The 140,421-nt window shown below is 42.1% G+C and overlaps 13 protein-coding genes across 20 annotated transcripts in view; 7 read left to right on the forward strand and 6 right to left on the reverse strand.

Moving 5' to 3' along the window:
- Positions 1–1,933: 1,933 nt before the first annotated feature.
- LOC114442243 (meteorin-like protein) lies at positions 1,934–7,174 on the reverse strand. Its single transcript, XM_028415634.1, has 5 exons — positions 6,790–7,174; positions 5,832–6,015; positions 5,521–5,746; positions 4,010–4,069; positions 1,934–2,731 (listed from the first exon to the last, which is right to left on the reverse strand). The coding sequence occupies exons 1-5, from the start codon at positions 6,882–6,884 to the stop codon at positions 2,415–2,417; spliced, it is 882 nt and encodes a 293-aa protein (XP_028271435.1). The 5' UTR covers positions 6,885–7,174; the 3' UTR covers positions 1,934–2,414.
- A 5,254-nt stretch (positions 7,175–12,428) lies between these two features.
- Positions 12,429–22,412, reverse strand: qtgal (queuosine-tRNA galactosyltransferase). 2 transcript variants are annotated; one of them, XM_028417754.1, is made up of 12 exons: positions 22,035–22,412; positions 21,533–21,649; positions 21,317–21,416; positions 20,782–20,846; positions 20,140–20,205; positions 19,495–19,590; positions 16,791–16,886; positions 16,488–16,612; positions 14,713–14,848; positions 14,568–14,636; positions 14,346–14,420; positions 12,429–13,595 (listed from the first exon to the last, which is right to left on the reverse strand). In XM_028417754.1, the coding sequence occupies exons 1-12, from the start codon at positions 22,161–22,163 to the stop codon at positions 13,515–13,517; spliced, it is 1,155 nt and encodes a 384-aa protein (XP_028273555.1). In that variant the 5' UTR covers positions 22,164–22,412; the 3' UTR covers positions 12,429–13,514. The 2 variants fall into 2 exon arrangements, with proteins under 2 accessions (XP_028273555.1, XP_028273565.1); XM_028417764.1 differs by lacking the exons at positions 19,495–19,590; positions 20,140–20,205; positions 20,782–20,846; ... (1 more) ...; positions 21,533–21,649; positions 22,035–22,412 and adding an exon at positions 17,176–17,307.
- A 3,008-nt stretch (positions 22,413–25,420) lies between these two features.
- Positions 25,421–35,301, reverse strand: epn3b (epsin 3b). 2 transcript variants are annotated; one of them, XM_028407465.1, is made up of 12 exons: positions 35,039–35,301; positions 31,876–32,093; positions 31,598–31,756; positions 31,427–31,510; positions 30,831–31,143; positions 30,398–30,516; positions 29,741–29,827; positions 28,037–28,160; positions 27,784–27,957; positions 27,582–27,677; positions 26,953–27,195; positions 25,421–26,876 (listed from the first exon to the last, which is right to left on the reverse strand). In XM_028407465.1, exons 2-12 carry the CDS (start codon positions 31,942–31,944, stop codon positions 26,578–26,580), a joined length of 1,767 nt encoding a protein of 588 aa, XP_028263266.1. In that variant the 5' UTR covers positions 31,945–32,093; positions 35,039–35,301; the 3' UTR covers positions 25,421–26,577. The 2 variants fall into 2 exon arrangements, with proteins under 2 accessions (XP_028263266.1, XP_028263257.1); XM_028407456.1 differs by having other exon boundaries at positions 26,953–27,246.
- A 2,188-nt stretch (positions 35,302–37,489) lies between these two features.
- mycbpap (mycbp associated protein) lies at positions 37,490–45,598 on the reverse strand. Its single transcript, XM_028425278.1, has 18 exons — positions 45,553–45,598; positions 44,868–44,959; positions 44,674–44,794; positions 44,479–44,585; positions 44,207–44,384; positions 43,956–44,071; positions 43,711–43,861; positions 43,259–43,377; positions 41,690–41,790; positions 40,880–40,970; positions 40,600–40,792; positions 40,275–40,462; positions 40,043–40,189; positions 38,480–38,578; positions 38,241–38,383; positions 37,996–38,114; positions 37,795–37,913; positions 37,490–37,576 (listed from the first exon to the last, which is right to left on the reverse strand). Exons 1-18 carry the CDS (start codon positions 45,596–45,598, stop codon positions 37,490–37,492), a joined length of 2,217 nt encoding a protein of 738 aa, XP_028281079.1.
- A 748-nt stretch (positions 45,599–46,346) lies between these two features.
- On the forward strand, positions 46,347–47,831 carry rasd2b (RASD family member 2b). Its single transcript, XM_028408060.1, has 2 exons — positions 46,347–47,044; positions 47,178–47,831. Exons 1-2 carry the CDS (start codon positions 46,417–46,419, stop codon positions 47,720–47,722), a joined length of 1,173 nt encoding a protein of 390 aa, XP_028263861.1. The 5' UTR covers positions 46,347–46,416; the 3' UTR covers positions 47,723–47,831.
- Positions 47,832–52,080: 4,249 nt separating this feature from the next.
- LOC114448425 (GTPase IMAP family member 7-like) lies at positions 52,081–53,367 on the forward strand. The gene is made up of 2 exons (XM_028425386.1): positions 52,081–52,116; positions 52,416–53,367. The coding sequence occupies exons 1-2, from the start codon at positions 52,081–52,083 to the stop codon at positions 53,211–53,213; spliced, it is 834 nt and encodes a 277-aa protein (XP_028281187.1). The 3' UTR covers positions 53,214–53,367.
- A 306-nt stretch (positions 53,368–53,673) lies between these two features.
- LOC114441109 (GTPase IMAP family member 7-like) lies at positions 53,674–55,348 on the forward strand. Its single transcript, XM_028413892.1, has 3 exons — positions 53,674–53,814; positions 53,908–53,997; positions 54,297–55,348. The coding sequence occupies exons 2-3, from the start codon at positions 53,916–53,918 to the stop codon at positions 55,145–55,147; spliced, it is 933 nt and encodes a 310-aa protein (XP_028269693.1). The 5' UTR covers positions 53,674–53,814; positions 53,908–53,915; the 3' UTR covers positions 55,148–55,348.
- Positions 55,349–56,103: 755 nt separating this feature from the next.
- Positions 56,104–61,098, forward strand: LOC114448497 (uncharacterized). Its single transcript, XM_028425515.1, has 6 exons — positions 56,104–56,111; positions 56,381–56,490; positions 57,478–58,316; positions 58,897–59,056; positions 59,248–59,319; positions 59,991–61,098. The coding sequence occupies exons 2-6, from the start codon at positions 56,400–56,402 to the stop codon at positions 60,920–60,922; spliced, it is 2,094 nt and encodes a 697-aa protein (XP_028281316.1). The 5' UTR covers positions 56,104–56,111; positions 56,381–56,399; the 3' UTR covers positions 60,923–61,098.
- A 2,026-nt stretch (positions 61,099–63,124) lies between these two features.
- Positions 63,125–69,925, reverse strand: LOC114448569 (uncharacterized). Its single transcript, XM_028425632.1, has 7 exons — positions 69,483–69,925; positions 68,740–69,404; positions 66,030–66,146; positions 65,516–65,906; positions 65,168–65,269; positions 64,848–65,051; positions 63,125–64,249 (listed from the first exon to the last, which is right to left on the reverse strand). Exons 1-7 carry the CDS (start codon positions 69,502–69,504, stop codon positions 63,405–63,407), a joined length of 2,346 nt encoding a protein of 781 aa, XP_028281433.1. The 5' UTR covers positions 69,505–69,925; the 3' UTR covers positions 63,125–63,404.
- Positions 69,926–73,731: 3,806 nt separating this feature from the next.
- Positions 73,732–75,518, reverse strand: LOC114441116 (GTPase IMAP family member 4-like). Of its 3 annotated transcripts, none has more exons than XM_028413910.1 (3): positions 75,383–75,518; positions 74,983–75,169; positions 73,732–74,904 (listed from the first exon to the last, which is right to left on the reverse strand). In XM_028413910.1, exons 2-3 carry the CDS (start codon positions 75,002–75,004, stop codon positions 74,039–74,041), a joined length of 888 nt encoding a protein of 295 aa, XP_028269711.1. In that variant the 5' UTR covers positions 75,005–75,169; positions 75,383–75,518; the 3' UTR covers positions 73,732–74,038. The 3 variants fall into 3 exon arrangements, with proteins under 3 accessions (XP_028269711.1, XP_028269718.1, XP_028269703.1); XM_028413917.1 differs by having other exon boundaries at positions 74,983–75,186; positions 75,383–75,506; XM_028413902.1 differs by lacking the exon at positions 75,383–75,518 and having other exon boundaries at positions 74,983–75,255.
- Positions 75,519–75,876: 358 nt separating this feature from the next.
- On the forward strand, positions 75,877–77,488 carry LOC114441147 (claudin-9-like). Of its 2 annotated transcripts, none has more exons than XM_028413937.1 (2): positions 75,877–76,014; positions 76,083–77,488. In XM_028413937.1, the coding sequence occupies exon 2, from the start codon at positions 76,221–76,223 to the stop codon at positions 76,890–76,892; it is 672 nt and encodes a 223-aa protein (XP_028269738.1). In that variant the 5' UTR covers positions 75,877–76,014; positions 76,083–76,220; the 3' UTR covers positions 76,893–77,488. The 2 variants fall into 2 exon arrangements, with proteins under 2 accessions (XP_028269738.1, XP_028269746.1); XM_028413945.1 differs by having other exon boundaries at positions 76,106–77,488.
- Positions 77,489–80,644: 3,156 nt separating this feature from the next.
- On the forward strand, positions 80,645–86,703 carry slc25a10b (solute carrier family 25 member 10b). The gene is made up of 11 exons (XM_028413925.1): positions 80,645–80,734; positions 83,064–83,183; positions 83,272–83,386; positions 83,475–83,523; positions 83,595–83,636; positions 83,725–83,768; positions 83,859–83,929; positions 84,564–84,656; positions 84,734–84,811; positions 84,892–84,948; positions 85,223–86,703. The coding sequence occupies exons 1-11, from the start codon at positions 80,645–80,647 to the stop codon at positions 85,322–85,324; spliced, it is 861 nt and encodes a 286-aa protein (XP_028269726.1). The 3' UTR covers positions 85,325–86,703.
- A 13,583-nt stretch (positions 86,704–100,286) lies between these two features.
- Positions 100,287–140,421, forward strand: part of gcgrb (glucagon receptor b) — a 43,209-nt gene continuing 3,074 nt past the window's right edge. For 2 of the 3 annotated variants that reach the window (XM_028416285.1, XM_028416301.1), the window contains exons 1-12: positions 130,721–131,006; positions 131,132–131,228; positions 131,314–131,421; positions 133,306–133,394; positions 133,701–133,807; positions 134,293–134,449; positions 135,073–135,232; positions 137,084–137,144; positions 137,263–137,332; positions 139,636–139,724; positions 139,837–139,981; positions 140,226–140,267. In XM_028416285.1, coding sequence (XP_028272086.1) covers positions 130,953–131,006; positions 131,132–131,228; positions 131,314–131,421; positions 133,306–133,394; positions 133,701–133,807; positions 134,293–134,449; positions 135,073–135,232; positions 137,084–137,144; positions 137,263–137,332; positions 139,636–139,724; positions 139,837–139,981; positions 140,226–140,267 — 1,179 coding nt within the window. In that variant the 5' untranslated portion in view covers positions 130,721–130,952. Of the gene's footprint in view, positions 100,592–130,720; positions 131,007–131,131; positions 131,229–131,313; positions 131,422–133,305; positions 133,395–133,700; positions 133,808–134,292; positions 134,450–135,072; positions 135,233–137,083; positions 137,145–137,262; positions 137,333–139,635; positions 139,725–139,836; positions 139,982–140,225; positions 140,268–140,421 lie in introns of those variants that run through there. The other variant, XM_028416293.1, reaches the window with a different exon arrangement.

Below are 140,421 nucleotides of genomic sequence, written 5' to 3' on the forward strand. Positions count from 1 at the left end.
TTCTGACTCGATGTATACAGCAGGTTGTAGCTTATTAGCCTATTTGTTAAGCACTTCGTCTTTCTGCTCCAGACCCCCATGACCCTGTAGCATAGGGCAAAGTGGATCAAGAATATGGATTGGTACATGGACTTCATCTTTCTGCCACTGGAGGGCACTCTATCCCAACACAGGACACCCTGTCAAAGCACAGTACAGGGAATGATACCTAGTTCAAGCAATAAATTCACAACCCTCTCACAGGCGTATTGTAGCTTCCAATGCAGATGCACTTCAACACAAAATTCTGTTGGGCAGTTTCACATGTTATGAAATATCTAATGTAATGATTGCATTCATATGCAATTCATTCTTCTTCGGTTTTTTCTTCAGCCTCACAAACTGTCCTCTGGATCACCTTTTAGAACCCAGACATACTTACAACCTAAAATATTGTGCCACCATGTAAAACTACTGACCCCACCCTGAGCGGTGCATTATAACATGCCAGTGCTGGTACACAGTATGTGGGTGGAAGCATGCATGTGTGTTTTCCCTGAGCTCAGCCATTCCCTTGCCTCCAGCTGACCACTCAGCTGTGCCTCTCGCATACTGCAGCACAAACTGTTTCCATATCTCTCACCCTCTCACAGTGAAAGGTTAACATTAAGACCCCTGTGCAGAGGGATAAGTGTGTCCCGAATTAGCGAGGATGCCAAGGCGAGCTGGGCTGTTGCCAGGGTGGGTTGCCAGGGGGTGTCCGGTGTTCCTGCGGTGGGTTGGGTTTCTGCAGTGTGGCCTGTTTGCATGTCGGCAGTGTGCAAGACGCGTGGGGTGTGATCTTCTCAAGCTACAGCCCAAGACAAACACACATGCACACACATACAGCCCGTAGGGTGTAGGTTATATATAGGAGACCCTCTAAGGTCTTTAGGATCCATCTTAAACCTTGATGCTATGTGTTTAATGCCTCCCTCTGTATCTCGACAACACACACAACATGTATGATGCTGGTCAAGCATGAAGTTTGTCTGCAGATGGAGGTGTGTGTGAGATAATCTTTGCGAGGACAAAGTTTTAGAAGTGAGGGCAGTTCTGTCAGCCCTCACTTTCTGACACATCTTTGAATAGAGGGTTCTGTTTATATATTAGAGTAACATCTTGGTATGTAGCTTTCATGGTTAAAGCAAGGAGTTGGAGTGAATGCAAGTGTTCTCAGAATGAGTGTGTGTGTGAGTGTGAGTGTGTAGGGGGGACATTCCATCCATTCTTGCTCTTCCTGAGGAAAGAGGGAAAGCATCACACACACACAACTGTTGACAGCAGGCGGAGGGAGAGGTGCACATTCACCCCGCTAAGGTTATTCACACATCCGCCTCCTCTTTCTGCTCTCCACCCATCGAGTACTCTGAACCACTCATCAGTCTGACTTTATTTTATTTTGACAGGCATGTTTCTGCATCTACATTAGCTCTACAGGAAGTATAACTTTTGCATTGTAACTTAAGTGCTCTATGCTTTTTCTAAAAAAAAAAAAAAAAAAAAAAAATGGACCATGTTGATTATGGTGGAAAATATAATTGCTTCTCCTTCTGAGGCAGTGAATACACACACACATAAGGGAAGAGGATGCCAACCAGAACAGTGGCTCATCAAAGCTCCACAGGGGCAGAGACGCCAGCACTGACGCACTGCTGCTCTGCTGCCAGCTAATGGTCACTGAGTGCTCATAATGGTTTTTACTTTTGGGCAGTTAGGTGGATAATATGGCTTTGTTTAAATCCATGTGGGCCTGCTAACTTTTGGTCCCTGAAATTTTGTTCCTACTGGAAACTTTACTTGCCAGTTGTTTTTAATTATCTGCATGCCAACCACTGTACGTCTCATTGTGCTGTGCAGTGTGTGAGTACAGGTTTGTTCATAAAGGATATTGCAATCTTTATAAGGACATATATAGCACTTCAACATAAAAACATGTCTTTTTATTTTTCTGCAAATACACCTCATTAGCAAAACACACACACAAACATAAAGACTCACAGAGCTGCATACTATACACTTCTGTCAGAAGACTCCTAATTTTTTACAGAAAGCTTTTTACAAAGCAAACCTTCATTTCAAGAATGAGCATCATCATCAGAATAAAATGCCAACCATGATATTTACATCATCATTCATTCATTCATTCACTCTCACTCATGCACACATTCACACAAGTTCATTTCAGTTCAGGCCGCACACAGGCTACTAAAATATTTAAACTGTCTGACTCTTTTCTGCTGCACTGCAAAAATAAGCGGCACAGCACTGAAAAGGCTCACAGCTGACGATGGTGACCGATGGTCTATAAGCCTGTTTATCCCTTTCAATCCATCCTCCTAATTTACACATGTTCTTCGCTGATGTTTTCAGTGGCATTCCTTGAGAAAGATCTCTCAGTTTGTGTCTATTTGACAGGGGTTTGTTCCTGCTTTCTGTGCTCTCCTGTACAGCTTCAGGAAGTCCTTGTAACGAGGGGCACAGCCAAGCCAGGCTTCACCGAAATGCACAGAGCCAGTCAGAAGGTACTCATCCTCTCCTGGATGCACACTGCACTGCACAGGAACGCTGACACGTCCGCTCCACCCCCGTCCTCTGGCCCCACCCCAAGCAAACACCCCACTCTTCTGACGAAACAGCTGGCTCAGAGTCACCACAGACCGGGAGTGTTGACTTGTACCCGACGCCACACCTCGGAATGTACCACAGCCAGCTACAGAGACAGGAAGAGGCCACATAAAGAGAAAGTTAATTCAATGAATCAATCATTTTGGATTATTATCACATACACAATTCAGTACAACATTTTGCTTGGGGTGACCCCAGATTTACATCGCACCACTTCTCTCCCTGCCTTTTCCTTTCTGATGTTGTCTGAATAAGAAGCATGTTATATAGTATATAAAATGCTGTTTCTCTACTTCTAAAATGAATCTCTCCTCGTGCATGGCTGAGGCTGTGTTTCTCTGCTGGTTGCAATGTTAAATCAGCAAGAGTTCAGTCTCACAGCGTTCTATTTTTAAAATCCAGCAGAAACGGTTTTGTTCTGGTGCCTGACTTCCTGTCTGCTCGATGTAGTTGGTGCAAATTGACGTGTCCTAAGCACTCCAAAATAGAACTATCTATATCGCTTGCATAGCAGCATGTAGCTACGCTTCTGGGACGCTTGTAAAACGTGCTACTAGGCAACTGTATATAATACTGTGTGTTTCACAGCGGGTGTCACTACTTCTAGTTACACTGCAGTTTTGCGTGTAGTGCTTAAAGTGGCTAATGTTATCAAATGGTTATCAAATGGCTAAAAATGTAAGAATCAGAAAAAGACTTCAACAGTGACAGTTGATGTTTAGTGGCCTGCAGTCAGCATTGCGCTTGGTCTCACAGTCCATTGTGTACAAGTAGGATCCTGGGTTTTAGTTCGAACAGCACCAAATGAATCAGATGCTTAGCAAAAAAGTTAGTCCTTCAAAATCAAAGTCCCTTGTGTGCAGTGGATGCGTTGTTATAGTAAAAATCAATTACTGCACGTACATTTCTCTGAAATTATAAACACATAAAGCAGATGCTTTCTCAATCTGCTGACTTTGTACCTCCTCTTGCCATTATGCTGTAATTACCAGGTGTGGTCACTGTTCAATAACATTGTTACTTTCCTGCCAGGAATTAGATGTGAAAACTTAACCCCAGTTAGGTCAGGAGACTGTGTGGCTGTAGCGGCAGGATAAAGGAGCTCACTTCAGCATTGGCTGGTTTCCTGGTTAAAAGCAAGATTCCAGGACATAAATCTCCTCAAAATAGTATATTGGGGCACCATAGATAAAACATACTATGATATTTAGGTTTAGTTTTGTGGTAAACTAAATGGCTGATGGAAGTAGTTAATGTGAAATGGTTCCAATCTCCTCCATCTTATTTTTGGATAACATGTTTTCAAAGAAATGACAAACTATTCCTTTAATGTGTATATGAATGTCTGTTAGGATGTATTTACCAAAGTCACTGGTACACACAGCCATGAGGATCTCTTCATCTGAACAGGGTTTACAGGTCACTAAAAAATAAAACGTAAAAAAAAAACACTGTTAATTTCAAAACCTCTCACTTTGATAATGCAGCTCCTGTTTTCCATGTTTTTGTTTTTAGTCTGTTTCTGGTTCTGCCTCTTTTTACACGCTGGGGGTTGTTTATGAGACATCAAATGAAATCCAGGGCATGTGAATGAGAACAACAGGTGAGGGAAGAGACATAATCAGAGAATTGCCCCTTGACCCTGTCGGCTATAAAAACGGCTATAAACCATCCAGACACTCACGCACACACACACACACACACACTCACACACACATGAAACTTCACTGGAAAGTCTTTCTTCTGTCTCATTATAAAGATAGTCTAGCCTTCCTTCAGGGTATTTTGGGTGGGCTACCCAAAATACCCTGCTTTAAAGAAAGTAAGAGGGGGGGTATGTTCCTGATTGACAGCTGAGAGACGATTGGCTGACCCTTGTGCTTGACCCTAACAAGACCTTCTGATTGGCCTGCTTGTTTTCATAGTCTGGAGAGTAGGAGTGAGGAAGTGGGGGGAGGAAGGTGTCAAAAAAGAAAGGCTGCATGTAGGTGAGATGAAGAAACAGATCTTTAGATCTGTTCTTGTCTGTCGCCCTCGCTATATATCAGCTACCAGATGTTTGTGGCCAGTTATAACCTGCAGAATCTACCAAACTGCACAACAGTCAGTTTCAAACAAGAGGTAACTGATCTCTGTGCATATTTAGCTTCTCTTACAAACTGAAAACTGCTGTCTGCTGCTGCATTTTAAATGTTCATGTTTTGTTTGGATGACATCAACATTTTAATGTTATTTTTTGCATGTCAGTGACATCCTGTTTACTCATCGTATCTAAGGGGGATTTTACACCAAAATCAGTTATTCATATTTTTCCTGGCCTGTAGTGCTGTTTATCCATGAAGACTGGAAAGTGTAACTGTAAAGACGTGAACCTTCTCATAATGGCACTTTGTGACTCATAACACCATTAAGAACACAACACGGAAAAACCTAATAGCAGCGTCTTTTTCCAGAAATCATGCTGCCATTTTCAAGAGAATTCAGCGATCATGATATCAGCGAGTACAGCTACTTTCCACAACTACACCTGCCAACTGTGGCACTGAGAAGAATGCTGGTTCTACACTTGAGACAAAGCAAATATCAAAACTCACACACCCCAACAATCCAGATCCAGACAAAAGGAGCACAACTGGCCACAGGAAAAATATGAATACTTGATTTTTAGAATGTGCAGTCCCTTTAAATACCAAGAATATACAGCAGGTGTGACAAAATGATCATTGAAAATTAGATAAATCACTCATTTTATGATTGATGTAAACTGATGTGTAGAATGGAAAATCTGATTTCAGCCTAAAATCACTATAGAATCTTGTTGCTGACGTTTTGCTGCTCGTGCAAATGAAGAAAAAGAAGAAGTGTTGCTGTTACCTGAACCAGAGTGCAGGTACGGGTACATGTGTGCCCCTGGTCCCTGACTGGGCACCAGCTCATATTGGAAAGCCGTGATCTTCCGGCTGATGTCCATCTGTGGGATGGCCTCCACAAAAAGAGCCCCTTCTGCCAAACTAAAGCAGTGCACCTCGCCCCGAGCCTGGTCCTTGTCTGCTAGGAGAAGCCTTAGGTCCCCGGCATGCTCCAAGTACACATGAGAACCCTGGAACAGAGGAGGATGTTCAGAAAAGTCTGACAAATCATGCTGCAAACATACACTGAGGCAATTTTTTTTAATGCTTTCATACCTGGGAGTAAGCACGGGGCTTGATGCAGGCATGGAAGCCTGAGCTGCGTCCCGATGAGGGCTCTACGTTAGGTCGCAGGTTAACAATAATGGCACCGGTTGGGTAAAGCCACTCTAGAAACCCCTGAGAGCAGCGAAGGTAGACCTGCTCCACGTCTCTGCGATGAGACTCGTGGCTCAAACCGCTGCAGGAGAGAAAAACAGAACAGTTCAGAGAGCATAGAAGGACCAAAAGGAACCAAATGTAGAGGAGGCTTTAATGATACTCATTAAAATCCACTCTGGCAGCTGCATGCCAACAAATCTCTCACTTGTCTCTGATGTGCTTAAACTACCTCCACACCATGGAACTGATTAAGTCATTAGAAGTAAACTTTACAACCCAGAGAACAAAGTGCAGCCTTTTATTTTTTTACAACTTGGGGACTTAAAGGAGTGATGAAAGGGACCATGTGGCTGGATTTTACTTAAGATAGGAATACATTTTCAACATAAGGTTAATGGAAAACTTTAGAATACTTCAAACTGAGGCACCTTTTGTTTAGTTGCTTTTATTTTTTCTGATAAATCTATATAAAATAATTCTGATGCATACTCAATCTATTAATAATCAGACCTGATGTCATTACATTTCTCAGTAAGCGTTACGCAAACAGCCTTCCCTGACTGCCACATTTCTCTTTTTTTCTAACATTGACCTCAGAACAAGTCCCTTCCTCTGTATCATGATGGATCTTTATTAAACAGATGTGCATGTCATTAGTCCTTTCAACCCGCGAAATCCAAAGTCATGGAGAACGGAACCATGCAGTTCACAGATGCACTTTGAAATACTTCAATCACTCCTAAATCAAAAACATGCATATTATTAGACTACGTTGGCATTTCAAATAGTCTGCTAGTGCGCGTTGTTTTTGTTGCCACAGTGCAGAGACAGACGGACAAAGCTCCATCCTCACCTTCCTCGCCAGCTACACTGGTCGCTGGAGTACTGTGCCACCGCCCGACACAGCAGCACAGCTGTGATCCACTGTGCGACCCACGGCCGGATCATGGTGGCACCGGCACGTCCGCCCCGGCGGTCACCGCGGATCCCGCACACCGCACGATCGAGTGAGCCAACCAGCCGCAAAGCTTTTGCGGCTCCCCAGCTGAACCGCAGCTATCCGGTTAAAATGTTCCCCAAAAATACTCCACTGAGCGCGCGCAGGTTAGGCTACATGACGGAGCTGAGTCAGAAGCAGCAAGAAAAAAAAACACATCACCCCAAAAAATGTTTGTGAAAAGGCGCAGTGGGAGCAGCAGCAGCAGCAGCAGCAGCAGCGGGACTGCAGAGACCGTTTAAAAACTTTCCCTGCGTGCGCTCCGCTCCGCGTCAGCGCGGGCGCGTGCCAGCAGCCGACACACTGACACGCGAGTGCTCGCTCCAAACCACGCCCACAGATCCACCGTGAGATATGTGGAGTGTTCAACGTCAAAACAGCAGACAGCTTTATATACACTTTAAACTAGACATTATGGTGTGCCGCTTAGAATAAGTCGATTAAAATACATTTTTGGAAACAATAAAGAAGAAAAGAAACTCGGCCCACTCAAAAGTCAGAAACGCATGAAAGGGGAGATCAGCGCTCACCAAGTGGATTTCTTTAGATAACACAGTAGCCGGGTTCTGCTCTCAGCTCTTTGTGCAAGTCCTCCAGGTGTCCTAGAACAGTCTTGTACAATAGACAAACAGCACACATGAGTGAGTGTGTGTGTGTGTGTGTGTGTGCGTGTAGGTTTTTATAAACACATGGGTCATATTATCGCCGTGAAAATTAGATCAGCATGCAGGTCTGGAACGGCAGCATGACTTCTGCAGCTCCCCCTGAACCTCCTGCAGCAGAGAGTTTTCATGCTTGTTCTGTTCGTTCTGTAACCTCACTGCAGTCCCATGGCTGATTTTATCCTCTGCAGTGATTGCAGCTTTTATTTTTCTGCCGTTTTCCAACTATTTTCTTCCAAAGAACAAAAAAAACAAAACAAAACAAAAGTCGCACTTGTGCTCTAAACTCCTGTTTGGGTCTCGGGCTGTTTTCCCGTGAGAAAACAGTCAGAACGGCAAGCATGTTACTGAGTCGTCACATTCCAGCGAACAGCCAGAGCAATGTAACGCATTTCGAGAAATACTGTAACAACTCCACTACACACACACACACACACACACTTTCTTTCAGACACACACTCTTTCCCTCAGTTTTCACTGTGCCCTTATAAAAAGCATATGTGCTGGCATAGCCTGTGCATATAGCATTAATGACAAACACTGAGCTGAATAAATGGGACCTCATTTAAATTTGTGATACTTTCCTTAATAAAATGAATTAACATTAGAATTGTATAATGAAGATCTTTTCTGTGTGTGCAATAAGAAACTAGGCTAAATATTTTTTTTTAAAATGGTCCTATAAAAATGATTTATTAGCCACTATTAAACTCTTTGTGAAAGTGCTGTTAAAAACAAAAAAAACCTCTGTAAAATGCATCTCCCTCTGGGGAGTTAGGGGAAATAGATGCAGTTTCACCATAAACACAACAGTCTGAGCTTGAGCCTCCTGTCATCGCAGCGGAGGCCTGTTGCTGCCGCTGATGTGATGTTTGACCTCAGATGCTCCTTCACCATGTGAAGTATTTACAGAGCAGCCCAGCCTCTGACCTCCTCTCCCCTTATCCGCCCGCGGTCACCTGGCTCTTCTCAAGAGGCCTGACAGGAGGAACGCTCCGTCTGTCCTCACACTTCTTCCTTGTGGAGTTACACACACACACACACACACACATTCCTCTATATCTCGTTTCAACCTTCATGACCTTTATTTCCTCTCTCTTTTTAAGAAATCTTAATTTACCTACAGGGGCCCGGCTGAGCAACTGCACTGGGAGTGTAGGGAGCTTGGGTGTCTTACTTAAGGGCAGCTTGACAGTTGCTGGTAGGAGGAAAAGGAAAGGCAAAATCAGTCAGCTCATACCACTGAAATAATTCACAAGGGCAAGGACATTATAAGGGTGACCAGCTGACTGTATTCAGCAGGAAATCTGTATGACGTGTTGATCCAGATTAATTAGGAGCAATAGGTCCTGCCTGAGAGTTGAAATGCAGAAATTGTTGTTTTTCCTGCACTTACACACTGCCAATCATGGCACCATGCACTCCAACCACTCCTTCAGGTACTGTGATACAGATGTTTTTAGGGAATAAATGTAGCTGCTGATGCTGTCAGGGCTCAGTTAAGCATTTGGTTCAAAAAAGAAGCAAGAAATAATAAAACAATGGACAGCTGTTAGCACTGTGACTACACAGCACAGGAAGAGGTGCCACCAACTAATTTTGACCGTGATTTGCAGTAAAATAACCATTACACATACAGTTTGGTTGTTTTAGCTTTTGGCTTAGCAAGTAATCAAAGAGTTCAACAGGTTTTTTTTTCAATGGCACACACATTGACATAATGCTTTCCCTGGCCCCCTACCATCATTTCCTCATCCAAATCCTAACCTGGCCAAAATGTCCTCAGTTTACAAAAATGTCCTCACTTCAGTGGTCTACAGCTGTAATTGGTTTTCACAGAGATAGCTGTACAAGAACACACACACCTCACATCACTTCTGGAGAGAGATGTTGAAACAGAGGAATGTAGTAATGTTCCAGGTGAGTGAAAAAAAGCCCCCAGCGTGTGACCTCTGTGGCCCCTCTTCACTCAAACACGCCCCTCTCTTATCTCCTTCTCTAATCAGACGCACTGCCAGAGATCATGCAGATGTATAAGAATGTGTGTAATCTCTCTCTCTCTCCCTCTCTCTCTGCACACGTGCAGGTTTATTTGGCCAGCCAGGGCATGCAGGCTTTGCGGGTCAGGGTCATTCATTGAGTGTGTGTGTGTGTGTTATCAGGTCTGATGTCTGCAAGGAGACAGAGTGTAAACACTGAGTAAAGCTCTGTTTACTCTCTTTCTGAGTCTCTTTCATGGGTTCTCCATTAGAGCTCGCTCTGATCATCTACCAAGTGCTTTATCATGAGAGGCAGAGCGGGTAGAGGAGACAGGATGTATTTAGACACAGCGTGGTCTTACTTAAACAACCTGCTTTTTACATTCTAACTTATATGGTTCATTTATCCAAAGCACCTCTGTGACTGCATACAACCTTCTCTTATCACAACTAAACCATGCTGATACCTGCCAGTATTTCCTCACAGGATGCCGATTTGTCTGCACTACCTGTGGTTCGGCTGTAAGCACAAAGCTTGAAGCCTCACTTCAGACTTCAGGATTTGTCAGGCTGCCTTACAAGTTCATTTCACAAAGGAATTCATCACAACAATGACCATCAACGCTGCAGAGGAAGTGAATTCTCTCTTTAAATGTCTTTATGTGGAAAGACAGAGGGGGAAGAGGGGTGCAGATAGAGACTATGTGCTAAGTGGATGTGATATTTTTCTCAGCCCCTGCACAGCACCATACTGTGGGTGGATTTACCTCCACCCTGACCATGCAGAATCTGACTCTAACTCTGTTTCTCTGCTATTTATCCAACACTGCATCCAGCCCTACAGTAGCACAGTAATGCAATGCATTCACACTACTCTGTTTGATCTATTATAATAAACACAAGCAAAGTGAAAATAAAACTTTGGCAGAGGACAAATTTTTACTCATTCTCCTCAAACTGCTGCGGCCAGATTTACAGTAAAGCAGACCACCGCACCCCAGGAAACACTGGGGGAGATTGTGTGTGTGTGTGGGGAAAGGTCTGTTTACCTTTGGTCAGAAAAACTCCTCGGTCTGTGAGGTAAAATAAACACTTTATGTGTTGACAGAACTGTGACCTCTTAAAGAACTTATTGTTCTTTAGATTTCATAAGAGACCCACGGAAAGAAAAACAAAGAATCTGCGTTTGTACATTTGGAGCAGATGTGTGCGTGTGTGTCTGATTTTACATGGTTGCATCAGAGAAGGACTGTTAAGAAATCTGGCCATAAAGCATCCCACCCTTTATAAGCTGAGCCTTCTGTGATGCGACCTACTGTACTTAAAAAACAAAAGCTTACACACAGGTTTTCAAAAATGGATTAAATGCATTTGTTGCTGCTTTAAAACTCATATCTGTACATCAAATGTATAGCCAGGGGCTAGTTAGCTTAGCATAAGGACTTGAAACATGGATAGACAGCTAACACTCTCACTTACATAAACAGTGTGCAGGGAGACAAAGGTCCTGTAAAGAGTATTTGTTTTATGCTGGACTGTTCTGTGTCTGGGGAGGTAGTGTTGTTTTTGTTGTGGTTTCTCTCCCTTTTTTCTCTCTTCTCCCCTCTCTTGCTCTCTCCAGGTGCTTGCTTCCTGATTTCAACCTGATAACCCTGTGCAGCTCATTGGTCCGTTTGTGTGGGCAGCTGGCCAATCCTCCAGGAGAGCAGGCTTTAAAAGGGGCAGTGAGGCCCGTTACTCTCTCTCCTTCTTTGTCTTGTTGAGCCTGAGGCCTGTAAGATGCTGTTTGTTTGTGCTCAGCTAATGAAGAAAAACTAAGATGTGGTGAGAAAGGGGGGTGTGGAATAGGTAAGTTTCAGATACCTGGTACATTTTGCTTCCACACAGTTGTTTGTGTCCACAAACACTAGTCAGCGTGGTCAGTGCCAACCTGTGTTTTGTTTGGTTAAGACATCTTTTTAGCTAAAAATAGATAAGGCTGGTTATACTATATCATTTTTTTATTCTTTTGGCACCCCCACACCGGTCCTCCTCCTCCTCATCCCAGAGCAGTTTTGTTGACTTTAATTTGTTATTTATTATCTGTTTCCTCCAACACCAACTCCTGCCACTTTTTGGTTGCTATGCTATGACCCCTGGTCACCCCACATTATTGGGGGCTATTCCTTTATTCCCATGGCGTAACTTGTTAAATTGATTATTAGTTTGATTTCTGTTGATTGTGTGAACATTAGAGGGCTGAACCATGTCTGAAGCCTGCTGATGGCACCCTGAGTGAAGGGGTTAGCTGCAATGTTGGGTGTAATCGCACAGGTGATCAAATGGTTGAATCGAGGCATCTGGACTTCTAGAGTTTTTGAAACTTTCTTAAAATTACTTGAATTTATGAAAACTGTAGTCCAGATCCTGGAACTGTGAGTAATTCTTGCCCCACAGAGTCGTCCCGCTTCACGTTTGATATTAAAAAAACACATTGATTCAGTTCCTGTATTTAAAGAAGCTGACGTTGATTCTTATTTTGTTATTTGGGTGCATGGCCTCTGCTCTGCAGTGGCCGCGTGATGCTTGGCCTCTCTTCTTACAGTGTAAAATACCATAACCAATTTAGCACCGTCGGCTTTGTGAGCGTTTTCACAGCAGTAGCTCTTTACTAATAGCAAGGTTAGTTTTGTTTTTTACATTCTTACATCTTCATCTTGAAATGCATTATGTTTTGCTCCTCACAACTCAGTCCTTCTGAACCTTATTCTTCTGGTTTTCCGTCCATGTGTGCTTGAAGGCAATCAGATTTGTGCGGTGGGTTGTGACCCCCACCCAAGTTGTAGCTTGGATAAACACCACAAAAAGGGCCTGCAGTTGTCTTAGTAGACATTTTGTATTGTAGGTTTATTTTAATGTGTTGCTGTTAAACACTTCAGTAGCGTGGTTTTAATCAATGTGGTGCGCTGGTTGGCTGTGTGGCTCACTCCCTGCACCAATTGCCGGACCAATCAGCTTGTTGCCTGGGACCATAAGCTTGTTCTTTGCCTTTTTCTTTGGTTTATTTATTTGACAGCTGACTCCTGTTTTTTTTTGTTAATTGGTGTACATTTGTGTTTTTGATTTAATCAATTAAATAACTTGCATAACCAATTCCACCTGGTTTGTGTTACTTCCCTTTTCCCCAGTCAAGGCTGGTCGTAACATGGACCATTACGTCTTCATAGTTAATGCTGGCACCAAAACTTGGTTAGGGTAAGGATATGTTATGATGTTATAGGTTAAACACAAGGTGATCAGACAGTACAATGCAAAGTACATGCCTAAAAAATAATCGACTCAACCCGTTGCTGTTTTTCTGGTGAGCTGTGGCCTCAGCTTTCTGGCCTAATACATAAAAAGTGTAAAAAAAAAAAAAGCCTGCAGTTCCTATGCTGACTAAGACTTAGTTTGGCACATGAGGTGTAGTAGCCTCCTGAATATATGGCTTTCCATTTGACTTTTGTGTATGTTAAAAATAAGATTCAAAGGTACCCTTCCTCATGCTAAGCTCATTACCTCTGTATATGCCTCCAATGAGAGTAGTATCAATCCTCACGTCCAACTATAAATGAGTGTTACCCAAAGTGTGGAATTATACATGGAAGCTTCTGTGAAAGCAGCCAACAGTAACAACCCCTGTGCTGTGGTTAAGGAGTGAGTGAGAAAGATGTACTGCTGAGCCTTTATTAGCAGTTCTGTCAAATTTGCCAAGTTCAACTATGAAAAGTTGAAATTCTTCACCCTCTTTGCGCACATAAAAAGGCCCATTTAAGACTTCAAATACACGACACCCTCGTCTCCCCTCCATCCTGTCCTTCAGTCTCTTCAAGTGTTTACTCTTTTCCTGTTATTCCTGCCTTCCTCTACATATATAATCCGCCTCTGCCTGTTAAACCTGCAGGGCTCCGCTCCACCACTCTCAGTTAAAATGGTAGTAATCTGCTCCTTCCTTCAGCTGCAAAGAGTTGAGGTTTTCCTCCAGAACACCTCCTGTCATGTCCTACAAATGAGACAAGAACAAGAGAACAGAAAACATGATAGCAGTCCAAAACATATAACTACATAATTGTCCTATTTGTCTTTGCAGTCATGTCTGTCTTCAGGTTTTTGCTCTGTGACTCTTCTATACTAAACGTAAACCAAACGTTATATAGACTACAGACACTTCTCACCATTAACCTATGAGAAAACGTGTTCATATATATATATATGTTTGTTGATTATCTGACATCTGGATTAAAACCTGTGTGATTGAGTCCAGGTGTGTGTGTGTCATAGAGAATGAAAATAGAGAGCATGATTGAGTCCAGGTTTCCTTGTCCTCTGACTCTGATTACTTCTCCCAATTTCCATAATTGAGCAATTAGTAGACCCCTTAGGTGGGGTCACTGTAGATTGAAATCTGAATCTGGCTGGGTGATAAATAGCCATTTAGTGACTTAACTGTCAGAGCAGCTGTGTTACACAGTTATATAAAGTGAATAAAAATATTCTCTTACAAGAAAGACTATGGAATGTTTGCACGATTTTGGAGCACAAACATCACAATGCATGTAAACTCCATAGCCATCAGATGTTTGCACAGGCGTCATGTGATCAAAGATCAGGCTGCTGTCCCTGCCTGTTTCCTGACAGCCTCCTCTGTGTCCTGTACCGGGCACACGCCCTCCATGATTATGTTGTTAACTTAGATTACAGACCTGAGGGACAGACGGTCAGGAACAAGCACACAAACACACTTTCTGCTCACCAGTTTGACGCAGATGATGAAGGGGCCGGAGGCGTCTTTGTAGTGCACAACTGGAATTTTTGGCTTCGGCCTTTGCTGGAGAGACATCAACAGAAAAGGACAGGAGGCATAAACCATTTGTAACAGTTGGCTATAACATCATAGACATTAATCTATTCCTTGCAGCTTAGCTCACTGCAAATTAATCACAATAAAACCTGGTGTATGTCATAGTGATCTCACCTTGGATTCCTCATATGTGTAGAAACCTTTCTGGATCTTGTTCTCATCCACGTCACAGAAAGCTCTGACCTGATAAACAGAACGGTGTAGAAAGCTGACACATGCTTATCATTATCGTTGGCTGGTGCACCTGAAGGCTACATACTTTTGTCTGATTGGTCGGGCTCAGACATCGGTACAGCTTCCGGCCCTGTTTCCCAGCGTTCCATATGGTGAAGCTCTCCCATTGGCTGAGGACTCTCTCCTGCAAGAAGTCCACTCGTAGCTTCCAAATGGTTTCCCTGGAAACGGACAGTATGCACAGAGGACGCTGTCACAGTTGAAACTCTAGTGACTGGAACATTGTTAGCCTCAATTAAATGGGACTTAACTCACTATTACACATTGCAGCATTGTTTGTAACAAAGGGGCTAGATTGATATGTGGTTGGCATGAAGACTAAATTAAAACCTACAGCGCAGGTATGTGAGACCACAATGTTTACTCCAGCAGTTTGTGCAGTAACCATAACCAAATCATGATTGTAACCATAACAAGTTGTTATTCACGTTTATGTTCTAGGGACTTCCTGCAGTCTGTACTGGTTCCTTAGCAACATCTGCTTAATAATATGATTACACAGACTTATCATCCAGCTGAAAGATACACAAAACATGATACAAGAGGCAACTGATAAGTATGTGGCTTAATTTTAGAAGGAGAATCTAAAGTCAACCCAAAGCTGGAGTGGCCAGAGTCAAAGTGTAGACCACTTAAGAAGGGATCTGCATGCTCCACGTGTGTTACCATCCCACAAAGACACAAATCTATCTGCTTTATCGGCTGCACTTAACCCCTCCTCCTCCTCCTCACATTCACTTGGAGGCCCTGATATTGAGTAATAATGCAAACACTTTCACAGGAAGTTCCTCACTTTCATCTCTTGATGTGAGCTTCTCATTGATTCTAGCAGTGGGCCTCATACAGCAAACAAACCCAAATCCTCCACCACCATGGAGCCCGGGTGGTCTCCAACTTCCTTTGCTCAGTATATGTATCCTCTGAAAAGGCTTTGATTCCAAGACATGGCAGCAACATGGCAAAGATTTACTATACACATACTGAAGCCTTACACTCACATTTATAAACACAGTCTCTCTCTCTGGGCTCTGTTACTCTCTGGCACCACTCTTAAATAAAGACACTTCTCATCTCACACAATCTACAAAAATAACCTACAGTTACATTTGTGTATGTGTGCTAGAGAGACAGAAATAAGATGGTTTCATTTGACTCAGGAGAGGAAGTAGGTAGGCTGTGAATGGGAAGAGGTGACAAGAAGTAGGGGAGAGTGGAAAGCTAAAAATAGTCCTCCTAAAATAGACAAAAGATAGATGAAGACAGAAAGGAGGATGATTGGTGAAGGAGTGCGTCAACAGTGGGCAGATATACGAGCAGTAGAGGAAGGAAAGGAAGGAGGGACAACAGGAAGAGAGGGGATGAAAGGCAGAGAGGTGTGGAGAGAGGGAGGAAAGGCAGGAAAGACCTTTTCTCTTTGTTGTGTGTTACATTTAGAGACAGACACACAAACCTGCAGACATTCTGAAGCACTGTCAGCGGCAGGAATGTCAACTCAACACACACAACACGTCAAGCTCACATCAAGATCCCATTCCCTCCCTGCAGCTCAGGAAAGATTCTGAACATTCCATAGAGAGAAGGTTGAAATTCCTGATTCATAGGCTGGGAAAGAGAGCCGAATTCCAAAAACAGATTTTGAAAATCTCAAGATAACGTGCATCTGTGTGTGCGAATGTGAGAGAGTATCAAGTCCTGAGAAACTCTGGGATGCCAGCGGGCAGCTGTGTGTAGGTGGAGGATCAACATTGTGTCCAAGTATGTGTGTGAGTGCAGATGAGTGGGAATGAGTGTGAGACTGACTCAGTTACAGAGTGAGTGGCGGCCTTCTCATGGTAGCGATAGACCAGCAGACACTCGTCGACCCTAAACAGACTTCCTCCTTGACGGAGACTCCGGTAGAAGAAGAGCAGATCCTCCGGGACCCCCTGGAGACAAACAAGAGCATGATAGCACCACCATGAACACACTGTGAATAAAGCATGCCAGCTGGCCATGGACAAAACTAGTTAACTGCCAACACCACAGAAGCCAGACATGACGTGTTATTGTTTTAGGTCACTTTCTGGACCTTGTGTGGGGAATAATCTGGGCGTTAACCCTTACCTTGCCTCCCTCGTCGAAGGGTCCCACCTTCAGGTACCATTTCCTTGAGCAGAACCATGTTGGCATGACGACCGTAGGCCCATGAGAAGTGTACGCCTGAAACCCAGAAGCAGTTCAGACTGTGACACAATCGAAGGTCTATTACATTAGGTTATATAGGGGTCAAATTAAATTACATTTTTGTTCCTTTTGTTCATTTTAATGAGAGATGATGTTTTGTGGTTGTAATGTGGGAAAAGGAACCAAAGAAACACAAAGACCAAACCAGACACAAAACTCAGAGATTAAAGTGTTAACAGCGGTAATGCTCATTAGAATTGCCTCTAAACTTTACACAAACAACAATCTTCCAAAAAGAATGTTTGAGATTGTTTCTATCGTTTACCATTTATTCTGTCCTGATAGCCGTTCTGATGAATTGCTTCAATATATTCAATGTTTTCGTGTAGATTATCTTTTTATATTTCCGCCTGCTTTGCTTTAGATGACTCATGGTCCTCTTTTCTTTTATAAACTCTTCATAAAATCACTGCTGCCGTCCCACAAAACACAGCCTACATACCGGACACACAGGCATTTTACTGGCTGGATTTTTCTGGGTAACAATTGCCAAATATCTCTGGGCAACATCACTTCTTCATGGCTCTAAAACAATGATTATTATTCTTTCCAGGAAAAACCAAACCTCTTATCGATATATAACTTTGCAAATCATGTCACGGTAAATGGAAAACACACTCTGACCTGTTTTCACTTCACTAGAATGGGAGTCAAGTAATCACTCTAATGTGCATGAGAAATGAATGAAAACCTGCAATATGAAATGAAGCAACATGCAGTAGCAGAACACCTGAAAACACACTCTTAGATTAATGTAAATATGGTCCTTTCTACAAGCCCCGCCCCCTCTCTCACTCACTCACTCTCTCTCACACACACACAAAGTGCAGGAAACAGCTTTTGATTTTAGTGCTCCTATTAAAAATAAGCAACTTCTTGGCAAGAAGAGAGAACATAAAATCCAGGATTTACAATAACGATGGCTCTGGGGAAATTTCCCTTTTGAATTTACGGGACAAACACTCAAATGTGCAGATTTTTTTACTTTGACTGCTGAAAACAAAACAGGTTAAGAGTGCAGCCACGTGTGCTGCAGTGTGTGCGCTTCCTGAAGTGTGCAGGGCGGAAAGGATACACACTTCCATCTTCTGGCACATGATCTTTTAATGACTAATGAGTGTGTGTTGGCTTCTCCTTCTATCTCTGAGTGTACACACAGTACGACCTGTATGTTTTTAACAGATTCACCCCCCTGCGCGTTTTAAATGATGAAGGTCACCCTGTGTGTGTGTTTGTTTGCGTGTGTAGTGAATTACTACTGCATCACATGTGGAAAAAAATGAGCAAAACATCTGGATTCAGCCAGTTGAACAGCTGGACAGAATCTAGTCAGTGAGTGTGTGTGCGTGTAGATGTGTGTGTGTCCACCTACGTACATCTATTCGCCCTTGTCTTGTATTATTGCAACAGATGTAAGCTGTGGCCAAAAGCATGAATAAGAGGAATAAGAATGAGTTCTGGGAAAACAGGGGGATGGAGAAAGAGGGAGAGAGGGAGAGTCGGAGGGGTAGGGGAGGTTTAGGATAACCATGTCTAATGTCCTACAGATGAACACTCAAGTGAAACAAGCAGCACCATGTGTTCATCTCTGGTTTAACTCTGGTTTCTTTATCCAGAAAGTGAAAGTAAAGTGAAGAAGGGGAAGGGGGAGGAAAAGGAGCAGCCTGAAGCCTGCAGAATCAATGTATGAGCTCATGCTCATGCTCTATGAAACTTAATATCATATAAATATCCTGGAATGTCTGCTAAGGAGTTATGCAGACTGTGTGTGTGTGTGTGTGTGTGTGTGTGTGTGTGTGTGTGTAAAACAGAGGGAGACCAGGTTGTCTTGTATCCTTGGCAACAGTGTTTTGTCAAGTCAGTAACAGCAGACTTCCATTTCTACATAAACAGACATACATGCAGAGAGCTTTATATTATTAGCCTCCTCATCATTTCATGAATAATGTGTGAAGTGTTAAAGGATCCCTTTAGGGATTACTGTGAAAATAATCTTAATCTTATAAGGTCATGTAAGTTCCTCTATAGTAGGCACAGGAAAAATTGCATCATTAGCTACTTCCTGTTAAAACAGCACACATTTTGTCAGCAGTAATTAATGAAGTGATAATAACTGAAAGTGAGCAGAAATCCCTGCTTCTGACCACAATACACTCATGTGTTGGAATTTAATGGAAGAAGTGAGTGTAGAGACTCATTCAAGCTTTTCCATTTTAAGATATTAATACAATGATTCATTCAGACAGCAGTGCAGGTTAACAGTCACTACATGTCTGCTGGAGGATCTAGATAATAGGCCGTTAGCTTTCAGTACTTTTTCCACTGGCAGCAGCTCCCAGTATAGACTACCCCAAGCAGACAGCTGGCAGCGTGACCTGTTTCCTCTGCTGGGACTGTGATGGACAAAGAGGTCAGAAGTGATGCTGCGTCCTCCCTCCAGCCCACTGCCTCATTTCCGTGGAAACTGTGGGCAGCCGACATGTATCCTGTTTCTATCTGACCTAGTAGCTGCCTGACAGATGACCTCTGTAGCATACATATCGACATCAAAACACACAAACTGTGTCAAGCTGTGAGTGTTTACCTGTGTGATGAGCTGATCCTGAGTGAGTGTGTTGATCCAGCGAGTGTAGCGCTCCGTGGATCCCTCAGGCACTCTCCGAACTTGACAGCCAATCAGCTATCATGAAAATCCACAGAGAGGCAAACAGTGAGGGGTAAATCAATATGTTGCCGTGTGTACATTTAATCTAATTTTAAGGAAGTATTTGGTAGAAGTTGCCTGTTTGCATAGGTTTAACTCCACCCATGGCTTTGTCATGGTGATTTTGATTACTTAAGTCATCACATAACGCAGAAATAAAAGGTTTAAAACAATGATTTTCATCCAAAAGCATAAAAAATGACAGTCATAACAGAAAGGGGCAGTCTGTTTATGAAGAGCAGCAAGCCTGCTGTCTCCATGCTGTCTGCGTCATTTCCCTCACACACACGACCTTTAACCTCTGACCTGGCAGTTCACAGAAAGCATCAACACCGGATACCCACACTGTTCTGCATGCCAACTGCACACACACACAGACAGCTCACTCACACAAACAACTGGAATATTATTTTTTTATATTTCAAAGGGAGGGATTTGTTTTAGAGAAAGAAAAAAGGGAAGTGGAGGAACAGAAGTGAGGAGAAAAGAAGGGAAGGAAGTGAGTCAGCAAAGATGAGAACTTACAGAGTTTTGGCGGAGAAGAGACGCATCATACTGTAGGCGAACTCTCTGGGGCAACATAATGTCATCCTGAAGTTACAAAATATACAAGTCCAAATACTTAAGAAAATCAAAGTACATGCAAAAACATTGCAACAACACATGCATGCTGTTGTAGTTTCCTTCATTACAGTTTGATTTCACTTAGCCAGCTAAGCTAAGAGTTTAAGAGGATAAAACAAATGAAGATGTGAGCAGCAGAAGAGCAACACTGTCAAGAAAGCAAAGAGAATAAGCTGTTTTGATAAAAATCTTAGTCTCACTTTCATGTCTTATTTTGGGAGCTTTGTAGCAGCAAAGCAAACATTCACAGAAGTCATCAGTGTTCAGGAATATTAATGTTGTAGCTTTTTATCTGTAGTGTTGACAGTTCAAAGAAAGAAGGAAAACACGCAGTGAAACACACACTGCATATCACACATCGATTTCAGATCATTATGTGTCATCATTAAGTGCGTCAGTCACACAACAACTGAGGTCTGGGTCTGACTGTGTGCAGATTTGGACAAACTGATATGATTTTCAACTAGTTTTGACTGTGTTTTTTAAGACATTGGACATTGAAGTGAAAGTTACAATATCAGACACACACACACACACACCCACCGCATCCTGAAAGCACAAGTATTGTCCGCAACTCTGAGATACGGCCTTGTTCTTTGCATAACCCACTGAAAGACAAGAGAACATCATATGTTAATGTTTGTGTATCTGTTAACCATTTCTCTTGGATGTGTACTTTCATTTATCACACTGTATTTCTAAACATGTGTGAAGTCAGTGCTGTTTATGCCTGTGAGCTTCCCTGCTTGTGTTGTTGCCTGCCCACCCATACCTGTGGATGATGTCATCAAACATTGATCTATATATTTATTTGGAGTTCACACCTTAACTTCAGGTGTGAACAGAGATTAGACTCTAATCTCTTCATTTGTGAACACACCAGACCCAACCTGCTGCAGGGAAACAGGAGTTATGAGCTGTCATTGGCTTATCCCCTGACAAATCACTGCCTGCCTTTCCTTTTTGTTTTTCAGTTAGCCCATCTGTTGTTGCATAGAAAACAATTCACAGTTTGACAAAATAATCAGATTAGGATTGGGTAGTGAGTAGAGATTAACAGCCTGGCAGCATATCTGACCTCCTCTGGGTTGGGCAGAGTTGTGACCTGAAATCACCACTGAGAAGCCTCTGGCCTCCAGCCTGTCCCTCCAACCCTGCACCACCTCCCTGGAGTCATCCTGTAGGACACACATACAGAGACTAGTGGACTTCAGGGAGGTGACATGTTAACTCTTGTTACAAAACTAATGACACATTCACACAAGCAAATACACAAATACACAAACAAACATACGGTGCTTGCGTCGTCAAACACGGACAGTTCCATGGATCCGGTAAAGTCTTGGTGTAATATGCCCTGCAGACACTCGCCCAGCCAGCATGACGCATTGTGCACTGGCATGATGATACTCTGAGGACGCACAGAGAGAAACTTTACATTTAGTTTATGCTTTACTGACCAAACACAGAAACTGCTGAGAGAAAACTGAAGCTGAGGAGGGAAGTGAACTTGAAAGTGAGTAAAACAGCAATGTGACACTTCTTAAAACATTGTCATTTAAAATGGCACAAATGTAGCAAATCCTCCTTTCACAACACATTTCACATGTTTGAGGCTATTCTATGTTTGAACTTTGATGCTCAAACATACGTAAATGCAGCTCTATTATTATTATTCTGTATGTGGCCAGTGTGAGTCTCTCTGCTTTGTGAACATCTTTCCATCACTTCTGCTTTGTACTCTCGGTTACATCTGTGCTGACCTGTGTGATGAGTGCCCTTCCCCCTTCACCCACCACATCCACTGCGCTCCTCTCCGCCTCCTGCTTCTCTCCTCCTATCAGTGTTTCTATGCGGAGCCGCTTTGGTGGGTTCATGTCCACCTCCGACCTCCTGTCCTGTGATTCCGAGTCCTTACTACTCATGTTGCCAATTTAAAGCCGAGATGGAAGTTACATCGAAAAGGATAAGCCACGCCGCCAGGTACACGTGAAGTCAAGTATCGTTACAAACTCATTTTGTGACATTTCTCAACATGAACCTGAACGACGAATCACCTAGATGGGGTTCTGTCAGATTTATCGGCGGTCATTGCTACAGTTTCCCTCAAACTGTTAGCTCAAACTCGCAGCGTGGAGAGTAGCCTTACTACTTCCGCAAATAATGCTTCTCAGACGCTCATTGGCTGTTGCAAAACACGGACAGAGTCTCGATTGGCTCTAGCTTACTGTCAATCATCTTGAGTAGTGACGTTGACGCCAGTGCGTCAAAGAGAAGCACAGTCAAGGAAAATCCAAATGACCTGGTAAAAACACACACACAAAAAAATATCACAAATAACAAATATATATGTAAATTTAACATGACAATTATGATCCTTTCTAGGTTCATTAAAATGTTACACAAACCTCAAACATTTAAAATGTGAATTAGTTGCTCTGCAGGTGTCACAGATGTAACATTGTTTATCATTTGTTTTTAAAGTAAATGTCACAATAACATTTAAGTAGACATTGATGTGTTGTCAGTGCAGACTCAGCCTGGTGACAGAGAACAGTGCAGCCCTCTCTTCCTCTCCTGTCCCGCTGGGTCAGGACCAGAGAACTGTGTTTTTATGGTAGCGTTGGCAGAGCTGCAGAACAGGAGGTTTTTCTTGGTGAAAGGACAGAAAAACAGGATGGGCTGAAATATTGTTTTTGACTGTCGACTTTCAACAGTAACAGAATCATGAGAAAGAGACACTGCCTGTCTCTGTGTGTGTGTGTGTCCTGAAACTCCACAAACTTGCAAAGCCACCTTATTATTGTTATTTTAATCCTCATTTATTCTTTTTTGTTATTTTTGTCCTGATAAAACCCACAAAGCTGCTTAACTGGTGTATTAAACTCCGTTAACTCTCTCTTTCCTGGCTGTTGTCCCGAGATATTTTTAATGAAGCCCTGAAATTTTATTTTACTACACACACAATGCTCTTTAATCAGGGCATTTCTCAGACAGGATGTCGTTTAGTGACTCTTTAAATGAGTAAACCCTGTGTGTTTGTGTTGTGAGTTCTCCTGAGTACTAATTGTTCCCACATTGCAGCAGGGTTTCGATCACTCTGAGCTTAATTTATCACTTCTTTAAATTGGATGACTGCCTTACAGCAAGCCAGGAACAACAGCCCTGGGGGGGCAACAGACCGAGGCCAAGATCAGAAATTATTCATGCTTGAGTGCCTTTGACCTTATTGTACAGATGCATTGGCACACCTGCTAAAGAGAAGACAGGGAAGGGGTGTTTGCGTTTGTGAATGCAGCCAATTTGTGTAATCAATCTTTAACTCTTTTTACTGTCTTATGAAACACAGGAGTCCACAGGCAACATCAATTTATCCTCCATTGCTGGGTTGCACTGTGAGGCTGTGACAAAAAAACAGATTAATTTCTGACTAACTCACATGGATAGCTGCAATAAGCCATGCATGATTGACTATTTACAATGATAGTGCTTCAGCCTTAGAGGTTCAGATAGAGGTTAAGAGTCTGTTTGTCCATTTAACCACACTGCAGAGCCACAAGGCCTCCGCTAACTTTGTGCACTCTTTTCTAATAGTAAAATAGTCTTCACTCACTCTCACAACTGTTCCCACGATCACTCACTGCCGCCTGTTTATCTCCCTTCCTTCTCAAATCAACACCACATGGCCATGTTGCATATCAAGTGTGCAGACCAGTTGATTTACTGTATCAGGAGGTTGAGGCTGCAGCTGCCTTAATCTGTGATCAGGCAGCACTGACTGATTTTGTTTGGACAGAAAATGCCAGACATTAAAGGGAAGGGAAGTGTGTGAGTGTGTCCGGGTGGACGGGCCATGATTGGATTTCCTCGATTCATTTAGTTTCGCTTTGGTAGTTGTAGATATTTGACCTTTTCAGAGTTTGTATATAAGCGAGAGAGAGTTTATGGTTGCTTTAATTTAAACACATGCAGACATGCCAAGAAGACAGCTGAGGACAGATAATGCTGAAAGGCATGGATGAAAAATAAATGGAAATGCAGCATGTTGTTTTAGCAGCAGCAGGGCCCAAAGACGCTAATTTCATACTACTATGAACATTTACCCCTGAGACAGAACTTCCATCTGGCCATCTGGGAAACTAAAAGCTCAGTTTCCGGGATGAGGGGACCGCAACATTAATTTGATGTGCTGATTTAATGAATGCAAATAAGGACTAAGATGAGGATTCTGAGGGAGCTTTCACATAGGAAATTTTTAAGAATGCTGTTAGAAAGACAGAACCAGACGGTACATCGGCTGCAAAGCCGCAACCAACACAATGATTACAGTGGAACTGATTTATTAATTGGATAATTGATTGATTTTAAATAAAGAGTGGTGATCATACAAGTAAGTTCTTTCTGTCTGCCAAGTTTTCACTGACTGACTGGTTGGAAGAAAACAGTGTAAACACTGCCATCTAGTGGTGGTCAGACAAACATTCTGTTTGATTATGTCAAACATTTATCTTTGTTTTCAGGGAGTAGAATGAACACCTGGTACATCACTATTATCTGTTTATTAGTGTTAAAATGTAAAAAAAAACACTTCTTAGCGTGTTAGCTCAGAGCTTTTGGACTAAAATCCTGCTATATGTATTACTCCTATAATCATTTGTGTGCGTTATAGTGTGCAGAATTGTTTATATTTTATATTGTTATATTTTCCTGTCATTCGTTCAGGGAAGCTGTACTCAATGTGTAGACCCCTCAACCCGTACCTCATTCAAAAAAATGATACTGATAAGTTTCACCTGCGAGAGTTGGATATCAGTTCATCAATGAAGTCTGCAAATGCATTAACGATTGATTTTTGTTAAGTCCAGGCACATCACACCTCGGCAACTTCCCTTGTATCACTCGCTGTGCCCCTTTATTAAATTGTTTGCATCAAAGCAAAAAGTAAAACTTCCCACAATGCTTTGCAAACTATTGATTTGCATTTCATAGAAAATGAGTAGGGATCTAATGGTTGCACTGTGTTGCTCTCAGTGTGTCAATTACCGAATGACTGATGACTCAATGAACTTTTTTTAAATTATAATGCAAACACCATCCATTTATTAGTATAATACTTCATAATACAGCTGTATCATTCTCTTAAATACATATGTACTAAGCCTGTGTGTATCTATAGGCAGGCATTTCACATTCAAGTCCAGGTTCAGTGCAGTGATGACCAAACATCGTGTCTCCTCATTCATCTCTGACTCTCCTGTTGCTGATGAATCATTGCACCTTATTTGTTTCCCTGTACTCCTCCTCCTTTTTTTTCTCTTGATCCCACATTTTTATCTGAAATTAAGTCACTGAGCTCCCTGTTAGTTTTCCTGCCTTCTCATTTACTAAAGGTTGAATCTCATGTGAGGTGGGTGGGGTGGGGTGGGGTGGGGGGCAGAGCGATCTCCCTGAGGTCCTCCTAAACGGTGCCAACATGAACCAGCCGGGAATGCATTGTGGGTCAGCTGTAGAGACAGGCACGGGGGTCTGATAGGGGTACAATCAGTGAGGATCAGTTTTGGTCTAGATTGAGGTCTAACTTAGGCTGGTTTAGTCCACTTTTGAATCCACCTGGATCCTACAGAGCCAAACAACTGAGCTAATTCAAGACCGGATGCTAATGAGCTTGCAGGGTAAACAAAGTGATGCAAAATATATATCATCAGGTATATGCAGGCCATAGAAGGTGATTTGTTCTTGATTAGTGACACAGTTTTACACTCTCCCCCTGTGGCAGGAAGCCTAGGATCCTGTTTGACTTATCAGGGAAAAAAAGGAATTTATTTGGAGGACTCATCTCAGGTGCTCAGCAGAATCATTTGGAGTCTTGGATTTGGGTTGCATTCATGCTTTTGTCGGTGAAGCAGCAGCGGTAACGAACCTGGTGAACCTTGGTGGACAATCAAAGTGTGTGGCTTCATCCCAGTTCTGTCTCTGTGGTCTGAGGGTGCTTGATGGGGAAAAGGCATTGAAGGGACTGATGAGAAACACCCTGTTTGTTTAGTGTTGTGTACATGTTTGTCTATGCACCCTGAAGTGCGCCTGAGTGCATGTTGAAGTGTGTTTGTGTGTGTATGAGCTTTTCTTCAAGAGTTCAGGTTAAATAGCAGCTGATGTGCCTTTAGACAGACACAATTACATCTTGTCCGAGTTTGATTCACTTCAAGTGTGCGCAATGACATCAGACCAGGATCCACCTCAGGCCCAATTAGACTAGTCTCACTGTAGTTAGCATAGATTCATCCAAAATGAGTCCAGTCTCCATCTGCAGACCTGCAGAGCTTGAAAGACGCATGAGTCTCAGAGGAAAGGGTTGTGGCTGTGTGTCTGTGTCTGTGACTGAGTGCGGGCTGTTGGTCGTGGCGAGAGGGGGAGCAGCGGCTGAGGGAGGTTAGAGGGAAGGTCCAGGAGTCCAGCAGGAGGTTGTGTGAGGGAGGAGGGAATGATGGGTGGCTGGTGGAGCAGAGGGAGGGGCAGAGACGGACTGTAGGAGAGCATGTGCGGAGGCAGCGGGGAGGTGGAGGATGGTCGCATCTGATTGAGGGTGAGGCGGGGCTGGTCACAGTGGAAGGGATTGGTGGGTGATGGTGCGCTCAGACCTGTGAAGACAGACATTTGTTCACTGGAAATGTAACAATAGTAATATCAAGTGTAAGTGGATCGTTGAGCAGTTACCTAAGAGGAAGGGGTTATTGTGCGTCTTGTTAGGGGGGTTGAGGGGTATCAGAGTGTCTAAGTTGACTAGCGAGGCCCCTGTAGGTCCCAGGAAAGCCTCTGGAGTCCGACACACATGGGTAGGCGGGGCACTGAGCGGCGGCGCTAGCCGAGACAGGTCAAACATCTCCGGGCTGGCAGACTCTCGTCCATTCACCTGGGGTTTCACTGGTGGATCTGTTCCAAATGGATCTGTCCTGGAGTCTAGCCCAGAAAACAGGTCAGACTCTGGCTTTACCCCAAATAACTCTGCATCTGCACCAGGAAGAAAGGGAGTTTATTTATTTATTAAGGAAAGAAGATGCTTTGCCAGTTTAATGCTGTTACGTATGAAGCAGTAGTGCAATGTAAAAATGAGGTCAATGTGGAAGTGCCCAAAAAATGTCATGCATGAATGAAAATGGTGTAACACGTTCTGCAGACAGTGAAGTCAAAGCACCCCTAGTGGTCAAACAATATAATGATATCCTTTCTATGTTACAACACATATCATTCTACATGAATACATGTTGTTTCATGTTGGTGCATATCAAATAGTACAGATAATAAGGTATAATATAGTGTGTCCTCCAAAGATGGTACTACGTTACCTGTGGGACTGGCAGGCTGAGGAGAAGACACTTTGGGAACATCCTGTTTGGGCTTCTCCTCTTCCTGTGCTGCGAATGGGTCTGTCCCATCACCATCTGCATGGGAAAACAAAAACAGATGAACACAGCAAAATACACAATACAACGCTGATCAATGTCTGAGCATTTCATGAGCACTGCTATGTTTTCATGAGCACTGCACCTCCATCTGTTGGGCTGTCCCACACATCATTGACAGGACTGGAGGACACAGGGGCTGCTTCCCAGGGGTCTGTCGGTGTATCAGCACATGGAGCCCAAGGATTGGACGTGGTAGAGGAAGAAGGTGGCGGGCCTGTCCAGGGGCTACCAATCACAGGAGTACTGGAGTGGACTGCTGTAAGGACAACATTTGCTTTAAGTGTAGCAAAGGAGACGCCACACAGGTCTGCATGCGTCTGTGACGAGCAACTCACCTACAGAGTCCCAGGGGTCGGACGTGATGTTACAGGTGGGCTGGGCAGAGTTCCAAGGGTCAGTGGGGGGAGGTGGCGGCTCGGATGGGGGTCCAAATATGTCTACCAGGTCCAACATGGCGGACTAGACAGGGAGCAAATAAGTTTAAACATTCTCTTATCTTTTAAGAGAATGTTAATGTGGCAATATAATGCATGTGACAAACAGTTTAGAGATTTAGCAAAAAGTGAAGTTTAGACATCAGTGAATGAAACAGAATTAGGAAATAATATTTGCTGAAAAAACAGAAATGTTTTCAGGAAGCAGCATGTCAATATTTAGTTAGAAAAAAGTCCCTGATCCTACTGGCAGTTCTCATTTGGGTTTGTTTACAATGAAATATCTCAACTCGCCTACAAGAAACCAATGTTCACTTTGAACACTCACATGAAAACACATATTTAAAGCAGCAAAACACATATTTATAAGAGAACTCCTAGTTTACATCATTTGACTGGCCCATTTTTGTAAAGTCTCCAGCGTACAGCATACAGACCGTTTGGTGCTTCTTGTGTGTGGTGTTTGGAATCGTGTGTGTGTTGAAAATGAGATTACATAATGCGGTGAAAAATGTTTGGGGTAACTCAGTGTAATACTTTTTTTCAGGGCTGCGTCTCGTTGGCACTGTTTTCAGATTACACTGCAGCAGAGAGAAAGAAACTTAGGTATGACAAACATCTTTGCCACAGAGAGTGCACAGTTTAACATCGGGCAGATGTCTGCTTTTAAAAAAGGAACTGAAACCACCTACTGGACTTTTAGCCTTGGAACCAAAAAAACAAGGGTAGCATATAGCAGCTGATGCATGTATGTATGTATGTAATAGAAATACTTTATTCATCCCAAGCTGGGACATTTTGCAAAATGCATATGCTCATAACCCAGTCAGAAATATATTTTTCCACAGTTTGCATGGCTTATTGTCATTTAAAAAAGTTTTATAGGTCAGTTTATATATGTATATGTGTATGTCTGTGTTGTAGATTAATAGTATCATTTTAGGAACTAGGAAACTTCAGATATCTCTGCTAATGTAAACCAAACTGAGGAATCATTGAGACTGGATAGCCACATAAAAATGACTCCTGCTCCACCTTATATTTATATTTTATTATATATTGTACTACATTAGAGTAAAGACTACACGATGATGTAAGTCTTGTCACGTGTGTCTTTCTGAAGCCACAGATTTCCATTTCTTTGAACCAATGATTAGAAAGTACCTGGCTTTCTATGATAAGACTGACATGAATATAAGAACACCAATTACAAAGCATAAGCCCATTTACATAAGACGGCTGGTGACTCTGATTGGCTTGCTGACAGGCCAATGAATGAGGGAGCAGATGTGCTACAAGATAAGGAGTACGCTTTTAGGGAAATGTCATGCTGAGCTCAAGGTTAGAGAAGACAGAGTCATTATCATTCAGCAGGCAGCTCTTTCTCCTCTCTCAGCTCTCTACTGTTTCCCTCCCTCATTATGCTGATCTGTGTCTTTTTGTCTCATTTTCCCTCCCTATCTCACAGTCCACACCATACGCTCCGTTCTGCAAATGCCTGCCAGCAGCCGCCCACAAAATGCACACGCCCACCTTTCTGTGCAAATACACACTCATGTGCAGCAGCATGCGTGTACCTACACACATAACAAAACCAAAACTCACCTCGTGTGTCCCTGACTGGCTCTCTCTTCGGCTCTCATCCAGGGCCTTCTGTAACAGTGACTCGTCTCCTTGACGACAGCACTGCTCCTGCAGGGGCGGCATTGTGACATCATCAACATTACTTCCACGCCGCACACAAACACACACACACTGTTATTAGCAAAACACTTTTCTTTGCCACAGCCCAGCGAATTAAGAGCAGCACAAGTGGCTGTATAGAGAGCTGAAATGTGGAGAAAGAAGCTGGTTTGTTCTGATAAAGGAGAGCAGAGGTCCTGAAAAGATGGCAAAGAAAGTCATTAGTGGAGAGCTGTGTCATCAAATACACAGATAAAGGGTTAATAAATGTTTACAATAAGCTGTAGGGTGTGTGTATACCTGCTCTTGCTCCTTTTGGCTAAGGCTTTAAGCAATCAGTAGCTGTGTGTCTTCATCCATCTCTATGGTAACAGGGGAAGGAATGGCTAGCTAGATGAAGGTGGGCGAATGTTCAAATCGTCTGTAACATTTCCATTAGTGGAATCATCAAGAGGCAATGAGACACGTGTGGCTCGTATACTGAGGAACAATGTGTGTGTAGACAGAGGCAGGGTTATCATACTAGAGGAGTTCAAGGAGAATGCACATTATGACAGTACCATATGTGTGATGTTTTACCTTCTGACTCTCCTCCCTGCTCATGGCTAAGGCCAGCTGGAGCTGCAGCTCCTCCTCCCCGCTGGTCTGAGGCCGAGCCTGCTCCAGGTCTGAGGCAGCGCGTGGAGATGAGGACGAGGCTGCAGAGGCAGTGCGTGAGGGAATAAAAAAAAATTGTCAGATTGATGTAGGGATGCATGAACAGATGCACCGAGGAAAGGAGCGCAGGAAGTGTGGGTCTGATTTGAATATTTTTAGGCCCACGCTGCAGTATTGATAATCTATGTGCTGGATTGTCTAAAGTGCTGGGCACCAGCACAAAAAGCATTTCATTAGGGATAAGCCTGAATGCTAATGTGTATTTTTAACTCTTGATCTATTTATTCACAGATTGACAAAATACAAAAGAAGCTGTTCATTGCTCCAGATAGGGTCTGACACCAACAGCACTCACAGTTGAAGGAGGATGGAGAGCCTCGCGAGCGGCTGAATTCCTCCCCGTACAGCACCGCCATGCTGGGCTGACTTGTGCGTCTTCCTGGGTGGTAAGATGGGGGTATGCCTCCGTAAACACCCCCACCACCACCACCACCACCACCGCCGCTGCCTCCCCCAGCCATTCGCTCCTTAGTCTTTAGGGCTTGACTCCTCTCCTGGCGGAGCCGCTCCTCATCCCGAAGGAGACACACAAGCTGGCGTGCCTTTTCCCTCACGTTGGCCCCTTGGTCTCTACCATCACGGTCCACATACTGAAAGTCACGCAGCGTCTAAATCACACATTTAAAAAAAAAAAAAAAAAAACAGCAAATCAGGGTACAAAAATTGTTGCCTTTTTATATATTTTTTTGGAATGATTCCTTTATTTTAATGATTTAATTGTGCTTGTGAATTAGTCACATTGGTTGTTTACTGTATTAAGTATATAATGAGTGGTTGTCAAGGTAACAAGTCGCAATGATCCCATTGACCCATAAATAATAATTATCACGCAGCTCTCTTGCTGAGAGGTTTAAATTACTGAGGCTCCCTGTCGGAGGTCCAGTCTAATACCTGAATAGTGAAGGCGTTCTCACGGCACTGCTGGGCCACTCTTTCCGATCCTGTCTTCAGCAGGTAATCCAGCAGAGTCAGAGCCTAAAGTCAGATGCAGATTACCACACTGATACCAAACTGTAAGGAACAAAGCAAGAGATGAGACTGAGAGGACTTTCATGAGCTCACCTTGTAGACGTGTCTCCAGTTCTTGCCGCTGTCATTGAGGCGTTTCCACACCATGCCCATGACCTCAGCAAACGCCACCACATTGAAGGTCAGGTCAGCAATCTCTGACATGAGGGATGAGGATGGGCCCCAGGGATCGTTAGAGGTGGCTTCACGAACCTGTACATTAATTTCACACATGTGATGCTCTTTGTCTTTAAAAGTGAGAGAATGACCTCAGCGTTTACTCGGCTGTGTATACACACATGAACAACACTCAGAGACTTTCTTTACAATACCTTTATCTCTGCTTCTGAATAGTTGTGCACAATATTCTTCACCTGCCGACGCAGGGCTGAGGTTGTCATGGTGACAGGTGATGGAAGATGTGGAGGGGAAAAGAAGTGGAAAAACAAATACCCAACAGGTTAAGAGGAGAAATGGGGGAAGGAGGAGAGGAGAGAGGTTGCTATGCCAATGAAGGCTCCTCTTGTCTGTCAGGAGTTACAGGATGCCCCTGTAAGGAAGAGACACATGTATGAATAGACTGCTTCTTAATCTTAAGGCTTATCAAGACAATGTATCCTCTTTAATCAATTAATAGTTTCTGAAAAACTGTTTAGTCTGAACCAGCAGACATCACTGGCATTTCTACTAGCTTGGCTAAAATGAAAGCTGCACTGTTTGATTTATTTCTTTGCTATCTTTGTCAGTAAGAAAACACCGAGTGATTTAAACAATGACTGATGATAACTGACTGAAAAGCTCACAAAGAAGTAGGTCACACTAAAGCTCTGGCACTCAGGTGTCTGATGAGGCTTCTTGGTAGCTTATTTTAATCAGGCCAGCACACACACACACAACCCATTTTTCTCCTCCAAATTCATATTTCAGCGAGGACACGAGGGAATTGATCATTAAGGGTTCCTGTGATACCTCTTTTTCTGCCTGCGACCATGAGCCTCCACTGACACAGAACATAATTAACCCACTAAACCAAAGCTGGACTAGTGTGACCCCACAAACCTGAAGCTCCTCTCATCATTCATCGGCTCACAAAACTGTCAGATGATTAGAAATACGAGTGTTTTTTTGCCTTTATCAGAGGAGCAGAAAGGATCAAATTACAGCACAGGATAAATGAAAACATACCGGCTGAACACAGCGTCGAGACACACTTATATAACAAATGGCTGGGCAGTATAATCACAACAAGCTTAGTTATGTCAATCAATAATTCATAAAGCGTGTGATACATTTAATGTAATAATAATAATTGTGAGTCATAACTCATGGCAGCGGCTATAAACTGTTTTGTTTTGAATTCATATTAATCTAATAATGTCTACTTTTTGTTATCTATTGACTGTGACATGCAGATATGAGAAGAAGCGGCTCCTGGCCACAGAGTCCTGCTGCCAGAGGTTCGTCTGATTGCAGTTAAACTAAGATCTGTTTTGTTTATAGTGGAATGAACAACTGTTTTCACACTGTCAGTTTTCTCAATAGACCAGAAATAATACATGGAAACATGTGATGTAGACTGTCAAAGCAGAGCTACAACCTTCTGTCAATTATTAAACTGCATTACTATTTTTATTATAGCCTTATAATATGTTAGGCATTTAATTATTCTGATTGATGTACAGTAAAAAACTAAAGATCTCAGTTGCTATAATCATGTCTCTTTCCAGTTAAACTACTGCCTCACAAAGGCACTGGAGCCAGTTACAGGACAGGATGTCTTGTCCTGCTGAACAGCAAACCTCAGCAGAAGCACAGAGGACCTGAGACACACACGGCAGAGACAGAGACCTCAGAGAACTCAGAGAGGACGACAAACCTCAGAGCTGTCTGTGCATGTGCAGGAGGCAGGCAGAGAAGAGCGAGAGAGCACGAAGGGCAAAGAGAAGAAGAAGGTAAAGCTCAGCAACTTCCACCGGTATCACCTTTCTGCACAATCATCTTCAGCTCGCACACTCACACGTGGCCCTCTATACCCTCAAAGGTTGTATCCATTCATCTGAGCCTCACACTACAACAGATACACTGTGGGAGGAATCTGACCACTATGTGTGCAAATACAGAAGGCAAAGAGCAGGAATCCAGAGCAAAAAGGATGAAACAGTCTGAGGAAAGGTATTTGTAAATGCCCAGAGAGAATTCAAACCCTGTTTGACTATTTCTACAGGTGGTTGGTTCACACATTGTTGGTTCACAGCCTCCCAGGGCCCATCGCTACGAAGAGAATGAGAGTTTTTACACAGATCTTTTCCTCTGAATTATGCCATTTTAACTATAAAAAACTTTTTACCCAATAAAAATCAGTATTTATACTCATGACTTTCCTTTAAGTCAGACCTCTGACTAAAGAGTCAGACCTCTGAGTATAAATTTATTTCCTAACCTAATTATTCTATTAAGTTTTTTCCTCTGAATCTATTTGAATTGAATTATTTTTCTCAATATTGAAGTTTTAGGTCCAGACGTTTATTATAAAATCAAGTCTTGTTCCCCCTGAATTATGATTGTCCTTAAGATTAAGTCATTATCTTCCACACGTCAGAGACAAACACACATACATACACAACACATCACGTTACCCCGATGTATACAATGTACAGTATTTGTTGATGTTACTACTTATTTCCAATGTGTGTATTCACTGATCAAGTCTACACACACACAAACTGTGGAGGAGCTGTGGGTGAGCAACAGGACGACTCTGACAGCCCCGTGGAGGTTTCACCAGGACATGGGCTCTTTTTATGACTCACAGTCTAATGCAGTTCATTCAAATGACTCATCTGAGAGTAATAATTCAAACAAAATGTCTCTGGTGCACAGAGCAATTAGTCATCTGATTAAATAAATCATTAACTCAAGATGTGGCTCATTCAAACAGTACACCTGACTTAATAAACCTCCTAAGGATGACAGTCTGATGCGTCAATTTGCTCAAACACGCAATGTACGTCACCCCGTCGTCCACGTTAGCTGATGCGCATGCGTGCTGAGGAAGCAGGTGTAAGCCGTATTTTTCGGGGAATTAGGTTCTGGAGCAGGCAGAGATAACTACTTACTTGGGGTTATGCTAAAGTCAGATTAAGCATGACTGGGTGGGATTAGGGATGACGGTTAGGGCATCATTTGCCCCAGAATCAAGTCCGAACCACTGGACTCGAACGCAAACGTATTTTTCAGGTGTCAATGTGTAAAAGAAGAGGAGGACGCCTATAGTGGGTCTACATAATGCACCCCTTTCCCCCCCTCCAGCGCACACGCACACACACGCCCCCTCTTGCGGTGGAATCCCTGCGCGCTTTGCCATGTGTGGCACGGATTCCTGTGCAAGGCCACTCACTGCCGGAGTTCATACATCAGCACCTGCCTCACTCTGAATCCGTGTGCTCGTATAGAGGCAGAGACGTTTCATAAAGATTTAAACAGAGTCCTGCTTACCATGTCCACCTCTCGTGTGTCGCCGTGTCCACTGAGCATCCTCGCCTCTCTGCCTTCCTCATCTCCAGCTCCTCAGCGTCGATAATATCCGCGCCGCTGGAATCGACTAAACTGAGCAACCACAATTATCCTCTCCGTGTCTGTATCCGGGTAGAAAGCGACACTGAAGAGCCGAGCAGTGAGTGTTTTCTCTCCTGGATGTCCAAAAATTCAGGCCTACCACCCCCTGGATGATGCGAGCCGCTCGGCCAGGCAGCCAGTGGTGAAATCCGCATAGGACAAGGATAAGCCACAGCACACGGCTCACTCACCCCCCACTCTCTCACTGAGGCAGCCCCGTCCACACACGCATACAGCACCGGCAGGCCAGGCACGCAGAGAAAACACAGCAATCACAACCGGGAGCGTAAAAGGGAGGCGGGGACGGGGGGCGCGTCGTTTGCACAGTCAGCGGTAGCTACTATCATCATCCCCGCTGATGGGAGCGTGAAAGAGTGAATGAGACAGAACAAACGTTACTCCAGATCACACAACAGCTTTATTGACGTCACAACAGAAGGAAGTTTTACAACATTTTTGTTTTATTCATATCCATTAGTGTGCATGAAGTTCATCCATCAGGTCGAACATGTTGTCCACTAGGTCGTCCACCAGAGCATAAACCTGCCAGAAAAGACGTTTACAGATGTAAAAGAATAATGATACAAACTCACTTTCCACTTTCATTTCTCATCATTGCACGGCTGACAATAAGTAATAAATTCATTATCTGTATCTTTCGGGGCAACATGGGACTTGTTGGTGTCATATTTATGTCAGAGCTGTCTTGTGATGTCATATATCCTAGCATGCCTTAACACATTCATTCATTGTCTGTCAGTTATTGTCTCCTATTACTAAAAGAGGTAATAAGAAGTGAAGAGGTGAGAGGGTGGAGAGTGTCAGGAGTGTTGTGTGACAGAAGAGTGCCATCAAGAATCAAAGGAAAGGTGTACAAGACAGTGAGAGCAGCCATGCTTTATGGTGGACAGGATTAGGAATGACCACATCAGAGGGACAGCTCACGGTGGCTGTTTTGGGGACAAAGTCAGAGAGAACAGATTGAGATGGTTTGGACGTGCGGAGGAGGGATAGCGGTTCTATTGGTAGAAGGATGTTGAATGCGGAGCTGACAGGCAAGTGGTCAAGAGGTAGGCGAAACATATGGAGTGCGGAGCATAGAGACAGGTGGAAGCAGATGTAGCGACCCCTGATGGGAACAGCCAACAGTAGAAGAAGAAGACAGTGCTACCTCCTATCTAAGATCAAGAAAGGGCTCAGTGGACACACTTGTGACTCTGAGGAGTGCTTTGGACACTGGCCTCTACAAAGAATGGCTCTGTAAACGTAGCCAAAAACACATGAATCACCTTTGTGTATCTTTCCTGTATGCATACTCTGCCATTCATGCTACTATACTTTCCTTAATTACCTTAAGGTCGTAGTAGAAGTCCTCATTACAAGTCTAGTACAATCTGATATTGATGCACTATATTTGAAAGATAATTAAATGACTTGCCTTATTGTGCAGGAGCCTTGTGTAAATCGCCTCCAGCTCTTCCTGGTGTTGGTCATCAGAAGGTTGTTGAGTGATGGGTTCTGGCTGAATATCTATCTGTGAGGAGGACTGCTTCCTTTGCTTTTCCTTGGACTGCCTCCCAACCTCCTCCCGCCTTCTCCCCTTTTTTTTGCTCTCCTTTGTACACAGGATGAAAAACAGACGGACAATGTTATCGTTTGCAGAACATGCAGGATGGTCACAGAGCTCCTGCAGTGATTTAATTGGTGTCTCTAGCATCTCACGTCATGAAAAAACTGCAGTCAGTTGGATGTCCTGTACTGGCAGAATTAACATATAGCTGTGGTTGCATCTGCCACAGATGGCTTGGATCAGTCCAGGTGCTATTATTTCACACCCTGGGCAAATAGTCGGTGAGCAGGTGCACAATTTCACACAGTGTTCTGTTACCATGGCATCCTGTGTGAGTAATAGCCTGTACCTTACCTCTGACTCAACCATTACACAGAGGAGAAAATCACTCGGCAAAATATGGAGTCATGCAGACAAAAGCTGTGTCTCTGGTTTATTCTAAAAAGCTTCTGATGGTGGACAACAGAGGGCAAACCATTAAGAGTGAAGATGAGAGCAGCACCATAGCACAGCGGCTCATCATCTTTGAGTCCACATCCTCATTAAGGTTCCGATTTGTGGATATAATGAGGATGGGTGCACCGTGGATGGAAGCAGGAAAACAACCATGCGCTCATTATCTCACTTTCACCAAAAATATACACATAATGGAGAGAACTGAATTTGCAATGGTTGTTTTCATAATTTGTAAAAGCACACACAAACTGACACACTAATGTACACCGAGGAGTAAACTTTCTTTGAAACTAGCCCTTACAGCATTATGTTGCTGTTGTATGCTTGCTGAGAGCATGGCAGGAGGTGGCCGAGTGTGTGTGGAGGCAGTCAGTAGTAACACGAGCAGGAGCCTGATGAATGACAGATCAATGAATGAGGAACTGACAGCCTGTTTGAAGTGCTGAAGGTGACTCATGTTTGCTTCAGCTGAAGTGATGTGTCACATCGTATTCGTGCCCATAATTAAGATACCTTTGACTCTGCTGCCGCTCTGCGGCAACACATCTGGTGATTTTCCATCTCTGTATTCATAAAGGCAGGACACACTAACATTGTATTTCCTTCTCACCTGCACTGGTTTTTCACTTGTCGATGTATTGGACTCTTCTTTGTTTTCCTTTCTGGACCCACTCTTTTCAGCTGCTCCATCCTTTTTGCCACTCTTTACCTCTTTGTTTACGGCTAAATCTGTGATGTAACAACACAGTCTTTAGCAAAACTCCACAAATTCAATAAACACCATTACTAATCCACACTATCTAAGTCTCACCAGCGTCACTGATTGTGGGTTCGTCAATCCAGGTGTTTCTCTCTGGGAGGCCAAGAATGTTTCTGAGCCAAACGGCCTCAGAAGCCATGGCATCAAGCATTTTCCTCCACAGCTGCTGCCTGTAGGGGGCACCACACACCACCAGACCTTATCGACTTGTTACATGGAGTGTGCCAGGTGTGTATGTGGCAGAGCAAGATGTTAGGAAAGCAAAGCTACATGACTCATATGTGTGCATGCATCACCCTATTGCAGCAGCTGTTAAAGGGTGGTGATTCAGTTCAAAGGGTTCAGAAAGCTGCAGATACAGATGGTTGAGCCGCACCAGGCCCGCTTCTCTGGTGAGGGAGGCCTGAGTAGACTCTTCATTAGGCAGAGACAGCACAGCCTTAAAAACAATAACAGATATTATCTCCATTTATCCGATCTGGCATTGATTACTTACAGCAAACAAACAGTAAAAGCAACATCATAACGTCTCTACCTGTCGGAGTGCATCAACAGAGAGATCCCAGGTGTGCTCTGAACTCACTTCTTGCCAAAGACTCTGTAGGCCCTCCACTGGCTGATGGAGGTACTGCAACTAAAACCATGGATAAACTTTAAAGATGCAATTTAAAAACAATTCTGAATACACAGTCATCTTCTAACATAAGAACAATAATGTATTATGCTACTGATTATTGTTGGGCAGTGATGTCTGTACAAGTAACAGTTACACACTTAAATACATATCTCAGTAGTGTGGTAACATCACTATTTTTATATATACTTTATTATTAGCAGAGCTCTTTCATTGAAGTTGTGTGGTTGTATCCAGACAGGCTAAATTTTTCCAAACACTTCTGAAACATTCTGTCATTACTGGAAAAAGGAACAGATGAGTATGGGTCATCATACACCGACACACTGTGTGCTTTCTGTGTAGCTGACAGGAGCAGTGCTGCAAAACAGTCATGTTGAAAACTAATGACCCTTCTTATATAAAAAGAGAAAGATGGCAAAGGGAACCTGTAACCTGGAGAACAGACAGGAATTGACGAATCAGGTATCGCCATGGCAACAACAGAAGAAGAAAAAAATGTGCTCAGTGCTTAGAGTCCAAGAAACTCCACTAGAAAGTTGTGGGGTCAGTCAAAATGACACACAATTCCACACACACACACACACACATACATCATGATTGGTTAAATTAAAGAACCTACAGTAGTGTTTGAAATAGTTTGGAACGTTTTAATCAAGAATTGTTTATGTGATGTGTATGGCTGTGTGAAGGAGAGTAATGATTCTCTCTCAATGATCGGCATGATGTCATTCATTCACTGCTAAGGCACACTTTGTGGTAATAAAATGTGATCATGTGAGAGAACTGTAATGGTCCTAACGTGATGACAAACGTGACTCAAAGTGTCACTCATGTCAATTATTGGTCACATGGGGCTCAATAGGAGAGAATACTTCGATGTTTATGTGCAGTCGCGCTTTTCAGTGCTGGTTTCATATATACTAAAGTGTATAAAGTGTACTTAGCTCCAGTATTCACTGAAAAGAAATCCAATCAGCCACTCAATTAACCCAATTACAGCCAGGTTCCAATTTTACTGCCACGACATAACCTCTATTGTACAGTGTGGAGGCAACAGTGACTGGTTTCAGACATTAGCAGTTATGATCTATTATTGATTAATGAGCCAACATGAATTACGTTGGAAATAATATAATTGCAGTGTTTTAAATTAATGGGGACTGATGTAAAATTGTGTTGGGTAGAGAGGCAGCTGGAATGGGCTGATGACACTCTCAGCTCTACAGCCAGTGAAATGTCAAAAGGAACAATACAGTGAATGGATCCATCAGGTGGTGTGGCAGACTGAACTAAATGTGAACAAAAAGAGAAATGTGCGATGCATCAAGGCTACATGAAACTGGGTTACACAAATAAGCAATGTATGTATGAAACAAGTAGCAAAGAAACTTCACTTATCAGTGAGGAAAGTTTAAACAGGTCGCCTATGGAAGTGAACTGCGTCCACCTGCGTGTAGTTACCTTGGGATTTTTGCTGAGAAATTGTTGCTCTTTAGTGAGCACTTTAGAGAGCTCTGCCGGGGAGCTGGGTCGTTCTGGTGTGCGTACCCCCTGCAGCACCTCATCCACTATTGACTGAGTCATTTTCAACAGTACTCTCGTTTCCAGCTGCTCAGACACAGAGAGAGAGAAAAGAATCACTTTAAATGAAGACCTCAGTGCCAATGAGACAAAGGTTTACCTGCCAAACTACCTCTGTAAGAAGCCTCTGGTCTGCGGTTTTGTCCGGGCACAGAGCCACTCCTTTCAGAGTGACCTGCATGGAGGCTCCTTGCAGCAGCAGAGGATAGGTGTTAAGCTGCCAGAGCTCAGTTTTGATACCTGGTTCCTTTGACTTGAATATAAACTCCACCTGCTGGGTGGCACCTGGAAGAATCACACCTGAAGGGGAGGGAGGGAAAGCATAAGAGCCATTTGAGTGCTGGTTGAGCGATATGACAGGCTGCCATGTTGGCAAACACTGTGTGACGTACGAACGGCCGCAGCAGGTGCTCGATGATGTTTTTGTGTGTGCTTACTAGAGGAGGAATCGAAGTAGAAGTGTGGAGTCTTTGTTTGTGAGTGCAGGCTAGGGAAGCTGCTTGGCACGGAAAGCTGCTGCCAGCTGTAGAAGATGGCTGTAGTGCCCTCATTATGTAGCTCCAGGTGGGATGAGGCTCTTTCTGCTGTCTGTGCCTCAAAGATCACTGTGACACAGATCCCCACTTCTCCCTGATGAACAAGTTTTGGAGAATGTCAAAGGAAATAAGTGCATGTGGCAAAAGTGGGAAATGTTGCATCCAACGGGCTCCTCTGTACCAAGTTAATAGAGGAGTTTCCAGTCCAGCTAGCGAGCCGACCCCCAAGCCTCAGAGCAGGAACCTGCAGAACGTCCTCATACAAGGGTTCACTGTGAAGGACAATAAGAAAGCAATGACAATTTATTCAGGCATACATTATAGAGTAAGATACACTCATACTCTTCAACCTCATTTTACAATTTGTGTTTCTGTGTGTTCACAATCTGAGTGAGTGAACATAGAGACACATAAGAGGTATAGTAGGTATAGCTTTCTTTTTGTCATACAGTCCTGAGCCCCACTGCCACTAGCCTGGCCAGCCATCCTAATCCTTTTTCCATTCCATACAGAGAATTAGTTTGGTGCATGGGTCAAAAGCTTGTGGGTCTGCACGTCCTCAACCCCATATCAAGTCTCAGCCTTAATATGTGATATCAGCTTAGCATCAGAAAGCTGTCGACACAGAGATCTGATCACATCATATTTCCTCAACTAATTAGTCAGTTGAATTCTGAACTGATGAACTGAACTGATAACTCTCCGGCTCTAGTTTTTGCGCTGCTGCAAAACTATGTGGACTTGAGGTAGGGCCCTTCAATAGTGCTGACAAAAGTAAAGAAGCAACGTCAAGTCAAGAAGGCACAAACACATAGTGTTCAAGAGAAATTTCTTTAGTGCTGTCTAATGTTTGTCGGCCTATAGACAGAGTGACTGATCATTCAAATAGGGAGAGCACTGTCCTGATTTATATATATTGTGTCCACACAACACTGCTCTTTATTTAATAAGAATTATGATCAGTAAGGCAGAGGAAATATTTATTTCTTACAAGGTCCTCTTTGTCTCCTTGTGCTCTTTGTCCTCTGGCTGTTTCTTTGCTGAGGGAATGTATGGCTTGCTGGAACCCATCACCTCTAGTCCACTGATGTCCTGGAAAAAAGTGACACAGAGAGTGGTGGTTGTTTAAGGTAACATTCAACTTCATATGAGCGTTCAACATTCAGGGTTTTGTTAATAAAACATAATAGCCAAGGTTCTGCCCTGTCAGCCATGGGGGGCAGAAGTATGTGATCATCCAACCAAAATACATCAGTTTGCATCAGCACTGTCCTTCAACCTGTTCCAAGCAACTGTTTGAGGGGCATGTATACATTAATAGTACAAATGAAGGCAAAACTTCACCTCTCCTTCCTTGTTTACTACTTATCCCCTCTGTTTTCTTTTTTCGTGACAACCTCTCCATGTCTCTTTTTCTCTTTGCACATATGTCACAAAGCCAAGGACAAGTTAGCCACTGACAGGACAGTCTGTCTCTGTTTCTGTTGTTGAAAGTACTTCAGTACCCAACAGCATCGCATTATCCACCAGCACAACAGAACACATAACAACAATTTTCTCTCACTTCACCAACACATATGTGTGCATGTGTGTGTGTGTGAAAGACAGAATGGACAGACATGGAGAGAAGATACCAGCTGAGACCACAAAAAATGAATAAATTGTCCTATAATCATAACCTGTTACTTCGGCTGTTAATCGGATAAATTGGGAACTGGCTGTGATAGAAGTGTATTGTGTGTTAAGTGTTTATCCCAGACCCTCCTACCTCTGCTGATTGACTCATTACGATGCACAGAAAGCCGTGAAGCAGATTCTGTCCCTTTACTTAGCCTCACTTACCCCACAGTGCTGCTCTATGACTGGGCACGTTCAAAGATTTCATAACCGTACCTTTTCTCCATGTATGTGAACAGCCATTAATATGATGAGGTGTGTGTGCAGGTGTGTGTGCGCGCCCCTGAGCCTGCATGCATGTGTGTATTTGTGTGGACGTGCAAGCTGTCTGCCTTGCCCATGTACTGCTGTTTGTTCCCTGTACAGAAAACCCAGAACAGTGTGCCCAAGGCTGGATGATCACAGGCTGTTTGTGAAGATACAGGCTGATTATGAGCAACTCGCAGCTCCAGCAGGCCGAGACGCAGTGTCCTGAGGGGTGTGAGTCGCTTCAGCAGACCAAATGCTCCAAAAAGTGAGTTGTTTGCAGCAAAACAACATACATGAAGAAGTTATCACTGTAGGGCATATAAAACTTGTTTGTTGCACACAAGTAAAAAAAATCCATCATATTATAGTGGTTTTCAGTAGTGGCAGCTACTTGGCAGCTGATACAATTTGCATCAGCCAACACCCTTCTGGACTTGTGAACTCTCTGACAGTGCTGAGATGCAATTGTCCCTTATCCAAAAGAGTGGTACATATATCTTTCTACCCACAAACTTACTAAACATTTCCAATTCACACTCCAGTAATAACAATAACAAAGCCATAGATACTAGAATTTGAGCAAAAAACTTATCACTATTGACTGTGATGAAAAATTGAATAAAATGTGTCTTACTGGCTTTTTGATGTCCATGTCCTGCAAAATGTCTCGTACCTCCTGGTACTGATGTTGCAGATATGCGCTCTGGCTCCAAGTCCGAGAAAATGGACGCATAGTCTCAGAGCAAACAAGTCCTGAATGGAAAAAAACAAAACAAACAAAAAACAATCCCAAACAGGGAGAACACAGTTACTCTTGTGGAGAAGGAGACAGCCAAAGTATTTATTTGTATTTAGAGTATTGTGAATAATGAGTAATGAGTAATAGTGAATGGATTTTTTTTTAATTCAACATAAAAGGGAAGTCCTTTTTTCAAATTTGGGACACTGTTACATTTCTGATGGAAAACGAACAGGGTCATGGAGACCACCAGGGGGTCATGGAGACCACCACTGGGTCATGGAGACCACCACGGGGTCAGGGAGGAGGTAGGAAAAGGTGAAAATGGAGACACAGTGTAGGTGTACCAGATTCCTGGCGTATGCTGTTCGGCTGTCCTACAAATGTGACCGCTTTCCGTCTGCCCTGCTCGGTCTGAGTCAGAGTGGCTCTGATACCACTCATTTCATCTCCATAACGCTGCGGGAGACACCAAAACTCACTTCCCACATGAGTACCCTGCAGAAGAAAAGATATGTGAGTGAGAAACGACTAGAAAATCTTTTTAGTCATCAGAGGACAGAGATACTCTGATAGCAACTGTGTGTCATACATATCCAAAGTGGATGAGTGGCATGACTCTGTTTAGTAATTCCCTCTGCTCTTGAGTTTCTCTAAAATGGCTAGCTTGATTCATCAGCAGGTTCTCGACTGACCTGTCGAGCACATCTTGACATGAGACAGACAGAGAGGTAACAATGTTAACAAATTGAAAATGGCCGCAGTTGTTTACAGGTAAAGCTACAGGTAAAGATAACGACGATCATCCCTTCCGCAGACTGATGTTCTCTCTAATCAGCTCACCAGATAAGACGTTCTGCTGCTGCCTGCGATGTCTCATATGTTCATCCCAGTGCTGCAGGGCATTACTCTGGATGTTTCTCTGGTCGGAAGTAATGCCCATCCTCACAGCTTCGGAGTGCCGCCTCCCTATGACTTCACATGGGAAAACACCTGTGGACTTTGGTATTCGCTTCGCCAACTGGTTGGTAGAGGGAGGACAGAAGGAAGCTAAGGTAACTAATGTAGCCAAATGTTCCATTTTTAGTGTGCGTCAGTGCAAGTTATGGATTTACTTCTGTCTCCCCTTTAGCCTCCAGGTAACTTCTGAAATCGTCTAAGCTGCCAAGGATGCTGTGTGAAAGAATCATCCCATGGTCATCAAACCGAAGCCCCTTTGGAACTGCACAGAGAAGTGCGAGGGTTAAAACAGACAATATCAATATCTTTGTTTTGATTTGTTATTGTTCAAGAAGGAAAAACTAAACAACCTGTGCTGTCCAGATTGACAGGTGGAACCACCATCTCTCGCACGGCATTTCCAACTTCATCACGCACACACGCCATGGGCGCCGGTTTATGACGACTCTTGGGTGGCTTCGGTGTATAACTCTGAACACACAATTTACACTTTAAATAGGCAACCAAAGAGAATTTCTAAAAACATGATGAAAATTGAGGTTACCTTGGTCAGGTGGATGCCCCCACCTTTATGAACCCGATCCTTGAAAGGGTCATCATCCAAAATGGACAGCTTGTCTGTTTTCTTCTTGGTTTCTGAAAGAGAGGAGACTAATGACAGACAGTGATGTAAAGGAGTAGGTGGTCCTTCCCTCCTTCTCTAATGTTACATTGCTTTTATTTGTGAAAAGAGGCTCTGCAGAGCTTCATTGTGCACAGAGGACACTGATGCACACACAGACACAGACACGGTTATACAATCCTGTTAATTTCTCTTTTTCCAACAGAGCTTGATTACAGTTTCCATAGCCACAACCAGAACCACTAGTCCTTGGCTTTTGTAAAAGACAGAGATTCAAGGTTTCTCAGATGAAAGCAGGGAATGCATTAGAGAGCACTTCATTTTTAAATGGACTTTTAAAAAGCCATTGGCAGTGACTCCGTTTGTGTGTTTCTGTTTCCTGTTTAAGGCATTAAATCCGCATTATTGCTTGGGTTTCATAAAAACACTGCAACTGTAAACAAACTCGTTCTTAACGTGAGCAGCCTGTTCAAAAAGTCGGAGCACTTTCATATAGCAACACGAGGTGCTAAAGCCCTAAAACATGCTAAAAACATTAGCATGCAGTGAACAGACAGAGACATAAAGACATGAAGTGAAAATGAGACACGGGAGTTTAGACGCTGACCAGAACGAGGGCTGAAATCTTTCTTCCGTGACTCGTCGCCGTTCATTTGCTCTAAATATGTTCAATGCAATAATGCTAATGGTAATAACTGCTGATGTTGTTGTTTGTAGGATACTGCTGAGTTAGCTAAGCTAACACAGCACCTCAGCTAGTAGGCTGTGTTGTCTCCAGTGGTAACCATGGTAACGGACGCTTCAAAACCGGAACGACAGCAAACATTTCTTTTTTTTTCTTAATAACAAATAATATAAAATAAAATAATATAAAATAATATTTTTCTTTCTTTCTTGCTAAGTTTTCACTGACAATTTCTATTTAATTTGTTTGTTTGTTTAATAATAAAAGTAAAAACAGACAAAAGCATTTTCTTTCTTTCTTTCTTTCTTTCTTTCTTTCTTTCTTTCTTTCTTTCTTTCTTTCTTTCTTTCTTTCTTAAGCTTTAAAGAACAAATGGTTTTTTTCTTTGCTTCTGGTCAAACAATAACAACAATAACAATTTTCTTTCCTTTTTTCTTTTTTTCTTCTTGCAGATTACATAAGATATTAATAACCATCATCATCATCATCATCGTCCTCGGGGGGTTTCAGAAACATCCCAGGGGGGGATCATGTAAGTAGACCGACCTCTGCTCTGCTCGGCCGTATAGCCTACATTATGTCAAAACACTGTGTTCTCCTGGAGAACACAACAAGCTCTCTGTCAATCAGCATGACGCGGGCAAACCACGGGGTTTAGGATAGTCTATATAAAGACACCAAGACATCAGCCACCTCACCTCACAGGCGCGAGCAGGCCTATAAAACGTCAGCTCGCTGACTCTGCCCACTTCGCAACTTGCACGGAATCATCAGTCAGCATCAACGATGGAAGTGGGTAGCATCTCCACGGGCGCACCCGCCACCTCCATCCCTGCTCAGCACCAGCTCAAATGTTCCGCCACAGATTCCCCCCAGCTCCATGGAGCCACGGAGGGACAGTGCGCCGGTTCTTCCAAAGTGTTACTGGCTTACAAAAACGCATCGCAGCATCTAAACTCATCAGGAATAAAAGCGGGTTTAGGGATCCTTAAAACTGCCACGTCTCAGTGGAAGCAGGAGAAGAAGACACGCTCGGGACCAGGCGTAAGACAACTGTCCACAAACAACAACGGTCATCCTTGCAAAAGATCCCCGCTGGATCAGCTGGCAGCGCTGGTTCTACACGGCCAGGCACGGCATCGCCAGATTGGCCAAGGGAACCGACAAGATCCTCTTTATTCTACTAAGCCGCAGAACTGTAAGCGCATCGTGGTTCTTGGTGCGCCACGGGTCGGCAAGACCTCCATCCTAAGAAGATACCTTCGAGACGGATTTGTGGATGAGTACAGTCCCACCTCTGAGGATTTCCTTAGGAAACTGTTCCGTATTCGCGGCGAGACGTACCAGATTGACATCCTGGATGCGTCCAGAGAACGGGATTTCCCAGCCAAACGGCGCCTGTCTATACTCACTGGTGCGTATTTGCCTCTTAAAACTGCTGATATTTAGGGCATAATAGCTGTGCCTGTGTGATACGTGTGTGCGTAATTCTCTTTATAGTGATGTGCATAAATATGACGTTTCTTTATTTCTTTTTTTCTCCACAGGAGACATTTTTCTTCTCGTATTCAGCCTGGATGACCGGAGCTCTTTCGAGGAGGTGTGCGCCCTGAGAACGGAGATTCTCTCTGCTAAATCCAAGCTCACCAAAACCTCTGCGACAGAGCATTGCGCACAGCAACGCGTTCCCCTGGTGGTCTGCGCCAACAAGGTGGACCTCCTGGAGTCAGAGAGAGACATTACTAAGGCAGAGATCCTCAAAGCAATCGGAGATGACTGTGCGTATTTTGAGACCTCTGCAAAGGACAGCACTAATCTCGAAAAGGTCTTTGAGACTCTGGCCAAGCGCGGAGGACTTCCTACTGAAACTGGCCCATCTCAGCACAGAAAAGTCTCCCTCCGCTCGTATCAGGCGATGCGGACGGGACGCATGGCCGGGAGGGGGAGTCAGGCGCCGGGAAGAGATGATCCCTGCGGCACCCTGTACCCACTAGCTCGTAGGCCGAGTTTTAGCACGGATCTCCGCCTCGTTGTTGGACCAAATGCGTCAACAAAGTCCAGCAAAAGACTAGAGAGGTGTCAGATTCAGTGAGAGACAATGAGAGACACTTGCAGAGCGATTAAAACAACTCATAAAGACTGATATCCACAGGAGATTGTGAGATTGTGAATTTGAAATAAAATATTTTTTAATAACATGATTACTTGATTAATCATTTTATTAAATACACTGTGCATGTGTGTGTGTGCTACCCCTTCCAAACAACTGTGAAGGAGAAAGTGGGTGGATGTTGAGTCAGAAACTCCATTATTTGATCCCTGTATGACTATTGCATAACATGCATTCAATAATGTATCAGAAAGAAACTCTTCATCCTCGCCCACTCTTGTTTTCTCTTCCTGTGAGTATGTGTGTGTGTGTGTGTGTGGTTTTGATTGCCAGCAGTCCACAGTTTGAATCCCACACATCCTGATCAGCCAGATAAAAGTTGAGGATTCCAGCTGGCACACACATCTTCCTCATCCTACACCACTCTGTCAATATCTTCCCATATAAGCCAAAATTAAGAACGAAAAAAGTAACCACATAAACAAACGTATGTAAATTAAAAGTATATGCTTCGCTATAACAACATATAATAACATCAAAAGCTTGCACACATCCGTCTCTTTGTGGATACACAGTGTAAGCTGCTTCTATCAAGGCCGTTCTCTCCTCAGGTTCCATGGTTTAGTTTCCATGGGCACTGGTTCACTGAGCAGCAAATAACAGACCTCTCAGGCTCTTTATTTACAGCAAACCTCATATGACCCGAGCATTTTTTTTTACACCTTTGCAATAAGAAACATACAATTACACACCTTTTTTTTACATCCATTGATAAAGGGATTAATAACACCTTTCCCACACTGTCACCTAAAAATAGTGATAATAGTGTGAACTCATGACCCGTTTTTGAGCAGGATAATCACACTGTGTCATCACCGATGTCCCCTCGTCTTTTCCAAAATTGAAAATTGGGTCCCATTGTACAGATGTGCAGTGTGGATATATGAGTCATGGTGCCTAAAAGCCTGATAACATCCTCATAGAAATATGCCTGCACAAAGGTGAGACAGAGGCTTACACACTAATGCGACCACACACAAAAGCTATTCTTTGAACAACAGCAGCACCTCCTATTAAAGCATGTGCCAGGCTATTATTGGATATAACATCTAATTAGGATCTGGATGAAGGTTGCCGGGCGAGTCTGCTTTTTCTGCTGAGCATTAGGACCTTCTTTACTATTAATAAAATATTATGCCATATTCACTAGGAGCTTGTACAAGGCAATTTGAGGCTGAGCCGGTTTTTTTTACAATTTTGTCACAGTTTTATATAAAATATCAATTCTTTAATTTGGAAGCATTGCAAAATGATTAATATCAATCAAGCTAATTTGATTTGAATAATATCTGTGAAAACGCAATAGCTTCAATGGATTTACATCACTTTGCAGATGATGATATATGTTGCGGCGTTCATGTGCTCTCTGCACCGAGACACTCTGATCTCTTCTCTTTTTTTTCTTTTCGCATGCTGTCGCGTGCTGTGAAGTTCACATTGCAGGAAACCGCAGCCATTATCACGGCTGTGTGACCCCAAGAACTTTGCTGCACGTGCAGTACCACCGTCCTTTGTTATAGCAATCACAGCACACACACACACACTAAGGCAAACACTCATCTGAACAGATGCTCCCATCTCTGTTTGCACGTGAGGAGGATTCACATATGTTCTTCTTGTTCTCTCTGTTTCTCTGACACACACACACACACGCACACACACAGGAACGTACACAGCTCTAAGCCTGGAAACGTGATGCTGTTTTTCTATTCAGCCTTGTCCTCCATCACAAAGCCTGGATGGACACTCTGAGTGTTTCACACATACAATTAGTGGGATTCCATTCAACATGCAGTAAACAATATATATATTCATCTAAAAGGCTGCTTGGAGAGCCCGAGCAGCTCAAGAGGATGATATTCTGTGTGACTAACTACGTGTTGTCCGTTCATCTTGTTATGATATCTGAAGAAAGTTATAAGGGAATTTAATCACATTTGGTATTTAGTTAAAGGTCACTGTGACCTCATGTCCGTCCCTTTCCGTTGAATGAAGGGAATTTGCCAAAAATGTTTAGTTGTAAAGTAGAAAGACATCACGGGTCAAAGGTCATGTCACTGTGAGCCCATAACTTAAGTCTTTGCTGAACATCTTTAGTATATTTGGCACAGGTTTCCACTTGGATGGAGTACATTTTTAGCCATGACTCATGAGTTTATACATAATTATGGCAGACTGAAAGTTGATCACAGATTGTGAGTTTGCCCTTATGGAAACAGCTGGATCAGTTGGCAGAGGAAATATTTGCAACTAACTATCTTATAGGATTCTTTCCATTTGATTAGCTTTCCTTATTCTGTGTAAACCTGCCAACTCTATATAATACACTTTGACTTATGTCACTCGTTTTTAAAAGTCCTCGTCTGCTGTGACTTCAGCTCTCCTCCTGTTAATTGCACTGTAGGTCAGACATCCATTGCTGCTGTCATCATAACATTTCTCAGCTTTCTGTGACTTCAAACACCAGGTGGAAATGTTAGCATGTAGCGTGTGGAGAGCTGCGTTTGTCAACAGTCCAATCAGGAGCATCTATAGGGTGAGATCCTGACACAGAGATAAGCACGGACGCTCTCACGCAATTACACGGCAGGGAAAAGACACAATAGCTGTGGAACAAGCACAAACGGACACGAAGGCACCTGCCACCCCTTCGCTGGTCCGTCACTCTCCTCTGGTTTGGGTTCTGAGGGTTTGCTTGCGTGCGTGTGTGATGTAGAAACTCTACATTTACTGATGAAATATGTAATTTAAATTGATAAGATGACTTAGTGCTACACAAATGGAAAATCCATCTAGACATATCAGAATCAGAATCAGAATTACTTTAATTATCCCCGAGGGGAAACTCTTGTTTGATACAGACAAATAGAAGAAAAGATAAATTGAAATATGAAATAGAAATATATAATAAATATATAAATACCTAGAAAGCATTTAAATCCCTGAGTTGTATCTATAGAAGAAGAAACATATTTACAACTGTATAAAAACCTTTACATAGTAAAGAGCAGGACATGAATGTACCAGTATGAATGTACAGTGTCTGAGTGACTGTTACAGTTCAGAGTTCAGTAGTTTGATGGAGACAGGCAGGAATGACTTCCTGTGTCTCTCAGTGGTGCATCATGGGAGTCGGAGTCTGTTGCTGAATGAGCTCCTGTAGCTGGTCAGCACAGTGTGGAGCGGGTGAGAGGGACAGTCCAGTATGGTCTTTATTTTGGACCACATCCTCCTCTGACACACCTCTGTCAGGGAGTCCAGTTCCTCTCCCACACGATGGCTGCCCTTCCTGATGATTCTGTTGAGTCTGTTTATATCCCTCACCCTCAGACTGCTGCCCCAGCAGACAACAGCATACATGATGCCTCTGGCCACCACAGACTCATAAAACATCCTCAGCATCGTCCTGCAGATGTTGAAGGACCTCAGCTGCCTCAGAAAGTAGAGGCGACTCTGGCCCTTCCTGTAAACAGTGTCCACGTTCTTACTCCAGTCCAGTTTGTGGTCCAAGTACATTCTCAGGTATTTGTACTCCTCCACTACCTCCACACTGACCCCTTTGATGCTGGTAGTGACATATGACATATGTTATGTCCCAGGAGCACAGCAGCCATTATTATTGACCACACTATACAATTTGTAATTTGTTTTCTATAACTGCCATTCAAGCTGCAGTGCATAGTTTTGCAGTAGATTATTTAAAGGGGAAAAAAAAGCACGGCAAAGATAGAGAATGTCCCTGCAGGGTCACTGTCATTCTCTCTAATAACCACAAGAGGGCAGACTGTCCACTCAGTAGAAACAACTGTCCTCCTTTTCTATGACACACTGTAAACCTGTAATTTTAGTGTTTAATACTGATCTGTAAAAGGTTTACTGATCCATACTAATACATCTCAAATACTAAGGAAAAGATAGGAAAATGTTTAATGTGTTTAAATGTATAAAAGGTGGTACCAAAACTTGGCAAATTGGTTCATTCATCTGCCTTCTATCAAAAAAGTACATTAGAAAACTAAAATGTGGTAGCAACATGGCAATCCACACAGACACACACACAGTGCTACTTTCTTAACCCATTCCCATAACTATAGTGCTTTTAATTGAATTTACATTATAGGGATTGTTTTTATGGTACAAGGTATGAGAAGTAGAAGAAGAAGAAGAAGACAGACTTGTTTTTTATTCTCAGAGTGCAGGCGGGAAGCTGTGACTGGCTTCATTATTGTTTCAGTATTGTTTTACAGTAAAATAAAGGAACTGATACCACAATTTTGAAAATGTTTCCCTCACAGCCTCTGAGGGCCATTTCCAAAGTGAGTCAGTGCCCATTGTTAAACTCCCATATGAAGACGTTCAGCTTTACAGCATAAATAAACTTGTTTGTAGTCTGGTACAAAAACTGGTACTTCATTATGAGGTATTCTTGCCTCTGTAGAACTAAATATATAAATCAAATGTGGCACAGTAAGCACTGGGTAATCTGCCCGTGAGTCTGTGGCCCAGATTTGAGCCAGTTGCAGTTTACTTGTTTAATTTTTGGTGGAGATGAATTATGAATATGTACTGTATATAAAAACTATAATATTTCTGATTTCTGGTGTCTGTCTGTCAGCTATCAAACAAAAAACATGGCATAATACTAATCACTTGTTTTATCAATCTCTCTATAACCTTGAAAGAGCTGAGACTTCTTCTGGTTGGAAAAACCGGATCAGGAAAAAGTGCCTCTGGAAACATCATCCTGGGGAATCCAACTGCCTTTAAAGTGGACATGTCACCAGAATCTGTGACTGAAGGCTGTCAGAAGCAGGAGGCTCAAATTGGTGGCAGGAACATTGTTGTGATCGACTCTCCGGGTCTGTTTGACACACAGAAAACAACAGATGAAATTCAAGAACAAATCGAACAGTGCATTTATGACTCAGTGCCTGGACCTCATGCGTTCCTGTTAGTGATCAGCCTGAAGTCTAGATTCACACAGGAGGAGCAGGAGACTGTCAAATGGATCCGGGATAACTTTGGTGAAGATGCTTCCTTATACACCGTCGTCTTGTTTACACACGCTGGCCTACTGAAAAGTAAATCTGTGGAACAGTTCCTTTCAGAGAGCAGGCCCTTACAGAGACTGATAAACGGATGTGGAGGAAGATATCATTCATTCAAAGATTACAACTCAGGCAGAACACAGGTCACAGAACTTATAGACAAAATAGAAAAAATGGTCAAATTTAATGGAGGAGGTCACTACACTAATGAGATGTACGAGGAAGCCCAGTGGAAGCATAATTACTGGCGTCACATTTATAGGAAAGCTTATCGATGGGTTAAACGGCGCTATGATTATACCATTGGTATGATGACAGATAAACAAGTGAAAAAACGTCAAAGCAGATTCATGACTGAATTATAATAATGATAAAATTAAAGCATTGTACAGCATGCCAGACATAAGAGATAATCCTTCAATGTTTTGTAGGTACATATTTTGGATTTAGGGGAAAACAGTTTGACAAAGAGAGGAGAATAGTTGCCATAGAGACCAGGGGAAGAGGACAAAGTGGGAAGAGGAATCAATTTAGTTAATGTATGTTAGAGAATCAAAAATAATCAAAAAAAGGTGAGAAACTACACTTGAATAAGTGTTGGATTTTAGGCAGAGTACACTCATTGTAGTGGATTCTATAGATGTGGGGCAGGGTGGTGGATGGTTTGGGTTGGAATTTATCATACTTGTTGTGTTATTATTGATGATATTGTGTGCTTGAATTTCCTTTGGGATTAATACAGTCTTATCTTATCTTATCTTATCTTGTCATGTAATTTCACTTGTAACCACTGGGTGGCTCCCTCATCCCTTTAGCCCACTCTGTGGGTTTTTCCCCAAATAAAATGAAAGTGATTGCCACTATTTAAACCGTTATACTGTTAGACCATCGGGTGAGATCTGTTTGCTGTGCTATAAAACAATCTTCCAGAAGCCTTCTCATAGAGCTGAGGAAACCCTTACACAGGTAAGCTCACCATGAAATCACGCATATATTTTCTTAGGAGATTTAATACTTGGTGTGTACCTCTAAGACTCTCCTGTGATGATTTTTTTTAAGTTACAGAGATGTGGCTGAGTAAACCTTGGATCTTGCTTGTGCTGGTCACATTGTGTGTGCCACCCGCTCACTTGCAACATCGACACAAAGGTATGTTTATAAGATATGCATAACCAGCACCTTACCATGACCTAAAAATACCTCAACAATCAATATAATTTTATCTGTGTATAGGCAACAAAATAAAATAGAATAATATTAGCTTATGATATATAGCTTATAAGTTCTGACATGTAGCGTAAGTGCATACAAGCCTTACTGGTGTGTGTGTGTGTGTGTGTGTGTGTGAGAGTGCACCTGACAGTTTTCAAGTCACATGTTTTATTTTATTGGAACAAAGTTTCACTCTTTGCTCCCACAAACATATAAAGTTGATATGCTTTCCACAGGCTCTGCAGATATGAAAGAGTTCAGACTCATTCTTGTGGGAAAGACTGGATCAGGCAAGAGTGCTTCTGGAAACACTATCTTGGACCGTCCAACTGCTTTTGAAGCAGGCACGTCACCAGAGTCTGTGACTGAAGACTGTCAGAAACAAGAGGCTCACATTGGTGACAGGAAAATTGTGGTGATTGACACTCCAGGTCTGTTTGACACCAAAAAAACAGAAAAACATGTGAAAGTAAACATTGAACAGTGTGTTAATGAGTCAGTGCCTGGACCTCATGCTTTCCTGTTAGTGATCAGCCTGAAGTCTAGATTCACACAGGAGGAGCGGAACACTGTCAAATGGATCCAGGATAACTTTGGCGAAGATGCTTCCTTATACACCATAGTCCTGTTCACACATGCTGACCTACTGGAGGGTAAATCTGTGAAAGAATACCTGTCAGAGAGCGAACACCTACGGAGACTGATCAACCAGTGTGGAGGAAGATATCATTCACTCATCAACAAACCCAGATCAAAGAGATTCCAGGTCAGAGAACTTCTAGATAAGATAGAGCAAATGGTGGAAGAGAATGGAGGAGGTCACTACACTAATGAGATGTACCAGGAAGCACAGAGGAAACTTGAGGAGGAGAGGGAAAGGCAGAGGAAAGAGGAGGAGTTGAAAAGGAAGGAGGAGGAGGAGAGAATCAGAGAGGAGGAGAGAAAACTTAATTGGTGTAAAATGATGGCATTGGCTTCTGCAGGAGTTGTTGGTGCAGGAATGTTTTTTGCCTCACATCCTTTAATGGCTTTAGGTGCAGCAATTGGAGTCACTCAGGGCTATAATTGCACAGATATGTTCTTCTAGTTGTGATGGGGAGTTTTATGACTTCTCATAAGTTTTTCTACTTTAAAAAGAATCCCAGGTTGTTTCGATTAAAACTTAAAAGCTTCATCACTGCTGTTTTTCTTTGTAATTTGAATCATGTTACATGAATCAGTGTCTCTGTCTTACACTGTGTGGAAAAAAAAACATTTTTAATAAAATCCAGAATGCTTTTATTTCAAATGGTTTTTGTTTGTCTGTTAAGGCTGCAGCTTCGATAGCATCATGTAGCTCAATCACTCATACTCCCTCACTGGTACACAGCCATACATTGGTCAGACAGGTCTAATATATTTGGTTTGAATTGGAGAAGATGTTAACAATGACAGGATGTAACACAAAATGCTTCTTGTGTTGGATTTTAAATTGATTTAGTTTTGACAGGAGAATCTAAAGTAATCCTTTCAATGGTGGGCATGCTCTTCTTTGGTTACAGCTACACTTTCTAAAACCACACCAGCCTGTGTATTCAGACAGCAGAGGACAACTTCAAATCCAGTACAGAGAGAGAGAGAGAGACATGTGCATTTAGGCACATGGCACAGCATTGTAACAGCACCTCGACCTTAAACAGCCCCTTCATAGGAAGACAAGGTCCGGAGTAGGCCCCCTGTCAATATGAGTTTGACCCCCCTGTTTTAATGATGCTTAAAAAAACCAAAGAACCAAAGCTGAGCAAAATACAAAAATTACATTAGTAATCTAAAATGAGTTATGTGGTCCCAACATGACGATCCACACAAGTGCAGGTAGGAAGCTGTAACTGGCTTCAGTATTGTTTCAGCATTGTTAAATGAAAGTAACTAAAAGGTGCTGTTAGAGACACACCTCCCACAGGTGTGTTTAGAACAATAACATGGAAAAATGGGCGTGTTCTCTTTGCTGTGCAATAAAAGCATCATCTACCTGTAAACATGTATTATTATACGCCCAAGGAGACACCAGGGTAAGTTCAAAACCGAAGCCTGTAAAGCTTACCTTATTTTATATTTCTAACCTGTTCCTGAGCATGCACGGAGCACCTGGTATGTAAGCAATTTCCCTCTGGGATTAATAAAGTATTTCTGATTCTGATGTATTTGAAGAAGAATCTTTCAACCATATCTCTGGCTTATTTTAAACGACATCAAAACAACAATTTTAAATCGAAATGTTTGTTGTTGTTTAAAACTTTAATTTTGTTTGTTATCGTTATCATTCTTAATCTTATTACAGGGAGATTACCTCTATCGAGATGTTGCACGTTCAGGCCTGGATCCCTGTTTGCATCCTGCATTTGCTGTTGATACTATGTGGGCAAACAGCTCACTGCAAAGATGGCAGAGGTACGTAAAGGGAAACGTTTACACTTCAGGTTTATCATGAGAGCAGTTTGTCACAAATGTCAACAATTTAATTTTTTCATTTTATTTTGTATTATTTGTCATCCTTTAAACGTGGTTTGAAAACACTGTAGGGAGCGTGTCTCACTTCTTTCTTGTAAGACCTATCGAGCGGGTGCCCCCTCCCTCTGACTAAACTATGGTTTTCAGCATTTAGCAGCAAACAGCAGACAAAGAATGGATAGCAGGTGTCATGGCAAAAAATAAAGATTCTGAAAAGACTCTGAAATGATCACTGAAAAGTTATATTTTATTACAAGCAATTGCATGGAGAGAAACACATGAACAGGTCTGACACAGCTCTCAGTGGTTCTTCACCGAGCAGGAGGCGGTTACATGTTTTATACCTTAAAAGTGCCCTTCAACTCTTCAACGTCCACCAGGCATAGTGTGACACATAACATAACATAAATAAACTAATAAATAATAATAATAATATTTTAAAACACTAGATATATTAGGTTTTAAGGTTTGAATTTAGGTCATAATGTACAATCACTAAGGCTGTGGGTGTAGTTCCTTATATGATGTTTTAGTTATTGTTAATGTGGTTCTGCCTGGAGCTTGGAACAAAATGTGACCAAGCGAGTTCTGCATAACTGGCAATGACAGGACATTGTGGCTGCAAACAATAACCTTCTATAAGTGTGATGCAGGCGCAGTTCTTCTCTATCTATCACAGACACACGTGTAGTCAGATTAGCTCTAACAAGGCAGTATACAAGGCACAAACAATATGATTCAGTATTTTTCCACCACACAGGTGAGAAAAATTCAGGTGCAGTCATAAAATATAATATTGGATGGATTGATGGATGGATTTCTGTGGTTAGTGTTAGATTTTTCAGATAAATCGTGGACCCGCAAAGACCAGTTCTCAAACAATAAAGCAGCATAAAACTGACAACTTGTTTTATCATTTTTCCACAGGCTCTGCAGATATAAAAGAGTTCAGACTCATTCTGGTGGGAAAAACTGGATCAGGCAAGAGTGCTTCTGGAAACACTATCTTGGACCGTCCAACTGCCTTTAAGGCAGGCACGTCACCAGAGTCTGTGACGGAAGACTGTCAGAAACAAGAGGCTCACATTGGTGACAGGAGGATTGTGGTGATCGACACTCCAGGTCTGTTTGACACCAAAAAAACCGAAACACAAGTGAAAGTAAACATTGAACAGTGTGTTAATGAGTCAGTGCCTGGACCTCATGCTTTTCTGTTAGTGGTCAGCCTGAAGTCTAGATTCACACAGGAGGAGCGGAACACTGTCAAATGGATCCAGGATAACTTTGGCAAAGATGCCGACTTATACACCATAGTCCTGTTCACACATGCTGACCTACTGGAGGGTAAATCTGTGAAAGAATACCTGTCAGAGAGCAAACACCTACGGAGACTGATCAACCAGTGTGGAGGAAGAAATCATTCACTCATCAACAATTCCAGATCAAAGAGAATCCAGGTCAGAGAACTTCTAGATAAGATAGAGCAAATGGTGGAAGAGAATGGCGGACGTCACTACACTAATGAGATGTACCAGGAAGCACAGAGGAAACTTGAGGAGGAGAGGGAAAGGCAGAGGAAAGAGGAGGAGTTGAAAAGGAAGGAGGAGGAGGAGAGAATCAGAGAGCACCAGAGACAAATTGATTGGTGTAAAATGATGCCAATTGTTTCTGCAGGAGTTGTTGGTGCAGGAGTGTTTTTTGCCTCACATCCTTTAATGGCTTTAGGTGCAGCAATTGGACTCACTCAGGGCTATAATTGCACAGATGTGTTATTCTAGTTGTGATGGGGAGTTTTATGAATTCTCTTGAGATTTTTACTTTAAAAAGAATCCCAGGTTGTTTTGATTGAAACTTAAAAGCTTCATCACTGCTGTTTTTCTTGGTAATTTGAATCATGTTACATGAATCAGTGTCTCTGTCTTACACTGTGTGAAAAAAATATTTTAATAAAATCTGGAATGCTTGCTTTGATTTATTTGTCTGTTAAGGCTGCAGCTTCGATAGCATCATGTAGCTCAATCACTCATACTTACTCACTGGTAAACACACATACATTGATCAGACAGGTCTACTTATGTTAAGAGATTATCCTCGTATATGTAATATATTTGGTTTGAATTGTAGGAGATGTTAACAATGACAGGATGTGACACAAAATGCTTCTTGTATTGGATTTTAAATGGAGTTAGTTTTGACTGGAGATAATCTAAAGTAATCCTTTAGATTACAACATGGTAGGAATGTTCTTCTTTGGTTGCAGCTACACTTTCTAAAAACACACCAGCCTGTAGAGGACAACCTCTGTGGGGATTCACATTTTCAGATGTAAGCTAAAGACAATACAAGGAAATAGGAAGCCCCCTGTGCAAAGCCTACGGGCTTCCAGAAGTTTCCCAGAAAACTAATGTGAACGTTGAGGCGCAGAGCTCGTTCACAGCTCAGCTCTGGGAGAACACATTTGGACACCTGGGACCTGGAAAAGGTAGATCCAAAGTAATGGCTGAAGGTAAGACCGTCTCTCTGACTTCTGATCCTCCAACACAAAACAGCACAGATAATTTGATTCCTGTCGGACCGATCTGATAGTGTGACAGTGAAAAGAGGGAAATGCAAAAAAGATGGAAAGTTTGACAATGATGTCAGTGACTAATAGTCCATTTCAATGTGTTTCTCAATGGCATAATTTTCATGTCGCAGCAATACCACTCCGGGAAAAGAAGCAGAAATCTCTACCTCGCTCTGATGGGTGTGGTCTGAACAACTTTGACGGTATGTTCCTTCATTGTCTCATTTTTATGAAACCTTCTAACACAGAATCTGTATTCTGTCTGCTCATATGGATAATGATTGACAGCTGTGGGTTTCAAAGCAGTTATAACTGCATAGAATAGGTATCTTTAGCTGGATATACATTATACATTAGCAGAAAATGTTGCACCCAGAGGCAGGAAAGAAGTCCTTCAATGTCTCTATTCCCTTAGAGGATACCTTTTAGGGAATAGAGACCTTTCTACCCTGAAATCAATGAGTGTATGCAGCTTCGACCACTGAAATGCTTACAACAGATAAAAATCTATGCAAACTGCTTACTCACACCGGAGCAGAGACATGCAGGCCTTCTTATCTGCAGCAACTTCCTCCAGCTTTTCCAGGGGATCCCCAGGCCAGCTGGGAAATATAATCCATCCTCTGTTGGTCCTGGGGTCTCCAGCTCTGACCGCCTGGTAGACCTCTAAAAGGGTCAGATCTGACAGGTGTCCAAAGTGCCTCAGCTTGTTTTCGACGTGTTTATATTTTTAACTAAACAGGGTCAGTTGTGTTTCAAGAGTGTCTGTTTCAGGGGTTCTAAAGAGTATGTATTTAGTGTAATGTATGTAGTGTATCGTGCAAATGTGTGTGTGTCACAGTGACACTAATTTTGCATCTGTTGTGTGCCACAGCTCTGGATTTGTCTGGAGGGCTGAGGATAGTCCTGGTGGGCAAGACTGGATCAGGGAAGAGTGCAACAGGAAACACCATTCTTGGGAGGGCTGCCTTCAAAGAGGATCCGAGCCCAGTGTCTGTGACCAAACACTGTGAGACGGGGAGTGGGGAGGTGGATGGGACGATGGTCCAGGTGATCGACACTCCGGGTCTGTTCGACACAGCCATCACAGAGGAAGACCTGAAAACCAGAATAGAAGAATGTGTCAAGATGTCCGTGCCTGGTCCTCATGCCTTCCTGCTGGTCATCAGACTCGGTGTGAGATTCACAGAAGAAGAAAGAAACGCTGTGAAGTGGATCCAGGATAACTTTGGAGACGACGCCTCCATGTACACTATCATGCTGTTTACATGTAAAGATCAAGCTAAAGCTGACAATGCTCTGAAGGAGTGCAAGGAGCTGCGGAGACTCTCGATCACGTTTGGACGTAGATACCATGCCTTCAACAACAACGACGCGGACGACCGTGTGCAGGTCAAAGAGCTCATCACCATGATCAAAGAAATGATACAGGAAAACGGCGGGAAACACTACACCAATGAGATGTATGAGAAAGCCCAGAGGAAGCTGAGGGAGGAAGAGGAGAAGAAGAAACAAGAGGAGGAAGAGAAGAAAGAGGAAGAGAGGAAAATGTGGGATGCACAGAGGGAGATGCAAGAGAAAGAGAAAGCAAAGGAGAAAAGGGTTAAAAGAAAGAATATACGTGTGGCCACGGCTGCCGCTCTTGTGTTGGTGCTGGCAGCCGTGGTCATAGCCGTGGGAGCCAGCACCACGGTAGCGCTGGCTCTGGGAGCCCCTGCACTCGTCCTGGGAGTGTTATGTGGCTTAGCTGCCATTTTGATGTGGAAGGGAATAAACTGCAAAGCTAAAGGAAGCGTTCCAGTATAACCCTGCAGGATGCCCCGGCAGCAAGGACATGTTTATCAATCACTGCATGTGACACAGAGGACAGAAGAAACACACAATATCACACTCACTAGGAACTAATCAGTAATGATGTGTTTGCCATAAGAGAAGGATGTGAATTTAAAGCTGAGAGTAAACAAACGGTATGAAACACAAAACCTGTTTTCTTTTTGTTTCTTTTTATTTTCACCCATTTATTATTGAAACTTATTTTCAATATACTTGAATATTTTTCACTAGAAAGCGTATAACTTATTTGCTGAAATAAAATATCTGTGCAGATGGATAAAACTATGACGTGCGGTTTCCTTTGCTTTATTATTAGTAGCATTATTACCTCATTTCCTCTCAAGGAAGTGGAAAACAATGGCACACAGTCCGCTGACTGATCACGTCTGAGGAAACAGAGCAGCCCCTCAACAGGCTGCCACTTTGACGCAATCCCGCTATACCGTTTACAACAAAATGACCAAAAAAGGATTTAATATGGGGACAAACTTGTGCCACAGAAACTTTATTAAAATACCCGCTACTCACATGATATAGCAGCTGACAGTGAAAGCTCAGCTTTGTATTCATTTATATATATTTTTGCTATTTGTCTTCTTACAGTGTGTGTTTCTATCTGCCCTGGTGGCTGTAACACTGTGAATTTCTCCTTTGGGGGACTAGTAAAGGATTATCTTACCTCATCTTATCTCTTATGGGTCAGTGTACGTGTAATGGGACACAGTCCACTGACTGACTGATTCCACACGTCTGAGGAAAGAGAGCAGCCCCTCAACAGGCTGCCACTTTGACACAATCCTACTATACCGTTTACAACAAAATGACCAAAAAATGATTTAATATGAGGACAAACTTGTGCCACAGAAACTTTATTTTTTATTCAAATAAATGCAGTCATCCATTAGTAACTTACAGAGCATATGTAAAAACACAAATTTACTAATGTGTTCTGTCATTTGATGCAGGTGTGGCACTTTCAATGCAGTCTGACAGGTCTGGTTGATCTGTTTGTTTTAGACTCTATGACCAGGACACAGACTGGAATGAGGTCAGGGCGTGTGTCCTTTACAATGAGAACATATGTGAAGCATGGTTTTATAAGGACTCGTCTCATCAGGGCTGGCACATTAAAAAGTCCATAAGGATTAAATGCATTTTATTTTATTTACATTTCAATGCATGCAATGTTAGATGTACAGCAAGGATCAAGGTTTGTTTACAGCTTTACTGTAGAGAGAAAGCTCCTATGAAGCAGACTTGGAATGCAGTCTTGTGTTTTCAGCCATGCAGTAGAGGAAACAGTTCCGTGTGGGATGGTTACACCATAAATGATAGTAATGATGTTGGTGCAGGTTATTTTTGGGTCTTCCTGGATTTCTGAGACATGCTACAAAATGCCAAAGGCAAACAGAATAATAACAATAGGTGGTTCTGCAGGCATTTATAACATGTTATGATTTCACAATTCCACCCTATCAAACATTTAGTGTAAAGTTATGATTAGCAAAAGAGTTGTTAAATTAATTAAATGTATTCAGTTTAGTAACAGTGATCATTTAAACCAAGACATAGGATATTTTTTCCACCATATGCATTATTTATAAGCAGTGGTGGAAAGTAACTAAGTATTTGTACTTTGTTACTGTACTTAAGTAAATTTGTATGTATTTATACCTTACTTAAGTAAAAATAATAGTACATACTTTATACTTTTACTCCATTACATTTCGCAGCTATTATCTGTACTTTCTACTCCACTACAAATTTTACAGTGTCTGTAGTTACAAGTACATTTATGAACACAGTCTGATGTGAGGTCAGACTCTGCATGGAGGTGATGTCACGCTGCCAGCTGTGTTTCTATAATGAGCCTCAGTCATGATGCCGGTGCTCTGGCTCAGTTAGCTAACTAGTTAGCTGCTGTCTGCTAACACAAGTCCATCCATTGATGTCTGATTAACATGAATCATAACATTGATCTCAGCAGGAATACTGACACAGTAAAAATGGTGAATGCCTGTTTTTATTAGCAGCCTCTCTGTTCACTTGATGCCCACAGCCTGCCTCATGACACACAGACCTGTCCATAGCTGCTTCTGTACTGAAAATGTAAATTAACTACACATTGTCCATTTTAATTTTAAGATGATTTCTTTTATTATTTTACCCTGTTCAGATATCCTTTGCAATGGAAATCAAATATATGTATTCAACGCATGAGTACTTTTACTTTTAATACATTTAGTACATTTAAAAGTAAGTACGGTACTTAAGACTTTTACTTAAGTAGGTTTGTCACATGTATCATACCAGATACATCTAAGAGAAAACTACATTTATATCTTTTATATACCCTGTTATCACGTCTTTCAAAGGGCATTTTATAATCATACACTAACACAATGAAGTGCAGAATTACAATAAAATCCTGACAAAGCGTGCATGTCCCCACAGGTCACAGTGGGCCATCATTCTTCTTGGGTGTGAGCCACCTCCCGATGGCTCTGGTAACCCCTGCACCTGCAAACATCAACATTGGCTGTACGGCTAACACTACTGCTTCCTCTGCCATCACAGCACGAACAGCTGAGGGACCGGCTGTAGCTGCTGCCGCCCCTATCATACAATTACTCACCGAGTACAGAGTGTCTCCACACTTGCGCCACCAGTCCTCATTTGTGACCTGTCTCTGGGCCTCTTCGTATATGCTGCTGGTATAATAACCCCCATTCTGCTGCACTGTCTTGTCTATCTTTTCGAACAGATCAGCAACCTGAGTGCGGTTTTCCTTACACTTGTTGTCAAACACAACGTACCCAGCTCCACAGTCCTTGATGAGCGCCTTGAGGTCAGGACTTTTTCTCAAATAGTCTTCAATAGTTATCCGGTTGAGCTCGTCTCCCCTGGTGAAAAGCACTGCTGTGTACTTGGAAGCTTCATCGCCAAAGTTTTTCTTGATCCACCTCACAGCGTTCTTCTCCTCCTCTGTGAAGCGCCCAGCCAGGCTGATCACCAGCAGGAATATGTGCGGCCCTGGGACAGACAGCCTAATACACTCCTCTATTTCCTTTTTCAACTTCTCTTCATCAGTAGATGTGTCAAAGATCCCAGGGGTGTCAATGACACGCACGCTTCTGTTATCATAGTGCCCTGTTTGTATCTTACATTTCTTTGTCACAGACTCTGGAGACAGGCTTGCAGCAAAAGCATCCTGTCCCAGAATGGTATTCCCCGTTTCACTCTTTCCTGATCCAGTCTTCCCCAGCAGGACAATTCTCAGGTCTGGAGAATCTCTGGAATCTGTTGAAAGTGAAACCAGTTATTCTGAATGCTTGGCTTGGGTATATGCACATCTTGACAAATGGGAAAGATACCAACCTTCAGCTTTAGAAAATCCCATCTTTTTTTAGAGAGAAAAGAAAAACAAATCTGTCAGGGCCGATACAAAATGGAGGACACAGATGCAGCGGAGCCGGAAGTATAAGGCAAATCTCAGTGTTTTAATGCAGGCAATGGTCGATACACAGGAGTTCAGTCCACGGGGCAAAGATATCAAAAGGGCAAAGGCAAAAACAGTAGTTAAATCCGAAGCAATGATCGGCACACAAGAGTTCAGTCCGCGAGGCAAAGGTATCAAAAAGGGCAAAGGCAAAAACAGTAGTCAGATCCAGAAACAGGTAAAAATCACAAGCGCGGAAAGGCAACTTGGACGGCTGTGTCGCTAGGAATACTCACAAAACGAACTGGCAACAAGAGGGAGGAAACACACAGACTTTATACACAGGAGCTGGAGGTGTATGGTTTCAGGGAAGGCGGAGCTTGACAGCCACAGGATTGATGATCTTGATGATTTGAAATGGTCCGATGAATCTGGGGGAGAGTTTTCTTGATTCAGTACGGAGTTTTATGTTGGCTGTGGATAGGTAGCCCTGCTGTCCGACGGAGTAGTCTGGAGCTCTGGAGCGGTGTCGGTCAGCCAGCCTCTTGGTAGCAGACGGAGCAGGGCAGCACGAGCCTCCCTCCAGGCGCGCCTGCACCGGCAGTACTGGTGTTGGACGAATGGTACCGCCACCTCGGTCTCTTCTTCGGGGAATAACGGTGGCTGGAAACCCATACAACACTCAAAGGGAGAGAGACCAGAGGCAGAGGAGGTGAGTGAATTATGTGCATACTCAACCCAGGGGAGGTCCGTGCTCCAGGTGGACTGGCGTCGGGTACAGACACAGCGGAGGGCAGCCTCCAGATCTTGATTGGCCTGCTCCGTCTGGCTGTTGGTTTGGGGGTGGAACCCCGAGGAGAGGGTGGCGGAGGTGCCGAAGGCTGTACAGAAGGACCGCCAGACCTGTGAGATGAACTGGGGACCACGATCTGAGACGATGTCCTGCAGAAGCCCATGCAAACGGAAGACATGTTTAATTATTAACTGTACCGTCCCGGCAGCAGAAGGCAACTTAGATAAAGCCACAAAGTGAGCAGTCTTAGAAAAAACGGTCCATGATAGTAAGAATAGTGGGTTTCCCCTTAGAGGGGGGTAACCCAGTCACAAAGTCCACAGCAATGTGAGACCATGGTCGGCTGGGCACAGGAAGCAGTTGCAGCTCCTGGCGGACGGCTGGTTGCTGGTCTTCCCTTGGGCACAGACGGCACAGGCCCCCACAAACTCCTTGATGTCCCTTGCCAGGCCGGGCCACCAGAAACGACGTCGGAGGAAGGATTCAGTTCGGCGGGCCCCAGGATAGCAGGTCAGCCGGGAGGCATGTGCCCACTGGAGAACCCTGGAGCGGACACTCTGAGGGACAAACAAACGGTTAGCAGGCCCTCCGCCGGGGTCCGGTTCCTGAGCCTGAGCTCTTTTGATCTCTTCAGTGAGATCACATTTAGGTGCTTTTACAAATAACCTGTTTTCCAACAGGCGTTGGAGCACTTGTCGAACATGCCGCCGATGTTCAGTAATGTTCTTAGAAAAGATCAGGATATCATCGAGATACACAAAAACAAAACGATGCAGAAAATCCCTCAGAACATCATTAATTAAGTGTTGGAAAACAGCAGGAGCATTAGTTAAACCAAAGGACATTACCAGATACTCAAAATGTCCCAATGGTGTGTTGAAGGCTTTTTTCCACTCATCCCCCGAACGAATACGCACCAAGTGGTAGGCGCTTCGCAGGTCCAGCTTGGTAAATACTCGAGCTTCCTGTAGAGTCTCGAAAGCAGAGTTCATTAACGGTAGAGAGTAGCGGTTCTTTATGGTTATAGCATTCAGTTTTTTGTAGTCTATGCAGGGTCGGAGAGTCCCATCTTTCTTTCCCACAAAGAAGAATGGGGCTCCCACAGGTGAAGTGGATGGCCGAATTATACCGGAGGCCAAGGACTCAGAGATATAATTTTCCATTGGGGGACTAGTAAAGGATTATCTTACCTTATCTTATCTCTTATGGGTCAGTGTACGTGTAATGGGACACAGTCCACTGACTAATCACATCTGAGGAAAGAGAGCAGCCCCTCAACAGGCTGCCACTTTGACACAATCCTGCTATACCGTTTACAACAAAATGACCAAAAAAGGATTTAATATGGGGACAAACTTTATTTTTTATTCAAATAAATGCAGTCATCCATTAGTAACTTACAGAGCATATGTAAAAACACAAAGTTACTAATGTGTTCTGTCATTTGATGCAGGTGTGGCACTTTCAATGCAGTCTGACAGGTCTGGTTGATCTGTTTGTTTTAGACTCTATGACCAGGACACAGACTGGAATGAGGTCAGGGCGTGTGTCCATTACAATGAGAACATATGTGAAGCATGGTTTTATAAGGACTCGTCTCATCAGGGCTGGCACATTAAAAAGTCCATAAGGATTAAATGCATTTTATTTTATTTACATTTCAATGCATGCAATTAAGATTAAGATTAAGAAACCTTTATTAGTCCCACAATAGGGAAATTGCATTTTTGCAACGGCATACAAACAGCAAGGGATAAGTTAAGAAAAAGATATATACATTATAAAATAGGCTACCAATAAAAAGATATATACATTATAAACAGTTTACATATTTAACAGTTATTGCACAGGTGAGTGGAGGTAGAAATGGTATATAAACTGTACGGAGTGCATCAAAAACTAAATAGATAATTTATTGTACACTGTGGTGTGTAAGTATTGCTCCTATCAGAAGTGTTTATTATACAGTCTGACAGCAGCAGGAAGGAAAGACCTTCTGTATCTCTCCTTCACACACGGAGGGTGGAGCAGTCTGCCACTGAAGCTGCTCTGCAGGGCTGACAGGGTGTCCTGCAGGGGGTGGGACTCATTGTCCAGCATGGATGTTAGTTTTGCCAGGACCCTCCTGTCCCCCACCTCCTGCACTGAGTCCAGAGAGCAGCCCAGGACAGAGCTGGACTTCCTGATGACTCTGTCCAGCTTCTTCCTCTCCCTCTCAGTGATGCTGCTGTTCCAGCACACCACACCATACATGATGACTGATGCCACCACAGAGTCATAAAAAGTCTTCAATGTTAGATGTACAGCAAGGATCAAGGTTTGTTTACAGCTTTACTGTACAGAGAAAGCTCCTATGAAGCAGACTTGGAATGCAGTGTTGTGTTTTCAGCCAAGCAGTAGAGGAAACAGTTCCGTGTGGGATGGTTACACCATAAATGATAGTAATGATGTTGGTGCAGGTTATTTTTGGGTCTTCCTGGATTTCTGAGACATGCTACAAAATGCCAAAGGCAAACAGAATAATAACAATAGGTGGTTCTGCAGGCATTTATAACATGTTATGATTTCACAATTCCATCCTATCAAACATTTAGTGTAAAGTTATGATTAGCAAAAGAGTTTTTAAATTAATTAAATGTATTCAGTTTAGTAACAGTGATCATTTAAACCAAGACATAGGATATTTTTTTCCACCATATGCGTTATTTATAAGCAGTGGTGGAAAGTATTTGTACTTTGTTACTGTACTTAAGTAAATTTGTATGTATTTATACCTTACTTAAGTAAAAATAATAGTACATACTTTATACTTTTACTCCATTACATTTCGCAGCTATTATCTGTACTTTGTACTCCACTACAAATTTTACAGTGTTTGTAGTTACAAGTACCATAAAAATGGTGAATGCCTGTTTTTTATTAGCAGCCTCTCTGTTCACTTGATGCCCACAGCCTGCCTCATGACACACAGACCTGTCCATAGCTGGTTCTGGACTGAACATGCAAATTAACTACACATTGTCCATTTTAATTTTAAGATGATTTCTTTTATTATTTTACCCTGTTCAGATATCCTTTGCAATGGAAATCAAATATATGTATTCAATGCACGAGTACTTTTACTTTTAATACTTTAAGTACATTTAAAAGTAAGTACGGTACCAAGCTTCAGTACTTCCTCCACCACTGTTTATAAGGTAATGCCCATACAGTCACATGTATCATACCAGATACATCTAAGAGAAAACTACATTTATATCTTTTATATACCCTGTTATCACGTCTTTCAAAGGGCATTTTATAATCATACACTAACACAATGAAGTGCAGAATTACAATAAAATCCTGACAAAGCGTGCATGTCCCCACAGGTCACAGTGGGACAGGGCCATCATTCTTCTTGGGTGTGAGCCACCTCCCGATGGCTCTGGTAACCCCTGCACCTGCAAACATCAACATTGGCCGTACGGCTAACACTACTGCTTCCTCTGCCATTACACCAGGAACAGCTAAGGGACTGGCTGTAGCTGCTGCCGCCCCTATCATACAATTACTCACCGAGTACAGAGTGTCTCCACACTTGCGCCAACACTCCTCATTTCTGACCTGTCTCTGGGCCTCTTCGTATATGCTGCTGGTATAATAACCCCCATTCTGCTGCACTGTCTTGTCTATCTTTTCGAACAGATCAGCAACCTGAGTGCGGTTTTCCTTACACTTGTTGTCAAACACAACGTACCCAGCTCCACAGTCCTTGATGAGCGCCTTGAGGTCAGGACTTTTTCTCAAATAGTCTTCAATAGTTATCCGGTTGAGCTCGTCTCCCCTGGTGAAAAGCACTGCTGTGTACTTGGAAGCTTCATCGCCAAAGTTTTTCTTGATCCACTTCACAGCGTTCTTCTCCTCCTCTGTGAAGCGCCCAGCCAGGCTGATCACCAGCAGGAATATGTGCGGCCCTGGGACAGACAGCCTAATACACTCCTCTATTTCCTTTTTCAACTTCTCTTCATCAGTAGATGTGTCAAAGATCCCAGGGGTGTCAATGACACGCACGCTTCTGTTATCATAGTGCCCTGTTTGTATCTTACATTTCTTTGTCACAGACTCTGGAGACAGGCTTGCAGCAAAAGCATCCTGTCCCAGAATGGTATTCCCCGTTTCACTCTTTCCTGATCCAGTCTTCCCCAGCAGGACAATTCTCAGGTCTGGAGAATCTCTGGAATCTGTTGAAAGTGAAACCAGTTATTCTGAATGCTTGGCTTGGGTATATGCACATCTTGACAAATGGGAAAGATACCAACCTTCAGCTTTAGAAAATCCCATCTTTTTTTAGAGAGAAAAGAAAAACAAATCTGTCAGGGCCGATACAAAATGGAGGACACAGATGCAGCGGAGCCGGAAGTATAAGGCAAATCTCAGTGTTTTAATGCAGGCAATGGTCGATACACAGGAGTTCAGTCCACGGGGCAAAGATATCAAAAGGGCAAAGGCAAAAACAGTAGTTAAATCCGAAGCAATGATCGGCACACAAGAGTTCAGTCCGCGAGGCAAAGGTATCAAAAAGGGCAAAGGCAAAAACAGTAGTCAGATCCAGAAACAGGTAAAAATCACAAGCGCGGAAAGGCAACTTGGACGGCTGTGTCGCTAGGAATACTCACAAAACGAACTGGCAACAAGAGGGAGGAAACACACAGACTTTATACACAGGAGCTGGAGGTGTATGGTTTCACTTGAGAGACGTGAAACACAGAGTGAATCCGGAGAGTTCTGGGAAGTCGGAGCTTGACAGCCACAGGATTGATGATCTTGATGATTTGAAATGGTCCGATGAATCTGGGGGAGAGTTTTCTTGATTCAGTACGGAGTTTTATGTTGGCTGTGGATAGGTAGCCCTGCTGTCCGACGGAGTAGTCTGGAGCTCTGGAGCGGTGTCGGTCAGCCAGCCTCTTGGTAGCAGACGGAGCAGGGCAGCACGAGCCTCCCTCCAGGCGCGCCTGCACCGGCAGTACTGGTGTTGGACGAATGGTACCGCCACCTCGGTCTCTTCTTCGGGGAATAACGGTGGCTGGAAACCCATACAACACTCAAAGGGAGAGAGATCAGAGGCAGAGGAGGTGAGTGAATTATGTGCATACTCAACCCAGGGGAGGTCCGTGCTCCAGGTGGACTGGCGTCGGGTACAGACACAGCGGAGGGCAGCCTCCAGATCTTGATTGGCCTGCTCCGTCTGGCTGTTGGTTTGGGGGTGGAACCCCGAGGAGAGGGTGGCGGAGGTGCCGAAGGCTGTACAGAAGGACCGCCAGACCTGTGAGATGAACTGGGGACCACGATCTGAGACGATGTCCTGCAGAAGCCCATGCAAACGGAAGACATGTTTAATTATTAACTGTACCGTCCCGGCAGCAGAAGGCAACTTAGATAAAGCCACAAAGTGAGCAGTCTTAGAAAAAACGGTCCATGATAGTAAGAATAGTGGGTTTCCCCTTAGAGGGGGGTAACCCAGTCACAAAGTCCACAGCAATGTGAGACCATGGTCGGCTGGGCACAGGAAGCAGTTGCAGCTCCTGGCAGACGGCTGGTTGCTGGTCTTCCCTTGGGCACAGACGGCACAGGCCCCCACAAACTCCTTGATGTCCCTTGCCAGGCCGGGCCACCAGAAACGACGTCGGAGGAAGGATTCAGTTCGGCGGGCCCCAGGATAGCAGGTCAGCCGGGAGGCATGTGCCCACTGGAGAACCCTGGAGCGGACACTCTGAGGGACAAACAAACGGTTAGCAGGCCCTCCGCCGGGGTCCGGTTCCTGAGCCTGAGCTCTTTTGATCTCTTCAGTGAGATCACATTTAGGTGCTTTTACAAATAACCTGTTTTCCAACAGGCGTTGGAGCACTTGTCGAACATGCCGCCGATGTTCAGTAATGTTCTTAGAAAAGATCAGGATATCATCGAGATACACAAAAACAAAACGATGCAGAAAATCCCTCAGAACATCATTAATTAAGTGTTGGAAAACAGCAGGAGCATTAGTTAAACCAAAGGACATTACCAGATACTCAAAATGTCCCAATGGTGTGTTGAAGGCTTTTTTCCACTCATCCCCCGAACGAATACGCACCAAGTGGTAGGCGCTTCGCAGGTCCAGCTTGGTAAATACTCGAGCTTCCTGTAGAGTCTCGAAAGCAGAGTTCATTAACGGTAGAGAGTAGCGGTTCTTTATGGTTATAGCATTCAGTTTTTTGTAGTCTATGTAGGGTCGGAGAGTCCCATCTTTCTTTCCCACAAAGAAGAATGGGGCTCCCACAGGTGAAGTGGATGGCCGAATTATACCGGAGGCCAAGGACTCAGAGATATAATTTTCCATTGGGGGACTAGTAAAGGATTATCTTACCTTATCTTATCTCTTATGGGTCAGTGTACGTGTAATGGGACACAGTCCACTGACTAATCACATCTGAGGAAAGAGAGCAGCCCCTCAACAGGCTGCCACTTTGACACAATCCTGCTATACCGTTTACAACAAAATGACCAAAAAAGGATTTAATATGGGGACAAACTTTATTTTTTATTCAAATAAATGCAGTCATCCATTAGTAACTTACAGAGCATATGTAAAAACACAAAGTTACTAATGTGTTCTGTCATTTGATGCAGGTGTGGCACTTTCAATGCAGTCTGACAGGTCTGGTTGATCTGTTTGTTTTAGACTCTATGACCAGGACACAGACTGGAATGAGGTCAGGGCGTGTGTCCATTACAATGAGAACATATGTGAAGCATGGTTTTATAAGGACTCGTCTCATCAGGGCTGGCACATTAAAAAGTCCATAAGGATTAAATGCATTTTATTTTATTTACATTTCAATGCATGCAATTAAGATTAAGATTAAGAAACCTTTATTAGTCCCACAATAGGGAAATTGCATTTTTGCAACGGCATACAAACAGCAAGGGATAAGTTAAGAAAAAGATATATACATTATAAAATAGGCTACCAATAAAAAGATATATACATTATAAACAGTTTACATATTTAACAGTTATTGCACAGGTGAGTGGAGGTAGAAATGGTATATAAACTGTACGGAGTGCATCAAAAACTAAATAGATAATTTATTGTACACTGTGGTGTGTAAGTATTGCTCCTATCAGAAGTGTTTATTATACAGTCTGACAGCAGCAGGAAGGAAAGACCTTCTGTATCTCTCCTTCACACACGGAGGGTGGAGCAGTCTGCCACTGAAGCTGCTCTGCAGGGCTGACAGGGTGTCCTGCAGGGGGTGGGACTCATTGTCCAGCATGGATGTTAGTTTTGCCAGGACCCTCCTGTCCCCCACCTCCTGCACTGAGTCCAGAGAGCAGCCCAGGACAGAGCTGGACTTCCTGATGACTCTGTCCAGCTTCTTCCTCTCCCTCTCAGTGATGCTGCTGTTCCAGCACACCACACCATACATGATGACTGATGCCACCACAGAGTCATAAAAAGTCTTCAATGTTAGATGTACAGCAAGGATCAAGGTTTGTTTACAGCTTTACTGTACAGAGAAAGCTCCTATGAAGCAGACTTGGAATGCAGTGTTGTGTTTTCAGCCAAGCAGTAGAGGAAACAGTTCCGTGTGGGATGGTTACACCATAAATGATAGTAATGATGTTGGTGCAGGTTATTTTTGGGTCTTCCTGGATTTCTGAGACATGCTACAAAATGCCAAAGGCAAACAGAATAATAACAATAGGTGGTTCTGCAGGCATTTATAACATGTTATGATTTCACAATTCCACCCTATCAAACATTTAGTGTAAAGTTATGATTAGCAAAAGAGTTGTTAAATTAATTAAATGTATTCAGTTTAGTAACAGTGATCATTTAAACCAAGACATAGGATATTTTTTCCACCATATGCATTATTTATAAGCAGTGGTGGAAAGTAACTAAGTATTTGTACTTTGTTACTGTACTTAAGTAAATTTGTATGTATTTATACCTTACTTAAGTAAAAATAATAGTACATACTTTATACTTTTACTCCATTACATTTCGCAGCTATTATCTGTACTTTCTACTCCACTACAAATTTTACAGTGTCTGTAGTTACAAGTACATTTATGAACACAGTCTGATGTGAGGTCAGACTCTGCATGGAGGTGATGTCACGCTGCCAGCTGTGTTTCTATAATGAGCCTCAGTCATGATGCCGGTGCTCTGGCTCAGTTAGCTAACTAGTTAGCTGCTGTCTGCTAACACAAGTCCATCCATTGATGTCTGATTAACATGAATCATAACATTGATCTCAGCAGGAATACTGACACAGTAAAAATGGTGAATGCCTGTTTTTATTAGCAGCCTCTCTGTTCACTTGATGCCCACAGCCTGCCTCATGACACACAGACCTGTCAATAGCTACTTCTGTACTGAAAATGTAAATTAATTACACATTGTCCATTTTTTTTTTTTTTTTATTATTTTACCCTGTTCAGATATCCTTTGCAATGGAAATCAAATATATGTATTCAATGCGTGAGTACTTTTACTTTTAATGCTTTAAGTACATTTAAAAGTAAGTACTTAAGACTTTTACTTAAGTAGGATTGTTGATGTAGCTTACCTTTACTTAAGTATATATTTTGCTGGGTAATTGTACTTTTACTTAAGTACCAAGCTTCAGTACTTCCTCCACCACTGTTTATAAGGTAATGCCCATACAGTCACATGTATCATACCAGATACATCTAAGAGAAAACTACATTTATATCTTTTATATACCCTGTTATCACGTCTTTCAAAGGGCATTTTATAATCATACACTAACACAATGAAGTGCAGAATTACAATAAAATCCTGACAAAGTGTGCATGTCCCCACAGGTCACAGTGGGACAGGGCCATCATTCTTCTTGGGTGTGAGCCACCTCCCGATGGCTCTGGTAACCCCTGCACCTGCAAACATCAACATTGGCCGTACGGCTAACACTACTGCTTCCTCTGCCATCACAGCACGAACAGCTAAGGGACCGGCTGTAGCTGCTGCCGCCCCTATCAGATAATTACTCGCCGAGTACAGAGTGTCTCCACACTTGCGCCACCAGTCCTCATTTCTGACCTGTCTCTGGGCCTCTTCGTATATGCTGCTGGTATAATAACCCCCATTCTGCTGCACTGTCTTATCTATCTTTTCGAACAGATCAGCAACCTGAGTGCGGTTTTCCTTACACTTGTTGTCAAACACAACGTACCCAGCTCCACAGTCCTTGATGAGCGCCTTGAGGTCAGGACTTTCTCTCAAATAGTCTTCAATAGTTTTCCGGTTGAGCTCGTCTCCCCTGGTGAAAAGCACTGCTGTGTACTTGGAAGCTTCATCGCCAAAGTTTTTCTTGATCCACTTCACAGCGTTCTTCTCCTCCTTTGTGAAGCGCCCAGCCAGGCTGATCACCAGCAGGAATATGTGCGGCCCTGGGACAGACAGCCTGATACACTCCTCTATTTCCTTTTTCAACTTCTCTTCATCAGTAGACGTGTCAAAGATCCCAGGGGTGTCAATGACACTCACGTTTCTGTCATCATAGTACCCTGTTTGTTTGTTACATTTCTTTGTCACAGACTCTGGAGACAGGCTTGCAGCAAAAGCATCCTGTCCCAGAATGGTATTCCCTGTTTCACTCTTTCCTGATCCAGTCTTCCCCAGCAGGACAATTCTCAGGTCGTAAATAACTGGAGACCAAGAATCTCTGGAATCTGTTGAAAGTGGAACCAGTTATTCTGAATGCTTGGCTTGGGTATATGCACATCTTGACAAATGGGAAAGATACCAACCTTCAGCTTTAGTAAATCCCATCTTTTTTAGAGAGAAAAAAAACAAATCCGCCCGGCTCTGTTCTGCCAGTACTGTGCCTCCACCCTGTGTGCCTGGTATATCTCCCTCCTCTTCTCACTGTATGCCTCACAGTGGTTTCCAGAGAAATGAAACTCTCCCAGCGAAGTGGTTTCCCGGAAAACGAAACTAGAGCATGCAGAGGGCTGAGTATACAGAGTTAAGACCACTGTAACAGCTGAAATACCCACTACTCACAGGATATAGCAGCTGACAGTGAAAGCTCAGCCTTGTATTCATTTATATATATTTTTGCTATTTGTCTTCTTACAGTTTGTGTTTCTATCTGCCCTGTAACACTGTGAATTTCTCATTTGGGGGACTAGTAAAGGATTATCTTACCTTATCTCTTATGGGTCAGTGTACCACACCGTGTCAAAGGATGCCATGCAAATATTTAGTTAGTCTACACTGCAGAAAATAAATCACAGTAATGTCCAAGACTCAGCTGCAGTATCCTTACAGGCAGATCATTACAAGTGCAAATAATGAGCACAAAGACAAAGAAAGTGAATGTTATGCCATCTAGTGGCAGGTTGCAGAACTTACCGAGTTTAATCCAACCAAAGAAATGACATTTGTCAGAATATTTACTGTTCCAACAAAACCAGGCAGTTGAAGAAGTCACTGTTACTCCCCCAAAATCTCCATCTTTCAGCCATCACTTCATCCATCTGCCCACACCAACTCAACCCAACCAAGCGATGACAACATGGTAACACTTTGTTAGAGTGTCTCTAACAAAGTGTCCCAGTGTCCTCATGCTGTCACTTCATTTTTTGCATAACTAGCTGTGTGTGTGTGTGTATTTAGTATGCAGTATTACACAGCTGCCCTCCTACACCTACTGTGTATGAGATCCAGTGAGACAAGCCGGTCAGTCATAACAGGGGAAAGACAGCAGTTAGCGCACATCATACAGTTACACGGCACCGCAGAGAAACACAACAGATGTGAGGACAGCAGACGGAAAAGTAAGTTTCAATTGGAAAAAATGCATTTTAACTGCAGCGCAGGTAACAGAAATTGTCTTTTTTAACAGTATATCTGGATTCTGAATAACAGGAGAGGCTCATTTCAACAACTCAGTGGACATCTAAGTGAATGACTGACTCCCTGTGATCTTTAAGTGAGAAAGACAAGGAAAAACTGGACTGAGGTGTCGTCTTTTTTGGTGATCATGGCATCGACTGGACTCCAGCTGATGGGTTTGGTCCTCGCTGTGCTGGGCTGGGTGTGTGGGGCGCTGGTGTGTGCGGCACCTCTGTGGCGTGTGTCCGCGTTCGTGGGTGGAGAGCTGGTGATTGCCCAGGTACTGTGGGAGGGACTGTGGATGAACTGTCTGTCTCAGACCACAGGCCAGATCCAGTGTAAGACCTATGACTCCATGCTGGCGCTGCCCATGTCTGCCCAGGTGGCCCGGGGCCTCACCGTTCTCTCCCTGCTCCTCTGCCTCCTGGCCCTCATACTCGGAGTGGCAGGGGCCAAGTGCACTCACTGCATGGGCGACGGCAACCAGGCCTCTAAGGCTCGACTGGGTCGGATAGCAGGGGTGTCTTTTGTTGTGGCTGGCCTCGCCTACTTGACACCCATTTGTTGGACCGCCTATGCAATCATCAGGGACTTCTATGATCCGAACATTGCAGCGCCATTGAAGAGAGAGCTGGGGCCGGCGTTGTACCTGGGCTGGGGGGCCAGCGTGCTGCTCCTAGTAGGGGGGATTATGTTGCATGTTGGTTCGTCTGCACCGGGAGGAAAGGCAGTGCCTATCATCAGTAGACCTGCTAAGGACACCTCCCAAACAGCAGCAGCAGCAGGAGAGCTGAAGCAACAAGAGAGAGCTTATGTATGAGATCATTTTATTGGACACGAGAGGTATGAGCAGAGGTCACGACCTCGGCAAACTGCAAGATCACTATCTATTAGAGGGTATCCAGCCTATGTTGTATTTTATATTATGCTACAGCTGTGGATTTTTTTTAAGTAACCACTACTTGATTTTGGCGTGAACTGTTCTACTTTAGACCTCATTTCACCCACTAACAACAACAGGTTTTGTAATAGGACGTTAATGGTTTTGAGTGGAGTGGGAGGTGAAATGAACTGTGGGAGGACTTTAGATGTTTACTAATGCATGTGACTTACATTTGTCAGATTCCACACTGCCTCTGCTTGTGTTTGTGTGTGTGTGTGGGGGAGGTCTGTGTACAGAAGGCTAGTGTACATAGTATATCTGTGCACACTGGTGTTTCCACTGTGGGCAGATGGAGCAATGCCTCTTTATTAACTTTTTATTAGTTACTGTTTTTCAGTGATATACATTTTATAGTTTACTGAATGGTTTTCACTTTTTTCACATATGAAAATAATTATATCAAGATTTTGCTAGTTTAACTGTTGTGATTACTTGATGTATTAAGACACAATAAAACAATGTGTTTCCTTTGACTGTAGCTAGCATTGATTCACACCGTAGATGTTAGTGTGCTTCGATCAGGTAAACCCTGTTAGATATACAAATGGTGACTGATAAGTTTGTGGCCTAAGGTAAAAAAAAAAAAAAAAAAAAATCTACCTCTTCTCCTCTTCTTCACCCGGCCGATCGTCAGCAGGATGGTTCTTCTTTGTGAGTCGGGTCCTGCTCGCAGTTTCTTCCGGTTAAAAGGGAGTGTTTTCTTTGCCACGGTCTGCTTGCTTGGGGGTTCAGGCTCTGGGTTTCCGTCTGCACCTTGAGACAATTTCGGTTGTTAAAGGTGCTATATTAATAAAACTGAATTGAATTGAACATATTATGTATTGGCCAACGCCATCTAAACATGGGACCAATACACTTGACTTTCACTCAGGAGTCCAAAGTTTAAGTCCCCCTGACACCACAAGCTGTTTTGTTTTTACCCACATTAGGTATCACAGTAGGATTTGGCCTAAAATGTGCATGCAGTTGAACCCTAAAAAAATAATAATTATAAAAATAAGTTGCTTAAATCAAACACTTTTACACATCCAAATGAAAAAAACTGTCTGAATGTGTGAATCTGTGCAAGTTATCTCCCCTTTACTTTGGGCCACTGAGTTATCAATCACCTCTTGCGTTCATTCTTTCCTTTGTTTACTTATATTTTTCACCAATTTCTTAATGTGGTTGCCACAAAAATGACACTTGGAGCGAGGGAATAAAAACACACATGTGAAGGAGCACGGCCGGCCCTTCGTTTTTAGGTAGAGTGTTGAATGGAAAGCTCTTCATGAGCAGTGATGGCAGACATCACACACTTGGGGGCAGCAGACACCAACTGATACAGTGACAACAAAAAATAACTCAGCCTCTGCTTATTTTATCTGACTGGATGTGTTTGTGTTCCACTGTTGACACAGACAAATTCTGCACTTTGATATGTAACTGCTCCTTAGCTTTTGGGTGTGGTTTTACGATTGTGTCAGTTTTTGAACATGACAGTACATGTCCCTGCAGAGCAGCTATAATTATGGGGTTTTTTTTATGTGCGGTGTATGTGTGGAAAACAAAAAATATGGACACTACACATATGATTACGTTAGTTGGAGAAATGGTCAAAGCCAAGTAGAGAAGCTGATGCCCTGCAAACTCTGCACAACAGCAGACTTGTTTTTGAAAATTGCATTCAAAGACCTGCTGCTCTCTGGACCATGACAGTGGCTCCTCCTCCTTGGAAAATAAACTGACACTACAGGTTTATTTTTTAGCAAGCTGCATAGCTTTTTGTAGAGACTTGGAACCTTTAGCCACAGTGTGACACATCACAAAGTGTGAGCATACAGGGGGAAGGCAGTTGCAATAATTGTCATCTTTGTTAGGCACAAGTTACAGAAGATAGATGTAGTTTTGCATTAATTTAATCTTTTTTAATGACCTCATTAACATGCAGATTATCTCAGCCAAAGGGAGTTTATTTCTAGCAGTTCAAAAGAGGTTTTTGACCTTGCAGTGCCTGAAAAAAACGCATTAAGATATATAGGGGTGTATAAGTCTAGCACATCCTTGCTACATACTATTCCCTATCATTCTTGGTAGGGTTTGGTTTAGGAGCAATAGTTGCAACAGGTGTAATTCCACATTTCAACACAGGGGGCAGCAGCAAGTCAGAATGTGGTGAAGAAAACTGTAGCACTGTAAAGATTCATACTTTCTCTTCATACTCTTCAGACATGTTTCATTAAGAAAATTTAGAGCTTCTTATTGAATGGGTTTGTCTGGGTACTCCAGCTTGGAGAGCAAAGATGTGCATGATAGGTAGACTGTGGACTCTAAATTGGCCCTGTGTGATTGTGTCTGTTTGTCTTCTGCGACAGACTGGGTGTAGGCCGCCTCCTGCCCACTGCCAGCTGCAGCAGTGACTCTGCATAGGACAAAGCAGGATGAAAAATGGATGGATGGTTTTTTTTTTACCTACAGACACACACCAAAATATCCATTAACCAAGCACTAAACAGCTTTTCCAGGAAAGTGTACTAGAGTCTGAATCCTAAACTATTTCCTCTTGACTTTTTTATGTATAATTCAACAGTTCAACAGTTTAAACTGATTGTTTTTAATGTAAGAATTCTCCTCACCTCACCTCATTAAACACTGTTAAAGTGCATGCCAGGTGTCACATGTTCCTTCACAGACTCTGTAATTTCAGGTTTCACATGTTGGTGTGATTTCAGATGGAACCAATTTGTTTGATTTCAATGATTTTAGTTTGAGCTTCTGAAGTTATAAACAAAATTAAATTAAAGATCTTTACCTTTTATATATAACTTCTGTTAAATCAAAACCTGGCATTGATCCAACAGACTGGCAGATCAGAGAGAGACATGCAAATGATATGTTTGCAGTGTGAAGGAGAGCCAGTTCAAGACTGATTAACCAAAGAGCATAATTTCAACATGATAACTTTTTTTAGCCTCTTCCCATTCCCTAATGTGAAATCAGAGTAGGACTAGTAAGTTTCTCAATGAAACACCCTCCCACATAGAAACGAGTCCTCTGCAGAGCCATGTTTGTCACGGTCAGATTCTGCTGCTTTGGGAATGTCTGTTGTTGTCCTCTTAAAGAGACAGGCGCACATCGTGTGCTTCCTGCAGCCGCGCAGAGAATGCCTGTCACTTTAAATCCGCATGACAGGTCGTAGTGGTGAAAGTGGGCTATGTGAGTTTGCGGGGCTTTTCATACCGAGCACGCTGCTGACCTTCGGATCTCGCTCCCCCCACTTCCCCCCTCCGGTAGGCAGCTCCGCTGTCCATAGTGGCAATTGGCTGCTCTTCTGTCTACCGCTGCTTCCTCCTGCGCTTCACAACATACTCTCACACACACACACACACGCGCGCGGTCTTTCACATGCGCATTATGTGTCGCCAGTGTGTGATGCTTGTGAAGCCCAAAGTCCCCGGTCCGTGGCGCAGTCCCTTATCGGAATGTTTGAAGATTAACGAGGTCACGCGTGTCCTGTAGAGCCGAGCTACACACAAGAGAGTGACAGCTGCAGGCCCACGGAGCAGGAGGACGGCGTGTCGAGACGGACTGAGTAGAAGGAAGTCACCTCTGTACGCTGCAACAGACGGACGACGACACAGCCCGGTAACATGACCGAGAAGCGGATGTCGCGATGGTACTTCGGTGGGTTGGCGTCCTGCGGAGCCGCCTGCTGCACGCACCCACTGGATCTACTCAAGGTGAGGGGCGCAGTAACCCTCCGCCGGGGTGCGGAGGAGCGCAGGCCTAAGCACCGGCATACAGCTGTGTACAGCGGCGGCAGCAGCAGCAGCAGCAGTAGTAGTAGTGGTGGTAGTAGTATTGGTGGTGGTGGTATAGATTACAGTTACTCACCGACCTAAAATGTCACAAAGCAGCTGTTTAGCTTCTGGTCACAGCTGTGGTGTCACATGTCACCCGTGTACACACATTTAGTGTGTGGGGTGCACAGAATATAGGGCACAGGTCAGGCCAATGGCAGCACGTGTATGTAACCTGAGCAAAATATAAAGGTAATCACAAGTTTGCAACGTGTCATCGCCTGACTGCTGGACTGTGTGTGTGTGTGTGTGTGAGTGTGAGAGAGAGATATGCATGTATGCATGTTGATCAATGTGTTGCTCAGAGGACTAACCATACCTTTACTCTCTTGGTGACTGCATGCATACAGCCTCACATGACCTTGATAACACTAAGTGGCCACCAGGAAGTCATGTACTGTGTAATTATGCAGTCCAGCTCCTGCAATTGCTACATTGCATTAAATGATCCTGTTTCTCTTTATGTTGCCACATCCTGTTTTTCACCACATAAGAGCATTACCAAAGGCACACATGGCTCATGGCTGTCTATTAGGACAATATGAAGTGAAACTGGAGTTTAAACTTTTAGACTGAACATCTAGGTAAGCAACCCACTGTCCTCTAGGTTTTAACCACAGACTGTAAATATACAGGTGATCCCGCCTACTGCCTACTGTACAAAAAAATGCAGCGAATATCTATATAATTTATGGACAATGCCATGTTTCAACAAGATGCCATTTTGGAACTAGAGTCAGCACAGAAAAGGTCAAAGGTCAACAGGTGAAGCTGCATTGTCTCTGTTCTGCTCAGTTACCCATTTCTGCATCAAGCCACTAGCTTTATCGCTCTGTTGGCTGCTCATCGCTACGTTGCATCCTTCAAATATGAACCTATCAAAAAAGGGAAGACTTTAACAGTACTTTTAATTTTTAACCAGGTTTATGTCCTATCCAGTAATGATAAATTCTTCATTTAGGTTCGCCGTTGAGCGGACCTGATGCTTAGTGTGGTAATGTGAGATGGCAGTTAACTGGCTGTCATGTGGCCTCACTATTAAATATGCATGTTTATATAATTTAAACACTAGTACATTTTAGCTTGAAGAGGCGGTGACGACACTATCAAGGTGTAGTTACAGCTTTTTGACACCTATTCCTGATGCTAACAGACTTCAGTTAGAGTGTATTGCCCTGCTAACCTTGTGTGTGTGTATGTCTGAGAATAGGAATAAGGCGTACCTTGCAGAGCAGGTATTTCAGGCCTATTTTAATGATTTATAATGAAAATGAAGTCTCCTGAGTGCACTTTTAGAGCTGCAAGATTACTTTTTGTGAGTCCTCTGCAAAACCTGATACACCACTGTGGTCGTACGGTGTGGAGTGTGTGTGACTGAGGCCTGGGTGTGCATTACTACTGTGCAGCATGGTGACTGTTTGGCATAGCAATGAAATTTAAAGGACAGCTAATGTCACTGTGTAGAAATGAGAATATATGTGAATTTCAAGTGTCACTCATACTTCTGTGGAACCTGCTATAACAGCTGCTCCAGGAGGAAGAAGTGAAATCATATAAAGAGGCCACATAAGACACACGAGAACTGAAAGTGCATCGTGTGACTGTAGAAACAGCTTAGCTGTACACATTCCTGCAAAAAACGGCAACAGCAGGGCCTTTAAATTAAGGTAAATGTGTGATTTATTGTCCACCACACATTGAGTAATGGAAAAAAACTGCTTAGTCACGTTGTGTGATTTCCTCCTTTGTAATAAACCAGACATTTGCTGTACAGTAAGATAAGCTGCTCTGAGCACAAAGGTTTCTGGGACATTCCTGGAAACAAAACAATAAAAGAAGAAAGCCGAACTGTCACAGAAATGTTAAAGTTTGTTAAGACCCACAATAAGCAGCACAGAGCCAGACTCAATGTTTAATTTTACAGACAGAAAAAAACTAACATTTTAAGTGATTATATAAAAATTACCGCAACCCTCTATAATAATACGTGGTGAGAGAAGAAGAAAAGTGTGAAGTGACCTTCGAGGGTCGAGGCCTTGTTGCTGAGCTGCTGCTCTTTGACACACATAGTTTAGTAGTGTGTGAATAGCCTGAGTATTTCAGGCTGTGGATTATGACTGTCACCATGTCCTCGCCCGTGTCGCACACATTGTGTTTGTCTGCAGATGGCTTGTCTGATTAAAAGTGGCACAAATGTCTGTCTTTCCAGGTGCACCTGCAGACGCAGCAGGAGGTGAAGAAGAGGATGGTGGGGATGGCCATTCATGTGGTGAAGAACGACGGGGTGCTGGCGCTTTACAATGGCCTCTCTGCATCCCTGTGTAGACAGGTGTGTATGTTTTAAGACTGTTTTTTTTTACAATAAACTACTGGTTATAGATTTATCGTAATAAACTCCTCTCCTCTCCTCTCCTCAGATGTCCTACTCCCTCACCAGATTTGCCATCTATGAGACAGTGAGAGACATGATGGGCAGCACAAACAAGGGCCCCATGCCCTTTTACCAGAAGGTCCTGCTGGGAGCTTTTGGAGGTAGGAATCCACCACACACACACATACTGTACATTATGTACTGTCACCCTCTCAGGACTATGTGCCAACTATTCTTTTACACACCCAGGTTTCACTGGTGGGTTTGTTGGCACACCAGCAGATATGGTGAATGTCAGGTAAAATACTATAATAACCACAGATCCTGTTAATAATCGCTATTATTCATTACACATTTTTTTGCCTCTAGAATGCAGAATGACATGAAACTACCAGCAGAGCTGAGGAGAAAGTGAGAGCTGAAATAACACACGTAAAGTTCAGTTCAATCTGTGTTTTTATCTAACACAGAGTTTGTGTTGTTGTGTTGTTCCTCACAGCTATAAGCATGCCATCGATGGGCTTTTCAGAGTCTTCAGAGAAGGTGACTCTCATGCAGGATATGGCATGTGATGGTTTGTATCTTTATTTGATGGGCACACAGGCTATGTCTGATTTCTGTCCTATCATGCAGAGGGTCTAAGAAAACTGTTCTCCGGAGCCTCCATGGCTTCCAGCAGAGGAGCCATGGTTACTGTGGGACAGGTGAGTCATTTCTGAAGATCTGTTATAACGAATAAATAAATAAACACAAAGAACTGTGGGGACTCCAGGCCTGTAATGACTATTTGCCTGTAATGACTAAATGGTTCCATTGTGCATTAAGCAAAGACACGGAAACCATTTAGCTTTTTTAAATTTGTGTTTGCAGTAATATAGTGCTGTGCCAGTGCAGCCCCTTGAAAACAATGTGTCCAAAAGTCTCATAGCAAAGGACTGATGGTTGAAGGGACTCTACAGAATACACTGTTTTGTAGGTGTGATTGCTGTGATGTTTATGTTCTTAATTCCAATCTGTTGTGGTTTGTTCGTTTGGAGAAACATAAACACACGAATGAGACCAGCAAATGCAATTTAAAATCCACCGGGGGGTACAGTACACCGCTATGCACACAAACTGTAGAATGATATCAAAGAATACACTCAGTGTGAATAAGAGGGATTCTGTTGCCTCTGCATGTATTATAGGTTAGGTACCTAAATGTTGTTGTAATAGTTTTTACCACTAGAGGGAGCCAAATGTTAAAGTTTTTTTTGACATGCAGGCCTGACGTGTGCAGGTTCATGGGGTGCAGATCTTTTCATCGTTGTCTCTCCTTCTTCTTCTTTCTTTCTGTAGCTTGCATGTTACGACCAGGCCAAGCAGCTGGTGTTAGGTACAGGCATGATGGGAGACAACATACTCACACACTTTCTGTCCAGCTTTATTGCAGTAAGTATTTGGTTTTATTTGTGTGCAGTAAAGCTAACAGGGCTAATCTCAGCTTTGTGTTTACCTTCCCTCTGCAGGGGGGCTGTGCCACGTTCCTCTGTCAACCTTTGGACGTACTAAAAACAAGACTGATGAACTCTAAAGGAGAGTACACAGTGAGTGGAGTCTTCCTTTTCTCTGTTTTATTACTCTCTGCTTTCACCGTCTTCTTTTAACACTGTGTGTCTGTTTTCAGGGTGTAACTCATTGCTTACGAGAAACTGCTAAACTGGGTCCAATGGCATTTTATAAGGTAAAAATTCAGTGCTGTTCAATATTTAGGCTTATTTATTCTCATACACTTCCACACAGTTTCTCCAACCACATGGCAGATGTGTTATCCTTGGCTCCATTGTTTTAGGTTCTCTCAGACTTTGCAGGAATCCATGTTCTTGACTGTGTTATATATGTGTTAGAGCTGTTGTGCACGTTGCACGGTGAAACTCAGTCAAACTGAGAAGTTTTAAATGATGGCCAGGCCGCAATAAAACTACAAACACTCCTCTGAGGCTTCTGTTCTGTTACAGGGTCTTGTTCCCGCGGGGATCCGCTTGATTCCTCACACAGTGCTCACCTTTATCTTCCTCGAGCAGCTCAAGATATACTTCGGCATCCGCATCATTTCCTGAGGAACGCTTTGTGACCACCTGCCGACTCCGTCACTGCCAATGACAGCACCCCATCATCACTCTGTTGTTCACCATCTGCAAAGGGAAAAAAGGATGGCGAGCAGGGTGACACAGTGCATGCTATCCTTCCCTGTTTGCTCTACCTCTGTCTTTAAGTTAAGAGGGACATTGGATATCAACTTTTGCTAGGGACCTAATCATATTCCCTCTAGCAATAAATGTTAACAATATGATGCTTAGATTGAGATGACTAAATGTGAAGGTGTGATAGGATTTTACCATGCCATCTTTAGAGCTTTAGTAGACGTCCATTATGATTCCAGATGCATGACAGGATGAGATTGACCGCTTGATTTAAAGTGACCCCGATAATCCACCTGCAGTGTATGATGCCTTCAAATTGTAAAATAAATGTTGTTAGGCCAAGACATGCTGCTGCAAGAGTCCTCGTGATAAGTGATAAACAAACACAGTGCAGCCTTTCTCACCAGTGCCATTCTGATTATTCCTTAAAGCCATTACTAAAACATGACTGAACGAGCAGTTGAGTCAGTAATCATTCCCACTAGTAGTGTCTAAAAATGTTGCAATGTTAGGGTTGATTTTTTTTTTGCTTGACTCATATTTTAGGACTGTAGATCAATCGCTAAAAGGTTATTTTTTATTAACTTTTGCCTGATTCTCCTTCATTTCATTCCACGATCATCAATTAACTGTCAGATTGATAAGTGAGGAGGACCAAGCTTGTTTGTGTCGTGTATTTTTTTTTTTTTAAAGCAAGTAGGGAGTAGAGAAACTGAAGAGTGCTTTTAGTTTTGCTGTCCCAGAGAAAAGCTCTAAAACCACTTGATCTCTTAAAGTTTTCATGTTTTTCAGAGATGCCTGCTGCACAGGTGTAGCGTTTCCATGATGTTACTGTTTGGTTGTTAGACTTAGGACTCAGGACGCTACTCTGTTTTTATGAGCCACTTTATTTAAAAGATAATACTGACTAATCTGTTGCACTCAAACATGTGCTGTATGGTAAATCTAAAAAAAAAAATTGAGTTTCAAATGTTAACTGTTAGTGGTTGTCATATTCTGTTTAGGTGCCTGCTGTTTATAACATGTTGCCTTATAACATCTGTCCTGCAGGGGGCAGTGTCATAATATACTAAATATAAAGTCTTGTTTTATGAGTCATCCACCTTCATCCCAGGATGATGACCTGTTTGACTGCATGTTCTCATGTTGGTCAGCAGTAAGGCGCTGTACTGTGACTCTTGATGGTACCCCTGCTACTTTGTTCATACGCACAGAAATGAAACTGGAGGGACATCTAGGGTTTAAAAAAAATCACTAATTAACTAATGATTTTGGAATTAAAATACTAATTCAAACGCTGTGTCTTGTGCTTTAATGTTGGATTGTGGGAAATCACAGCTTTTTTTTTCATACTCATTAGTCGTATTGATTGATAAATCAACTGTAGAACTGCCGGGCTCGTGTTAATTCCATGCTATGAAACAAACAGACCCATCTTTGTGAATCCAGCTTCACCCCTGGGATATTGCCCTCAATTAGAACAAGGACAAAGTTCAATGTTTTCCCCAGCAGTTCTTCACACGCTGGATCAGTACTTATACTTCTCGCAGCGTGCACCATGCAGTTAAGTGGTGGTGTTCAGGCGTAGTGATGAATGGCAGCTGTGTGACTCCTTTGCGTTGATGAACGTAGCTGCCCATTCCTTTATTAATACTATCCATCACGTTAGTGACTGTGACCGCTCACCTCTACTGTCGCACATTTACATGTGCGTGAGTTTGCCTCTGTGCGCACCCTGCTCATTTTTATAATGGTCAGGAGTGCTATTTTTGCAGCACTGCTGCATTTTATGCTGATAGGTAATAAGAACCTCCAGTTTTACTTCAGACATGTGCCTTGGTTTGAAAAGGTTTACAATCCACTGCATGCGTTAGTCATCAAACAGTTTTTAGAATAATCAACACATCTAGGAAGGCCACGATTCAAAAGTGTCATTCTGTTTATTATACACAGATGTTGTCATACTTCTCTGTTGAAAATGATTTGATTAGCTCACACCATGCTATTCTCTGCTGTTTGTGAAGGACAAGCCACTGCTGTGTATAGGAAGAATCCTCTCTAATGTTATAATGAAGCCCGGTAAATTAGATTTTTAGCCAATAGTTTTTGTAAGTAGCTGTGTAATAAGCAAGACTGTGAAGCAATGAGGCCATTTTATCATACTGAACCTCAGCATGATGTCTTCACATCACTCTGACTGGATCAAAGTACACTGTCCTTATTTCTCCCACAGATGTCTACAGGAGCCCTGATTATACATAACCGCTTTTTAGGGAAACAGGTTGGGATACAGGATACTTACAAAAACCTTCTTCCTGTGTTATCAGCTGTTCACTACTTCCTTTCATTTTCGGTTGATTTTGTTTATGCTTAGGCAACAAAAATACTTGGTTAGGTTTTGGAAAAAAAAGATACCTGTGCCTTTAAGATCCATCCTTCCAAAAAACCCTCAAGGCCCAAAGGTGCGAAACTGGCTAGTGACGTCATACTTCCATGTTCACGGAGACAGTGTAAACATCCGTCGATGTATGAAAACTTTGTCGACATTGCTACAAAGAAATCAACTGCGTTTCGTGCCGCAGAGAAAACCAAAAGAAACAAAAGAAACCGCACGTCTAAACGGGGTCTGAATTTTCCGATGCAACACCAATTGGTTTGGAGGACAGCAAATATGATGGATTGAGCGCAGATGCGTGTGTGTGCAATAGCCACAATTTAATGCCAATCAAAATAGATTGACTTTCCCCAGTCTGAGCGGGGTCTGGTACAATAACAGAACATTTACACTTTAAGAGAGTTTTTGAGGATACTAGAAAGCACTTACACGACAGTCTGTACTGTCAGCAACATTCAGCGATTCATTCATGGTCCATTAAGGATACATTAACTGCTCCACTACCACATTTTCTCTGCCCTGCAGGAGGAAAACGAACCTTTGACTTTGAAGACATGAAAATAATATTGTTTCCCAGTTTCATTCTTACAGAAATGTTTCACTCATTTTTTTGAACATGTCGAGTTTGGAGCAGGGAAACTGGATTTGTTGAAGACCTTTTCCTGCTCCTCCAAGCAGCTTCATCAGTTCTAACGGTTTAGTGCTGAACATGATTAAAGGAAAACGTTATAGATGACGCTTTGCTTTTAAAATACATTACCTCATTTGTATGCTTGACTTTTATGAACAATGTGTTATCCTGCTGCCTTTTCCTGTGTGTTTTAGCCCCTTGGGATTATGGAAAATATATGAAAACAACAAAGAAGAAATGAAGTGGGGAAGGGGCCATGATTTTTAATATATGAGACACACGTGACACATACACAGCTGAATGGATTAAATCCAATACCTGTAAGAAAGCTGGGAAAGAAATGGCTCCTTATGGCTGTGTTTATGCAACCTGACACTGCTTAAGTTCATAAGTTATTAAAGAAGAGAAAAGGCTGGAAAACAAAAACTGCTATTTGGGATTTCACTACAATAAGTGACCTTGGTGCTTGGAACAAACACTTATTGTCCATTCAATACAGACATCAGCATTTGAAGATAACTCAGTTAGGGTTAGGGTTAAGAAATAAATAACACAGTGAAGCTTTCATTCACTTTGTTCTGTTTACTTTGTGCTTGATCTGATTCCACTCAGCGCTGCTTCCAGAGTACTGGGAGGACTGTATTATAATGGGATAATGAGGTAATTCCCCACCTCACTGACCAGTGTGTGATTCTAAAGGCCAGGCACAGTTCAGTTTAATCTGAGCATGGTCAGGAGTTCAGAGGAAAGTGATTATGGAGTTTGAGCTGATGGCTGAATGGAGAAACAGCAGGAAATGATATTAACTCGAAAGGTCACGGTGAAACTCTGGTGACAGTGAGCTAAGCTAACTTTCTCTGCATAGCTCAGCACAACTAGACTGGTATCATAAAAATATCCAAACAGTAACATGTTTATAAACTTTAATCTGTCAAATAATGGATACTATGACTGTTTCACTTCAAGGCAAGGCACCCTTATGTCTCACTGACTGGTGATACCAACATTGTGTCGGCCCTTGAAGCTGTGGTGATGGCATTAATTAACTGACCTGCTATTCAAATGTAAACTGCAGCCTGATTTTATTGTAGCACCTATTGTTTTATTCCAGATTGAACCCATCGAGGCCTTGTAGCTTTGAAGAAAATACATCAGTGTAACTGTCCAAATCCTTGTTTAAGCACAGGGTTTAATTAAACCTTAAACAATAAATAAACTTAGGTGCAATTGCTCTAATAGGGTAGTTCATTTAAAGCAAAAGGTGAAAGCTTTTATTTGCATTTAACAAGCAGACTGAGATCCACCTGTACAAGACAACTGGATCAGCTTCCAGCAGACTCTGGTTCTCCTGGTTCAACTGAACTAAGACTCAGAGCAGGCTGAAGACATTTCTATAAAATACAAACAAAATGAAATCCTGTGAGATGCAACCCTAAAAGTCATTCAATATCATGCACTGTGCTAACAAAACAAATAAAAAGAAAATGGAGTAATAGATGTTTAAGTTCCTTATTGATATTTGGTCCAATGAGTGTCGTTCAAGCAGCAAATCCAATGGGAGCAGTCAACCCTGCACACAGAAAAACAACTGCAACATCCCATAATGCACATTTTCATGTACTCTGTTAGGATTGCTGTTTTTGTGTGTGTGTGTGTTTTGAAATGGTGTTTTTTTCTGTTCCTGTTCTCAGAGGGGCTGGACCTGGCTCTCCTGTGTCTGGAGTTGGCTGCTGACACGCCTGGCTCCACTTCCCTCATCAACTTCCCTTTTTCTGCTTGGAGCCGCTGCCGGTGATCTCCGAGTCTGCATCTGAGTCCTCGCCTGCCCACACATAACAGAACGATCTGGCCACCATGGAGCCAGTGGACTCTGGGGCGTTCTCAAACATGATGAGCTATTACGGGATGTTATGGACACGCTTCGTGGACTGTCTGCCAGCATTTCTCAGCTCAACTCCCAACTAAATCAGATATCATCTCGACTCCCCAGGCCAACTAAAGACTCCGACTCCCACAGTGCTCCCTGTCCCAGAGGTGCCCCCTTCTGCTCAGGAGGAACCCACGCAGCTTAGCTGGACACGCTTAACGCCATGCAGCGGAACGCCAAGGGAGATTCAGTTGCCAAGCTGGTCACCTCTTCACCACAATTCCTCTGACCCCAAAAGGTGTGGCTCTCCAGTGAGAAATCCTGAGTCTCCTTTCCCACAGACCTTACGACTACCTGGAGCTACACTGCCCTCTAGTTGTCTTTACAAACCTTCTTGTCCTGAGAAAGAATCTATGGAATATCTTTATGAGAGACTCGCTGGCAGCTGGTCTAATCCATCCCTCTTCTTCACCCCTCTGAGCAGGATTTTTTTTCATTGAAAATAAAGATAAGACCCTAAGGCTGTGCATAGATTACAGGCAGTTAGACAAAATCACTGTTAATGAACAAGTACCTCTCCCCCTGATCGATCCTGCTTTTGAACAACCTAATCAAGCTAAGATCTTCACCAAGCTAGACCTCCGAAATGTTTACTACCTGGTCTGGATCAAGGAAGGAGATGAATGGAAAACTGCCTTTAACACACCCTATGGGCCATTTTGAGTATCTTGTTATGCCCTTTGGCCTAACCAGCGCCCCAGCAGTTTTCCAAGCCCTCATCGATGATGTCCGGTTTTGTTTATCTCGATGATATTCCAATCTTTTCCCATACCCCCCAGGAACACACTCACCATGTCTGCCTAGTCCTCCGAAGACTGCTGGAAAACAGTCTTTGTAAAAATGTCAAGAGTTAACTCTAGAGAAACTTCCTTCATCACCTCTCATTAGCATCTCCTTTTTCTTCTTGGAGCACATAACAACTTCACCCATAAGCCCTTCACATTCTGGCTGTATACAGGTATAAAGGCAGCCAATGGGCTCCTCACAAGGAAAACATGACATGAGGTCCAAGTTTCAGTTCTTGAAAATGACACGTGAGCGTGTTTCTTCAGCTTTTTCCATCCGTATGTGTACGTGCGGTTTACTTTGTAAAATCTGTTTATTGTTTAATGATCCAAACCCCTCACCCTGTTTTAATTGCCTAACCTTAACCAGTAGTTTTTTATGCCAAAAAATCTGACCACGAGTGAAAACAACAAAAATGTAACCACAAAAAACAACATCAAATGGACTGCAGCAGCAGGTCAGACATTCCGTCTTCTTTTACCCTGAAAACCTCCCCACAGTTTTCCTGTAATTCTAATTCCCATCACGATCAAGGAAATCCATTTAATTCTGCAAAGACTATTCATTTAATGAACAAAAAAATTCATGAACCATTCCTGCACGCTGCTTTATCTGTAACAATTATATTATAAAGAGCCTGATCAGTCCATCATTTAGACACAGTGACAGCCAGGAGCTGGTTTGAGGTTTGCACCTCAGTTTTAGTCCAGCCTGTTTGGCAGTAGATAAGGTGGACTTCAGTCAAAATTACTTCTAAAAAACAAACAAAAAGAGTAGCTGTGTATTATGAGCACAGTCACAAACATACCTTTTTGCTTTGTGTCCCATACAAAACAAGTCAACAAACAACCATCACAGGCAGATTAAAGCCAAACTCTCCTGCATCTATTCCTTTTAATTTATTTTAAATGGTTGCTATCTTGTATTTTTTATCTTTTTTTTTATTTTTTTCTTCAATTCAAATTGATTGTTGAATTGCCACCACAGAACTGCCCTCATGCATGAAATATAAATAAACTTGCCTTTCACAATATTTCCTCAGCTCCACCTGTGACACCAGGCATTTGAGAAGATACCGGTGAACCTGCTGTCGGCTCTCTGATCTGCCCTCATTATTCTGCTCACAAGGCCACAACTTCTCCACCACATAAGATTCTGCTCTGACCAATAGTCTACATGACAGAGATGTTGCAGCTTTTTGGTTAGAGTTCCTCTCACATTAGTAGTAACGTGGCTGATGAGGTGCTTTGAGCATACAGATGAGGCTGACTGCGTAAACATCAGTCACCTGGTAATCTAATGCAGGCAGATGGAGGCGACCGACCGGGTTCATCCAACATTAAGCAGCTCTCTCACTAATTCAGAAACAAAGCTCATTTAAGAACGCACTCACGGCTTCTAACTAAACAGAGTGCTAATGTTTGGCACAGTAATTATTTTATTAAAGAAGTAAACACATCTTTGTAAACTCAGACTTTGTAAGTATCCAGAAGTTAGTCTGTACCAAGTAATAACTTCAAGTTCACGAAGGTCCCGCAGTAGTTATGAGAGGGATTTATAGTAAGGAGATATGCAGCTCTTATTACATGCACCTGCAGATGATCTCTTAGAAAAAAAATCCTCTCATTGTGAACAATTTTCTGCAGTTTGAAGATGTTGACTTTTGAAGTCTGCCCCTAGAGGGGCAGCAGGAAATTGCATCCCTGCGATTGTGCAATGTCGGCTTAATCTATCTACCTAAAAGCTTTTGTTTGCTACAAACAACCTGATTCAGAGAGTGCATGTGTGCAGCAGTTAATAATAAATTATAATAATAAATCAACTAGCTAGCTTGTCCATCTTCAGGATATGACAGGATTTGACCATAAAACAACTGAAAATATCCAGAAAGTTGTTCTAACAATATCCGCTAGCCACAAGGCTGTTGACACTTCAGCATTGAAGAAACAAATGCTCCCTCTAGGAACTGTTATAGATTGAAAAGCAAGAGAGACTAGTCCTACATTAGCACAGCTTACATGTACTAATGTTAGAGAATGTACAAATAAGCAGCTGTTTGTTGTCAAGGTAATGAATTTTTTCTCCCTTATCTCAGTTTTAATCTGAACATATATTATTTCACATCTGCTGCTGATAATCCCAGCGCCTGATAAAAGTGGTACATGTAATAAAAAATATAATTTTCTGTGTGTGTAATCAGTGATCCATAGGTTTGTACAGTTTTATTGAAACTATAGTTTGGAGATAGCAGCATTCAGGTCCATATGCAATATTCCCCATTGTGGGACAAATAAAGGGTTTTTTAATCTTAATCTTAATCTTACCAGGAAAAAAACAACAATATAGGCTGATTTAAACCAATGTTTTGCACTAGCACCATCCTGTGTTCTTTTTACTAGAAAAAAAGGTTAACACATCACAGTTCTTCTCCTTGTTGATCCTTCATCAGTTTTTATGGAGCTTCACCCAGAGTGACCCATGTTTTGAGAGTCATTGACAATCAGCATTTTCTTCCATTTACGTATGAAGACGTCTTTTATGTAATAGTTTTACAGAACAGTACGGCTCTCCACAGATCCTTCCTGCACTGCAGTAAACATGCGTCCTGTGTAGAATGTAAATGTTCCTGATCAGAGGAGTGAATGTTTGTTTCCATCCTCTGCGACGTTTTTTGCTGTAGTGTCAAAACCTGACGTGAGCAAAATTAATATCAACACATATGTGACAACAAAATAATAAACTGCAGACAGAGGGGCTGACGGATGCCACCCACAGCTTGTTGGGACACTTTTTTCTTTCTTTCTTTTTTCTGCAATGATGAGCAAGTAGGTGGACCAGGAAGAAAACAAATAACACAACTGGAAAATGTGAGTGGCATATAATTGAGCCGTTCACACACATCCAGACCAGCACACTTACCTTACCTCTCCCTTCATGGCCTAATAAGACTGATGTCAACATGGGCGTTATAAATTGTGAGCCCAACAGCAGGAAAACTCTCTCTCTCTCTCTCTGACACGCACATTACATTTCTGCTCCGAGCAAAATGTGAATGGTCATAACTCACCATGGGGCAAACAGGGGACAGATGCAGAGTGCAGCAGCGTTAGTGTTGTGTGTTCGTTATTGTGGATTAGAATGGCCTGATCAGAGATAAATATCAGGTTTTGTGCTTTGTGACCTGTGTGATAATCCCTCTTGACCAACACTCTGCGCTGCTGTCACCAAAGCAAACACAACTGTCAAGGGTTTCAAGACAATTTGTCTCTGTTTGTTGTAATTACCTGTCTTCTCGTGTGTGATGCCTTTAACTCAGATTGTGTGTGTGTGTGTAAAGGAGCTGGTGCTGAACGAGTGTGGGTGTGTGAGTAGGAGGGATTAGAGGGGATTGAGAGAAGAGACAAAAAAAAGCAAATTTATGTCTGTGGGTGTGTTGTTTATGTGCACACATGTCTGGAGTTGTTTAAAAGGAAGTTGAGGCCTGATCTATACATGTAATCCGACTGCAATCAGGTTTAAATGTAACTAAAGTGAAGGGTGTCTGTAAAACGCCCATCAACTTTCAATCAAAGCTTTGCTTTCTCTGCACATTTCAGAGTTCTGGACTGCGTCTTTGTTGTCGTCAGTGTGACAGTGATGTGAGCTACGTTTGGGGAGACGTCGACTTTGCAGATTATTGGAAAGTCTCACAGGGCTTTAAAGCAACAAAGCATGTTGCTCTGTTGCTCCAGCTGGAAAAGAGAAGCGTGCATCATTTGCATATATGATGAGTCTTATTCTTGTTTCAGACCCTCCTGGTTTGCATTCGGAGCGAACGGATTTGATTGGAACTGCATTCAACTACAAGGCAACAGCCTGAAACACTGGCTCGAACACAGCCTTTCATTTGGTGTTATGAGGAGGAGGAGAACAAGTTCTCTCATGTACAATTCCTTTAAAGCTTTAATCAATGATAATGATTTATTTATTCACAAAAAAGCATCTTACTGTCCTGGCCCGCCGAACTCACAACACATTCAGTTCAAAGTGTGTCTCCTCACTGATGAAACTCCTCATGTACTGATTGCACCATGCAGCTATGGGCTGCTGCATCCATGGATTAATCTGTATTGTAGTTCTTTAGGTATGGTAGAAAAAAAATTCTTTACAGCTGTGATAATGAATTTTATTGGCTTATTGTCAAAATTGCCCCTGACCCTAATAAAATACCATTAGGCCACTAAAATCCCTGCAAAGACAATTAGCCCTTGTCCCCCAGGCTTCCAGGCTGTGCTAATAAGGATAAGGATAGAAATATAGACATAGGAGGGCTGTCAACCTGGGCTATAATGTGCAGTGTTAGGGTGACTTCAGTTCAGAGTATTCAACATCTTTCTCCTCAAATTTGACATTTGGACGTGAGGACGTGTTGATTTACTTTGTCTTGTTCTTGTTATACTTGGGGTCTCTAATGAGACCTTGGCCACCTACATGATGGCAAAGGTCTCATTAGTCACAGCCCATCACTGCCTCTGTTGGCTTATCATCTCCCTTTACTGTCTAACCATATACAAAGCATCCATGACCTCACCCATAGTTTTCTAAAGAAACATTTTGAGTCTTGGACGCTCAGACTGTCACCATGTGGGCCATGAGCCCTAAACTCCTAGTACAGGCAAAGTTGAGGAGTGTGAGGGAGCTAAGGTAGGAGGGCAATGGTAGAAGCAGAAGGCTCACACTATGAGTCGGCACCTGCCCGTCAAACAAAGCAGCCATTCCCCTAATTATGAAACTTTAAGTCTTCAGGCTCAATATAAATTAAATTATAATTCCAAAAAAAGGAAATGATCAAGAGAGATTAAACATTTCAAACACATTATCATCCAGAACAGATCGCCCGCTACCTGTCTAATATATTCCACTGCTTGATGATACTCACTGTTATTTACTTCAGGCTTCAGTTGAGTGGTATATGTCATCAATGTAAAGCTGTACTTACATTAACAAAGGTTTCAATCAGAGTAACACTGTGAGATGTGGCAGCTTTCACAGAGATCTTTTCAGCTGCTTTTCTGCTGAACAATGGCTTAACTGACAAACAGTATTTAGCTGATCAGCCACCAAGAGAACATACTGTACAGTAATTCAGAAAACAGATATTTCCTTTGGGAGGAGCAGAGTACCAGAGAAGTAGAGCAAGCATTGATCTTACATCCATCAGAAGGGCAGAAACACAACCGAACCACAATGCTGCTGTGTATCAACTAGATTTATAACAGAGAAACTCCCACTCTCTGCAGAAGTAGTTTATAACTCAAACCTAAAAGTCATGTGCCCAAAACTGTGCCAGTCACAGAACCCTCACCAGCCTCGTAGTTTGAAGCAATATTGCTGTTCTTCTGCGGCTCTGTCCCTGTTTGCCACCATCTTTCATGGCCACATACGTCACTGACCAGGTCTGATTGTTCTGGAACCTGCTAACATGAGACCAGAGGTTGTTTATGAGTCATCGTTGAAGCTTAGGTGTGAGGCTGAGTTACACATTCCCATTTGTAACAAGCCTGTCCGTCAATTTCTTGGTCGCCATGGTGACACCTGTGTCATGAAAGGGTGCATCAGCATCAGTTGTTTCAAAAGTTTGGTGGTATTTTCAACAATACATAGTTCCATGTGTAACTCCAGAACACCCATGTGCCTGCACATTTCATAACATTTAAAATAATATATGACCTTCTTGTTGGTCAATCTACACATGTTAGTCATGTCATTGTCCTGAAGGACACCCTGGAGTTAGAAAGCAGTGAAAGCATTTCCAGAGAATTCTATTTCCACTAACACTGATGCATACATTAATGCATCACCACATTACCACACACACACATGTTCACAGAAAATGAGAGACTTAATGGTGTGACTGGTTGGAAGAAAATTAAAAATATAATTGAATGAACAGAGCAGATGGTTGCAAAGACTTATGATTATAAAAGACATACAGTTACCATCTGCACACTATCACAGCTATGTTTATAAACTGCCTACTAATCATTCATTTCCAGCAGAATCAATGAGAAAGAATTCATGAATATACATTATTGTAATTGCTATTCATTTGAACTACATTACAGGACATGTAGCGAACGTTTGATACATCAGCTGGTTAAGATGACGAATCTGATCCAACACACACTTGTAAAATGGAAAGATGGAGTCAGCATATCACATATGCATTAAAACATTGACAGAGTGATGTAGAAGATGTCTTACACCCAGTGGTTAACCATTTGGAAATATTTGCACATTAATAGATTCTGGCGTTTGAAAGGTGGAGGAGGCATGACTGTAATTATATGTAATTCTGCCCATGTACGCAATTGAAGTTTTTCTAGTGAAAAAAAATGAACAGGAGATACAAATTATTACTCCAGGCTGTACCTGGCTGTATATTAGATGTACCATCGGACATGTCTGGTGACGATCTTAAAATATTTAGACTGTGTGAGTGAGTGAGGGAGTGAATGAATTTTGTGTTGAACACAAACACTCTCAGCTGTCTGTGAAACATTAATTTGAATGTTAATCACCTGGCTTTCCACTCTCTGTGAACTTTAATCCAATTTCACAGATTGAATCAAAGTGTTTGCATCACAGTGTCTGGGTTCATTATATGCCCACGATGTACACGCTCATGTATGGTATGGCTTACGAACCATCTTGTAACAGATCAGATCTCTTTTAAGCACAGATAAGGCCGCAACAGCTCGCGGTCGGAGGCCACACACAGATATTGAAATGCATTTTTCATCAAGACTACCTGCAGTATGAAAAAAAGGCGGACTGAGAGACAGAGAGAGAGAGAGAGAGAGAGGCAGGGCAGAAAACCAATAACGCCTCAAAATGAGACCATTCAGCGTCCAACCTGGGAACAGATTTCACCTGAGAGCGCTGAGGCAGACCTCAGATTAATGGATTCTCATTTACATCTCCAGGTGCAAATGAAAATAAGATTCGGGGATATATCTGACAGAATCCCAAAGCTTTTCTGGATTTTCATTCAGAGGCTGTGGCACCTTGTCAGCTCAGGCTCCAGCTGTAAATGCACAAAAACTTTTAGATATGCAAAACGTGTAATATCATTGTGCACTGAATTGTTAAAGCTTGAAAAATGCAATAGACAATGTGGAGTTTGCATAATTAATGCATGCAATCCTCATTTACTTTCATTAACGAAGAAGAAACAATTGAAACACTGTTAAATATTAAAAGAACAGAAAACGACATGGCAAAGATTAAAGAGAAAAGAATGAATGTGCATCCAACCAATGCTGAGAAACACAACAGATTATACTTTATAAAGTATGTTCTGCTATTTGTTCCTGGTTCGGTTCTGGCTGGGGCCTTTCTGTGTGGAGTTTGCACGTTCTCCCTGTGCCTGCGTGGGTTTTCTCCGGGTGCTCCGTCTTCCTCCCACATTCTAAAGACGTGCTTGTTAGGTTAATTGGTGACTCTAAATTGCCCGTAGGTGTGAGTATGAATGGTTGTTCGTCTGTGTATGCTGCCCTGTGATGGATTAGTGACCTGTCCAGGGTCACCCTGGGATAGGCTCCAGCCCCCAGTGACCCTGTTCTGCAGGATAAACCAGCTTCAGATGATGAATGGATGGATGGATGGATGGATGGATGTTCTGCTACTTGTTGTGTACATTGTCTGCATTAAAATGTAGACTAACAATGCACAAATGCATCATTTTAAATGTATGCATGCTGAACTTATCCCTAATTTGCATTTTTTTTGGCTGATGTTACAAAGGCATGAGTCTGATAGGTCAGATAATAGATACTGAACAGATGTGTCCAACATCACTTCCCTCACAAGTCTCACTGATTTTATCAGCGAGCTGGTTTCCTTGCACAGCCCCTCTGTTTGCCTTCATGCCTCTGTGGTCTCATTAAGCTTACAAGCATATTTATCTCATTTGATACCGCACAACACTGCAGGAGAGGATTGTGTATTGATGTGTCTTTTCCTGTTTGTGCAAAACTAGAGCGCAGGCATACCTGATTAACATCATGCACATTAGCACTTCACACAGTGGATCAATGAAACAGATGTCCTAAGTACTGCAACAATACCGTGAGTGATGATATTTCAGTCGTCCGGGTCTCCTGAGCTGTGGCTTTAAAGTCTTGTTTTCTAGTTTGCTGACAGAACATTGATCACTGTGGTGTTCCCAGGTGACAGTTTGTTTTTCAAATGTAAATGCAAATTTACATTAAAAATACACATTCATATGAGCATAGCATTCAAATATTAATGCAAATGTTTTCATTAAAATACTGTGTTTTACTCTCTCCCGCAGACTATACCTATAAAAGAAAAACCTTTTAATGGAATTCCCTGAAATTATCCCTGTACAGGCCCAACATTTATTGATCCTCACTTCCTATCAAATTCCTTCACACTGTGAGGAGGCCAACGCTGCCTGCCCATGAGTCAGAGAGGAAAAACATTCAATCACACCGAGTGAGGAGCACCGGTGGGAACAGACTCATGTAAAGCCAACAGCGTTTAGGAAGAGCTGCAGCGGAGGTACAGTGAATGGCTTTTCACAATAAAGGACATGGATGGTGCACATGATTAGCATAGCATAGACCCTCAGGTGCAACACTACAGGCATGCTGCTGGATTCTATATGTGCATCAATAAAACAGCTGGAGCTCCTAATTAAAACACGTTTGCTTTGCATGTGTCCGAGTCATGTGGACTTTAAAAAGGGCAGCTGGGCTGGTTGGAGTTCCCTGAACATGATTCTTTGTGGTGTAATAGAATACAGTCTTCTATAAATATTCAGTATAATAATATATAATATATCAGTATTGTTGTAGAGCATGATTAAGAATAAAGGATATGATCGTCTAGTGGGCAGGACATTGCAATGTATAGCTACTGTATTTATTAATGCAACCCCCCCCCCCCCCCCCCCCACACACACACACACACACACCACTGTTCTTCACCTGTCGTCAACTTGCCGTTAGTTATATTTTGACAGTTCACAGCGGAAGTCCGCCTCTATTCTGTATCGGTTTCTGTAGAAATCCGGAGCGCACCGCACCAACAGCGCAGCACTGAGCCCTCTCTCAGTCCTGAGCGCTCACTCCGCTCTGCCGCAGGACCGAGCTTTTATTTATTCATTTTTAGAAATTTACAGAGAAACAAACGAAAACTACAAAAACAAGTGAGCCAGGACAGAAGCACTGACTGGACAAGAGTCACAGGTTCACTTTTCTCTCTCTCTTTCCTTCCTTTCTTCAGTCCTTTCTTTCATCTGTTTTATCTCATTCTGGACGCGGTTATGCGTCCTGGCTCTGCGCTCGGGACTGGACCTGTTGTGATGGGCCGGGTCGGAAGATGAGCCGCGGGCAGTGTGGGGGTGCCAGGGGCGCAAGAGGAGGTCTGGACGCATAGGTAGGAGGAGATGATGTTTGCCTCTCTATCGCTCTGCTCTGGGCAGATATAACTTTTGTAATAATGCGGGGTGTTAATTCTTCAGCTGGCTCCAGTTAACAGCATCATTCCTGTGCAGAGTGCACTTTCAACTTTTTTTGGCGTGTTGATGTTGCCGTCAGAGACTTGATGGCTGCGTGTCTCCATTCATAAAATCGAGTGCAGTTACTTTTTGCTGTGAAGTACTATAGAACTTACAGTATGTTTGATTGTTGTTGAAATACTTTAATGTCAGTGGAACGTGAATGCTGCTGGGTGCTGGGACGTGACTGGGCAAGCAGGCTTTAATCTGAGTTAAAATGTTCCGCCCTCATAACTGAATCATCTCACTATCTCCATCATCTGAAGCAAACCAATTTCGCAGCTGACCTTTAGGACATTAATTATCTGCTTTCTGACATGACGGCTGCTGTCTGTTGATGTCCAGGTTGTAATTTATTGTTCTGGTTTTGTGTAAGATGAAGAACCAGTGAATGTTGCAGCGTTATGTTTAAAAGTATTAGCACTTAAATTTGAATCTGAAGCTATATGAAGTTAGGCTTTTAGACCATTTATCCATCCATCCATCATCTGAACCTGCTTTATCCTGCAGTGCAGGGTCACAGGGGGCTGGAGCTATCTATGGGTGAGAGGCAGGGTACACAATGGACAGGTCTAAGCTAAATTCTGTGATGCCAAAGTCTCACACTGTGTCTGTTTTGCTGTCAATGAACTGATAACAGGTGGAGTTATAAGGCTGGGCATGACTGCATGTGTGTTATTTGGCTTTGCTGCACTGTGTCTGCTGGATGATTTGTTTTCATGTGAAGCTGGAACAAATATTCTGCCATCTCTCCAAACATGATTTACTAACCGTTAAATGCCGCCTTGTTGTCTTGTGATCACCAAATTAAGATGTGCCAATAAAAAAAATAGCAGACCTCAGGTCATATGTGCCAGTGAGTTTACTGCTTTCATTCGATAATTGCAAAGATGAGTTATTGTAGGCTAATCGAATGCAGCTGCAAACAGTGTGTGCAGTGTAACATGCCTTCAGGGGCTCAGAGTCCCCCTGCAGTCATCAACAATTACAGATAAATCACTGAAAGGGCTAATAGTGTTCATGTGATGGTTTGAAAACAATTACTAATGTAATGACTTTACAGCCTGATTATTATTCTGCAGACACAAAGCAACACTAATTGATCATGCATCAGACATTTAATTTTCTGCAATGTATCTTTATGAACGTTTTTTTGGGTTTAAAGTGCAAAAAAAAGAAAGAAAACAATCTGGACACCCATCATCTGGGTGACTGGAGCCTGTCACTAAGGAAGAATTTCACAAATCCTGACACTGTATCTTCATCTGGTATGAAGTGTTTGGGCTTGCACTCAATTTCTTAAAAATGGAGTCTTTTTCCTTTCCTTTGTGTCCTTTTGCTCCCGTCTGTGTTTTCTTTTCTTTGCAGTAATAACCTAAGTTGTCCTGCCTGAGGGCTGCGTGGTTCCCCTCAGACAGCAGACCGCTCTTTTGTAATGGTATGATGGCTAAAGATTTGATTTGCCCGGTCAGGATGGAGCAGCCTACATGCAGGGAACATTTACAAAGGACAGCTATTGATTCTCAGACATTCGTCTACAAACACAAATGCAGGTGAAGTAAGATAATGACTTTTTTCCATTAACTTCTTCCACCTGACAATCACTGCTGTCAAAAGCTCAAGGCCTCACCAGCTAACTTTTTAAAATCAAACAGACAGACAGAGGACTACTATGGAGTAATGTCTGAGCAGAGGAAGACTGTGGAGGCCACCATGCAGGGCCATTTGTACCCAGGTTAAAGCTGTCTTTAGTTCTAGCATTCTGACATTAGGTTTTTAGGACTAGACTTATTGCAGTTCTGATGCACAAATTCTACAGCAAGTGCAACTAAAAAGTGCAACTGTTACTTGACTGCTCCTTGTTGCTATGTGCCTGTCCTATCAGTGTCATCGTCCATTCCCTGCATGTCCTAACTCTTCTTACCTTGACAATATCTTCAGTCTGCAGGGCAGGGAGAGTGTGTGGCAGACACTTCTCACCTGTAAAAAGATGTGGACATGGATTGTAAAAAAAATTTGAACATACTTCTGTATTTTTTTTTAAACCTAGTGTTGGAGGTTCTCATAGACGGCCTAAACTGCTGCTTAACTGAAATACATGCAAAGAGGAGGAGCGTGAGTGAAGCTCATGATGTGAGTCAGTGTCATAAGTTTATATATATATATATATATATATATATATATATATCACGCTGGATCTGGATTGATTGCTTTAAGAGTCAGCTCCCAGAGGCCGCAGGTGGAACTGCAATTTTTAGTTTCATGGTCATTTGTGGTCATTGGTGTAAAGATATGCATTTATTGTACCTCATAAAATGTGTGGTGAAAGTTGAGTTGTACTGATATTGACACCAATATCAGGAAAATGTAGCAAATTTAAAGGTAGGGTAGGAGATTTTGAAAACCTTTTATCGTGAATGTACAGGACACAAATAAATGCAGCTCATTTTAAACTCCAGAAGTTCCAGAGGTCTTTTTCATCAGCCTGGTTTTCTGGTTGAAGTTTGTAATACTGTGAATGATTGTGTGGTTAGTTACATCAATTAGTTCATTGACAAAGAGCAAACACTCACAGTCAATGTATTAAAACAACTTTTAGACAGGAAATATTTACAACAGGGCTGAAAGGTTTAATTAAAACTTAAATTGCCTCACAGACAAAAACTGCAGAAATCAATCACAGAGAAATAAATAGTGTTATTTGTATCTGGATGAGCTCCAGTTGCAGATTTCAGTAGATCCTGTAAAGGAACTGCTGTTGGCTGCTGGTGTTTATTCATGTTTATCCCATGTAAACACACACAGACACATTTATCACTTTCAGATAAAGGCTTGTGATAGCACCATAATGGAAGTTCAGCATCTGGTTCTGTAAGAGAATTCACACTACAGCCTTTGACCAGTATGGTGCATGGAAATAAATGCAACAGAGAGAGAGAGAGAAGGGAGGATTTCAGTACATGTAAAAATATAGGTCATATTAAATACTGAGTTTGAGTTTCTTTCATGAATTTGGACAGTTAACAGGCTCAGGTAGAGAAGCAGGTTTGTGTATAAATGCCAGCCTTGCATATTTCATGTATGTTTTCTTTGGTAGACTCCTACATTTGATCTCTCCATCATTTATTCATCAGGGTGGGTTGAAGAGTGAGTGATTATGCAAGGAGCCTCGCATTATTGTGCCTCTCCAGCATGTACTTTAAATGTCCACTTATACATTGGCTGATACTTAAACAGTCCCTTCTTGATATTCTAATAACATCACAGGTGTGTGTGTGTGTGTGTGTGTGTGGGCGGGGGGGGGGGGTCACCTTAAGTTTCCTGCCAGCTGACAGCGTTCAGGCTGCACTCGGTGGAAAATTTCAGGAGTGAGATGGCAGCCCATATTTTTTTATTAAGAACCATTATTATCATTTTAGGGTTTTTTATTTTGTTGTTGTTGTTGTCAACAGATGTATGACTGCGTGTCAGGGTGTGTTTATATTTTTGATTTTATGTGTGCTGAAAGAAGGATGGTTCTATAAACACAGTTGTTTATTTAATCAACACTGACCCAGGCTGGTTTATGACGCACTCGATCTCAATCTCTCTCACACACATGGACACACACAGACATGCACTCTGCATACATATAGCAATAGATATACACACAGACACACACACACACACACACACACACACACACACACATTTTTGGAGCACATTAAGAGCAGATTGCCCTGCCCGGTTACACAGAGATGTTTAATGTCAGCGTAAATCACAAATAATTAATCTCCCTAGTCTGATGCTGATGTCATCAATGTGGGACACCCCTGTGGCTAATTAATGAAATGTCTTTAGTGCAGTGCGAGGCTGTGCATTATGCATTACAGATGTTATAAGTTGCTGAACCTTCACTGTGTTTCACATATTGTAGGTAAAGGTGAGTTCTGTCCTCCTGCTCCTATGTATATAAAAACAGATTAGTGTTGTCTTTAATAGTCAGCAACATGCTTTTCCTTGAGGGATCTGATAAAAGGATTATTACTGTGGTTCCACACATCTTCAGAGAATTCTGACCCCGTCTCTGTAGTGATTCTGGACGTGTTTCTGCTGTTTGTTGAGAAGCTTCCTGTTTCCTGTCTGGAAAAAATGTGTTTACATAAACAATACATTCAAAAACATGGGTCCCCTGCTGTGCAGTGTGCACAGTATATGACATGATTCAGTTCCTCATCTTTTAGCCCATTGCCTTCAGTGACAATGCCTCTTATCTGTTTTGCTGTGTTGATGATTTTTCTGGGATGCAACCTTTGGGCAACAGCCTTCGACCAATAGCAATGTATAGGACTAGAGTAGACAGGTGGAGCTGAGAGTCCACATCAGACCTGATAAATCCTGCTTTGCAGATGCACTCATACAAATCCACATGATTGTACATCAGTGGTGTTTCTGCTAACCTCCTTTCATTAACCCCTCTGACATAGAGATTGTGCTATAGTGCTGTTTAAAGGGAACACATGCACTCATCAGGAAAAGCCAGCAGTGCATGATCTGAGGTGTGTCTTGCTCAGCACATTCTGCTGTTACCTGTTCATCCACCTGGCAATTTGGAAGTGTGTCTCTTACTTAACATTATACCTGTCCATATAATGTACAGCAGTCAAGCTATGCACGTTCTAAATGCTGGAGAGGAAACACCTGAATGTTCCAGTCAGGCTGGGACCATAGAACAGCACATTCGGTTGATAATACATCCACCTGATAAGATTCGTTTATGCTAACAGAATATATGGATGTATTTCCAGACATACAACATTATGATGTACATAATTTACATCAACAGAACATGTCATTGTACTGCCCTGTGGTGGATTTTCACTTGGAGGTCCATGGTTCGAGCCCTGAGCTGTTTGTTTGTCACCTGGAGTTAAGTTTCGTTTTACATACACTGAAGGACGAGATGTGCGTGAGTAGAATAACACAAGATGAGCATTATTATAGAGCAAAGTAAATGGTGTTACTATCTCCTGCCTGTTATCTGGATTCAGACACTCTCATTAAACAAAGGCCAACCAGATTGTTAGCACCTTGTAATTTAAGCTGTGATTGCAGCAATTAGCTTTCTCATATGTACTTTTCCTCTGTGCGCCCCCCACCTGTGACCATGCATGTGCCTTACCCTGGCACTGTGGATCTGCTCATTGATGACTAACAGGACAAATCTATCAAGTGTTTGACTGAGAGTGAAATTGAAAGACATGAATCACATTCATTAGCTGCCTGCGTCATCGCTCTCTGTCTAAATGTGAGAGTGTCCAGCCTGTAGGTATGTTCTGTTTCACGCTGCCTGTCCAACAGTGGTGGTACTAATCCCTCTTTTTTTTTACACATAAAGGAGTGGGCTAAACACACTCCTTTTGTTGGTCTGCTGTAGCCTTCCTCCCTCTTTATTTTTTATTTCATTATCTCCTCACACTCTACATTAACCATCTCTCTATCCTCCACTACTCTCCTCCTGCAAGGCTCCCTCTCAAATTACCCCCAACTCTAATCTTCTTATATTTTCTCACTCTCTTTCTTGGAGCGTAAAATTGAACCTCTCCCGCCTCTGCCCGTCCCGCTCAGTTCAATGAATGTGTGTGTGAGTGTGTTACCTGGTGTGTGTGGGTGTGATGTGCTCATCCATTCTCCCCAAGTCCTTGCCCTTAACTTTCATTTGACCCTGCTAGTGATGTCTGATGAGAATCATTAAAAATAATAAAAAAGTAAGAGACGAGAGGAGGGAGGAAAAGAACGCTGTTAGTCAAACTAAAACATGAGCTGTAGCTTCATTTTAACTGCCAAAAAAACGTTCCTGGGATGTGAATTTTAGATCTCAGTGATGAGGTAATGTAATTGTTTCACAAAAGCAGGAAACACATGAGAGCAGGAAGTGTAGAAATGAGAAACAGGTGAGTGATTATCAAATAAAACCGGCTGAAAAAAAACAAAAGAAATCAACATCCAGATGCTGCAGAGCGGTGTGTGACAGCTCGGCTTTGTCTTTAACAGAACATGAATGCTGATTTTTACTGTGAGGAGCAGGCCCACGTAATGTGTATGCTGGGTTGGATTTACACTAACAACAAAGACAAAACACCAACAAATCATTCATCGCAGAATGTCCACAATGTGCAGAATGCAAGCAGAAGTGTTTCCAGGGAAACCGAAAAAGTGAACCTGCTGGCTAAATAATAACATAAAAAACATAAATTCCACCTCGTTTCCAACAGCTTCAAAGTCACAAATCAACAAGTGTGTCCCTTCTGGGTCTGACTCCTTCCCCTAGAAGCACCTGTGCTGTTACACTGATGAAGGAGACTTCATATGTTGAAGTGTGCTGAGCCCTCTCACCCCCGCAGTTCTCCCCTCCGTCCATGTTTCTGCAACATCAGTCAAACATGGCATAAAAGCATGTGATTAAATGTGTTAGCAGAGTGGCTATAATGTTTGTGAAGTCTCCATACAGATGTCCTTTGTGTCCTGCGCTGACTGTGTGTGAAGTTAAAGACAGCTTTTCCTAGTTTTCCTTAGTTCTGCCTATGTAGGTTATTACTAACTGCAGCAAATGGACCAGACACACTGGGAGCAAAGATGTATGAGTGAAGCTGGCGAGCAATCCACTGCCACTGATCCATTATACATGAAGAGCTAATATATATAACAGGCTCTACTCTGCGTAGCCCGAGGGAAAGTCAGAGGAAGAGAGAGCAAGACAGGACGTGGTAGATGAGTCTGACATTTTGACACAATCATCACAGATCTGCAGCCCAAACTGATAATCTCTCTTCTCCACTGACTCATTAATGAATGTGTATAAATGTGCAGTAAACACTGGATGATGAATTAACACCACTTTTTCATCAATGATTTTTAACTAATCTCTGAGATATGCACACATGCCTGCAGCTGAAGGAACGAGCGGGGAGGATCTGTCCAGGCTTGTCAGCAGTGGGATTCCACAGTGATGTCCGTCTGAGCTTTACTCAATGGCTTTTTGTCTGGCCCCTGTGTTCACCCGTACATTCTTCTTGTGTGTGTGTGTGTGTGCCGTTATGTGGAAGACAGCAGCGCTTGTGGAGACAGTATTTATTATTAGACAGTGAACATTTACCCTCTAGGATATCACTTACTCCCCCCATGTCTTTCACCGACTGCTAATGTTTTAGTCATGCTGCACGTCTGTCGTCATGGCTCCTGTTGTTGGGACGACCGTTATCCCAGCTCTCTGCAGGACACATGGGACAGCTGAAGTTTATCTTTCCTGTCCACTGCGACATGAGTTAACTGAATGGTGATACCGACAAGTGGGTGGTGGATTTATGATTAATTAAAAAGTTCCTTTTAATCAATTTTCAGTGCACTCAGCATGTTTTTAGTACAGCAGCGATTCAGAGGATGTTGACTAAACCCTTTAAGCCAACTTTTTAATTGGAGGAGTTCGGCCAAGTGGCCAACATTATTAAGGATTGCAAATGCTCTCTTTTTTTGTAAGAAAAACCACTGCTGAAATATTTCAATCAAGTTGAATTTGGTGTGGAAGTGCAGATTAAAACTAATGACTTCAGTGATCTCCTGATTTTGAATCTCCCACTATGCGGTTTTTAGTTAAATGCCGTGACACATGCTGGATGGACTGCCGTGAAATTTGGTATTGACATTCTTATCTCTCTCTAAGGCTGCATTTCCACTACAGGAACATCTGGGTGTACTCACTGTGTTTCCACCACAGGCAGGATCTAAATGAAGTTACAGGTAAAATATAATAGATTTTTCGCTCTGCAGACACTTGGGGCAGCGTGACTTGGCTTTTTTTGCAGTAATACAACACATGGTTATGTTTATGGTAGTGGATCATATGGATTTGCTGCTGGACGTTACATTAATGGAAAATAAATGATTGTATCGCCCAATAATATTCAATCATGGGACTGATACAGTAGCAAAAGTCAGAGCAAAGACTAAGGGGGTATGCTAGTGTTGGTGGAGCTACATGCAACAAGTCCCCCTGACACCACAAGCTGTTTCTTTTTCGCTAAAAACTTTCTGTCTGTTCTTTACCATTGTGTCTAGTTGCTGCTGGGTCACAATAATGCACTTAATTCAAACTGTCTATAGTCTATTTTTTGCTGTTTTTACACCAATATTGACGCCTCTCTGTTACTTTATTGACATTCAGGTTGTCACATTGCCTTTTAATTGGACTGAGTCGGAGCTGGTAGTTGTTTGAAGGACACAGAAAGTGATGCACCAGACAGAATCATGATGCAAATTAAGCTTAAGCACAAAAACATTTCATCCAGAAATCTGGATTCAGAGAAGCTCACGTTGAACAGCCAGCCTCGTGTGAATCTGAATGGACTGTGTGTGACTGCTGTGACATCATATAAGACCCACATGTCACTTTTCCTCAACTCTGATATTTTTCCTCTCACATTAAAAAAAAGAAGAAGAAAATCATCATGTGTCAACAAATGTTTTCCACCAAGCTGCAGATCTTTGGTGAAATAATTGCTGGAAGCTGTTTGTATAGGGAGTGAGACTGACAGGATTGTGAGTACCTGATCACATCAATCACACCATCAGGAATAATTCCACAAAATTTTCTGTGATTGAAGACGGAGGGCGGAGTGATTGCACACAGCCTGTTTGTGATTCATCCAGCAGACGGTGACAGTGAGAGGCGACAGGCAGGGTGAGCAGTCAGGTTTGTGACACGATGAAATTTATGAATGATTTCACAGTAACAGACACCGAGGCGTCGACCTGACTGAACAGAGATATTTCTGTAGGATTATCACACTGATGTCTCTGTTCTAGCTTCACTGTCGATTTGATTTCAGCTGCTTTTACACATTTAAATCAACATAATGCAACAGAAGTGATTCAGTTACGATGGAGTAGGACTAAAGGAATAATATTATAGTTGATGTAAGTGCAAGGTTTTCTCAGTGAAGAAGAATGAAGAAGGAAGGAAACACAGAATACTGAATTAGTGCATGTAAAGTGTTCTGATCAGATCGGATGTTCTGTGATGATAGTAAAGAAAGAGCAGTGAAGCTTGTTGCAGACGGGTGACGTTGTGTCCAGGTGTCAGTATATGACAGTGTGTCTGATGATCTCGAGTATTACTAATCTGTAGCCAAACAAGAAGAAGTGCAAACTGGGAAAAAGAGACACTAGCAGTTAGAGGAAGTGGATTATATTTGGTATTGTAAGTGGAGATTGAAAAAAGAAATAATGTGAGTGCAATTCTGTGGGACAAGGATAATTACAAACATTTAAAAACATGCACCCCATGTGTGCAGAACCTCATCTTACAATTATGTTCACGACACTCAAAATCTGTTTTTGTCTTTAAAATGTCTTAACTACAAGCAAGCTTTGTCATCCAAGAGGCTTCAAGAAGCTGATTGACTTTTTGTTTCTGCTGTGACAAACAATGCAGACTTGATGATGGCAGAAAACCTTGGAACTGGAACTGTGTGTGTTTTGTTGTTGAAAGAAGAAGGAAAGTGTGTACATTTTTCTTTCTATACTTTCAAAAAGAAACCTGCACACAAACACATAATAACTCCTGTCACTATGTAAAAGTCCACTAAAAAGATCAAAATCTCATCAAGTCTTTGAACTCATCCTGAACAAGAACCACAGCCGCAGCTTTGAGGTGACTTCTGGTTAACAGGAAGTATCTACTTTTAAATTCACCTTCCAGTGAATCTGGCTGTATAAGACAAACAGATGAAAGGACACTTTCTTTGAATCTATTTAAATGCAGTGGATGAAGTTCAGCTCAGTGCTGGTGGTGAAATTACACCTAAATACATCTTGTTGATGTGTCTGTAAGCATCCTCTGAGTATGAAGAACGTCAATTTAATGTCCTAGATTTGTAAGAATTGAACAGTTGAGGCTCTCATCCTCTATGTTGTTATGTGCTCAGGGCTTTCATGACGAAGGTCACAGGTCCTGGTCTATTGTAAGCATTCCAGGACAGCAACACACACACAGTAGCAAGTGTATTGATTCTTGAATAACAAGTCCTCTAATTACAAGCCCTAGACCACACTTGAGGTCTGTTGTGTGTGTGTCACAGATTACAGCTGAATGAACAGGAACACAGCTTATGACCATTGATCATCAGTGTGCAGAGAAGAGCTGAAGATCTTTGGTCCTGTCGGGTTCGGGCTTAATTATTATCATTTTACACAAGCTCAGGCTTGTGCAGTAAATGAGCAGTTATATGATGAGTTTTGATTAGTTGTTAAGAGGACTTGTTTTAATTCTTTGTGTTAACATCCAAGTGGCCTATAGTCTATTTTAGTCATGAATAAATTACATTAAAACATGTATAAATGACTCATTCTTGACAAATAAAAAGGCAAAACAGCTGTGTGCACATGTGAATAATGTCGGGTTGTAAACAGGTTTGGGCTTTTAAAAAGCTGTCAATCAAAATGTACTTGTCGGGCTCGGGCCTAACTTTTAAGGCCGGAACACAGCTCTAGTGCAGAGTGCGGCTTGCATCATGTGGACCTTAGGCAGAGTAGATTAGGAGGCTGATTAGGATCTCTTGGACCTTCCTGCATATTTAATGTGATGGAACAGCAGTGTCTCCACACATCCACCTACATTGCTGCTGCATCCACCACGAGCAGTAATAAGATGTCTTGATATTATTTGTCCTCAGAATTAAATTCAGATGAAGAAGCACCAAAGCGGGGGCGAGCCTCCCTACAGCACATGGCGTTGTGCACTGAAAATAAACCTCCGTCTAGTTCCAAAATAAAGTTTGAAAACTCATCGTCTCAGCACAGCAAGCCCTTCGAAAGCTCAGCACAGCTTGTGTCTTCGGCAACTCACCACCATTAGTATAGTGTATAAATACAAATTCCACAAATCACTCATTTTAGGCAAAATAAGTGTTTGGTATGTGTGAGAAAGAGCTGAAGAGAGCTAGTGGCATCCCATATATCCCTTATATTTTCACTTTTCACATGTCTTTGATGTTCTTGTCGTTTAGGCCTGGTGTCTCATTCATTCCTAATGTAAACCAGGCATTACATTACAGTGACATTACAGTGAAGATGGTAACAACAGGTTCCTCACAGCTGGAAGCTCTTTCTGCAAGGAGAGACTTTATTTTAACACTATGGAAGAATGTGATGTGAGTGTGAGCCTTACTCACTCAGTCATGAGTGGCTTTGACTCATAAAGTTATATTTCTGCATCAGGTTTTATGGCGGAGCTTCTCTTTTTTTATTGCTGCTTTAATTCATAGTAAAATAGGAACATTTGAGAGGCTGTTTCATTGGATGTAAAATTATGCAGCAAAGTGCCGGATGAGGCGTTTTTTTTAATCAATAAAAACTTTATGAATACATATTAAGGTACTTTTAGAGGTGACACACAGTCAAAAACAACAGTGTTGATTAAATCTTTCAGGTGAAACCAGGAAAACATAAAGAAGAGAAGCTGATATTTCCAGGTTATTGCAATGACCACTGTGGTTATATCTCCTTCTATCTCCCACTATTGGTCATTTTTATGTAGTGTTCTTGTCTTCTGGGTCGGTGTCTGATGAAAGAGAGCGATGGAATAAACAGTATCTTTTAGATTCTGTTCTCCCCTCTTAGTCTATGAGTTCTTTCATTGCATGACATTATCTGATGTGTGTGTGTGTGTGTGTGTGTGTGCATTGCTGCTCTCATCTCTGCTGCAATTGATTTTTCGTCATATTTTCTTGCTTCTTAATCCTGCGACATAAAAGAGCCTGAGGCTTATTGAATGGATGGTCGAGGCGTCCTGTTGCTATCTTAATGAAGCCACTCATCTGAGCTCTTCTGCTCACACTCTGACACTGATGCTGCAGTGCTTTGACTGACAGCAGTGTTAATTTTGGCAGCAATTTCGGATTTAGTTTTTATTTTAGTCTTGTGACTAAAATGTCATTTGATTTTAGTCACGTTTTAGTCATCAACATTTTTAAAGTTTTAGTCTAGTTTTAGTCGACTAAATATCAAATAATTTTAGTCGACTAAATCTGCCGTGGATTTAGTCGACTAAAATTCTATGATATATATTTTTCATGAAATATTTAAGGTTTGATTGTGCAATAAAAACAGGCACAGCTTTAACTTGTGTTATTTGAAACAAACATCTCTTTATTTAATTGCTATTACCTTTTCACAAAAGCAGCAGTGAACAGTGAGCTGCTCTCCCAGAATACACTGTTCAGTCATGACCTTCTTCATGAATACTCCATAACTACAGCAAAACACTTCAGTGACAACTTAGAAACAGGTCGCATGCTGTAAAACCATCAGCAGCGGGGTCTTCATTTATAGATTTTGTCACGTGTATCTTTGAACGGAAGTTAAGATGACTCGTCTGCAAATGTCGCTTCAGGTTTATTGTTTTTACCGCTGATAGTCGCTCCGCACGGTTTGTAAACCGTCTTGATTGTCTTGAAATTAAACGTGTCTGTGTGTCTGTTCTCCTGTTTTGTGTGACCATGCATGAGTACGCCTTCTTCCAGCATCGCGGCGCAACGTCCTTACACAGAGAGAGCACTTCTGATTGGCTCTCTGCCGCCGTCTCCTGATTCGTCCCTCCCTTTCCACAAACAAAATTTGCTCTGATTGGATCTCGTCTCCATCAATAATTTCGTCTCGTTTTTATTCGTTGACGAAAGTGTCAATCCATTTCGTCTTCGTTTTTGGCACCGTGCGTTATTTTTTATTTAGTTATCGTCTCGTTTTTATCAGCAAAAAAGGTCGTTAACGAAAACTATGACGAAAATGATTCGTCAACAAAATTAACACTGACTGACAGCTATTACCATTATATCTATTAGCAGGAACTCACCTTTTAAGTGATTCTTGATACAATTTGTTTTTTATTTTATTTTCTGAACATTTTCTGTCATATGGAAGAGTACTTTCAATCACATCTGTCTACACACTGACTCTCCGCTCCTCTGCTTCTTCTACCACCTTCATTTCACTTATACACACACCAGTAAACTGGCTATTTTCAGGTGTCAGGGATGTTTTTGATCCACTGTGATTGGTTTTGTTGACAAAGCAGTTCTCCTGCTGAGTCTTTCTTCACGTATCAGTGCTCTACTCAGCACACACACACACCCACGCACTACCCACCTAGTCTTAGGCCACATCCACATCCAAGTCTTTTTCATTTCAAAAAATGTTTCCCATAAAGACGCCATCGTTTCAGTAAATGTGTGCATCCACACGTATCCACATAAAACCACTGAAAAGGCTGTAATAGATTTGCCGGGACTATGACGGGCGCAGAAAAGAAGACATGGGGCGTGCACTCAAAACTTGGTGGTCTTACGAAGCTGTAACCACAAAAAATAACACAGTTAATGCTACTTAATTATTTAGCTTTGTGGCTTTTGGAGTTATGCTAAGTTAATAATGTAATAAGCTGTGCACGCTAACATTTGCAGCCTGCTTTGTTCCCCTGGGTTCATCTTTAATGGAGAGCTGGGGAGTGGTGCTCTTCTTCAGTTGAAAGAGAACATCCTCTTCCCCTGCTTCATGGGAAGTTCTACATGCAGGCATCCACCTTTATGGAATCCCCATCTGAGTGTACTGCAGTACTTTGCAGTTCTTCAAATGGCCACTTGAGGGTGGCTCCAAAAGCGAGTGAATTTCCATTGACAGCCATGATAGAATTTTCCAGAAATAAACATAGTAGGTTATGTCCACTGAGCCATTGAACGTGTGCTTACAGCTGAAGCTTAGACCTTACCTGGCAACAAGAAATCCTATGTTCTGATTGGCTGAGAAATTCTATTCTGTTTGGCTGATAGGTCGCTAACTCAACAGCTGTAGTAGTCTGTCTTTGACTCGTTTATAGGTTAGTGTATAGGAATTTCTGAGCAGCAAAGTTAATCATTTCTCCATGTGAGAAACGTGTGAACTTATCAATGTGAACTTAAAATGCGTGTGTCTCATGCTCAATGCGTGAGACTTGGTGCAGCCGCACCCTCTCTCCCTGTTAACAGACCAGTTCCTCATCAGATATTGATGTGAGAATAAAAGTGATTCATTAAAAATACTGACTGCGAACATTCATTTTTTCGCAGCTAGAATTTTTAAATAAAAATAGTCACTGCCGCTCTGACGTTGATGGTCTTTTTTCGTAGTTTATTGCCTTTTTCTTCTGCACATCACGCATTGTATTACAATAACGTGAATCCCTGCATAGACTCTGTCCTCCTCATAAGTGTGGTTCTGCACTTGTGTGTGCAGTCCTTAATTTATGTGTTGCATGCATGGCTGCGTGTCGTTCTGCAGCATTACATATCTAGAGGGCCAGTTGCAGAAAATTATGCAAGTGCACAGCTGACTGTTCTGTGGGTTTATGCATCATTAATGCCGATTAGGAGTAAAATTAGACATTACATTAACATAATCTCTGACATCATGTCATCAAACACTTCCTTGTAGCAGTGTCCTTCACATAAATGGGCTCATCTGGCCACTTCCAGGCCTAAGACATAATGTAACATAGTGGCACATGTGTGTCTGCTGCAGGCATAATTTAACTGAAAATAAAATGTCTTTATGAGATGGAATTATGAATTATTATGAATTATGAGATGGAGACGTTTAATCAAATACATTTTAGCTGTTTTTCCAAACACCACTTACAGACGGTTGACTTAGGTAGTTTTCCACCGCAGTCTTGACTTTAAGTGTCCCCTAAAATAGATAGATAGATGTACTTTATTGATCCCAAACTGGAAAGTTACACTGCTGCAGCAGCAATGTACGCGCACTGAGTAATAAAAATAAATAAATACATACATTTTGTTAGGTGTCCAAGTGTTGCACCAAGCAGAGACAGGCACTAGCAGCAACAGCATAAGATTTTTTTTTTAACATAACACAGCTTATACATCACACAAAAAATCAAAAAGCCAAAAGGGTGAAGAAACAAAATGAGAATGAGAATTATTTTTGGAAATACTGGCAGCAATACAACATAAAGAGTCCATGGATCGTCACAGAGGATTGGTTCACTTGACGTGGAAAAGCACATGGAAGCACAGACAGGCACACAGGCCTCTTGTTTGTTGTTCAAACAGATTACTGCAGGGTTTTTTGATTCTCCCACTTTTGGGCAAACTCATTATCTCTCAGTTCCAGCCAGACAGGCAGCACTCAGATGCTCCCCTCTTCTGAAATGGTCCCCAGTTGCCCATAGTACTGAACCAAACTGCAGCACACACTGTAGAAGCTCTGCTGAATAACAGTCCACACTCTCAAACTGATGGTTTATTGTCAACTTTAAACACAGGGTCTGGTTCTTAACCATGAAAACATCTAGAAAAACATCCTTTAAACTGTGAGGAACTTCTCTGTCTTTACATTCCTCTTTCTGTCGCACCATTAGCTCTAGTGTTAAGCATCCAATAAAGACATGAAAAATACAGCTTAAATAAACCCAGTTATTAAAGACACTTATTATTTCTGACATAACAATCATAAACAACTCATAAAGTGACAACCTATGAAATAAAATAGGACAATAACAATAAATAAATGGCAGCAGATGACACCTTTTTAGCTCTCTGTCCAGTCAGCAGTCTGTAGTTCTTTTGGAACAAAAAAGGGTGATGGCGCAGTGGTTGAGTTATGAGGTCTCTCCCACAACAGAGCTGCAGAGTCTGTTAAAAAATCTGCAAAGTTGAATATCAGTCAACTCTGACCTGCGGGAAAACAGGAGAAGTGTACTAAACTAAATATTCACAGGCTGGAGCTGCAACGAGACTTCTGCAGACCACACTGGTTCCTATGCATTGTTGATTCACGTGTGTTCTTCTGTTATGACATGCTGAAATGTTGACAGTGTCATGTGACTGTTACCTCAGCACAGCATCTTCTCAGCAGAGCTCCAGTCGAAGAATAATTGAAAACAGCTGTGTGGCCGGGAAGCAGCAGGATCCTCAGTGCACCTGCTAATTTCAGGGTCACAAATCTGAGGACACATCTTTACCTGCATTTAAAATAAAAGTAAGATACGACATAGTCAAAATTGCTAATAATAATATATGCACATATTTTTCCCACTATTTTAGTAGCAGGTTCTGTTCTACAGTAAAAACCTTTACACTGTGTCTTGTGTTGTATGACATGTACACAGTTACTATTAAGAGTCACCTTCTCTGCCAACATCTTCATCTTATTGGTCCATGGCTGATATTTCATTTAGACAGATATCTGGCCAGTATCTGAAATGAATGATGTCCTGTGCATCCTTAGATAAAATAAAGAAAAAAATTAGAACCCATGTGTAATTTATTTTTGTAGGTATAATACAGCTAGGTCGAACACAGGGGGGCCTCACAGGAGATGTTATTCCAGCTGGGGGCTTCTGTTTCCATGTCCTTCCGTCTGGCTTCCTCCCACATACCAAATGTTAGGTTAATTGGCTGTAGGTGTGAGTGCTCCAACCCCCATTAATCTGCCTTAATGCTTTCTCTTCAGTAAAAGAACCATAAAGATTGTCCCCTTATTGTGAGAAATAAAGAAAAAGATATTTTAAAGTCTATTTTAACCCCAATCTCTGATTTTAGTAAGTTGGCCTTACTATAATGTGTGAGGATATTTTTATGTGTATGAATTCATATTGTGCACACAGACATCATACAGGAAGCTGAGTGAGCTTCTTTAAATTAGGGATTCAAATTAAACAGAACACGTAGCTAAATTTTTAAAGTACTTTTACCCCTTTGTGCTCAGAAGACAGCTTAATAAATCTGATTATGTGTAATGTGATTTAAAGGGAGTAAGACCCAAACAAACTCGGCTGAATTATGAGCCAGGCCCTTCAGGATGTGAGCGCACACACACACACACACACAGTGTCTCTTTGTGCCTTTCTGTGACACAAACAAACACACATAGAATAAGATTTGTGTCTCTTGATGCCTCTGGCACATATGGGTCTATTTAGCTTTAACAGAATTATCTAATTATGTTTTTTCACTAAATCTTAAATATAGCTCTTCTGACAGAGAAAAATGGACCCAAATTATCCCCCCTCTATTTACTTGACTCACTTTTCAGACTTAGAGAGATTTTCTACTTATAGATCGACCACCATCAGAGAGAAATGAATGAGTTCATCTGTTAATGCGCTTAGAATTAATAACAGCCACATCCCAAAATATGTTGTCAAAGGAGCCTTTATTTTGAAAGGGGAAGTGTTATTCACCGTGAACAGAGCTTAATAACCGTTGGATAAAAGAAAAGAACATGCACGTTAGTGGTTTCTTTTGCAGGAGGACTGTATGTAACCAGCCCAGCTGTCACTCAGGCTGACATACATTAGTGTCAGATCCCGTGAAATCACTAAATCTCCAGATGTCCATCACAAATCAGATTGTTCCGTCTTAAATGAAAATTCTCTGTCAAATGCTCATGTTCTCCCTGCTTGGTGATATTTATTTGGACTGGTTAAGACCAAGCCCTAATATAGAGGGCTTTTGTTTTACTGATATGATTAAACATCATATTTTATTATAGTGACAGTCAAGGGTCCCCTGTTGTAGGATCAGTCAACACAGATTGAAGGATTTATAAAATGATTCAGAGCTGTTCCACTTGGATCAAATATAATGAGAAGGTTGACTCACTGTTGGTTGCAGCCCATCAGATGTGATAAGCTTCAGATTGTGTATTTTTTGTGAGTTTATTCAGTGTATTTATACAGCAGAAATCAGCACATTATGTATTATATTGTGCAGTACAAAGGTTGCCCTTCATAGTAGAGGCACAGCATTACTCATGCTAGCCAATGAAGAGAACTGAAGAGAAAATCTTAAGTTCATTTTTCGCTAAATGAATGTGTAAAATAATGTTAATGATTAATGTAAGATTTTATATGTTGCACAGGAGAAATCTGATGAAGACGTGGGTCATTTGCTGCCACAGAGTCAAAGCAGTGGCACCACAGACACAAGCACTTATCCAACAAAGAGGTTTCATCAGAGAACACCCTTTTATTTCTCTCTGTAGCAGTAGTGTTTGTTCAGCCAGTCCTCACCAGGAAAGTGCAGCATGTGGTCGATGTGTCAGTTTTTTGAAAATGGAACTTGAGCATTTTTCTCCAGCTGCATCTTTATGTGTTTATGGGGGCAGGGACTCCTGACGGCAGCTGAAAACGTTGACAGGAGCAGGTTTTCTTAGATCAAAAATATAGAATAATAAGAATAAGTGAAAATGAAACAGCTCGTGGTGTCAGTGTACTCAAACCTCTGACTCTTGTATGAAATTCACAGCACTGGATACCTGTCCAGCCGTCCTTTACCCACCTTCTTTTTCAGCTTTATCAGTGTGTTGTCTGACAATGCATTTATATGTTCCCTTTAATTGAACATAATGTCGTATGTCGGGACATACCAATATGTACATACAGTATATTCCGTCATCAGAAAGGTAACCACGTGTCTTATCTGGCAGGTGTATTATCAACAGAATATGACGTTCATCATGATTATAAATGTGTTGTCCATCGTCAGTATTTGATTGTAGAACTAGTCATACAATCCATATTTCCTATTAACATTAATCTGATTTGGCTGCTCTAACAAATCCTGTGGACATGACACAAACATGTTATTATAGATATACCGTACTGTGTATATATATATATATATATATATATATATATATATACACACACACACACACACACACACACACACATATATATATATATATATATATATATATATATATATATGTGTGTATATATATATATATATATGCTTTTAATTAACTGAAAGAATAAAGACGGTAAAAAACAAAATGCACAGAAATAAAACTCTTTGACAGGAAAACCAGAACATTTTAATCAGAACATTAGCCTGCTGAATTGTGCTTCTATATTTGAATTCTTTATATAGATTTGCTGTTGTCATGGCAACAAACGTATTCATCCTCAAACAATCTTGTTTTCTAGGCTAAGTTTTTTGGTCTGGGTGTAGAAGTTGTGTTCTTTGTTTTTCTTTTTTTTATTTGTTTCAGCTAAACTCTGCCCAGTAACCACAGCCGTAGTTGCTGAGGCAGGGAGGGATGTGGAGACCTGAAGGACATGGTGCAGTCACTTTCCATTAAAACTGTGGCAGTGTTACGTAGGTTACAAAGCACTGCTCCTGCCAGCAGGCTTTATAAATACATCCAGGTTTTCATTCCGGTTAGATAATGACCTTATTTTATCAAAATTGTGTCCATCATGAAGCATCAGTTATTTTAGACTATTTATTGCATGTAATCTGTTATTTTATGCTGACATGGTTGAATGGCTCATGAATGGCTAATTTCCAACCAATTATCCAACAATTTGATTTTTTCAAACTCAATTTTCTGAGAAATCGCACACAAAGTGGCAACATCTGACTGGCCCTTTAAATGACAGACTACTTTAATGCACATCCGGCTCATATAAAAACCTGTTTAAATAGTTTTCAGATATGTTGACTCAGCATTTCACTGTTTGTCCTCCTGTCCACTGTTTTCAGGTATCAGCCACAATCCATTCCTTTCAACAACATGCACAGCTGTGGAAAGTTTGATAATATTGGTATTTAAAATGCGACAAATGCAACCATCAGTGAATTGCATCACAGACTGGTTGGAGGCTTCAGTTTGGATATGACTCACTCACTTGTGACATTCCTCCTCACAGGAATAAGGTTGGGGTGTGGCTCAGACCCGGTTCATGTGTCCTTTTTGTCCCTTTGTACATCAGTCAGCGTCTGTAAATACTTACATACTTAAAACATAAAATAGAGTAAACATACTGTTCAGTGTGGATTTTATGTTGATGCGGAGGCTGCAGGGAAAGAAAGCCTCATTCTTCTTCTGCTTCTTCTCATCACTGCCTCACAGCTTTGTTCTCACTAACAACGCTCCCTCTCCTCATTCACTGGCACAGCAAGAAATTGATGTATACTCAGCTGGAAATAAGGATCCCAAAACGTGCAGATAAAATAGACCCCACTCTATTACAGCAGTTGATATAACTGTTGATATGAGGCAGGATGGATACATGCTTTCATGTTGTTTACCCCAAATTCATGTTGTTTACCCCAAATTCTGACCCTTCCATCCATGTTTCCAGTCTTCTTTTGTCCAGTTAGTGGACAACTTAGTAGTCTATCTGCTTCAAATCTGCTTCAAAGTTCGACACTTCAAAGTTGCAGACCTCAGCTGCAGCAGTGCTTATCTGAGTTCCTGTTCACTTTCTATCAGCTCTACATTACACAGGCCAACAACCACACCACACTCACAATAAAGGAAGTCACCTTCCTAACCCATTCTGATGCTCAGTTTTAACTTCAGCAGGTTGCCCTGACCTTGTCTACATGTCTAAATGCATCGAGTTGCTGCCATGTGATTGGCAGATGAGATTTTGCGTTAGCAGGCAGCAGCCCGTGAGTGTACGGCAGAGAGAAGCTGCTGTATCTGCAGATCTTTAGTGATCAGAGGAGGGTGCAGACAATAGAAGAACAAAAAGACAACCATGTGGGACTGTTTAATATTCATGTGATTCATTCTTTATATTTCAAATTGACAGTCAAAGCAGTGATCATATATATATTATATAGATTTTTCATCTACACTTGCTGCTAAATGGACACTGTGCACATCATTTTATTTTTCTTGGCTACAACCAGTGACGTCAAAGCCAAATGATTCATTACACAACACCCATAAAACAACTCAACCTGTCATTTTTACATTTTATTTGTTGTAGGGATAAAACATCACCATATAAAACATTCATTAGTGCAACCTTTCAACAAAGTCAGTCTGTTTCCCTCCTTGTGACAAACTAAGCTCACAGGCTCCATCAACCATCAGAAATTCATTATCTCATTCTGACTTTTCACACATGGCATTAATTGGTCAAAAGTCATCACAGTTAACTGTTTATTGTTGTCTTTTGTCACTGATCCCTTCCTCTAAGCCAGGAGTCCAACAGGTTTGACTTACATTTGTGTTGAGTTTTGTGCATCTGTGTGTGCTGGCAGGGAACTGTGTAGTGTTTCCATAAGGGAGAGGGTGTGTATGAGAGCAGTGTGAAGCGGCAGGAGGATATATAGCGAACAGGATTTGTGTTGTATAAGTGGAGCAATTTTATTGGAGGAGCCCAGAGAGCATGGCTGAGGATTTAAGGCCTGACTCTTGGCATTCTCCATGGGACACTGAGAATGGTATGTACTGGCCAAGCCTTCTTCCCATGTGCTCTCCCCCCCTCTCTGTATCTCTGTCCTTCTCCTCATTTCACACACAGCTTTATGATACTTATCTGGACACTGCTGGATTCATAGATTCATCCATGCCCACCGCTGGACACTTGTCTGCTGACAGTGTTGCCATGATTTTGTCTCATTAAGAAATATCAGCAAATTCTGATGCAGAAGCTGCTTGGACCATCTGCCAGTGGCCCAGCGGTACCCATATTTCTTTCCAAGCCAGATGTCTCCTAAGTTGTAGTGGTGATGATTTGAGCTTGATGGAAGCCAAGAAATGTCCACTATTTTAATACATGAACCATGAAAAAGAGAGGTGACTGCAGTATTTCCTGTATGTGTACGCTTCCTCCTCTCAGGTCAAAGGGTTCTTTAGCATGCTGTTAAACCTGTGAGTGCAGCATGTGTAAAGTTGTTTTTGATCAGCTGCTGTCCAGTCTGAGGTGCATACAGAAAACTGAAGCATGATCCTCTGTGTTTCCCAACATGCTGACCTTCCACATGAGCCAAATCTGACAGGAAACAAGATGGTCATGAAGTGTCCCTGGAGGAGGCAAAAGGAATAATAAGGAAGGGAATAGGGCAGGATATTATGGAACTATGTGGCCGATGGCATTTTCATTCCCACATACAAACTCCGAGGGTCATAAAGTAGAGGAGTGGGGGAAGGAGAGACAAGGAAAGGAAGATAGCTTTTGCTCTTTTCGAAGCGTAACATCTGCTGAAGGAGCAGTTTCCGAGTCACCTCCAGCACACACCTCTGTTAATCATGACACGCAGACTCACAACATTTACAAGCAGGCACAAACACAGACACACTCCCACATACAGCCTCTGTGATTGTTTGTAGCCTGGTGCACCTGATCTGCCTACTGACAGTGAGGTGAATTGAGGTCTACGATTGGCCTTCAAGGTTGTCCTTCACTATGTGAGAGCTGAATGGACAGAATCAAAATTACACAGTGTAAAATATAACGTTGTATATTTCACATGCATATAGGTTTTTTTTTATTTTGCTGCTCATGGTGCAGCAGCTTCTGCAGCTTAGTGAAAACAGTGTTTTCTTTAAGAAGATAATCTGCACGTCAGTAGGGGACTATGTTCTTGGCAGAAAAAAATCAGCGAAGACAGAGAAGCAGAGAAGTTAGCAGACCTGCTGTTGGTGAAACTTGATGACATGTCAGTATGCTCTGAGTTTAAAGGACAGGCATTGGTCAGTCCTTTAAACTCCCAAGACTGACATGAATCATCCAGTTATTTTCGTTCGTACATATTTCGTTCACCGATCAGACATTTCATGGCCCAACGTAAATGTCTGCACTAAAAGGCAGGAAGGGTTCCAACCTGTTCACACTGTTGCTGAGGAGCTCCATGTCTGTTTTGACTGTCAGCCTCATCTTATTTTCCATCAGCCATTGATGTTGATGCAGTTGGTTAAGGTTAGGCATTAAAAACAGAGTAAGAGTGTAGGTTGTGCTGATTGATGTTAGTCTACTTTAGACAAAACATTAAAATATGTCAATATTTTAACGATTTCCAAATGATGTAACTATTTCAAATTATGGAATGAGACTGTGTTGCATATATCTTTGCCGTCCATTAACATTTACACAGCCATGGCTGTCTTGTCAACAAACAACGTTATTTGACACGGTACACGTCATGTTACCATGACAACAAAGTCTTAGTAGACTAAGCCTAATGTTTCCCATCTACTGGTCACGATGGTGGCCAAGAAAATGTTAGCGAAGGCAGAAGAGGTTTTACCTATAATGCTCTGTCTTTGTGGTGATCTGTCAGGGTTACCAACCTTTTTATCTGTGTGCCCTTGCTGCATGGACAATTACATATGTCTGTTTATAACATATAAACATCAACATACATGTAGACACATTCTATATGCTGGAGCCTGTTAGCTCACCAAGGCAAAAACAACATTATAACAACAGCTCTACTTAGCTCCATTACAGCCACTGCACACCTACATAGTCTCCATACTCTGCCTAATTGCTGATGCTCATCACAGGGAATGCTTATTGATCTCAACAACATAATTAGGCTGTGCGCAGAGTGGGCAATTATTCAATAAAATATAGTGTGTGAATTATTGACACTGTGGAACAATCTGTTTTCTTCATTACTGGTCATTTGATTGGCCGTGATGTTTGATAGGTTCTTTGGCTTCTCCTCCTGCTTTGTCTCTGTGTGTTGTGTGTTTTATTTTTTTTCCTCAGGACAAGTATACATATTGTGCATTTAGATGGAAATGTGTGGGAGGAGAGGACAGAGGTATGGCCTCCCGCCTGACACACCGATACACACTCAGAGATAAAATAAAGAGTGACTTTCAGTGGTGCCATGAATGGCAAAATAAAAATGAAAGAGAAAGTTGACTGACTGGAGTTGTTATTAATTTAATTCCTTCAGTGAAGGAGAGTAGGAAGCTGCAGTGGCGTCTGTTGATAATTTGTTTTATGTCCGTCATGTGCAAAACGTAGCCAGTGATTATTTTCACTTGAGTTACACCTCTGTCTTCTCTGGAAAGAAGGCAACATCAGTGTGTGTGTGTGTGTGTGAGTCAGAGAGGAGGGGGATCAACAATGCAAATAGGGTCTTACACTCAGTTTATTTAAGAAAATGTCCCTTGGGAGATGTAACTGTAATGACCACAGATGCACACACGCTCACGCAGTCGTAGTGTATATGTCCGCGTACTTTGATTTGCATGTGTATTCATGTGTACGTCACATTATTCAGGAACATTTTAAAGACAAAGCCGTGAGTCACGCAGGCTGATTGTGCTCATTCAAATCTGTGGCTGTGCAGAAATACTCTCACTTTCCATCTTTTGCACACACACACACACACAACGAGGATGTTTGGCTGTATTGTCATGTATAATATAACATGGCCTGTGGATGTGCGTACTGGCGCTACAGAAGTTTCTGAAATGAATGTGATACAGATACAGAGATAACCCTCCACTCACAAGCAGTAAATCACAGGTAACATGCTTGCAGAATGTTATTACTGGCCTGAATATGCACCATTTCACAGCACTTGGTGTGTATTTGTGTGTGTTTGTTTGTAATGTAAAACCTCAATGTGTGATTGTGTCCTCTGTTGAGTATCGTGGTTGGATAAAAACAGACACACAGACGCTGCAGCGGCTCGGTTGCTTCTATCTTGTGTTTCTACTTACCCATGGAAATCAAGTAGCTCTCTATATGTGACTGTATATGAGGAACGTTGGAGATGAAATTACCACTCCAAGCACATGTTGGGCCAAAAAAAAAAATGAGGATATGATACACTGACTGTTTTATTCATGCAGCTGTTTATTGGAGAGCAGACCAATCACACTGTATGTTATTAATTTACCAGCAATATAAATATTTAAATACATGAAAAAACCTCTGAATGAACACTTCATTTATTATGTGGTAGCCACAGGAAGATGTAAATATCAACAGGATGCAATATCCTGGAGTCAGTTAAGGAACTAAAGGTAAAAAGAGGCTGGCTTCTGAAATGACAGTGATCCACAGCAGACCTAAAAACTCTCCATGAACCACTTTAAGAGACACAAACAGTAGTGAAGAGAAGCCCTGCTCTCTGAGGGACTCCGTTTATTTAGTTCAGCTTAGCTATTGGAGAGTTTTTTTATTCCACTTGCTGCCTCTTCTGGTTTTTATTATTGAGACACAATTCAACAAAAGCTCGCAGTCAACCAAAGGTGGAATTGTGCTGCATTCCACTTAATTTGTCAGGCTAAGATCACCAGTATTATATTTAGCTCGGCTCATGTTTTGCCCATGTAAAAAGAAGCTCTCATTGAGATGCTTGTATCATAGTCTGTACCTATATGAGAAGTTAAAGGGATGTGTATGGAAGCGAGGAAAAAACCCTACATGCTGTGGAAACAAAATGTCGTCCTGATAACTGGTGTGGTGCATTTGGTTTGAACCTGTGGTTCGACTGTAAGCACAAAGCTGGAAGCCTGGAAAGATAGATTTGCATGTAATCTGTTGAGCTACATCTTCTTCTCCTCCTCTACCTGGCCGACTAACTACAGGTACCCAGGATCAAGGCTGTAAGTGAGCAGTAAACATAGGAAAGTGATTGACACTTCTCTTAAATAAATAAATAAATAAATACATTTCTTTAATAATTCCCCACAGCTGAGTCTATGTTCACGTTATGGTGTTCAAATTTCCTGGTGTTAAATTTTGGGGTAGAAGCCACGCCTCCCATCCACGTGGATGCGCATCACCTGTTCACTGAAGACAGCGCTGGGTGTCGCGCAGCGTGCTTGTTGAGCACAACCTGCATCTGTCATGGCTCACTCACCGGTAAGAAAACACATAACTTCATCATAACAAATGTAAACAGCGAACGTAACAATTCTTACAAGTTAGATTTACCAAGCGAAAAAGTTAGGATATGAAAACATTGCTTAATACTGTTTATATTATAATTTGTTGCAGGCTAGCTAGCTAGCTAGCTAGCTACTGCAGTCAGGCAATGCTAAAGTCACCCTTGTTAGCCACGATATTACACAGTCTTTGCTTTTTATGTTGTGAAGTCTCAGCACATTATTTTGTTCGGCCAGTTTTTCTACATATACAGCTAGCTGCCTACCAGTTTGTGGTATTAATGAACTCCTGTAAAGCTGAAATCAACAAGGGTAGCCAATGCTACACAGCCAGTTAGCACTGAGTGTTTGTTATGAATCTTAAGCACATTTTGTCTGTCGTGTTTGTTTACAGAGCAGCCTCTGCTCCCCATAGTTAGCTACCTCACATCACCACAGACAACTACCTGCTGTTTTTTAATCTGGAGACCACTAATATAAAACACCTGTTCAAGGACAGTAAAGCTCTGGTCAGATAATCTCAGGTGCACTGCAACGTTTCAGTTATATTAACTGTGTATTTATGTTCATGTGTCTTCTATGTGTGTATGTATATTGCTTTCCCTGTATATATTGTATTTGTTACTTTCACATAAAATATGTTCAGTGAAAGATTTTTAAGTTTATGTTAAATGTGTTAAAACATAAGAAGAAGAAATGAAAGTTTAGTGAAAATGAACTATTGTTTAATTTCTTACTTTATTTGAATGTTTATTTACAAAGCAAAGAGCAGAGGTCACATGGCCGGAAGTTAATTTTATACCAAGGAATTATGGGTATGCTACCATGAATGCAATGTGATGCACATTCTGAGAGAAAGCATATTCTACATGTGGTTCAACAGGCGCACACTGTAAATGTTTATTTTATTTGTTGTGCACGTTATTTTCTGTCAGTATCTTTGTGTTACATGTTTATGACAAATTTATTGTGTAGCTATTTGCTAGATGCCAATGAGCTTTGGACTTCTAACTATGGACATTTCCATTTGTTTATTGTTTGTATTTTATTTTATAGTTTTCACGGTGTCAAAGACGGTGTCGGGTGTTTGGTTTTGAGGAGAGTGGAATAAAACCCCTGAAACGACATCTGTACGTTGCGTGGCCAATATTTATTCGAACCAGTGTAGCTACAGTATTTATTGTTATTTGATATGTGCTGCTACTAAAACTTCCCTGTGGGGGTTATTAAAGTAAAACTTAATCTTAATCTTTACAGGCCAGAATTCAAAGCCTGAGCCTGGGGCAGTCCCATCAGCTGCTGAAGCTCCGTCTGCAAGTCTTACATCTGATCTTCTCTCCCTCACATTGGAAGGTCCTCTTTCAGATCCTCCTGCAGCAGGCGCACACACACACACACACTTGATGTGTCTATGGGATCTGTAAGTAGAACAGATGTAGAACAATGTTGTTATGGCCAACCTGGTGACAGGTGCATCTCCATGCTGACACACACAGGCCTGTATAGCATAAAGGGGTCCTAGACCTAGAACTGACCTGTTGTTTCTTCAGGTTCTAACATGTTTGTTCAGGTGCTTCTGTTCTTTTTTTGTTCACACATGACAATAAATAACTGTTCGCTGATAAAATGTAACTGTGTTTGTGGTCTGTTGCATAAAAATTCAATGACTTACATTTGAATATGACATTATTATCACATGCTGTCCTCTGGCAGGTGAAGACAAAGAAGAAGGTTGGTGCAGGTCAACAGGTCAGGTGTATGGGTGCTGCATCTGGTCTTCAGAAAATGACAGGGCTGTGGAAAGATTACCACAATTACATAATGTGCAGTAATTACAGCAAGATGTAAAGAGCGCACCAGTAAAACTGAAAAATAATAGCAGCGGATCACATGGCAAAGAAGATTGTAACAGCACAGGGAAAATGTAGCACATTAAACAGCACTGATTCGATAATGGCCACTGACAAGAAGGAGAAGAATTCACTGGAAAATGCAGAAAGCTGCCAATCACCAACAGATCATTACAAGCGTTGCTAGCATGGACCTGGTAAAAGCCTGGTAAATCCAGTCATTAACATCTCCGCTTGCCTGAGAAAAGTAACTGAATAGTGCTGGCTGACAGGAAATAAATTATCATCAAAACAAACACCAAAACACATGCTTAGCCTACCTGTTTGCTAGCTCATAGCCTCTCATGCTTCTTCAGTTTTCGTCAGTGTTGAACAGCAGCACCGAAAACAGCTCTTGTTTTGCATCTTTCTGTCTTCTTGGCACTTGCTTCTACAAACACTTTTGCTTTTACGACTGCTCTGTAGTTTTTTACCATCACTCTCTAATGCATGCTGAGCAGGAAGAGAGTGACAGGCAGGCCAGTAGTTTCGTTTGGGTCCAACAGGATGATTGGATGATGTTTTTAGTGTTTTGTCTCTTGCACAGATGATTAATATTTTTCATTTTGATGCAAAACTGTTTGACTAATCAGTTCAGAATCAGAATCAGAATCAGAATCATGTTTATTGCCATGTAAGTGAAGGGGGTTCACATTACTAGGAATTTGCCTTAGTGATTGGTGCATACAAAGAACATATAACAATTAACATGCAATAAGATAAAAACTAAGATAAAATTAAGTAAATAAACTAAAGTAAGGCTAAATTTACATGACAGACATGGCGTAACAGACATACAATGAACAGAACATAAAATACTGTGCAGATGAAATGGTAAACATAGACCCTTATATGATCGAATGGAACAGTGTAATAATGTAACAGGTACCACATGGATCGGTGAGGTGGTACTCGTGTGCAAGTAGTGCAAGATGGAGTAAACAGTGCAAATAGTCGTCATTGTGCAGTGACTATACTAAAGTGACCTTCTGAAGTGACAGTGCAGAGCAGTGCATTAATTACAGTTTAACAGTCCAACAGCAGAGGGGAAGAAGCTGTTCTTGTGGTGTGAGGTTCTGGTCCGAATGGACCGTAACCTCCTGCCTGAGGGGAGTGGCTCAAAGAGTCCGTGTCCAGGGTGAGAAGGGTCAGCTGTGATCCGACCTGCACGCCTCAGAGTCCTGGAGACGTACAGGTCCTCGATAGATGGCAGGCTGCAGCCGATCACCTTCTCAGCAGAGCGCACAACACGCTGCAGTCTGTGCCTGTCACTGGCAGTGGCCCCAGCGTACCACACTGTGATGGAGGAGGTGAGGATGGACTCAATGATGGCCGTGTAGAACTGAACCATCATCCTGGCTGGCACCTTGAGTTTCCTCAGCTGCCGCAGGAAGTACATCCTCTGCTGGGCCTTTTTGATGAGGGAGCTGATGGTGAGCTCCCACTTGAGGTCCTGGGTGATGGTGGTACCCAGGAAGCGGAAAGAGTCCACTGTGGAGATGGGGGTGTCTGTCAGGGTGAGGGGGGGTGATGGAGCTGGCACTTTCCGAAAGTCTACTGTCATCTCCACTGTCTTCTGGGCATTCAGCTCCAGGTTGTTGTCAGTACACCAGGACACCAGACGGTCCACCAGTTGCTATTGATGTCTAAAGAAAGTTAAGGGAATATAACAAAAATGTTTCAGAATAAAATCTCCTACCCTACCTTTAAAATTAATTAAAAAATATTATTATATATTAATATTGCGCATCATTTAGTTTTATCTCACTCTGATTTCTTCCCAGCAGCCCCAACAATGACTCCCAGCATCCCTGTGACACATGAGTAGTTCATTGTTAGTTTGAATTTATTGGGGGAAGCAGGCCTGAAAGCACTTTGTACTCCTGATATGCGTTCTTGGGCTTAGTCCATAGCTGCCTTGATAAGCACCCAACCCCTTATACATATTCATATTAATATTATTCATAGATAAACATGAATATATATATGAAATATTTCATTATAGATACAGTTTAATCTCTTAGATTGTGTACCAAACATGGAGCTTACATATAAATCTGCCCCACAGGAGCGTGTAAACAGTCTGTCTGTCCTTCTTCTATCTCCAGCTTTGCTGCCTGGTCAATAAGAACCACATGTGGTCGTAAAGGAGAAAGATAATTACTATAACACCACATGATAAAAAGGTCTGTGGCAGGAAGGAAAACGCAGCAGTGGTTTGCTGTATAGCTATTTATCTACAGCGCTTTTAAAATAACATAACAGGACAGGTGACTGATGCTCAGCAATTCAGTGCACTTCAACAGGAGCAAAGAGACTGGAATAGAATGGAATTTGAAACGTTTTAGCCAAAAATGTTTCTATGGTCAAGGTGTTTTTTGCAGAAACGTTTCAGATTTCGTTTTGTTCTCCAACTGCGGGGTGAAGATGGTCAACGGAGGCCACACGAGTCAGTCACCTGTCAGGAAAATCCACAAGCAAGATTCTGTGATCATTTACAAGACTCAGTACAGTTCAGTGTGCTGTTTCTTCTTCTTCTGTGTATGTGTATGTGTGTGCGTGTAGGCCACAGGGTGGGATAAGGTCGAGACTGCCTCATGTGTTGGGCCTCCTCAGTGTTCTGGTCCCCACCGACCCCCATCCTCCCAGCATCAGTGGGATGTCCCAGGTGTGTCTCCTCTTGACGTTGCTCATGCTCTGCAGCTGCACAAAGGTACGACTCGCAGCCTCTTCACACACACAGACTGGAAATGTGTCTTTAATCTACTTCTCTTAAACACTGCTGACTGCGAGTTTGCAACTTCAAAGCAAGAAATGGTGTTTTCCCTCTTCTTGCAGGTCTCCTCTGCAAACTCTCTGGAGCGTGTGAAGGAGAAGTGGAGCAGCTACAGGAACCAGTGTCTGGATAACCTCACCGCCGCGCCCCCCGCCACAGGTGAGCCTGCCGCCTCACAGGTTGCACTCAGGTTCTAAGAAAAACCGGATCAGCACAGACATCAGAGTTCTGCTCTTCACTGCAGGGCTGGTGTGTAACAGGACCTTTGATTTGTACGCCTGCTGGCCTGATGGACTCCCAGGTACCACAGTGAATGTCTCCTGCCCATGGTTCCTGCCATGGTACAATCAAGGTCTGTATGTGTGTGCCGTGAGTCCATCTGCTAAAAACGTACATATTAGAGAGTGAGATGACAACGTTTAGTGTGAAAGACCCAAAAGTGCACTTCCTCTCTGGGCAGCCTTTTAGTGCTTTCAGCCAATTGTTTCCAAGGTCTAAGCCAAGGTCCTAGAGCCTAAAAATGTACCATATTAATCCAATTTAGTTTACCATTAGGTCTGTCCCGTTTCAAGCTTATTGACTGAAAATCAACACTACTCAGCCTGGCTAACATTTTAGCCTGTCTAACTCGGCTGCATGCTATTGCCTGTACTGAAACTTGTCTGCTAAAAGGTAAGGTTTTTACCTTCTACTTTGACTTCTCTTGCTGGACTGAGGCTATCTTATATTACACAATCCAGGTTTACCAGGTTTCCATGTCACAACTTCACATGAGGTTATAACTTGTGTTTGTTGATAATTGTAGATCATTTAACATTTATTCAGTCTTGCCCCAATTAAATCACATGAAATGTGCTTTAAATCACGTTCATTGACACAGTTGTTGCATTGTGATTATAGAATAAAAAAAAATGGCTGAACACCTGGGTGTCTGTTTTGTGCAGAGCGGTATTTTTTTTATCGTCATTCTGCAAATGAAGATGAAGTACATGAAGTTACTGATTAGGAGGAAATATCTTCTTCTGAGTTGTTTACACATAATATGATTCTAACATATCCTTATATAAGTGAGCTTCTGATGATTCAAGGTAGAAAGGAATTTTTCAAAAAGCACCAACTCATTTAAGTGGCCAATTTGGTTTCCATAGAAATATTACATCTGATTGCCTTCTTGGAAAAAAATTACTGGTGCATTTTTAGGAGATTATTTTCACATGATCATGCAGCTCTCTCCTATTAACACGCTCACCTTGTGACGCAAGAGCTCGTTCATGCACAGAAAAGTGATTGCTGTCAGAGGTAAAGCACTAACATCGGTTTGTTTGTCAGATCCAGAGAATGCAGCACAGTGTGTTTGTAATGTCTAAGTGGATTATTTTTTTTTTAATTGGCTGTGAAGACCAACAATTAGCCAGCCTTAATTATCTCTTAGAAGAGTTTTTTGACCTGCAATTTTGTCGCTAGGAGCAGCTTTCCTGTCCTGTGGAGCTTTCTTTCATTCTTTCATCATCTTATCGTTTGCTGTGCAGACTTGTGATCCAGACGATTTACAGTTTTAGATCACAGCATGATCCACAGCTCTTTCTGTGTGCACCTGTCATGTTAAGGTTTTACTCAGGCAGGTCCTGAATAGGTGTGAAAGGGAATGTGTCTCTGTTATCTCCTGTGGACTGGAAGCCTGGAAGTTGAGTTGATGTCCAGCACTTCACCTCCCACACCTTTCCCCCTAAAATCCATCTCATATTGAGTAGTTTCCACCTGCAGCACAGCTGCGTTTGGCCATACAATGAAAAAAAAAGTTGTGGAGTTGGCATTCGGCGGTCCACATTAACCTGATGCATTGTATGGTTTGTTACACAAGACCATCGCAAAGTCTTCTGTGGAAAATGTTTGACAAGGCCAATTTAAAAATGCACGCCTGGACTGGATGGAACATATGGCGACAGCTGGTACCACAATGTGCAGCCTAGAGCTAAAATACCTGACGCTCACCAAACACATTCACAGTACTAAAGGGTGGTTTTAGCACGCTAAGTCTGCCAGCGAATGTTAGTTATGTGTTAGCAAGCTATTGTAGGTAGCTGTTACAAGAGTTATAACACAAGTCGCATAGAGTCAATATGCTTTAGCATAACGTATGGGGCTGCATGAGGGTCGCATAAGTCGTACCGGACAGCTCGAAGTGTGGCAGAATGGATGGTAACTTGTGTTATAATGTGTGTGTATCTGTGAACAGTTCATCAGGGTCTGGTCTACAGAGTCTGCAATGAAGACGGTAAATGGGCACAAAAGAATACCAGCGAATGTGAGGACGACCCTGGCGAGGTGTGTGAGTTTGTACACAGTACAGTGTGTGTATAAAACTGTGTGTGGGTGGGGGTGGGGGCTGACTGCCATGAGAATTAACTGTTGCCATGTTAGGAGCTGCTGTAGTGGCAGATGGCTGGGCAATACTGTGAACAGAAAAGTTTAACTTGACACAATCTGAAATGTCTCTGCATGTGAAAATACTCTGTACCATCTGTTCAAAATCACTTTAAGGTGTCCTCTGTTTGGATCTTTGTGTGTGTCTGTGACGTGTATGATTATATGGAACTAACTGACTCTGTGTTCTCTTTGTTGGCTCTGCAGCAGCAGTATGGCCGCACCCTCAATCAGTTGCGGATCATGTATACAGTGGGCTACTCTCTCTCACTGGGAGCTCTGCTACTGGCTCTGGGAATTCTCATCACCTTCAGGTAAAGCATGTAAACAGGGAAGAGGCTGGAATAAAAAGAAGAAATGGAAAAGGATAAAACAATGAGGGAAGTGGGAACAAGAAATAAATTGATGGAAATATAACAAATAATTACATAAATGAGAAAGAAAAATACAATACAAAAAAATGAAGAGGAAGTGAATGAATTAGGCAAGAAAAAACACAGGAAGCACTGCCTAAGATATAAGTGGAGATAACAGAACAGAGAAAAAAATAATTCGATATGAATAACAGGAAGAAACAAGGTCCTTAATGGAGAAAGGGCAGGAGAAAAGAGAGATGAATAAATCAAGAAGGAAGAGGAGAATGAAGTGAAAAAGAATATGAAGAACAGAAATCCTCAGTCGAGAATTAAAAATGCAAAAGGATAAAAAAAAAGGTTCAGAAAAAGGATTTTGGATTTGTTTCTGCATGAAGACTGAATAGTGAAGATGACACACACATGGTCTGTTATCTCTGAATTAGGAAGCTCCACTGTATGAGGAACAACATCCATATGAACCTGTTTGCCTCCTTCATCCTGAGAGCCGTGTCCATTCTGGTCAAAGACGCTCTGCTGACCCTCACGCTGGACCCTAAGAGCAGCAGGGACAGCCAGGCACACGCCTGGGTCAACATACCGGTGAGAAAAATGCTGCCTGTGTAAACAGAAGCATATCAGACTATCCTACAAACAAATGCATTCATATGTACATACATGCATTCATTTTCTTTTAATTGTACCACATTCACACAGGATTTATAGTGTAATAAGCTACTGACTAGGTATTGATTGGGTGTGTCTAGACACATTTAAAGGAACTATTAAAGTAAAAACTGTTTATTGACTGTTCCGTCAGAGTAAGTGAAATGTTTTTGGTGTCATAGGTCTCAGACAATTGAAAATTTCTGTTTTGTGTGCAGAGTTCATACAGTATAAATGTAAAGTGCTGTCCTACATCTGTGCAGTGGTGTAGTGCCTTATAAAAAAATGCAAATATGTCTACATCAGTTCACATTAAGCGCAAACCAAACAGCACTGTTGTATGTTTAATTGCAGCTTTAAATTAGGCCATTTCTGTATATGTGTACTTGTCCTCTGAACTGCCTGAGCATTGTATTGTGGGGCAGTGTGACTCATAGTCATTTTAACTGTGCTGAAACAGAATATTTTTTTGTCATGATCCATGTGGGGCTTTGTTGAAAAGCTACATCACTTGCTCTGAGAGTCAAGGATGCAGCCTTGATGTATTCTTCTAACCACAGGCGGTGACGTGGTGTCGTGGTGCGATGGTGATGATGCAGTACAGCGTCATGGCCAACAACTATTGGCTGCTGGTGGAAGGCATTTATCTCCACAGCCTCCTGGTGATCACTGTGTTCAGCGAGAAGAAGTACTTTTACATTTACCTGGCCATCGGATGGGGTAAGACATGTTTTCTCTCAGATCAGGTGTTTTTAATACCTCCAGTCAGATAGTTGACAAGTCTAATTTGCATACAACAAGAATGCAGAAACACCTACTGTATTAGGAAATACCCCGGAGCTGTTCATGTCTGTCTGAGAGTCAGGTGAAGCCATCTAGTGGGCAGGTGTGGGATGACAGAGTGACAGACAGAATGGAGTTTAATGATCACCAGCATAATAAGCTAAAATATTAAGGGCCACTCTGTGTCTGTCACCACTGTTCTAGAGGTTTTTAGGGTTCATTGTCATGTTGCAAGCTTCTTTAATTCACTGATAAATATTTGACAACATATTATTATGTGACACAAACCTTCCATGAAGCCTTGAGCCAACATAACAAGGATCTCTCTGGAGTCACAGCCGAGATAATTCATTTGTTTCATGTGGACTAGTGCTTCTGTGGAGCTCTGTAAACAGACTTTGATGTGTAAAAACTTTCCTTTAAAGTGAAGCCTGCAAGGTATCTAATTTAGCTCCACAACAAACGGAGAGAATACATATTGCCACACATGTACATGACTATAAGAACCTAATCAGTGCACAAAATATTACTTAAAAAACCCCAAAAAATAAACAGTATAGTCATTTTTCAACATTTTGTAATTGTTAAATAAGTGTTGACTTAGTGTGTGCACACACTGTATTCAGTCTTCAGCCTCTTATTATACAATAACAAAGTCATTATCTAGTGTGATTTGTCTTGTAAATATTTTCCATGATTATGATCATCTCCATGCTGAGTGGCCGTGCCACCACCCATTACAGAGCTGATAACATCCACAGAAGAAAACAAGTTTTTAAACAGACTTTAATTCAATCGAGCTCGGAGGAAGGCTGAAGTGGCACTAATGTTTTCATATTTATGGCCCTTTCAAGTCTTAACTGAGAAAGTACAGAACAGATTTGATCATAAAAAGCTCATCATGATAAGGACAAAAAGGATCAAATGCATCACCCAGTAAAATTATAACTGCTGGCCAAGTAATCCAAGTGTGTGGATGTTGGATATAAGTGTAAAATAAAGCAACTTGTGTGTTTCTGATGACATTTGTTTAGCCAAATTATTCTACATAGGTCACAAAAGCTTACTATTTTTAAAGCAAATATTGCTCTTATGCATGCAGTATTTCTTGTTTATAGTTATTTGTATGTGTGATGCTTTCATTACTGCAACATACCATTTATAAAAGGACATATGAAACGCTCTTACCCCAGATTTACACCGGCGGCATAACGTAGGCGGCAGGTTACTGTTGTTGTGCACATTTAGTTAGTGTTAGTGCACAATAGGCCCGTGGCACAGCCTAAGCTTTTATCCTTAATCCCCCCCCTATTTTTACACTTTTACTTGAGTAAAAAGCTTGAGTTGATACTTCAACATCTAAAGAAGTCTTTTTAAACTCTAGTATCCATACTTCTACCCAAGTAATGAATGTGAATACCTCTGACACCACTGGTTACAAGCTTCCGCAAGAGTCAGAAACTCACAAAGTAATCTTCCTGTTGAGCTGATGGTTAATGTCCTCTCTAAATGTATCAGGCTGGGATGTATCTGGGATGCTTCTGAAACACGCTGCTATTGGAAATTTAGTGACTAAAATGGATGCACAGCGGCTGTCGCTACGCTTACATTACACATCTGTTACGGGGCTGGTGTGAATCTGAGTTAGGTGATGGTCTCCTTTAACACAGGGGTTTATAATAATTAAATACCCATAGTGACAGCAGGGTTAAAGGATACATGTTGCTGCTGTGTGTGCTGAAGGTGGCTCTTTGGACTGAATAATAATGTGACCTCTGTCATTTTCAGGTGCGCCACTCATATTTGTGGTTCCATGGATCACAGTCAAGTATCTGTATGAAAATGAAGAGTAAGTTCAATCCAGTTCATGGAATTTAAATGGACATATTAAAAGCTCTCCTTTGTATTTATAATGTGCTGTATGTTAGGTCAAAGTGTAACGTGTGTGTGTTTGTGTGTGTGTTTAGGTGCTGGGAAAGGAACATTAACATGGGATACTGGTGGATCATCCGATCACCAATACTGTTCGCTTATCTGGTAGGATTATGTTGGTCTCTGGCTTTTATGTGTCCTCTGGAAATCCAGCAGGTGTTTAAAATATAATAGATATATAGAAAAATGTAGCTCACTTATCACTTAGCCCACTTATCTTTTGCAGCTATTTTCTTTATAACTGTTCACTCTTATTCATCAGTATTGTCATTTAGACTGTTCAGAGAAAGCTACTGTGAAGGTTGAGGGTGAAAATAAGTCTCGTCAAGCTCTTGGTATTACATTATTACTCTCTGTCACTGAAGAGGACAGTGATACTGAAAATCTTGAATTAGAGTATAAATGCTATTAAATGTGATCAGGGAGTGGGACTGACATCTTGTTATAATTTGTGTTAGAGGTGGAGGTGGAGGACTCAAATCAGAAAACTGAATAAAAGTGTATAAAACCAAAACTCCAAAAAGAACTCATAAGGGCGAAAACTGGAGATTAACCATGCTGAGAAAACCAGCATGTTCCCACAAAAGAACACTGCAGCTGGTTGATAATATAACTGCCAGATACAACACATGGTTTAAGTTTATGCTGACAAACATATGGATATATTACCTAACATCATCTGATCATGGGGCTGAGACAGCCGCAGAACTCTGGAGTTCAAATCCCCTGACACTCTGAGCTGTTTTTCAGATACCCAATCAACAAGGGCGTTCTTCAGATCAGCTGCATCTGATGCACCTGATCATCTAATGAGGCTATAAGAATGTCCGTCCTCCACTTTTTACTCTCCCTCTCAGCTAGCAGGAGCAGAGCAATGCTACACCACTTTGTTTAATTCCCTTAGTTCTGTTGTAAATGAAATGTTTATTGTTGTATTTCACTTGGTTTTTGTCATGTTGTCGCCTGAGCCAGGGTTGTAACATGTGTTGTTAGCAGAAACGTAACCATGAGTTGTGTTATAGACCAAATGAGGTGTTTTTTTGTGACGATGTGTTTTCACAATGAGATGCGGCTGAAAAAAAATATGCATACGTTCTGTTTTCAATTACTGAAATGTCGACCTGCTGTTACATTTCCGAGTGAGGACGGGCTAATCTTGACACGTCTAGCTTTTGTCTTCAGTGGGTACGGCACCGTCTGCATAAGTCATGGTTTTTACTTGCCCCGAGTGCCAAGTGTTGTGCCTCACCTGGCATTGCTATGCAGAAAATACTGCAGCTGCTTGCTGCCTCAGTCACAAATTGCATCAATTTCCATTCAAGCAGAGCTCAAACATTGTACAATCAGCATCCGCAAGCAAGCATCAGCAAATGCCTCCCATAACAGATCAGTGACCCTGTACTGCTTTCTAGTGTTTATTAATATGGCACCTTTGATATGCAGACATAATGTGTGGTGCTTTACAGGCATAGGCATGAAAAGCAGTAAACAACAACAACAACAGCCCTCTACACACAAAAGTAGTAGTAGTAGTAGTTTTCCATCAGACTGATCATGACAGACATGACATAGTAACAATAAAAAAGACTCACAGCATATGTAAAGAATAATATAATATAAAATAAAGGACAACTCTTTGTACATAGACCATATGAACCACACACACACACACAGAATCAGTTGAGGAATTCCTCTTATGTGTTTCCTGTCTCTTGTTCCCATAGAGACAAACATCATTATCGATGGACACACTTATGAGCACAACAGTACACATTAACAGTAGCAACCTTTGTGACCTCATGCAAAAGCGTACGTGTATATACACACACACACACACACACACTGAAATATTCAGAAATGTCCATACATATCCTTGTGTAAGCCTGAGAGCATTGTGTGCTGTAAAAAACCTTAAGTTTTATTGTAACTACTGAAATAGTTGCCGTTGTGTAAAGTTATATGTCATCCAAGAACAATCAAGTGCAGTCAAACACACACATTCACACAAACACATCTGTCGAGTCACATACACACTTTACCAAACTTGGAGCTCTAATAAGTTGAGTGCGGTCTTAATGAATGCTCTCTGTCATTGCAGGGAGTCCTGCACTGCATCACAGAGTGACTGTGGGTCTGTGCGTGTGTGTGTGTGTGTAGTAGTCACAATGTGGTGACATCAATCTGTTTACGCTGTCGAGTGGACATCAAACTCTGTTTTTGAGAATAAAAAGGAAATCCAAATGACAAAAAAAGTGTCATCTCAAACCCGAGACCTGGTTTAAGGTTGAGCAGCATGAAAAGAGAGTTTGTTTTTGTAAAGTCACCTGAAGTATATTTCTTTTTGCCTTCTTTTCTAACATCATGCAGTAATTTGCAATTTGCAATGTCTATTTCTCCTCATTTTTCAGATTAACTTCTTCATTTTTATCCGAATTATCAAAATTCTGATGTCAAAACTCAGAGCTCACCAGATGAGATACACCGACTACAAGTTCAGGTGAGAGCGCTGTTTCTGAAAATCAACATACCCCTAAAAATAATTATATGTAGAATCTGAGACATTTATCAGCTTGTAATCTTTACAATTCTCCCCGTCTCCTCTGGTTAAGACTGGCAAAGTCCACTCTGACTCTCATCCCTCTGCTTGGGATTCATGCCATCCTCTTCACCTTCGTGATCGATGAGTCCGTCCCTAAAGGCTCCATGCTGCGCCTCATTCGTCTCTTCTGTGACCTGCTCTTAAACTCCTTCCAGGTCTGAGCTCAGAACCGCAACTATCACTTATTTTTAAACATTTAAACATTATGAGCTTTGCTGTGCTTTTGAGTTTGATGAGATTTCAGACCTCTTTGTTGTGTCCTTAAGTTTTTAGCTTCAAGTACAGTTTACACCAGGATAGGTGTATCTTGTGTATATATGAAAAATACACAATTGATGGCTGGAGTAGTTTTTTTCTAATGTATCCTTGTGCATGTAAAATGTCTGCCTTACATTTCAGGGTCTGCTGGTTGCCATCCTGTACTGCTTTGTCAATAAAGAGGTGAGACAGATTTGCTTCCATGTCTCGAGCAGCACCTTAATTTGATTCCTGCCATCGCTGCAGTTCCTTCCTTCGCAGAGATGATAGATTTCCCTTTATCATTTACTGTATATCTCTAAAAGGGCCGTCTTTGTTTAAGCAATTCTTTTGTCTA

The sequence above is a fragment of the Parambassis ranga genome, chromosome 1, assembly GCF_900634625.1.
Source record: "Parambassis ranga chromosome 1, fParRan2.1, whole genome shotgun sequence".
Taxonomy (NCBI): Eukaryota; Metazoa; Chordata; class Actinopteri; family Ambassidae; genus Parambassis; species Parambassis ranga.

Coding starts and splice junctions, on each gene's coding strand:
- epn3b (XM_028407456.1), bottom strand. CDS start 31,944: ATGACAACCTCAGCCCTGCGTCGGCAGGTGAAGAATATTGTGCACAAC. Junction 28,161..29,740: donor GCCAGTCAGGGACACACGAG/GTGAGTTTTGGT, acceptor CTCCCTGTCTAG/TCCGCCATGTTGGACCTGGT. Junction 27,678..27,783: donor GGACAGCCCAACAGATGGAG/GTGCAGTGCTCA, acceptor TTTCCCATGCAG/ATGGTGATGGGACAGACCCA.
- LOC114441147 (XM_028413937.1), top strand. CDS start 76,221: ATGGCATCGACTGGACTCCAGCTGATGGGTTTGGTCCTCGCTGTGCTG.
- LOC114441116 (XM_028413910.1), bottom strand. CDS start 75,004: ATGGGATTTACTAAAGCTGAAG. Junction 74,905..74,982: donor GGGATTTACTAAAGCTGAAG/GTTGGTATCTTT, acceptor CACTTTCAACAG/ATTCCAGAGATTCTTGGTCT.
- LOC114442243 (XM_028415634.1), bottom strand. CDS start 6,884: ATGATCCGGCCGTGGGTCGCACAGTGGATCACAGCTGTGCTGCTGTGT. Junction 6,016..6,789: donor CAGTGTAGCTGGCGAGGAAG/GTGAGGATGGAG, acceptor TCTCTCCTGCAG/CGGTTTGAGCCACGAGTCTC. Junction 5,747..5,831: donor AGCCCCGTGCTTACTCCCAG/GTATGAAAGCAT, acceptor CCTCTGTTCCAG/GGTTCTCATGTGTACTTGGA.
- LOC114448425 (XM_028425386.1), top strand. CDS start 52,081: ATGTTTCCCTCACAGCCTCTGAGGGCCATTTCCAAA. Junction 52,117..52,415: donor CTCTGAGGGCCATTTCCAAA/GTGAGTCAGTGC, acceptor TCTGTCTGTCAG/CTATCAAACAAAAAACATGG.
- slc25a10b (XM_028413925.1), top strand. CDS start 80,645: ATGACCGAGAAGCGGATGTCGCGATGGTACTTCGGTGGGTTGGCGTCC. Junction 83,184..83,271: donor CTGCATCCCTGTGTAGACAG/GTGTGTATGTTT, acceptor TCCTCTCCTCAG/ATGTCCTACTCCCTCACCAG. Junction 84,812..84,891: donor ACTCTAAAGGAGAGTACACA/GTGAGTGGAGTC, acceptor GTCTGTTTTCAG/GGTGTAACTCATTGCTTACG.
- LOC114448569 (XM_028425632.1), bottom strand. CDS start 69,504: ATGGGATTTTCTAAAGCTGAAG. Junction 65,907..66,029: donor TGGGACATTTTGAGTATCTG/GTAATGTCCTTT, acceptor ATCTTTTCTAAG/AACATTACTGAACATCGGCG. Junction 65,052..65,167: donor GGCTGCCCTCCGCTGTGTCT/GTACCCGACGCC, acceptor ATGGGTTTCCAG/CCACCGTTATTCCCCGAAGA.
- LOC114448497 (XM_028425515.1), top strand. CDS start 56,400: ATGTTGCACGTTCAGGCCTGGATCCCTGTTTGCATCCTGCATTTGCTG. Junction 56,491..57,477: donor TCACTGCAAAGATGGCAGAG/GTACGTAAAGGG, acceptor ATTTTTCCACAG/GCTCTGCAGATATAAAAGAG. Junction 58,317..58,896: donor AGGGCTATAATTGCACAGAT/GTGTTATTCTAG, acceptor AGACAATACAAG/GAAATAGGAAGCCCCCTGTG.
- mycbpap (XM_028425278.1), bottom strand. CDS start 45,598: ATGAACGGCGACGAGTCACGGAAGAAAGATTTCAGCCCTCGTTCTG. Junction 41,791..43,258: donor ACATGGACATCAAAAAGCCA/GTAAGACACATT, acceptor ACTTTTTTCCAG/GACATCAGTGGACTAGAGGT. Junction 37,577..37,794: donor CAAGTGAAAAACCAGTGCAG/GTGAGAAGGAAA, acceptor GTCATTCATCAG/GCTCCTGCTCGTGTTACTAC.
- LOC114441109 (XM_028413892.1), top strand. CDS start 53,916: ATGTGGCTGAGTAAACCTTGGATCTTGCTTGTGCTGGTCACATTGTGT. Junction 53,998..54,296: donor CTTGCAACATCGACACAAAG/GTATGTTTATAA, acceptor TGCTTTCCACAG/GCTCTGCAGATATGAAAGAG.
- qtgal (XM_028417754.1), bottom strand. CDS start 22,163: ATGAGTAGTAAGGACTCGGAATCACAGGACAGGAGGTCGGAGGTGGAC. Junction 16,887..19,494: donor AGGATCAGCTCATCACACAG/GTAAACACTCAC, acceptor TCTGGGTTTCAG/GCGTACACTTCTCATGGGCC. Junction 13,596..14,345: donor TCATCATCTGCGTCAAACTG/GTGAGCAGAAAG, acceptor TCTCATTTGTAG/GACATGACAGGAGGTGTTCT.
- rasd2b (XM_028408060.1), top strand. CDS start 46,417: ATGGAAGTGGGTAGCATCTCCACGGGCGCACCCGCCACCTCCATCCCT. Junction 47,045..47,177: donor GCGCCTGTCTATACTCACTG/GTGCGTATTTGC, acceptor TTTTCTCCACAG/GAGACATTTTTCTTCTCGTA.